Raw genomic sequence first — 144179 nt, 5'->3', positions numbered from 1 at the left:
CCACGTGCAGGCTATCACATCATTGCCACCCACAGCTACGTACAAAGAACTCAGACGTTTCCTAGGTACTATAAATTACTACCGCCATCATCTACCTTCTGCCACCACCATGCTGGCCCCACTGATGGACTCGCCCTCCGGCAAACAAACTTTGGGTGTTAAACCAGTCCATTGGACTGAACCCATGCTAGATGCTTTCAGGGCTCTTAAAACAGCTTTAGCTCGTGCAGTCGTATTCGCCCACACTGATCCGTCTGCCGATTTGTTCATCACTACGGACGCCAGCGACATCACGGTCGGGGCAGTATTACAACAGAGCAAAGGCGACACAGTTTCAGCACTTCATTTCTTCTCCAAAAAACTGTCTACAGCACAGAAGAAATATTCCGCTTTTGATAGAGAGCTTCTGTCGGTGCACTACGAGGCCATCAAACATTTCTGCACTGACATCGAGGGCCGTCCTTTCTTCATTCTTACTGATCACAAACCGTGCTGGCAGACGCCTTCTGCAACCGTTAGAGGAACCTGCCCCCCCGCCCCCCCCCCCCCCCCCAACGTTTCCACCACTTTGACCTGGTCTCTCAATTTATTACAGATGTACACTACATCAAAGGCATGGAAAACATCCCCACTGATTTCCTCTCGCGGATCAATTCCATTTCAAGTATCGTTGATTTATCCTAACTTGCTTCTCTACAGGCTTGGGATGAGGACACTCAGGGTCTGCTCACGGACCCGCGGTCTTCGCTCGTGTTTGCCAAGGCTAAGTTCCCTGGCATTTCGGATGAAGTGTGGTGCGACTCTTCTACAGGCATTTTGTGGCCTTTGCTCCCGCCCACACATGGGTACACAGCTGCATTTGCTGTCAACGAAACAAAATAGGACGTCACACCTCTCCACCACTTGGCAAGTTTGACGTCCCTAAGGGACGTTTCCGTCATGTACATATTGACCTTATCAGTCCCCTGCCTCTGTTGGAGGGCCACAGGTATATCCTGTCCACAATAGACCGAATGTCTCGTTGTGTGGAAGCCGTCTCCTTACTCAACATCACAGCAGAAACTGTGGCCAAGGGATTCATTTCTTCTTGGATCATTAGGTTTGGATGTCTGTCCACCATCAGAACTGACCAGGGTTGACAGTTCGAATCTGCACTTTTTACGATTCTCTGTAATCTTTTCGGTATTAAAAAGATCCATACAACAGCCTACCACCCACAAAGCAATGGGTTGGTGGAACGATGGCACCCCAACCTTAAAACTGCACTCAGGTGCCATCATTGTCTCTGGTCTGTGGCATTTCCTTGGGTGTTGCTGGGCCTACATTCTACATTTAAATCACATTTACATGGGACGATTTCCGAATTCATTTTCGGCTAAAACCCGGTTTTACCTGGTGAACTAATTATCCTCCAAGATCCCGGGGATTCTCCTTCCTTCCCAGGCTTTATCGGAAGGATGCATGCACACTTTAGAAGCACCCAGCCACACCCAACTGTCAGCCACTCCCCACCTGACACTTACAAGCTAACTGCACTCCTGGTCAACACTGTCCTCTCTGTTAATTACACCACTATTCTCAGTCTGACTAGCCATTGTTGTTGATATCTATACTGCACACACAAAGTATCATCAGTTGCATTGTTCACTGTTTATATTCCTTTTCCTATCCAACATTGCTTGAGTAATCAAGATGCCACTGAAAATGGCAACTTCACTCAGCATTGGCGCTGGCTATTGGATTCTAGATTCAAAAACTGTTGCAGGATTTGATGCCCTTGTCACCGGTCTCCATATTAACATACTTGGGCTGTTATATTACAATGATTCCTTGTTCATCTATCTCCAGTCTTAAAAATAGCCATATTTTCAATGCTGCAGGAAGCCTCTCTATATCTGGCAACACTGGATTCAACTGGCAGCAGTGGTACACCGATGCAACAAACACTATCTCCCTCTCACCCTGCCATCACTAACCCAAAACACTGTGTAGACTATAATGTGTCACTGCAGTCTACAGTGTCAATGAACTCGAAAGTGATTTGTGTTATCAGCAACAGTAAAATATTTTTTGTTAGTAGCTAGTTTAATAATGGGAAAAAAAGAGGTATTCATATTGAATTGTTGCCTGGAAATATAAAAAGTGTTAAATAAATATTTTCTTTCACGTGAAAAGTCACAAAGTGCCAAAAGCACAAAATCCAATAAACTAAGATAACAGTCACATTTGCAGTGCAACAAAATCAAAGAAAACACAATGTTCATTATAAACGTAAGCTTCTGTGGCTATTGTCACAATCAATAAAATTTTTCTGGGTTTGTGACCACATTGTCAATCTGTGAAACTGCTGATGTTTCGGTCACTGTTTCAAGTGACATTCTTCAGGGCGTTTTTGTTTACTGCTGAATGAGAAAACTTCATTTCTTATATACCTGCAGATGTGACTGTTATCTACTGTTATGGATGAAGTAGAGAGATGTTAGAAGTTCTTTACTGATTTTATTATTTATTTTCATGTTGTTTTAATTAGTGTTTGCATTACTGCTTGTGATTGGTGGAAATCAGCAAATGAAAACCAGGTAGCAGTTGTGACATGGCATTGTTTTCCTGCTTCCCTGATAGAAAGCAGGAAATGCAGTCAAAAACTGAGAAAAATTTTATTGATAATGTTCATTGTTACCACTAATTGTGTAAAGACTGTGATAGTATTAAAACTTACTTCTGTTTGAGTCCTTGGAAGAATAAGATACAAACTTTTATGCTAATATTTTAACATGGGGATGGAAAGGCCTGTGATGCGATAATTTCTGTTGTTACCTCAGAATATAATTATTGTTCATTAACATAAAATAACTGATTTTATTTAATGTTCACATGTGTTTAAAGCACCTTTCCTCCAAGTAATTGCCATTTTCAGTTAGCAGATATATATACATTAATTGTTGAATGCTACTGCTGCAACATTCTCTAAATTCACCTAAAGCTGGGTGTGGTGCCCACATATTGGCTAAAAACTGGCTTCATTAATCAAGAGAAGTAAAATGTGCTAGCAATATAAGCACATGTCATCAGAATTTTAAATTATTTCAGGTACACCAGGATGTGGCCAGCAGCATATGTTAAACAATGATGCAGCTCATTTTCTTTTACTATTTTCAGCTACTTATAAATGTTTTCTACGTCTTCAGCAGCCATACATGCAGGAACCAAATTTCCCATGAAAATAAGATAACTCATGTTCTACTATTTAATCTTCTGTTTAAGAGAATAGTTGTCTTCACACTTTAAGCAAATAGTCATTATTGTCAGACTTTCGATTTTAACTGTATGTACTATTACATGATATGTACATCGTTCTCTTAACAGTGCTGCATAAAAAAACTTACAAGAACCTCATATGAAACTTAAAAAACTTTCAAAGCAAAGCTTTAAGGCATAATAATATTTTCCTTTTGTATTTTTCATCAAGTTTACAGAAATTAAAGTGCAAATTTTTTTGCCTTTATTCATCACATACATTTTTAATAAGTTAGGATATATTACAATATGATTAGGCTACAAATTGAAAGTAACAGCATAAGCAGAAGAACCTGGAAACAGAGCATCTGAGTGGCATTTCGTTCCACCAAACAACAGAAAAAGCCATTCCTAATTGACAGTCTAGAGGAAGATTGAATATGCAAATAGACAACTGAATGCAAAATGGCGACAATTACAAGAAGATGTACTGAAATGGATTCAAGGACAACATCAAAATGGCACTGGAATTAACACAAAAATGATTCAAATACACTAGGACAACATCAAAATGGCACTGAAATTAACACAAAAACGATTCAAAGACACTCTCATAAACTAGTGCCACAGTGGAACTTAACAGACTTTAGGGTGGAATTAGTTGGTGCTACAGATTTATGAAACATCACAGACTTAACAAGTGAGCCAAAATGAAAATATCTCAGAAAATGCCACAAGAGTACAAAGATGAAATATTATCTTCCCATTGCTTCATTATTCTACATTGAAAGAAAACCAGTGTGGAATTAAGCCAAATAGTGAATATGGATGAAATTCCTAAGACATTTGATGTGCTGAGTAACAGAACTGTTGCCATGAAAGGTGCTAAAACTGTAACTATAAAAACATATGGACATGAAAAAATGCACTACGCTGTTGTTGTTTCATGTTGTACTGATGGTATTAAACTTAATCCAATGATTATTTTCAAGCACAAAACAACGCCGAAACCTTCTTGAATACCACCAGATGGTGGTGTATACGTACATGAAAAGGGTTGGATGGACAAGGTTGGTATGAAATTATGGATTAACAGTGTGTGGGAGAGAAGGAAAGGTGCTTTATTGAAGAAGAGTTTTCTTTTTGTGCTAGATCAGTTTAGCAAGCATTTGAAAAATTCTGTTAAAGAGAAATTGAGACAGGGAAATACAGAGATTGCAATTACCCTGAGAGGACTTACTTCACAATTGCAACCTACTGATGTCTCAATAAATAAGCCATTTAAATTGTGTATGAGAGAGGAATGGATCAAATGGATTATGGATGAAATCCAGCACAAAATTCATACCAAAGGCAGCTTTAAAACAACCTTCAATCAAACAAGTGTGTCAGTGGATAAAACAGACGTGGCCTACAGTGAGAGAAAACATTATTGTTAAATCTTTCAAGAAGTGTGGCATAAATTGTTCTCTTGATAGCAGTGAAGACCATCTTAAATGTGAACAGGACAACAATGATGATGAAGAGGAGGATGAGGAGGAAGAGGAAGAAGAAGAAGAAGAAGAAGAAGAAGATAGTTTAGATGATTTTCAGGGGTTTTAAAAGCCAGTTCGGTTTTGGGATTTTGAAGGTGAGTCTGGTTTTATAAACTACGTTTTTTCTGGCTTTGTAATCAAATAATAAAAATGGTAAAAATATTATTTTTTATAAAAACTGCTTAATTTTTAAGGGGTGTCTTGTAGTCTGTATGGTCTTATAGTCCATAAAATAAGGTAACTGACGTCAAATACCTTGCCATGTGATAGTACCATAGCCTCACATGATCTTCAGTCTCAAGACTGGTTTAAAGCAGCTCTTCATGCTATTCTGTCCTGTGCAAGCCCATCATCTCTGAATAACTACTGTAACCTGCATCCTTTTGAACCTGCTTACTACATTCATCTCCTTGTCTCCCTATACAATGTTTATCCCCACACTTCCATCCAATACTGAACTGGTGATCCCTTGATGTCTTAGAATGTGTTCTATCAACTGATCTCTTCATTCTGTCATGTTATGACACAAATTTCTTTTCTCCCCTACTCTATTTAGTACATCCCCATTGCTTACATGATCTTCCCATCTACTCTTCAGCATTCTTTTTTAGCATCACATTTGAAAAGCTTCTGTTCTCTTCTTCTCTGAACAGGTTATCATCCATATCTCACTTCTATTCAAGTCTACACTCCAGACTACCTTCAGAAATGACTTCCTAACACTTATATCTATATCTCTGCTTTGGCCATCATTGGTAATTTTACCACCCAAGTACAAAACTCATTGTCTACTTTCAGTATCTCATTTCCTAAGTTAATTCTCTCAGCTTCGCCTGACTTAATTTGACCACATTTCATTTTGCTTGGTTTGTTTTTGGTGATGTTGATCTTATATCCTCTTTTCAAGGCAATGTCCATTCCATTCATCTGCTCTTCCAAGTCCTTTTCTGACTATACGTTAACAACAGTTATATCAGCTATTTTGGCAGTTAATTGATGGATATCACTATCTGTGCTTGACTGTACTAGTTGGACGTTTTCGATGTTGTTCCGGACATAGGTCGTGACACCATATGATCAATAATAGGTTGCGCCAAGTAGTTCATATCCATGAATTTTACTCCTATAGTGCTGCTAGTTGTCGTTTTCTACATGAGTTTCCTGGATCAAGGCCATGGAAATATTTTCTTCTAGCAGGAACTTTGAGATATAAGCCACCGCAGATACAATGGCCCCAAAGGATGTCATATGGCCATCCACACCCAACTATATATCCAGGCAACTTTAATAGTCATCATACAACTTGGAAATATAGAACAACAGATCAAAACAGTGAACAGCTTTTAAATTGGGCAGATTCCCATAATCTCAGCTTAATTTTCAGTGCAAAAGATAGGGGAACCTTTAGATCAGTGGCATGGAACATGGAAACGAACCCAGACCTATGCTTTGTTACACAGGACACCCAAAAACGTCCAGTCACAGTTTCAAGGAGGATATTGAACGACTTCTCACATACACAGCATTGCCCTATTATACTTGAGGTTGGCATAAACATTCCAGTTATTCATTCCACTCCCAGACCAAGATGGAACCTGAAGAAAGCAGACTGGGATAAATTTGCAGCACAGTTATATGGGATTATCAGGTGGATCTCTCCCAAAAGTACGAACTACGACCGGTTTACAAGAGCTGTCATCTCCACAGCAAAGAGGTTTGTACCACATGGACCCTGGTTGGAACAGCAAAACTGAGGAGCTGTATCAGGAGTTCCAGAACGGTGGAGACCCTGAGGTAGCAGACAAGCTTCTCCACCAACCTGACATTTAAGAAATGGGAAGAAATGACTAGCAATGTAGATTTTAAAAGATCAATCAGGAAAGGTTGGAGCCTCTTGAGGAAACTAAGTAGCACTAATACCCCCACCTGGGAAATACCAGAGGTAACAGCTGACGAAATTGTCACACGAATTGTAAAGCTCTCTAGGGCTCCCAGCATGAAACAGCACACAAAAAGTATCAAAAAGCAGCTAAAAACTCTTCATCGGTCAGCAGGAGCTCATCCAGAATACTCGAGACCTTTCGACATAACAGAAATAACAGAGCATTTGATGACACCAAATCTGGCAAGGCCCCTGGCTTTGATGGGGTGCACCCAGAATTTCTCTCTGACTGTGGCAATCATACAAAGATGTGGTTGGCTAAATTTTACTCAAACATCTTAACAGGATATCTCATGCAAAATCTAAAAAGAGCTGAAGTTATCTCACTATTAAAACCAAATAAACTGAAGAATCTGCCAGAGAACTACCGACCTATTGCACTTCTTAGCGCATGCTACAAATTACTAGAAAGGATGCTTCTAAACAGATTAGGCCCTGTTAAATTGGAAAGTGTCCCAGGCAGGTCTTAGACCACAGCGCAGCTGTGCTGACCAAGTATTAAGCCTCACAACACACGTAGAGCCTGGATTTGAACATCAACTAAAAACCACTGCTGTTTTTGTCAACTTAACTGCGGCCTAAGGTACAGTTTGGAGAGGGGGCCTTCTTTGCAAACTTCTGAGTAAAGTATCACACATCCAAATAGTATCCTTAATAAATAACATGCTTTGTGAGTGGCCTTTTCAAATAGCCCTGGGAGAAAGCAAGAGCAAAATAAGGAAACTGAATAATGGCCTACCCCAAGGATCAGGGCTCGCACCTACTCTTTTCGATCTATATATCTCTGACCTGCCTCAAACAAGATCCAAGAAATATGGTTATGCTGATGACGACCTAGCACTAGCTGCCTGCAGTAAAACCATAGAAGAGGCCAGCAATATTCTCACAGAGGACCTCTCCGTGGTGGGCAAATACTTTGCTGACTGGAGACTTACTGCTAACATGAATAAAACTGAAGTGTCCAGTTTTCACCTCAACAATGGACAAGCAAATAAGCAACCAGCAGTATATTTAACAACCACCTCCTACACTACAATCCATATTCAAAATACCTGGGCATCACACTGGATAGAATGCTGTCGTATAAAAGACACTTGGAGAGCACCGTAGCCAGAGTTAATACAAGGAACAACATAATCCACAAATTATGCAGCACAACCTGGGGTGCAAACGCATCTGAACTTAGAACTTCAGCTCTTAGCCTGGTGTATTCCATTGCTGAATACTGCTCCCTTGCTTGGATAAATAGTTGCCACACAAAGAAAGTCGACCTCAAGTTGAATAAAACTATGAGACTAATCAGTGGTAGCTTAATAAGTAATCCCGTTCCCTGGATTCCTGTCCTGTGTCATATTGTTCCCTCCAACCTTCGCAGACAAGAACACCTCTTTAGAGAATACAAAAAAATATTAGCAAATCAGAGTCTACCTGTCCACGAAGATCTCCCTGGTATAGCTCTGAAAAGACTTAAATCTAGGTCTCCTCCACTCCTTACTGCAGAACTACTACTACTACCAGAAAATTTCAATACAAATGACAAATGGAGGGACCACTGAGAGTCCACTATGCAAGTTCTTGCCCCCCGCACCATCGACCCTACTGAGATCACGCCAGGAATGGAACTGCCTTGCAACATATGGAAGATACTCCATAGAATAATAACTTCACATGGTGTCTGTCAGGATGCACTTTACAAATGGGGATTTGCAGAATCATTGCCCTGCGACTGTGGTGAACCTCGCCAGACTATCCGACCACCTGCCCACTAAGATCATGTCCTGGAGACCCAGCCAATTTCTTCCAAACTGCAGACATGGGGCTGGACTGGATCAATGGCCTCAATATTACAATATAGTTGTAATTGTCAGATATCATAATAAATTCTAAATATGTATATAGTTGTTTGTATTTAAACTGTAAAATTATAAATATGTATATGTATACAGTAGTTTGTTTTGTAACTGTATATCACCATCATATTAACAGTGACTTATATATCTGTCCTTGATTTTATGTTGTTATTTGATCCATGTAAGCTAAATAAATAAAAATTCTTTGGAATTGGAATCATGGGCGTTCCTCTTGTAGTCTGAGGGTAACACCTGTCTCATATGTCTTGCTTACCAGGTGGAAAAGTTTTGACATGGCTGCCTCCCCAATGATATCAGTAATTATGATGAAATGTCGTTTACTTCAGGGGTCTTGTTTTGACTTAGGTCCTTCAGTGCTCTGTCAAATTCTTCTCACAGTATCATCTCTCCCATCTCATCTTTATCTACATCCTCTTTCATTTCTACAATATTTCTTTCAAATTCATTTCCTTTGTACAGCCCTTATATATACTCCTTCCACCTTTCAGCTTTCCTTTCTTTGCTTCATACAGATTTTCCATTTGAGCTGTTGATATACATCCCTTTAACAGACCTCTTCCTATGATTTCCACAGTCTATAAGTAGTCCTACTCCTTTGTCCACATGGTGACTTCAGGCACTACAGGAGATTCAAATTTATAGTCCGATGTCGTTAACAAGTACAAACAGTTTGGTACTTAACTCATATCGATGGCTGCATTGTTGTCTTCGTGAAGTCTAGAGGCGATTCCACTGCGATGTTCCCGCGGTTTTCTTTGTGTTTGGATGGGACTAACTGGTTTGTAGGGCGATGTGGTATTTTGATTTTTAGAGAGCAAACGTTACATTAGTTTTGCACATCACTATTTAATTCATTTATTCACATTTAACACTTCTACAATAAAATGAAATAAGACATTGTTTTACACCACATCTGTATTACCACCTCCTCCAACCCACACTCCCGATCCCAAGACCATCAACCACCTTTTCCAAAGATCGACCTCTTTCCCGCATGACCAAAGATAACCGTCTCTTAGTTGTTAAACTCACAGTCAAAGGCTATATTTACATAAAATATTATACGTAAAAAAATTACTGACATACATGATTTTACGTTCTGTTATAATCCCCCCCCACACACACACACAAGTCCATGCATGGCATGTATGGGATTGTGTGTCACTATGAAATAAAATATATCTAATACACACATCGTAATAAAATTTCCAGTTCCGAAAGTTAGTAATAAAATTGGTTTCCCCAGTGATCTTAGATATATATATCAACTTTCCATGATATACAATTTGAAGGTTACAATGGCTGTATTGAGTAATAAGTGTAATGAGCTTATAACTAACAATAAAATATGGCACCTTATATTTAATTGATCATGGTAGCTGCAGAGCCGTGTTAAGATGGGTACATAATTATATAGTATATGTATAAACTCAAGTTTACTTCAATACTGATTTAATGCATCTTAGTTAAACTCACTCTTCTGATAGCAGGAAACATTGTCAGTGGTTTCTTTAGAATATATTAATCTTTTAATATAAGTGCTTCAATAAAATACCTTATAGCATGGCTTGTGCCCAAAACAACCATTAAATCTAAAGAAATCATTTTTCTAAAATAAACATGTTCTTTTAACCACATACATAAAATAGACATAGTTCAAAATATTGTAATACTTATACACAATGTTAAATGGTTGTCTCTTAGGGAGAATTCATATATACGTGATGAATGTAATCACATGGTGAATCCAGTGCAAATTCAATTATGTGTGATCAGCACAGTATTTTCAGAGTCAGATTGGTTTACATATTTATGATTTAATGTTTCCTTTATAATGAGGTAGCTGAGACATTCCATATATGATTGTGACTATCATTGCAGTATCCTCACATTGTACATCTATGTCAGCTTTATAGGTCAAATTATGACAAACTCTACACTTAGATTGTGTAAGATTGTTAGTATTTATACCTTAACTTTACATCATTATTAAGCAGTGTTTCATTTTTATTTACTCTCCTGTGCTCAAATAGCATATTGCCATGAATAGAAATTATTCCAAATTGTGTAACAGGGTATGGGATAAATTCCTAACAGCTCTTCATTCACTTTAACATCAAATTATCTAAACTATCACAAAATATTCTCCCACAATATAAACTTCAAAATTAGTATCACATAACCTTCAATCCATCACAAGGGTTTCAAAAGTAACACCCCAACATCTGTTTCCATAATGCTCTAAACCTCAACACATTCTTAATTTGCATAATTAAATTTCATGACTACCCATTATATTTTTAACACACTGTAACATACCTGGTCTTTCAAAGCACACTCTCGTAATCTGACAAGTACCTCCAGTTTGCTTTATCCATTAAATAACGTTCCATCTGACATAGCTTACAAATGACAAGGTTTTGTCTTCTTACACACAATCACTATTCATATCTTATTACTTTAAAAGTGCCCACATCATTAACTTTGGTTTCTGTTAAGAGACATTACTATGACACTGTAGAATGGTTCGTAGTCCGACACACTGATCTCATACCAAATTTAATGAATGGGTATATTAGACGACAAAGAGAACTTAGTACAGACATAATTCACATTAACACAAAATCTACTTCATACTTTTAGCTGACATAGTCCCACACTTTGACATGAAGTTTTCCTTGAATGATAAAACAATAAAGTGATATAGTTGGGTCAGTCAACTAGTTATTTCCGAGCAGCATTTTACTTATTAATGACTATTTTATGGGTCATGTTTGTAGAGTTTTAACTCTGTAACATTGCGCAGTCCAAATAACTTCTTGGATTTTGGGTAGATTAGCCTATAGGCATTAGGGTGCGGATTTTCCTTGATTTCAAAGGGGCCTATATAGATGTCAAAAAATTTCTTTATTTCAGAACTCATCAATTTAGATTTTTCCTGTGTTTTTACTAAAACCAGATCTCCTGTCCTGAACTGTACTCCTTTACTTCTTGCATCATGTCTCCATTTTCTTACCTCTCCTTGTCTTTTCATAGTTTTCCTAACAGCTGTCTCTCTTTCCTGGGGTGTCATAGTTTGACAAGGTGGGAAATCAACATTCTCAGAAATCAAATTTGCAGGTCATCTATTAAACATTACTTCATAAGATGAAAAACCAGTGGATGAATGCTGTAGGCTGTTCATTATATCCTCAAAGTCAGTAACATTTTCAATCCAATTAACATGATTTTTCCTACAGTATGTTCTGCAGAGCCTTCCAATTTCCCTCATGTACCTTTCTGGGTTACTTGATGGGTGACAAACCGAAATCAAAATATGTTTTATTCCTGTATCTTCAATAAAATTTTTCCATAATTTAGATGTAAACTGTGACCCATTATCAGACATGATGGCCTGGGGTATACCAACATTTGTGAAATAATGATTTGTCAGCTTGATGATAATTTGTTTACTGGTTGCTCTCTTTAATGTATACAATTTTATAAATTTAGAGAAAACGTCAACTATAATGAAGATGTAACTATACCCTCCCCTTGAGCTTGGTTGTGGTCCATATACATCAATAGCTGTCAATTCAAGGTTTTTATTTGGTAAAATGTTTTGCATCAATCCTTTAGAAGTCTGGTTACTCACTTTTACCCTCTGACAACGATCACAGGTTTCCAGTTTTTTCTTCACTCTCCTGCTGATATTATAGAAGTATACATTTTCCTGTATCTTCTGTATACATTTTGTTGCTCTGCAGTGTCTGAAGAATCCATGTATGTAACTGATTAACGTGTCAATACATTGCTCAGGCCAGCATAGTTTCCAATTGCCTAAGTCAGGTCTAGGTCTCCTAAACAAAATCCCTTTATGTACTTTATAATACTGATCTACCTTTTCTCCTCCCTTTTTCCCTATATAACTTTTAACCAACTTCCAATTTTCATCATGATTTTCGTTTCTACGAATATCATTACAGATTTTCAGTATTTCAGCTTCATCTTTTACACCCTTTAAGTACATAAGTTTGAACTCTTTCTCCTCTTTTCCATAAGTATTTTCAACATCTGCACCTACTGGTAGTCTGGAAAGGGCATCTGCAATGAAATTATGTTTACCCTGAATAAATTTGATCTCATAGTCAAACTGTTGAAGGAATAAAACCCACCTTGTTATACGGTCATGATAGAGTCTGCACTCCTGAATGTACGATAGAGCTTTATGGTCAGAGAAAACAATTACCTTGTGCCCTAACAGATAACTTTTAAACTTATTAAATGCCCAGTGGATGGCAAGTAGTTCCTTCTCTGTGACTGTATATGATTTTTCATACTTTTGTAAAACCCGGCTAGCAAAAGCAATAGAATGGTGTTCTAATTTTCCTTCTACTTCTATGTTTTGAAACAAGTGTGCCCCTAAACCTGTCTCACTACTATCTGTCATTATACAGAATGGTAACGACATAACAGGTCTATACAACATCTGACTTTGGGACAGTTTTGTTTTATTTCCATGAATGCATCCTGACATTCTTGTGTCCAATCCCAAACAGTATTCTTTTTTAGTAAGTTACATAAGCAGTTTGCATTTAAAGCTTGGGTACTAAGAAATTTTCTATAGAATCCAGTGAGACCAAAAAAGGACTTGAGTTGTTTTTTGTTCTTGGGAGTAGGGAAGTTTACAATGGCCTCAAGTTTATCCTTATCAGGTAAGATTCCCTTTTCTGAAATATTATGCCCCAAAAATTTCAGTTCATTAACTCCAAAACAACATTTTTCCAAATTTACAGTCATTCCCCCTTGCCTCAATTTTGAACAGACTTGTCTCAGAAGGTTTAGATGATCTTCCCAGGTTTTTCCAGTTACAAGAATGTCATCTACATATACTATTAATTTTGAAGCCAATTCATCACCTAATACAAAATCCAGTGCTCTGATAAATTCAATCCAAAAGGGACAACACAATATTGGTAACTTTTGCCACCATACAAAAAGGCAGTATACTTCCTAGAATCAAGTTCAAGTGGTATTTGGTGAAAACCAGATGTCAAGTCTAGACTACTCATAAATTTTACATTATCAAATTTGTGCAGGAGTTCATCCATATTGTCAGGATGGTCATTTTCTCTAATCAAAAACTAATTAAGGTGTCTAGAGTCAAGTACAAGTCTAACCCCACCATTTCTCTTAGACACAACTACTAATGGGTTGTTGTAAGCACTTCTACTTCTTTCTATAATCCCCCAAGTTTCCATTTTTTGGATTTCCCTTTCTACATCTTTTTTCCTGGAGAATGGAATGCCATACGGTTTTAGGAAGAAAGGATGATGATCTCTGAGTTGAAGTCTGCACTGATAGTCTTTTACCTTCCCTAGTCTCTCACTGAATGTATCCTTAAATTCCCATAACACTTCTCTTAACTGATTTTTCTGACTTTCACTTATATTTACAGCTTCCTTCAATTTGACTTCGACTAATTCTTCGAAATTTTGTTCATTTATAAGATCAAAGGATGTGTTATCACTTATGGCTTGATTATCTACCTTGCTTACAACAGCTTTGATATGGTTGCAAGAATTACTACAGTTAAGGATGAACATTTCTGTTTTCAGAATACTATTTTTCTCAGGTTCAGTAATTATAACACTCTTATCTTCCCAAGAGAAGCTTACACCCACTTTAAAGACCCAATCCATGCCAAAAATGATATTTTCTTCTAACCTTGGGACCACAAGGCAACCCTGCTCAAATTCCATATTTTCAATTTCAAATGTTAACAATACTTGACTCTTAGCTACCTTACTTTGCCTACCAGTGGCACCTCTGATTTTTACCCCTACAACTGGCATTTCTACAAAGTTCTTACCATCTCTAAATTTTTCTGATATTGCACATATGGGGCTTCCTGTATCAATAAGACAGTGCCCTTCCCACTGATTTACTCTTATTTTAATGTATGGACAGCCTAATTCCTTTTCATCTGCCTTCCCCTCGGGGACTTCATATAATAAATCTTTTTCAATTTCTTTATAATTTCCATCTACTTCCTCCCTTTCAGTCTTCATCAGGTTTACCTGATTTTCAGATCCTAAGTTACTAGTGTCAAGTTTACACTTTGGCTGGACACAAAATATCTCCCTAATGTTTATGTACCTTTCAATCAGACTCTTTCTTTTACTCTCCCACCAGCGTGGGCATAAAACTCTACTAATTATACTTAGATGATACCAAAACACTTTGCTACTACAACTCTCATTATACTGATTCCACAGGATTTCTAAAAATTGGCTTCCTTTACTTTCAACAATATCACGCAAATCTAATTCTTTCACAGTATTTTCACTTTTGTTATCACCACTTTGATTAACCATGAAATCATCAGGACAGACATGTAGCAATTGATTTTCAGCTGTCACTTCATTATTCTTATCATATTCCTTTGCTTCATCACCACAACTATCATCAAGTTCCAGCACGTCATTATTTATTTCAATAAAAACATTGTACTCACTTTCTGGTTTGCTTACCATACTTTCCACATCAAAAATACTAACATCATCACTACTATGGTATACTTTACTGCCAGTTTCATCTATTTCTCTCTGTTTCTCACTTTCTATGGTTGATTCTGTTTCCTGTTGCTTAGGTTTATCATCAGCTGATTCACTATTACCTTCTTGTGTGAACAACCCCCCCCCCCCCCCCCCCCCCAATTCTGAACTAAAACATTTATTACTCTCTTCATTATTAGCTTGCTCTCCCCTTTTTGCCCAGCTGTGAAAATCATTTAACATCTCCTCATCCAGAATTGAGTCAGAACTTTGATCTCTCTTATGTTTATTTTGTGGTGGTCTACTGTGCCACATAGCATCCCAAAATTTTTTATCAAAATTTATATAATTCACAATTCACTTGGTATTCCTGGTTTTAACCTGTTTGTTAATGGTACAGTTATTTACACTATTGGATTTTGTGTGAAAGTTAGTGGTCCTATTATGTTTAAATCTGTTCGCCCCAAAGCTGTGGACCCTCATTGAGGCGGTCCGGAGTTTTCCGGATGTCTACCTCTATTGTCACTCCTCCAATTTGTATTCATTCTGTTGTTACCTTCCCATCTGTTGTTCCTAGCTACACCATTGTTTTCCCAGTTACTCCCTCTCCCATTAGCATTGTACTCTCTTCTTCTATCATATTGGTGTTCATTCCGAAAATCTCTATCGTCCCTTCTAGGGTTCTCCTCACGGTAATCAGAATTCCACCTCCCACTGTAATGGTTTCCATTACTAAACTGTTGCACATTTCTCTCCATTGCCCTATCTAATTTGTCTATATATTTTAGAAACTGGTCTAAACAGTTGTCAGGTCCATGCACTAATTCCCACTGTATTCTTTCAGGTAACCTTCTTTTAAGGGCATATAATTTGCGTCATTTCATCAAAGGGTTTATCTAGATGCACCAATTTCCTAAGTTGATCCCTGCAAAAGTCTTTCATTGAGTGGTTTCTGCCCCTGAAACTAGGCCCACTTAAAAATTCACTTTCTATTCTACCCTGTTCAGTCTCAGACCAAAACTTATTTAAGAAACTCTTCTTAAAATCATCAAACGTTTTCCACTCATAAAAATGTTGGTTTGCCCAAGACAAAGCTTCTCCCTCAAGAAATTTTTTGACAAATTTAATCTTTAGATTATCAGACATGCCAGGAACAAGGTTGTCAGAGCAGTGTTGTAAAAAGTCTACAGGGTGTAAATTATCACAAGGAAAACTTTTTGCAGGTGAATTACTCCACACACTTCCACCATTCATACATAAATTTCTGGACACAAAATTATCTTGCATTTCAGTGAATCTCTTGTCTATTACACTTAAACTACATGTTACAGACTCTTGTATCTTATTTAATTCAGCATCTAAGGAGTTAACTTTTGATTCTGTATCTAGACTTAATTTGTCTACCCTCTCCTCCACAGTTCTTTGAGCTGCAGTTAACCTTTCAATCTCTTTCCCTTGACTTGAGGTAACTGTGGCCAATTTATTTTCTAAGGTCACAAACTTATTTTCTATAGCTTCTATTTTGGAGTTCACGCCCTTCAAACTTTCTCCTAACTGAAGTTTTAAATTTTAGATCTCTTCTTTCAGTACATCACCGTTGCTTTTCATTTTTGCTTCCAGCGATTCACTAGTTAAGTTTAATTTCGCTTCTAGCGACTCACTGGATGCATTTATTTTCGATTCTAGGAATTCACTATTTGAATTCATTGCCATTGTTAATTCGGACTGCATTTGTCCCATTCTGGCAAAGAGTAAACTTACCCAGTCCTGTTGGTCTGGTTTTTTTTCGGTTTGTGAGTCATCTGGATCGTCACTTACACCACACACATTCGAGTCTAACATTTCTCCCACTTCCTTTTTAATTTCTTCTGATACCTGGGGGAGTTGCTAGTCTCCTACCAGGCGCCTCCCCAGGTGGCGGATAGGGGAATGCTCACCAGATATGGTGGGTACCGGGGAAATAAAATACCCGGGGTGGACCAAAACTAGCAAACTAGGGCACGACGGTTCCACATGTCAGTGGCGGTTTCCCGACAGCATCTGTTCCACATGTTAGTGGCGGCTGATTTGTGTTTCAAGGCTCCACAACCTTGATCCTACCAACTGGCACATGTCAGACCAAAATACAATTACAAGTAAAATCATGGTTCGTGTATGTAATAACAAAAGTACCTCAGGTGGTGAAATCCACCCACCTAGCAGAAAGGTGGCAACTGGTCTATCGGATTCTGGGGAGACCGGACCTACACGACTTGTGAGTGGATCGGAGCACTCTGGAAAACTTCCCAAAAATGAAGATTACATTGGAACAGTAAACATACGGACACTAATACAAACCGGAAAATTATACACATTAACAGAAGAATTAAAGAAGTTGAAAATCCAAATCCTAGCAGTACAAGAGACCAGATTTCCTGATAATCAAATCACTGACTACAATGGCTTCAGAATTTTCAAAAGTGGAACGGACAGAAAAATTGGTAAAGGGGCAAACATGCTTGGTATGGCCCTTATGGTCGAAAAATCCTCAGTTAAATTTGTAAAATCTGTAAAAACTATTAGCAATAGACTAATGTTTCTTAGGTTGAAACACAAGAATAAATATTACACCCTAATTAATGTTCACGCACCCTGCAACGTTGACAATAGAAAGGACCTAGACAATGTGGATAAATTTTGGGAACGATTAGAACTTGAAATGTCAAAGATACCGAGGAATGATGTCAAAATACTTCTTGGAGATTTCAATGCACAGATTGGCAGAGAAAAGAAATACAGGAAGACGGTTGGGCTATACCCAGCACACAAATTGACCAACAAAAATGGCATGCGACTAATCCAACTTTGTCAACAATTCAACATGAAAATCAGCTCAACGTCGTTCAATAAGAAACCAAGAAAACAGAAGACCTGGAGATCCCCTATAAGCCAATTGGGAGAATTTCAAATTGACCATGTGGCCATCTCATATAACTTCCAAAAAGAGATCAGAGATATCCAGGTTAGGAGAGGTGCAAATATTGACTCAGATCATTATCTCACAAGAGTTCGGGTCCAATTCACCCCAAGAAGGAAAACACCAAGAATTCCACCAGCAATCCCAAAATTTGACCTACAAAAACTAACAGAATCAGAAACAATTAAAAAATGGGAAAATTCTCCCGCAAACAACTGGGAAACATTCAAGGAAAAAATCACAAAAATAGCGAAGGAGCAAATACCACTGAAGAAGAAGCACAAACATCCATGGTGGAATATGGAATGCGAAGAGGCAATTCAAGTTCGTACAGAAGCCTTTGCGAAGTACAGTTCAAATAAAAATGAGAAAACTCTTCAAAACTTTTTAGAAACACGGAAACTTTCAAATAAACTTATTAGACAAGAGAAGAGAAAGTATGTAACTCAGCAACTGGAATCAATAGAAGCAGATTTTAAAAATTATAATACGCATGGATTCTACAAAACTTTTGCAAACCAAATTAAAGGGTATATCCCGCAAAATGTCTGTTTTCGGAAATCAGATGGGAATCTGGCACTAAGCGACGAAGAAAACTGTGAAGAATTAGCCAAATATTTTGAAACTCTACTAAACTGTCCAGAACCAACAGAAGCTCTTCCAATATCCAGCACTAAAGCCCCGCAACAGCAAGACTCTGTACCGCCAACTGAAGAAGAAATTATCAAACACATAAACAAACTCAAAAATAACAAAGCATCAGGAGAAGATGGAATTGTAGCCGAATTTCTCAAAAGTCTAGGGTCTAACTCAAGAAATGAGCTAGTTAAAATTATTCAAAACATATGGGTTACTGAAGAAATACCAGAAGATTGGAAATGTGCCCTAATACATCCGTTACATAAAAAAGGGGATAAAACGGATGTGAACAACTATAGAGGAATCTCCTTACTTGCCGTCACATACAAGATATTATCAGCTTGTCTTCTTGAAAGAACACAAAAACTGCTAGAACCCAAAATCTCAGATTTCCAAGCTGGTTTCAGACCAAACAGATCATGTCCAGAACAAATTTTAAACTTGAAATTGATTACAAGGATGAGACAAATGCGAAGGAAGCCTACAGTATATGTCTTTGTCGACTTTAAAAAGGCATATGATTCAATTCACAGACCCACACTATTTAAAATTCTTGAAGAACAAGGACTGGATAAGAAGACACGGAACATCATAGAGCAGACATTAACAAATACAAAATGCAAAGTGAAATTCATGGGAAAACTTTCAAAATCATTTGAGATAAAAACTGGGGTTAGACAAGGTGATGGATTATCACCTCTGTTATTTAACTTAGTTCTGGATAGAGTCATGGCAGAATGGGAAAAAGAACTCAAAAAAGAAAAGTACTGGAAACCAATATCACTGGGAACCAAAAAAGATGACCTACAAATCCCCTACTTAGCCTACGCAGACGATCTTGCAATAATGGCAGATTCTAGTGAAATGGCAGTCAAACAGATAGAAACCTTAAAAGAGTGTGCAGGAAAAGTTGGCCTACAAATATCTTTTGAGAAAACGGTGTTTACAACAACAAATCTAGAAATTTCTAAGTTACAAACCAAATATGGAGAAATTAAGAGGGTACCATACTTTAAATATTTAGGAGAGATAATTTCTGAAAAATACTCACAACAAGAAAGAATATTAAAAGCTCGTAGGGGTCTAGGGCTGGTCCAAAACATTTACAATAAAAAATGTCTATCTATAAATACAAAAATTAAACATTATAAGTCGGTAATTAAACCAATAATGCTATATGCCAGCGAAACCTTGACACTTAAAAGGAAAACAGATATGGAAAACCTGAAGAAAGAGGAAAGGAAAATCATTAGGAAAATTCTGGGTCCAAGATGGACCAAAGAGGGGTATAGATTACAGAAAAATTCTAAAATTGAAGAATATTCTAACATAGAGATAGACATGAGGAAGAGGCGTCTAAAATTCTATGGCCACATAATGAGACTTCCCGATCACAGACTTACAAAAAAAAAAATAGTAAGATACGTAGCATCCCTTGTTAATGGAGGAGAATGGATCAAAAATGTAAAGAAAGATCTGGAATTAGCCAACATTACTACTGAAGACATGAACAAAAGAAACAATTTCAAACTTAAAGTTGACAAATGGGAGGTCAAACCAGAGACAAAAGCGCCGAGAACTGGAACAAAATGGAGCAAAGAAAGAAAAGCTGAATTCTCGCAAAGAATGAAGACCTGGTGGGCAAACAAGAAGAATAAGAAGCCCCAGAAGTGAACCATCTTTACTTAGTGTCTTCCATGTTGGGAGCTTTACGACTAATAATAATAATAATTTCTTCTGATAGCGTCATGATGACACCATGTGTTTGGACACAGTTTTGACGAAAAGTTTAAAACAAAGCAGAATTGTACTTATCTTTTTACACCACGACGTTGATAAGCCAGCACTTTGTTGGTTCTCACACTACTTTTTCTGGTCCAGGAAACGTGTACAATGTTATTCATGTTTTACAAATTATAAAGTTTATAATGTTCTGCAAATGAAGCACAATTAGTCTCATCGCATTTAACTGTAATATCCTGGACGAGCCCCCAAGTTTAACAGACCTATGATTTCCACAGTCTATAAGTAGTTCTACGCCTTTGTCCGCATGGTGACTTCAGGCACTACAGGAGATTCAAATTTACAGTCCGAGGTCGTTAACAAGTACAAACAGTTTGGTACTCAACTCATATCGATGGCTGCGTTGTTGTCTTCGTGAAGTCTAGAGGTGATTCCACTGCGATGTTCCCGTGGTTTTCTTTGTGTTTGGATGAGACTAACTGGTTTGTAGGGCGATGTGGTATTTTGATTTTTAGAGAGCAAACGTTACATTAGTTTTGCACATCACTATTTAATTCATTTATTCACATTTAACACTTCTACAATAATATGAAATAAGACATTGTTTTACACCACATCTGTATTACCACCTCCTCCAACCCACCCTCCTGATCCCAAGACCATCAGCCACCTTTTCCAAAGATCTACCTCTTTCCCGCATGACCAAAGATAACCGTCTCTTAGTTGTTAAACTCACAGTCAAAGGCTATATTTACATAAAACATTACACGTAAAGAAATTACTGACATACATGATTTTATGTTCTGTTATATCCCGATGCTTTTCTTTTCAGCCTAGATCTCTTTAATTTTCCCATATGCATCATCTATCTTCCACCTAGTTACACATGCTACTGTACCCTTGCATTTTTCCTCTGGCCATTCATGCTTAGCCATTTTGCATGCCATGGCAATATAATTTTTTAGACGTTTGTATTCCCTTTCACCTGCTTGATTTACTGCATTTTTATACTTTTTTTTCTTTCATCAGTTAAATCCAGCATCTCCTGTGATATCATAGGGGAAGACAAAGTAAATATTCCCAAATTCCAATCAAGAATAACTGCCAAGATGAGAAATATAGAAGTAGATATCCTTGGTGTTGCAAAGCAGCTTAAGTCACTTAATAAAGGCAAGACTTCTGGTCCAGATTGTATACCAGTCAGGTTCCTCTCAGAGTATGCTGATACAATAGCTCCATATTTAGCAATTATATACAACCACTCACTCACAGAAAGATACGCACCTAAAGACTGGAAAATTGCTCAAGTCACATCAATACTCAAAAAGGGAAGTAGGAGTAATCCATTAAATTACAGGCCCATATCACTAATGTCAATTTGTAGTAGGAGTTTGGAACAAATACTGAATTCGAACATTATTAAGTACCTCGAAGAAAATGATGATTTACTGATACACAGTCAGCATGCATTCAGAAAATATCATTCTTGCAAAACACAACTAGCTCTTTATACTAATGAAGTAATGAGTGCTATTGACAGGGCATGTCAAATGGATTCCATATTTTTAGATTTCCAGAAGGATTTTGACTCCATTCCTCACAAGCATCTTCTAAACCAAACTGCGTGCCTATGGAATATTGCCTCAGTTCTGCAGCTGGATTCATGATTTCCTGTCAGAATTCATAATAATAGACAGGAAGTCATCGAGTAAAACAGAAGTAACACCTGGTGTTCCCCAAGGAAGTGTTATAGGCCCTCTATTGTTCTATATCTATATTAATGATATAGGAGACAATCTGAGTAGACCTCTTAGATTTTTTGCAGATGATGCTGTCATTTACCATCTTGTAAAGCCATCAGATGACCAAAACAAATTGCAAAATTTAAATTATCTAAGTTGTTTGCCAGATTAAGGGTTCTAACAATCCATGCTGCAACCTGTATATTGCCAGTTATGTTTTTCCTGATGACAACATCCTCCTGAGCAGTCCCTGTCTGGAGATCTGATTGGGGGACTATTTTACACCTGGAATATTTTAACTAAGAGAATACCATCATAATTTGACCATCCAGTAGAGCTGTGTGCCCTTGGGAAAAATAACAGCTGTAGTTTCCCCTTGCAGTACCAGCACAGAAAGGCTATGTTGGTTGATGTTACATTGCCAGATGAGTTTCCCAGCACATAGTCCCAAGCAACTGCAAAAAAGTGTAGGTGACTCTAGTATACAAGAAAGATAAAAGAACAGACCTGCAAAATTGCAGGCCAATATCCCTAACTTCTGTTTGCTGCAGAATCCTTGAACATATTCTCACTTCGAATATAATAAACTTTCTTGAGACTGAGAAGCTTATGTGTAAAAATTAGTGTTGTTTTAGAAAGAATCACTTGTGCAAAACTCAGCTTGCCCTTTTCGCACATGATATACTGTGAACTATGGATGAAGGGCAACAGGCAGATTCCATATTTCTAGTTTTCCAGAAAGCATTTATGTCTACATGGATACTCTGCATATCACATTTAAGTGCCTAGCAGAGGGTTCATCAAACCATCTTCACAATCCTCTATTATTCCAGTCTCTCACAGTTCACAGAAGAAATGAATACCTATATATTTCCGCACGAGCTCTGATTTCATGATTTCCCTTGTATTATCATGGTGATCATTTCTCCCTGTATAGGTCAGTGGCAACAAAATATTTTTGCCTTTGGATGAGAAAGTTGGTGATTGGAATTTCATGAGAAGATTCCTTCACAGCAAAAAAAAAAAAAAAAAAAAAAAAAAAAAGCCTTTGTTTTAATGATGTCCATCCCAAATCCTGTATCATTTCAGTGACACTCTCGCCCCTATTGCACGATAATACAAAACGTACTGTCCTTCTTTGTACTTTTTTTATGTACTCCACCAATCATATCTGGTCAGGATCCCACACTATCCAGCAGTATTTTAAAACAGAATGGACAACTATAGTGTAGGAAGTCTCCTTCGTAGATCTGTTACATTTCCTAAGTTTCCTGCCAATAATACACAGTCTTTGGTTAGCCTTCCCCACAACATTTTCTGTGTGTTCCTTCCAATTTAACTTGTTCATTATTGTAATTGCTAGGTATTTAGTTGAATTTATGGCCTTTAGATTTGATTGATTTATCATGTAACCAAAGTTTAATGGATTCCTTTTAGCGCTCATTTGAATGTCCTTACACTTTTCATTATGTAGGGTCAACTGCTAATTTTCGTATCATACATATACCTTTCCTAAATCGTTGTTGGATTTGTTTTGATCTTCTGATACTACTAGTCAATAAATGACAGCGTCATCTGCAAACAACCTAAGATGGCTGCTCAGATTGTCTCCCAAATCATTTACATACATAAGGAACAGCAAAGGGCCTATAACACTACCTTGAGGAATGCCAGAAATCACTTCTGTTTTGCTCAATGACTTTCTGTCAATTACTACAAACTGTGACCTCTCTGACAGGAAATCGCAATTCCAGTCACATAACTGAGACGATATTCTGTAAGCATACAATTTCACTACAAGCAGCGTGTGTGGTACAGTGTCAAAAGCTTTCTGGAAATCTAGAAATGTGGAATCAATTTGAAATCCATTGTCAACTGCACTCAACACTTCGTGCAAGTAAAGAGCTAGTTGTGTTCCACAAGAATGATGTTTTCCAAATCCGTGTTGACTGTGTGTCAATAGACCATTTTCTTCGAGGTAATTCATAATATTCGAACACAATATGTGTTCCAGAATCCTGCTCCATATCAGTGTTAATGATATGGGCCTGTAATTTAGTGGATTATTCCTTCTACCTTTCTTGAATATTGGTACCTAAATGGTATACAGCCTGTACAAGATAACTTGCTTTTATTAAGGATATTTATTTCCACATTGCTCATCTTGGCAGCTGTTCTTGATTCGAATACTGAAATATTTACTTCATCTTCTTTTGTGAAGGCACTTTGAATGGCTGTGTTTAGTAACTCTGCATTGACAACACTGTCTTTGATACTGTCTCCATTGCTATCATGCAGAGAAGGCACTGATGGTATCTCAATGCTAGCATATTTCGCATGTGGCCAGAATCTCTGGATTTTTGAGACAAAGTTACGTTGTGGAAACTATTATAAGCCTCTCGCATTGAAGTTTGCACTAAATTTTGAGCTTCTGTAAAAGATAGCCAGTCTTGGAGATTTTGTGTCTGTTTAAATTTGGCATTTTGTTTCTACAACAGTGTTCTGACCTGTTTTGTGAACCAAGGAGTATCAGCTCCATCATTTGTTAATTTATTTGATATAAATCTCTCAATTGCAGCCGATACTATTTCTTTGAATTCAAGCCACATCTTGTCTGCACTTACATTGTTAATTGGGAAAGAGTGGAGATTGTCTCTCAGGAAGGCATCAAGTGAATTTTTATCTGCTTTTCAAATAGATATATTTTTTGTTTATTTTTGGAGGATTTGGGGGTTACAATATTCAATCTCTCTATGACAATCCCATGTTCACTAATCCCTGTATCCATTTTGATGCTTGTTATTAACTCAGGATTATTTGTTGCTAAGAGGTCAAGTGTCTTTTCACAACTGTTTACTATTTGCGTGGGCTCATGAACTAACTGCTCGAAATAATTTTCATAGAATGTGTTTAGCACAATTTCGGATGATTTTTTATTCATACCTCCAGAATTAAACATGTATTTTCATCAACATATTGAGGGTAAATTAAAGTCACCTCCATCTGTAATTGTATGAGTGGGGTATGTGTTTGAAACCAAACTCAAGTTTTCTTTGAACCTTTCAAGAATTGTATCATCTGAATTGTGAGGCTGGTAAAAGGGTCCAGTTATTATTTTACTTGAATTTCCAGCAGTGACCTCTGCCCATACTAACTCACAGAAACTATCCAATTCAATTTTGCGACAAGAAAAACTACTTCCAGCAGCAACGAACATGCCACCGTGAACTGTGTTTAGCCTATTCTTTCAGAACACCATTAGGTTCTTCGCAAAAATTTCGGCTGAACTTATCTCTGACACTAGCCAGCTTTCAGTGCCTATAACAATTTGAGCATTAGTGATTTCTATTAGCACTTGGAGCTCTGGTACTTTCCCAACACAGCTACGACAATTTATGACTGTTATACCAATGGTTCCTGTATCTATGTTCTTCCTGTGTTCTGCCTCCACCTTTTTTTGACTGAAGCCCTTTTTGTGTTTTCCCAAGACCCCCTAACCTAAAAAAACACCCAGTCCACACCACACAGCTCCTGCTACCGATGTAGCTGCCTCTTTCATGTGGTGGACTCCTCATGTAGTGGACTGCTGACCTATTCAACGGAACCCAGAACCCAAAACCAAACCACCCTATGTCACAAGTTGGGGAATCTGCAGCCTACACTGTTGCAGAACCATCTGAGCCTGTGATTGAGACCCTTCACTCTGCTCTGTACCATAGGTAGTTAGGTTTTTGAAAATCTGTGTATTACCAGACGCAATTCATGTGTTTTCATCAGGGTCTACAGTAGATTTCCGTAGCGTGAGTTGATAATCCATTCATCTGCATAGTTTAGTTTTCCACAGTCTTTAGTATGGACAGGGACTGTGATCGGTGGGTGCAGATGCAAGCCGAGCTAGTGACACTTCGTTCTCAGCTTCAGGCTGTGATGGCTTCGGTTACACAGCTTGAGGCTGCAGTGTATGGGCACCACTGTTGTGGGCCAGCCATGGGGATCCAGCGGGCGTCCAGTACATCAGAGTCCTCTGATTGGTCCACACCAGTGGCCAACTCTGTTATTGCTTGCACTGAGGCTGACCCCTCACCTATGGTCGAGTCTGAGGGCACCCCGGGGCGAAGCAGGTGGCAAAAGACTTCCCAGGTGACCACATGTAAGGCCTCCCCAGTTTGTCTGACAAACAGATGCTGTCAGCTGTCCTGTTTCAGAGGAAATCACTCAGCCTGCAAGATTCGGGCGATTGCAGAGGGTGGGATTATTGGTAGTTGGGAGCTCCAACGTTGGGCGCGTTATGGGGCCCCTTAGGGACTTGGCTGACAAGAAGGCTCCATGTGCATACCAGGTGGAATCATTCCAGATATGGAAAAGGTCCTCCTGGATGCCATGAAGAGCACAGGGTGCAGCCAACTGCAAGTGGTTCCTCACGTTGGTACCAATGATGTGTGTCACTTTGGATCAGAAGAGAGTCTCTCTTGTTTCGAGCAGCTAACAGAAGTGATAAAGGCTGCCAGTCTTGCTTGCAAGATGAAAGCAGAGCTGACCATTTACAGCATAGTCAACAGGACCAATTGCGGACCTCTGGTACAGAGCCAAGTGGAAGGTATTAATCAGAGGCTCAGGCAGTTCTGCGACTGTGTAGGCTGCAGATTCCTCAACTTGTGCCAAAGGGTGGTTGGGTTTCTGGTTCTGCTGAATAGATCAGGAGTCCACTACATGCAGGAGGCAGCTACATGGGTAGCAGGGACTGTGTGGCGCGGACTGGGTGGTATTTTAGGTTAGAGGGTCTCGGGAAAACACAAGAAGGACTTCAGTCACAAATGGAGTAGGCTGAACACAGGAAGAATGTAAATACAGGAACCATTGGTATAGCAGTTGTAAATTGTCGTAGCTGTGTTGCGAAAGTACCAGAGCTCCAAGTGCTAATAGAAAGCACTGATGCTCAAATCATTATAGGCACTGAAAGCTGGCTAAAGCCAGATATAAGCTCAGCGGAAATTTTTGCAAAGAACCTAATGGTGTTCCGAAAGGATAGGCTAAACACAGTTGGCGGTGGTGTGTTTGTTGCTGTCACAAGTAGTTTAAGTTGTCGCAAAATTGAAGTAGATACTTCCTGTGAGTTAGTATGGGCAGAGGTCATTGTTGGCAACCGGAATAAAATAATTATTGGATCCTTTTACCGACCTCCCAATTCAGATGATACAGGTGCTGAAAGGTTCAAAGAAAACTTGAGCTTGATTCCGAACATGTACCCGACTCATACGATAACTCGTAGTTGGTGGTGACTTTAATTTACCCTTGATATGTTGGCAGTATTATGTGTTCATTTCCAGAGGTACGTATAAAATACCATACGAAATTGTACTAAAACACATTCTCTGAAAATGATTTCGAGCAGTTAGTTCATGAGCCTACATGAATAGTAAATGGTTGCAACAACACACTTGACCTCTTAGCAACAAATAATCCTGAGTTAATCCTGAGTTGGCAGCAACTGAGAGATTTATACCAGATAAATTAACAAACGATGGAGCTGATCCTCCTTGTTACACAAAATGGGTTAGAACACTGTTCCAAAAACAACAAAACAAACATGCCAAATTTAGACAGACACAAAATCCCTAAGATTGGCTTTCTTTTACAGAAGCTCGAAATTTAGCGCGGACTTCAATGCGACATGCCTATAACAGTTTCCACAATGAACCATTGTCTCGAAACCTGGCAGACAATCTAAAGAGATTCTGGTCATATGTGAAGTATGTTAGCGGCAAGAAACAATCAATGCCTTCTCTGCATGATAGCAATGGAGATACTATCAAAGACACTGCTGCCAAAGTAGAGATACTAAACACAGCCTTCTGAAACGCCTTCACAAAAGATGACAAAGTAAATATTCCAGAATTCGAATCAAGAACAGGTGCCAGCATGAGTAATGTAGAAGTAAATATCCTCGGAGTTGTGAAGCAACTTAAATCACTTAATAAAGCAAGTCTTCTGGTCCAGACTGTATACCAATTAGGTTCCTTTCGGAGTATGCTGATGCATTAGCTCCATACATAACAATCATATACAACCGTTCACTCGATGAAAGATCCGTACCCAAAGACTGGTTTTGCACAGGTCACACCAATATTCAAGAAAGGTAGTATGAGTAATCCACTAATTACAGGTCCATATTGCTAACATCGATATGTAGCAGGATTTTAGAACATATATTGTGTCCGAACATTATGAATTACCTCGAAAAAAATGGTCTATTGACACACAGTCAACACGGATTTGGAAAACATCATTCTTGTGAAACACAACTAGCTCTTTACTCGCATGAAGTGTTGAGTGCTATTGACAAGGGATTTCAGATTGATTCCATATTTCTGGAAGGCTTTTGACACTGTACCACACAAGCGGCTCGTAGTGAAATTGCGTGCTTATGGAATATTGTCTCAGTTATGTAACTGGATTTGTGATTTCCTGTCAGAGAGGTCAAAGTTTGTAGTAATTGACGGAAAGTTGTTGAGTAAAACAGAAGTGATTTCTGGTGTTCCTCAAGGTAGTGTTATAGGTCCTTTGCTCTCCCTTATCTATATAAACAATTTGGGAGACAATCTGAGCAGCCGTCTTCGGTTGTTTGCAGATGACGCTGTCATACATAGACTAATAAAGTCATCAGAAGACCAAAACAAACTGCAAAATGATTTAGAAAAAATATCTGAATGGTGTGAAAAGTGGCAGTTGACCCTGAATAACGAAAGTGTGAGGTCATCCACATGAGTGCTAAAAGGAACTCGTTAAACTTCGGTTACACGATAAATCAGTATAATCTAAGAGCTGTAAATTCAACTAAATACCTAGGTATTACAATTATGAACAACTTAAATTGGAAGGAACACTTAGAAAATGCTGTGGGGAAGGCTAACCAAAGACTGCGTTTTTTTGGCAGGACACTTAGAAAATGTAACAGACCTTCTAAGGAGGCTGCCTACACTATGCTTGTCTGCCCTCTTTTAGAATACTGTTGCGCAGTGTGGGATCTTTACCGAGTAGGACTGATGGAGTACATAAAAAAAGTTCAAAGAAAGGCAGCATGTTCTGTATTTTCACAAAATATGGGAGAGTGTGTCACAGAAATGATACAGGATTTGGGCTGGAAATCGTTAAAAGAAAGGCGTTTTGCATTGTGATAGAGTCTTCTCATGAAATTCCAATCACAAACTTTCTCCTCCGAATGCAAAAACATTTTGTTGACACTGACCTACATAGGGATGAATGATCACCATGATAAAATAAGGGAAATGAGAGCTCGTACTGTAAGATATAGGTGTTCATTCTTTCCGCGTGCTATACGAGATTGTAATAACAGAGAATTGTGAAGGTGGTTTAATGAACCCTCTGCCAGGCACTTAAATGTGCTTTGCAGAGTATCCATGTAGATGTAGAAGGTCCTGTCGACTATGCTGCAAATGGTCAGCTCTGCTTTCATCTCGCACTCAAGACTGGCAGCTTTTACCACCTCTGTTAGCCACTTGAAACCAGAGAGAATCTCTTCCAATCCAAAGTGACACACACCATTGGTACCGACGTGAGCTACCACCTGCAGTTGGTTGCACACAGTGCTCTTCATGGCATCCAGAAGGACTCGTTTCATGTCTGAAATGACTCCACCCAGTATGCACACAGAGTGCACATTGGCTTTCTTCCCCTTCTTGGCAGACATGTCCCTAAGGGGCCCTATAATGCGCCTAGCACTGGAGATCTCAACTATCAATAATCCCACCCTCTGTGATTGCCCAGATCTTGCAGGCTGAAAGGTTTCCTCTGAAACAGGACAGGAAATGGCTTCTGGCTGAGTGACAGTGTCAGCCACAGATAGCATCTGGAACCTGTTTGTCAGACTAAATGGGGAGGCCTTACATGCAGCTCCCTGGGAAGTCTTTCACTGCCTGCTATGCCCTGAGGTGACCACCCCCTTGATCACAGGTGAGAGGTCAACCTCAGTGTGAGCAGTAACTGGGCTGGCCATTGGTGAGAACGGTTTGGAGGACTCTGATGTGCTGGACGTCCGTTGGATTCCCACGGCTGGCCCACAACAGTGGAGCCAATCCACTGCAGCTTCAAGCTTTGTTACGAAAGCCATCACAGCCTGGAGCTGAGAGTGAAGTATAACCAACACAACAATCACAGTCCCTATCCATACTAAAGACCACGGAAAACTGAACTACCCAGATAATGGCCTATCAGCATGTGCTGTGGAACTCTATTGTAGATGCTGACAAAAATGCAGGAACTCATCTAATAAACTACCTTAAAATGCAGAGTTTCAAAAGCATAACTACCAAAGCACTCAGCTGAAACTAAATACACTCCTGGAAATGGAAAAAAGAACACATTGACACCGGTGTGTCAGACCCACCATACTTGCTCCGGACACTGCGAGAGGGCTGTACAAGCAATGATCACCCGCACGGCACAGCGGACACACCAGGAACCATGGTGTTGGCCGTCGAATGGCGCTAGCTGCGCAGCATTTGTGCACCGCCGCCGTCAGTGTCAGCCAGTTTGCCGTGGCATACGGAGCTCCATCGCAGTCTTTAACACTGGTAGCATGCCGCGACAGCGTGGACGTGAACCGTATGTGCAGTTGATGGACTTTGAGCGAGGGCGTATAGTGGGCATGCGGGAGGCCGGGTGGACGTACCACCGAATTGCTCAACACGTGGGGCGTGAGGTCTCTACAGTACATCGATGTTGTCGCCAGTGGTCGGTGGAAGGTGCACGTGCCCGTCGACCTGGGACCGGACCGCAGCGACGCACGGATGCACGCCAAGACCGTAGGATCCTACGCAGTGCCGTAGGGGACCGCACTGCCACTTCCCAGCAAATTAGGGACACTGTTGCTCCTGGGGTATCGGCGAGGACCATTCACAACCGTCTCCATGAAGCTGGGCTACGGTCCCGCACACCGTTAGGCCGTCTTCCGCTCACGCCCCAACATCGTGCAGCCCGCCTCCAGTGGTGTCGCGACAGGCGTGAATGGAGGGACGAATGGAGACGTGTCGTCTTCAGCGATGAGAGTCGCTTCTGCCTTGGTGCCAATGATGGTCGTATGCGTGTTTGGCGCCGTGCAGGTGAGCGCCACAATCAGGACTGCATACGACCGAGGCACACAGGGCCAACACCCGGCATCATGGTGTGGGGAGCGATCTCCTACACTGGCCGTACACCACTGGTGATCGTCGAGGGGACACTGAATAGTGCACGGTACATCCAAACCGTCATCGAACCCATCGTTCTACCATTCCTAGACCGGCAAGGGAACTTGCTGTTCCAACAGGACAATGCATGTCCGCATGTATCCCGTGCCACCCAACGTGCTCTAGAAGGTGTAAGTCAACTACCCTGGCCAGCAAGATCTCCGGATCTGTCCCCCATTGAGCATGTTTGGGACTGGATGAACCGTCGTCTCACGCGGTCTGCACGTCCAGCACGAACGCTGGTCCAACTGAGGCGCCAGGTGGAAATGGCATGGCAAGCCATTCCACAGGACTACATCCAGCATCTCTACGATCGTCTCCATGGGAGAATAACAGCCTGCATTGCTGCAAAAGGTGGATATTCACTGTACTAGTGCCGACATTGTGCATGCTCTGTTGCCTGTGTCTATGTGCCTGTGGTTCTGTCAGTGTGATCATGTGATGTATCTGACCCCAGGAATGTGTCAATAAAGTTTCCCCTTCCTGGGACAATGAATTCACGGTGTTCTTATTTCAATTTCCAGGAGTGTAATTTGTCCCTGATTAGGAATTTGTAATATGCCACAAAATCAGTTTACTTTCCGACACAAACAATAAAATGAGAATTCTGGCTATTAGATATTAAGTTAACATGCAGAAACTGAAGAAACTAAACTACCAAAGCAAGCAGATGAAATTATACAATTCGCTCCTGGTTAGGAACTCATAAAAGTCACAAAATTGGTTACTTCCCTGTTGCTGTGTGTGTCTTGGCCAGCTGCTGCTGCCTGATAGCATTTGGGCATTTGACAGAGTGCCCCATAGCAGGCTGTTAAAGAAGGCATGAGCAAGGGAATAAGTTCACAAATATGTGAGTGGCTTGAAGACTTCTTAAATAGCAGAAACCAGTATTTTGACCTCAATGGTGAGTGTTCATTGGAGACAAGGGTATTGCCAGGAGTGCCCCAGGGAAGTGTGACACGACTGCTGTTTCTCTCTGTATACCTAAATTATTTGGCTGACAGGTCGGGCAGCAATCTGTGGTTGTTTGCTGACGATGCTATGGTTGGTAAGGTGCCAAAGTTGAATGACTATAGGAAGATACAAGACCATTAGCAGGCCCTACATGTGGAAAAATGTAAGTTAATGCTGATAAGTAAGAAAATCAAACTTTTAATGTTGGATGCAGTATTACTAGTGTCCTGCTTGACACAGTCAAGTCATTTAAATATCTGGACATAATGTTGCACTGCGATATGAGGTGGAACAAGCATGTGAGAACTGTGCTAGGGAAGATGAATGTTGATTTTGGTTTATCTGGAGAATTTTAGGAAAGAGTGGTTCACTGGTGTGACCTACAATTGAGTAATGCTCAACTTTTTGGGATCCATACCAGGTTGTATTGAAGGAAGACATCAAAGCTATTCAGAGGCAGGCTGCTAGATTTGTAACCAGTAGGTTCAACCAAAATGTAAGTGTTACAGAGATGCTTCAGGAACTTGAATGGGAATCACAGGAGGGAAAATGACATTCTTTTCGCGAACACTGTTGAGAAAAATATATCTAAAAACAAAGATGATGTGACTTACCAAACGAAAGCGCTGGCACGTTGATAGACACACAAACAAACACAAACATACACACAAAATTCAAGCTTTCGCAACAAACTGTTGCCTCATCAGGAAAGAGGGGAGGAGAGGGAAAGACAAAAGGATATGGGTTTTAAGGGAGAGGGTAAGGAGTCATTCCAATCCCGGGAGCGGAAAGACTTACCTTAGGGGGAAAAAAGTACGGGTATACACTCGCACACACACACATATCCACCCACACATATACAGACACAAGCAGACATATAACTATTGAGAAAATTTAGAGAACCAGCATTTGAAGTTGACTGTTGAATGATTCTACTGTCACCAACATGCACTGTGAATAATGACAAGGAGATAAGATATGAGAAATTATGGCTCATAGGGAGGCATACAGACAATCATTTCACCCTTGCTCATTTGTGAGTTGAACAGTAAAGGAAATGACAAATAGTGGTAGAGGGTGGTGGCTTGCAGAGTATCTCTGTGGATGTAGACATACAGCAACCAGGCTGTTGCCCCTGCAACTACTGAAAAAGCTGCTGCTCCTCTTCAGTAACCACACATTTGTCTGGTCTCTGAACAGATACCCCTTAACTGTGGTTGCACCTATGGTACAGCTATCCAATTGTTGAGGCACATAAGCCACTCCACTGTGGTGAGGTGTATGCTTCATGGGGGGACATGTTGATATGCAACTGAAATGAACTGCAACATTTTTGGTAACATCTTCAAGAGTTCACTTGACAACATTTAATCCTTTTTCTGTTTACTACATTGACATCAAATGCAAGCAAATATCATTGCAATAATTATATAACTGAAGATTGTAGGATTCATTTGGTGTTTACCCTTGCTTTTCCTCGAGATGTGCCCAAATGGGGAAGAAAGTTTTAAGATTCCAGGGAGTAAAGACATCCACCCCTCAACAACACACATAATTGTGTGTAGAGAAAATATTATAAATGTCAAAGCAAATAACACTGAATGAAAACATCAAATGAGCTGTTCATGACGACAAACATATATGAACATAACAAAATCAAATCTCTGAAGATCAGATGCTTTGTTTCAACTGACAATGACTAATTGTGAAATCCAAATCAATATAAACACAAATATAAAATCAATACAAATGTGAAATGTCAGAGCCACCTAAATGCATTGTGCATCAGGAAACAGATTCTATTCAGTGCATATGGTGAAGAACAAAAAGAATTATGATTATGGGTGTATGGGAAATATCATGTAGATGCAAATAACCCAAAATTCCAACATGATCCCATGCCTTTTCAAGTGACTTCTGAATGGAATAATGAAAAAGTTTTTGGTCTTCAGCCAAAGGATTTTGAAGAAAGGATGGCAGCAGCAAAATTTTGTAACTAAAGGGTTTATGCTCTGATTTAGTTGCCAAATGGGAAATAATATGTTTGTGTTATGAGTTTTCTAATTACCAGAGTAGCTACTGTTTTCATGGTGGTGGTCTTTCGTATTTGACACATTATTTGCTCAGAATCCATCATCTAATTAATTAGTGACATTTGTCAATTATTGAGGAATATACTAATATACACTCCTGGAAATTGAAATAAGAACACCGTGAATTCATTGTCCCAGGAAGGGGAAACTTTATTGACACATTCCTGGGGTCAGATACATCACATGATCACACTGACAGAACCACAGGCACATAGACACAGGCAACAGAGCATGCACAATGTCGGCACTAGTACAGCGTATATCCACCTTTCGCAGCAATGCAGGCTGCTATTCTCCCATGGAGACGATCGTAGAGATGCTGGATGTAGTCCTGTGGAACGGCTTGCCATGCCATTTCCACCTGGCGCCTCAGTTGGACCAGCGTTCGTGCTGGACGTGCAGACTGCGTGAGACGACGCTTCATCCAGTCCCAAACATGCTCAATGGGGGACAGATCCGGAGATCTTGCTGGCCAGGGTAGTTGACTTACACCTTCTAGAGCACGTTGGGTGGCACGGGGTACATGCGGACGTGCATTGTCCTGTTCGAACAGCAAGTTCCCTTGCCGGTCTAGGAATGGTAGAACGATGGGTTCGATGACGGTTTGGATGTACCGTGCACTATTCAGTGTCCCCTCGACGATCACCAGTGGTGTACGGCCAGTGTAGGAGATCGCTCCCCACACCATGATGCCGGGTGTTGGCCCTGTGTGCCTCGGTCGTATGCAGTCCTGATTGTGGCGCTCACCTGCACGGCACCAAACACGCATACGACCATCATTGGCACCAAGGCAGAAGCGACTCTCATCGCTGAAGACGACACGTCTCCATTCGTCCCTCCATTCACGCCTGTCGCGACACCACTGGAGGCGGGCTGCACGATGTTGGGGCGTGAGCGGAAGACGGCCTAACGGTGTGCGGGACCGTAGCCCAGCTTCATGGAGACGGTTGCGAATGGTCCTCGCCGATACCCCAGGAGCAACAGTGTCCCTAATTTGCTGGGAAGTGGCGGTGCGGTCCCCTACGGCACTGCGTAGGATCCTACGGTCTTGGCGTGCATCCGTGCGTCGCTGCGGTCCGGTCCCAGGTCGACGGGCACGTGCACCTTCCGCCGACCACTGGCGACAACATCGATGTACTGTGGAGACCTCACGCCCCACGTGTTGAGCAATTCGGCGGTACGTCCACCCGGCCTCCCGCATGCCCACTATACGCCCTCGCTCAAAGTCCGTCAACTGCACATACGGTTCACGTCCACGCTGTCGCGGCATGCTACCAGTGTTAAAGACTGCGATGGAGCTCCGTATGCCACGGCAAACTGGCTGACACTGACGGCGGCGGTGCACAAATGCTGCGCAGCTAGCGCCATTCGACGGCCAACACCGCGGTTCCTGGTGTGTCCGCTGTGCCGTGCGTGTGATCATTGCTTGTACAGCCCTCTCGCAGTGTCCGGAGCAAGTATGGTGGGTCTGACACACCGGTGTCACTGTGTTCTTTTTTCCATTTCCAGGAGTGTATGTCTCCAACATCAAAGGGTGAAACTTACATCTTTACTTAAGTGTTTGAACAATTATTCTCATACTGGATTAATAACTTTTTTTCCATCAGACTATTTTCATGGCATGGTGGGTATTGGTAGTTTATAGTTTGGTATTACAGAGCCTGCAGTTTGATGGTGAGTTTATTTCAATCATTACTAATGAGTGCTTCAACATTTATCAACACCAACCATCAAATTTACAATTAAATGTGCATCCCACCAAGTGCAGCTACATGCCAGCCACTAAAATGACAAAACCTGCTAAAAGCAAAGCAGCAAAAAAGATTCATTTTAATCTAAATGAAAATGGTATGAATAATACTGCATGGACATGAGGGTGCTTGTGGAATATGAGTGAAAGTCATTCCCTGAAGATTAAATGCTGTGATGGATGCAAGAAGAAGTCTATGCAACATTAGCTGCAATGCTGACATCTTTGGAATTATTCAAATCTTCAGCTTCCAATTGAAGTTTTAACTCTCACTTGAAAACAATAGTAATATTCATTCTACTGATTTTGACTTCTGATTAATGTACAGCAGTTTCCACATTTATCTATTTTGTAAATAAAAAATGAACTATTGTATGAGATGGTAAAAATATCAAGATCTCTGTCTTGTTATTTTGCCAAAATTGGTCAAATTTAAGAGTTAAGGAATCACAGTATTAAATTATTTCAAATTAATTTTTTGGAGCTATGTAATTTTATGAATGTGAAATAATAAAAATTATTGATAAGAAAGATTGTCAATCATTTTTATCAGCATTTATTTAGGTCTCAATATAACATTTGATTAATGAAGATTATTCTGCTTTATTTCTACAGAAATTAAGTCAGATTAATTACTGCTACCAAGTGCCTTCCAGGAAAGCGAGTTATAAATATCCCTCTATTTATTGCTCTTACAAAAAAATACAGGGTTTTATTATTTTAATACACGGGGCATGCAAAGACTTTTTTCATTTTATTGTCTCAGTTAAAAACAATTACATTTGTTATTACAGCACCTTTTTCGCTTTTCATTTAGTTATCGTCATATATCAATGAACCAAGTATTTTATTATGTGCTTGCCAGTTTTGAATTTCTGTAACAGAAAACAGTCTCAGCTTCATTTATTCTTGTTTTCTGTTAACATCTACATCTTCCGTTTAATTAAAAAATCTTGAACCCATCGCTAGCAAGTCACCTCTTTCGATTTTGAAAGGAGATAACACATTCACTGGATATAGAAATGTTACAGGTCAGGAAAAAAAAGCTTTTGTTGCATACTTGTGAAAATCTGATATCCATGACAAACACAAAAATCTACAGCAGTCACTTAAAAATAACAGGTATTTTCCTATTTATTTGTAATTTCTGATGGTTATCTAATTGTCTGTAAAAAAAATTATTTCACCCATACTAGCAGTAATTTTACTACAGAGTATGTAATTTTATTATAAATGATCCATTCTTATTTTAGTTATGATACAAAACTGAACTGTATTCTCTGAATTCAATGTAATGATAATGGATCCTACTGTTCTTCACTGGATTTCTTCAATGGTTTCACTCCCCTGAAAACAAAAAGAAAAGGAAATCACTCACTCATCTGCCCATCACGTTCTGTAGATAACAACATGAACAAGAATCTTTAGTGATGTGGGGTCAGTGAAAGTTTACAAAATGAAGCAGTTGGTAGAAACTGCATGTAGAACGTAAGTTCCATTTGGTTTAATAGATGGTTTGAAATTTGTATGTGTCATAGTAGAGGTGGGTGTTAGGCAGTAATGTTGTACAGTTTCAGTGTTGTAATGGCATTGTTATTTCACAGTTTTAGGAGAAATTGGCAGCAACTACAAGCTTTGTGCTGTTATTAGATTTCTGCATGCAGAGAATCAAATGCCAGGACAGTTCAACAACCAATCATGCCGACTGTTTGGACCTGACACGGTGAGCAGCAGTAAGTTCAGATGAAACAACAGGCAACAGGCAGTTCACTTAAGACAAATCAGTATGCACAATGAATATAGTGGCTGATCATTCCTACCAATGCCAGAACTTATGAAAGTGCTTACCAAACAATTTTGCAGAACTGACGCTTCACAATTTCAGATACTTCTTGTTTACTCCCACTTGCCCACTGCTGCATAAAACTGCCATCTGATGACTTGGTTTTCACAAAGTGTGTGCAAGATAGATGCCAAAGCAGTTGATGGAGGAACAGAAAACAAATGTTTGCCCACAGCACTGTCATTTCTTCAACACTATGAAAAGAAAGGTGACTTTTTTGCTTATATTGTCACAGGGGATAAAACTTGGGTGCCACACGGAACAATGGACACAATAAAAGTAAAAATAAGGGAGGGAGTAAGTGAGAAAGGGAATGTTTGCTTGGTGAGAGGGGTGGGGAGGAAGAGTGTTGGGGGAAGCAAGAACGCTATCTGGATAAGGAAGGAATGGTACAGACAGAAGAAAGAATGGAAAAGGTAAGGTGAGACAGTAGGAAACAGGTTAGTGGATGTTAGGCCAGGATGAGTGTGTGAGCACAGGGCATGCTGGAGAGAGATCTCCCATCTGTGTAGTTCTGAGAAACTAGTGCTGGAAGGGACTATCCAAATTAGCTTATGTACTGGAGTAGCTGTTGAAGTCATTTGTGTTGTAGTGCGTAGCATATTTAGCAACTGGATGGTGAAATCTGTGCTTTGCTGCAGTTTGACAGTGGTCATTCATGTGAATAGACAGTTGGTTTCTTGCATTGCCCACATAGAATGCTGGACATTAATTGTAGCATAGCTGATATATAAAATGGCTGCTTTCACATGGGACCTTGCCTTTTACAGGGTAGAAAATACCTGTGACAAGGCTGCAGTAGGAGATGGTGGTTGGGTGTATGGGACAAGTCTTGCACCTGGATCAACCACAAGGGGATGACCCATGACATACACAATTGGGAGCAGGACTGAAATAGTTCTGTACGTTGGGTGGGCAGCAGAACACAACCCTGGTGATGTGGATAGGATTTGGGGTAGGATATCTTTAATTTGGGGTATAGTGAGAGGTAGTTGAAGCCCTGGTGAAGGATGTGTTTCAGCTTTCCAAGTCCAGGGTGATCAGAGAAGTGCTGGTTGACGGCTGGTTAACAGGTTTACTAGAGTCAGATGAGGAGATTACATGGGAGGCCTGTTTATATATGAGCTGGATAGGATACTGTCTGTCAATAAAGGCTATCTTGAATGAACAGATGTATTTACAAAGCTATCTGAGAGGTGGAGATTGACATCTCGGAGGGTGGCTTGTTGTGTTGAGAAGGACCATATGAAGTGCATTTGGGAGTAGGATGAGTTGAGGTTACGGTGAAAAGAGCAAAGATTGTCCTGCCATGAGTCCAGATCATAAAGATGACAGCAGTAAATCTGAATAAGACAAGGGATTTTGTGTGTTGACTAGATAGGGAGGATTCTTACAGATGGTCGATAAATAAGTTGGCATAGGATTGTGTCATGTGAATACTTAAGGCATACAGATTTGTTGATAGATTTGGCCTTCAAAAGTGAAGTAATTGTGGATCAGGATGTGGTTGACTAAAAGCAGGGTGAGTTTGGCATCAGGGGGATGCTGAGAAAGGTAGTGGGCATGGGTGATGTTGGTGAATAATGATGTTGCATCCACAGTGAACTCCATGGGACACTGGTGGTAACGGGACAAGAACTGTGGAAATGTGTTATAGGAAGCGAGTGGTGTCTTGAATGTAGGATGGGAAGTTACAGACATTAGTTTGGATGTGTTGGTCAACAAAAGCAAGGTTCATTTTGTAGGAGCATTGCACCAAGCAACAATGGGACAACCAGCAGGGAGACCTGTGTGGGTTGTCTTTGTAGAGTTTGCTGAGTAGATAAAAGATTGGAGTATGGGGGTTTGCTGGTGTAGGAAGGGAGATGGATTCAGGGGTCAGGTTTTAGGATGGACTTAAGGCCTTGAGGACCTGCTGGAGGTCCTGTTGCACTTCTAGGGTGGGATTATGATTTCAAGTTGTGTATGCAAAAGTGTCAGAAATTTGGTGGAGTCCCTGAGCCACATAGTCATGTGATTTGATTACTACTGTGGTGGAGCCTTTGTCTGTGGGAACAATGATTAGGCCTGGATTAGTTTTCAGGTTACGGATAGCTGTGTGCTCCATGGGAGTGATGTTGGACTCATAGGATAGGAAGGTGAGGCCAGATCAGAAGTGAGGAATACCTGAAAGGTTGCCGGGGGATGACTGGATGGAAAGTGAGGAGAATCATGGTTGCAGGGAGGGTGGAACCATTTTAAAAAAGGGTTCTGTATGGTGTCTTGGTTGGCTGTTGTGAGCAGAGTGTGTGGCAAAGAACTGTTTCCACTTTCAAAAATGAGTCAAGGAAATAAAAATCTTTTAAAAAGTGGGATGGTTCAACTTAGGCTTAGAATTACAGGTGATGGCTTTAGAAAGAATGGACACTTCTGCAGGGGTCAGAGTTTTGGGAGACAGGTAGAAAACAACGTCATGGGATGAGTGTCAAGCAGCAGTTTGTTTCTGAGTTGTTTTGTGTCTGAGAGTGAAGGAAGTTTTTGGGGATTTGAAAGGCAGAATAAGCCATCAGGGCAAGGGAAGGGGAGCTATGAGAGTTTAATTATGTTTGTGGGGTGGGGGTGGGGGTGGGGGTAGGGGGGGGGAATTTTATCAGACTGGTAGTCTCTTTCCTGGTTGTAGGTAATCCCATGTTGGCACAGGACAGGAGTAGATGGAACAACTTCCACAGGTGGTGCAGGGAATGCTGTTTCTATTGCAGAAATACCATTCAGGAAGTTGTCATCACAGAGTAAAAGGATTTTGCACAGGAGTAGAGGCTGTGAAGTGTGGTTTGAGCTTGGATTATATGATTGTGAAGGGCTAGATTGGTGAATGTGAGGGACAGATGGATTTGGAAAAGGCGAAGGTTATTGTGGTAGGATGGGTGAGAGCTCGAGATGCCAATTTCAATAGTAAGTCCATTATGTTGGATACCATGTGCCAGACAAGATTTTCGAAAGAGGATGCGTGCTTGGAGTTTTGCTAGGGCAAAGGAGAGTTTTCAGAATTTTTAGAAATAGAATTATCAGGGATTCATGGCTGGATGGTCAAGAGACAAAGAGAGTGACTGAAAAAAACTTAAAACAAAGTGTAGATAAGAAGGTGAAAATAAATGTTTCAGGTGTTATAATGGAAATAAATGGTAGGTACTGGATATGACTATGAGAGGGTAGGATATGCTGGACAGAGAATTCCCAATAATTCCCATCTCAGTAGTTCAGCGAAACTAGTGCTGAAAGTAACCAAATGGCCCACTTAGTGAGGAAGCTGTGGAAGTCATTTGTGTTGTGTTGTGGTGTGCGGGAAGTTAGAAGGAAGATCATAAAATGTTTCAAAGAAGCAGAAAGTAGTAGTTTCACTCATAAACAGATATGTTTGACCACAAATTCTCACATGCCATAATAAATAAACACATCTGGTAGCTACGATACAATCGTACATAAATATGCATTACCGACTAACGGTCAAGTTTGGCAGCATGAGTCACTAGTGGAGACTGTGTTAATAACAGCACTGAGATTAGAAGTCAAAAATAGTTGTCACTGTAAGAGTAGGGAGTTGTTGTACTGTATTTACAGTATGATGGGCATTACAATAGTGGGCATACAAATTGCGCAATAAAGGATAGCCAGTGTGGTCTGGAAGCAAGTACTGTAGAGGAAAAAAAAGTATTGACATATTAAGGAATAAAGAATGGGCAAATGAGTAGTAGAAGTGAAGAATGATAGTAACAGAGGTAATAGGAAATGGGGTGGAAAAGAGCTAAAAAAGCAATATATATCAAAAACAGAAATTTCTGGATGGAATAATATGTAAAATACAGGAAAGGCAAGTATTCATTTATAACTGACTCATGTGTCATGCATAGGAACACACAACAGTGTTTATACTATATTCTGAGCTCTTGCTCTTTCTATAGGAAAAGTACACACATTCATACTCACTAACACAAAGACAGCAAAATTACACACCAACAATGAGACTTGGCTGTTGATTATCAAAAGCAGTTACATGGTCTGATCAAGGTGAGAAGGGGGCAGGGAAGAACACAGGGCAATGAGGAGGGAGAAGCAGGCTGATGTGAGGCAGGTCTTTTGACAGAAGACTCAGCAGTTGCTCAACAAAACAAAAGGAGTTCAGAGGATAGAGTATATAAGGTTTAGAAAAAAGGAGATGGGAGGGGAGGAGAGAAGGTGGAGATGAAGGAGATAAGGAGTGAAGAGAGAAAGAGAGAGGGGTGGAAAAAGCAGAAATAAGGGTGTGATAAGGGGAGAGGGATGAAGGGAAATAATCCCCACAGAGGCTGGAGGAAGAGTGGTGGGAGAAGCCAGTACACAATTTCGACAGGAAAGGAGTGGTGGGGACAAAAGAAAGAAGAGAGAAAAGTAAGATCAGAAGTGGGAAATGGGTTAGAGGAGGCTTAAGCCTGAGGGACTATGAGAGAGAATTCATAATAATTCCCATCTGTGTAGTTCAGAGAAACTAGTGCTGGAAGTGAGAAACCAAACGGCCCACTTAGTGAGGCAACTGTTGAAGTCATTTATGTTGTGGTCTGAATCATGTTCAGCTACTGGGTAGTTAAGTTTGGGGTTTGCCACAGTCTGGCAATGAGCATTCATGTGAGTAGACAGTTGGCTACTTATCATGCCCACACAGAATGCTGCACAGCTGCACAGTAATTATACAATAAATGATATATAACTTAGCAGCTTTCATGTGTGGCGTGACCTTTGTAGGCTAGGAAATGACTGTGACAGGGCTGTGGTAGAGGTGAAGAGTGGGACAGGTTTTGCACTTAGATCAATCACAGTTGGGAGGAGGACTGGAATACAAATGGACAAGGATATTCTATAGATTGGATGGGTGTCTGAACACAATGTTGGGTGATGTAGGTACAATTTAGGTAGGATACTTGCAATCTCAGGGCTCAACAAGAGTTAGTCGAGTCCCAGGTGAACGATGTGTTCAACTTTTCAAGGCTAAGGTGATACAAGGTGCCCATAGGAATACTTTTAACATGTTTATTAGTGATAGAGGTGATCTGTTTATGGATGAGCTGGCAAGGATACTGTGTCAATAAAGACACTTGATAAGGTTATCAGAATATTTCAAAAACTCCTGTGGGGTAGGGTTTGTGAAGTTTTGGGGGTAGTAAAAAGTAGTAGTAGTGTTGGGAGTAGTATTCAGTATTCAGTTTATTCACCACTAACCACTTACAGCAGAACAGGTCTGAACATTAAATATACAATTAACAATAACTTTACAATAAAGTTTTTACAATTTAATTCCTTTTCTTTTAGGAATATTCTTATATACTAATGTCAATGATTATTTCAAAATATTCTGTTATCTTATAAAATGGGTGTTTGAGTAACCAGTCATAAATCTTATGTTTGGAAATATTACTGGTCAGTGACCGAGCAGATGCTGGAAGTTTATTGAAGAGTTTTAAACTCATTATTTTGAGTGAGTTTGCAGTCTTTGTGAGTCTGTGTTTTGGTGTGTCGAAGTCCAGTTTGTCTCTGGTGTTGTGGGGATGTATGTTCTCTCTGGGTCAAACTCATTTAAGTTGCTTTTGACATAAAGCAGTGCTGTGTAGATGTATAGATTCACAACAGTTAATATCATGTGCTTGATAAAGAAGGGGTGGCAGTGTTCCTTGGGCTTAACTTCGCTCATTATTCTGATAACATTTTTTTGAATTTTCAGAATTTCACTGACAAAGCAAGAATGTCCCCATAACAATATGGTAGGAAGAGTGTGGGGAGTTGCTGGCATGAGAAGGGAGAGGAATTCCTAACACCAGCAACCCCCAGCACCCCCATGGGCAACCTCTTGCTATTTCCTCCATTACCTCAACACCTACCACCAAATCCATCTCACTTTGTCATTCTCAACTTAACACACCACATTTCTAGATGTCTATAAATATGTCTGTTCATATCAAGCACACCAACCACCAACAGTATCTTCACTTGACGGTTGTCATATGTTCCATGGCAAAAAGTCTCTTCCTTAGAGTGTCACCACCCACAGATGACATATCTGTAGTGGAAAGCAGGAGTTATCAATACATACCAGTAACCCTACCAGAGCCTTTGCTGACAGACAATATCCTATCTAGCTCATCCATAATCAAATCTCCCATGTCATCCGCACCTCTAACCAGTAAACTTGTTAAGCAGCCACCTAGCAGCACTCCTCTCTTCACCCAGAATCACTCTGGCCTTCAAAAGCTCAACCACAACCTTTACCAGGGCTTTGACTACCTCTCATTGTGCCCTGAGATGAAAGATATCCTGCTCAAAATCCTACTATCACCAAAAGTTTTGCTTTGCCGCTCACCCAACCTACAGAATATCTTCCATTGCTAATAAGTGTGATTGTCATGGGTCATTCCCTTGTGGTTGATCCAGGTATAAGATATGCAACATTCTGTGTGTGCATGACAGGTAACCAACTGTCTGTCACCACCAAATTGTTCCAAACAGCAAATTTAACCATCCAGTTGCCAAACATGCTGCATGCCACAGCACAAATGATTTCAACAGCTGACTAGCTAAGTGGTCCATTTGGTTAGTTCCTCCAATCACAAGCTTCTCTGAACTACACAGATAGGAATTTTTGCTCCAGCATATCCTGCATTCGCGCAATCCCCATAAAACTCCACTAATCTATTTCCCACTGCTTCACCTTAACTTTCTTCTTATCTCTTCAGTCTACATCACTCCTTACCTGTCCAAATCATGTACTGCCTTCTCTCATCATTCTCCCTCCCCCCTCCCCCATGTGGGCGTTCTGTCCCCCACTCCCTCCTCATCTCCTCGATTTTCCCCACCTTTCTCTCTCTCTGCTTCTTATATATTCTACCATCTGAACTTGCTTTGTCTTGTCGTGCAGTGACCGAGTCCCTGTCAAAATACCTCCCTCACGCTATCCAATTCTCCGCCCCCCCCCCCCCTTCCACACACATTGCCTGTGTCCTTCCCTACCCCTCTCATCACATACATCTTCTCAGGCAGCTGCTATTATTAATCCACAGTCTTGCAGTATGTGTGCATACAGGTGTGTGTCTGATTGTGTGTATAAGAGAAAGAAACAGGAGCTCTAAAGCTAGTATAAGATTTTATGTATCTCTGTTACCTGTTTGTTAGAATGAATAGCAGCCAACAGAGCCTATTCTGTATCAAAAATTTCTTGAGGCTGTAAGTAATATCAACAAATTAACGATTTATAAAATACTTATAAGACCAGTGCTTACTTATGCCTGTAAACTGGCTCATTAATATCAAAAAATAATGGAATGCTAGATGAGTGTGGGAGAAAGTTACTTTGAAGAATTGTAGGGGGGAACCTGTGAAAGAGGAAAATGGAGGTGATGGTACAATAATGAAGTGTACATTATACAGTGTGTGACTGGAAAGTTTTAAGAATGGGCTTGTAATGGTACAATGGTGGTACTTACATGCTACTGTGATGAATCTCTTTCAAAATAGTCCCCATCTGACTGAACACACTTACTTAAAACCGTGTTTCCACTTTTGGAAACATTCCTGGAATTTTTTTTTCCAAAGTGTGTTAGGGACGCTCTCCGTATTTGCCTGGATGTCTTCAATTGAGTTAAACTGCTTCCCTTTCAGTGAAAATTTCAGTTTAGGAAACAGGTAGAAGTCCACAGGGGCCAAATCAGGGGGATATGGCGGTTGTGGAAGCACAGGAATTTGATATTTGGTCAAAAATTCACTGATGGAGAAGGCACGATGAGCCAGAGCATTGCCATAGTGTAGCACCTAACTCCTGTCTTTCCACAATGCAGGTCTTTTCTTCCACACATTTTTGCACAAATGCTCAAGGAAACATTTGTAGTGTTCCTGGTTAATTGTCTGTCCTCCAGAGGTAAATTCATGATGCACAATACCGGTAGAATAAAAAAATCACCAACATTGTTTTCATCTTCGACAGACTTCGCCGTCCTTTTTTCGGTCTTGTTGAACCTGGGATCTTCCACTGTGAAGACTGCACTTTGGTTTCAGGATCTTATCCATGTCATTTTTAGTCTGATTAATCAGTTATTGGCACACTTCAAGTTGGTATTGTCTCTGGTCACTTGAAAACACTTGGAAGTGATTTTGCGGACACTCGATACATATTCAGATCTTCATTTAAAACTGACTGAACTGCATAGAAACTTAAATAAATTTCATCAGCCACCTCTCTAATTGTAAGTCTATGATCAGAGTGCATTAAGTCGTGAACTTTCACAACATTTTCATTCATTTTTGAGGTGGAAGGACAAACGGACTGTGGTTCACCTTCAAATAATTCTTGGCCATTTTTAAATCTGTTGAACTAGGTAAAAACATTTGACTGGCTCATACAGTTATCTCCAAAAGCTGTTTGTAATAGTTCATAAGTCTCAGAAGCTGATTTCCCAGTTTTGAAACAAAATTTCATACAAACTTGTTGCTCCATTTTTACGTCCATTTTCATGAAGACAGAATCTGGCAACAAGCCCTAATAGACCCACACTCAACCAGCTGCCACAATGAACTGAATAAAGGAAAAGCAATTTCCTGTCAGGGGGAGTTCAAGGAAAAGGAAATGACTCACTCCCCACCCTCCCTGTACCTGCCTGCCAAACCAATAAGCAGTAGCAGATCCATTCTTAAAACTTTCCAGTCACACCTCGTATATAAAGATTCACCTATTAGAAGAATAGTGATATCAGCCAGACTGGGCACATGGCATGGATAAGTGACACGGAAGTAAAAAAGTATATTGGATGGAAATCCAAAAGGTCAAGGAGTACAGAGTTGACTGAGAACTATGCAGATAGATGGAGTCACAGAAGACCTGCAGAAAATGGGCTGCAGGGAATGGAAAGCTCAAGAGTTGATTGTGGTAAATGGTGGAGAATTATTGAAGATGTCACAATTTACACTGAACTGTAGAACCTGAAGAACAAGGAGTTGCTTGTTTGTTAGTCTACATTGTTTTACATTTTGTAAGATTAAGTATTAAAGTATTGTACGTGAACCAGTTTTAGGCCTGCACTGACATTGCTTAGGTTTTGTGTGATGCAGGTGAACTTAGTATTTCACTTAAAGTCCTCATGTCATCAACAAACATTCGTTTATGAACAAATTATTAATGTCTGTAAGTTATGCAGTATCCCCAAAATTTAATGGTTACTGACTTAACTTATACAATGAAGGCTTTCACGACTGGATGGTACTGTTGTTGATAATTCTTCCAGGTTATATGGCCATAGTCCATGGAATACTTCTATTCCTAACGTTTTGTAGTATTGGACAAAACGTTAGGAATAGAAGTATTCCATGGACCACGGCCATACAACCTGGAAGAATTATCAACAACACTGACTTAACTATTTCATAATACCCATCACAGTTGTTGTCTAGGAAATGCATCTGATTTTCAGCACTATTTTCGTTTGCGTCTTGTTTATTAAGGCATTGGATAATATTAGCTTTGTTCTATCAGTGTTATTGTTTGAGTACAGTTTGGAGGGAGAATGGGGAATGTTATCATGCCTTGGTAATCTCCATATATACATGCTGTTCAAACTAGAAATATATACAAACAAATTGTTATAACAAAAGAACTCAACATTTTATGTTGTTGAGTAAACACACTCTCCAAGAGGTAAACCTCACCACTTCATGACAGTCTCGAGCTGTAAGACACAAGTGCGCCTTTGACAGGGCACACCTCAAATTACATGCTGATGAACTGTTCAAGCCATTATCACTGAGCACAACATTCTGCAAGTGGTACTCCAAGAGTTTCTATATTGACCAGTATTTAATCAGTTATGGCCTCTCCTGTCTTCCACTAATATTCATAAATTCATTGATTGATTCAAAGACTTCAAATGACTTTTTCTCTAAATTTTGAAGTATGTAACAGAGAATCAGTAAATCCTGCTCCTGGTGGGAAATGTCAAGAGTTGCAGCAACAATAATTCCGTAGGAGACAGACTCTTCTCAATGACGTAAATTGGTTTTCAATAATTTTTCACCATATAAAGAAATAAATTCATTCTGAAAGTACTACGATAAATAGTGAGCTTGACCTGTCATACTTTTCCTCACAAGTTGGTTTTCTTTTACTTTGGCTATTTGCTCATGAGTTACTTCATCAGATTTTCCAATCAGTTCCATACTCTTGGAAAGCTACAACTCTACTACTTAAGGAAAATGCTGTGTCCAGAATACTTTGTAATATAGTTTCCCATCATATTGCTCCAGAATTAATAATCTATCAAAGGTAACTGTCAACACCATGTCCTTTCAATAACATTTAAAGAGTTTTTCACTCTACCTAGTGTTTTCAATGCTGAGAGCTTTTTCATGCACTGATAACTCCCTGTACAGTCTTTTGTAGGGTGCTCATCTACAAATTAGACAAATATGGGATTAAAGGCAATACTCTAAATTGGCTAACATCATACTTACACAACAGAAACCAAAAGGTAGCTGTCACCTCAGATGCCATCAATTATTATTCTAAATTGAGTACAGTATCACAAGGTGTACTTCGAGACCCCATTTTGGGGCCAATTCTGTTCCTGTTCTATGTAAATTACTTACCCATGAATATAAATTCCCCATTAGTTCTGTTTGCAGACGATACTTCTGTTTTAATTGAAGATGATGACGCAGAAAAAATTCCGAGCTCCATTTTAAGCATACTGGATACCTCAGAAAACCGGTACCAGTTAAATGGGTTGAAACTGAACATTGCAAAAATCCATACAGTACATTTCAAAACCTAACATTCAAATTGTGTGGAACTTAAAATGCAACATAACAAACCAGCTATGAAGAAGTTGACACGATCAAATTCCTGGGACTAAATGTGGACAAGAACTTAAGCTGGAATACACATATTGACTTCCTATCAAATAAACTAAGAAGTTTTGCATTTGCAATATTAGCAAATACCACTGATTTGAATATACAAAAAGTTGCTTATCATAGTTATTTTGAATATGTCATTATATATGGGATAATTTTCTAGAGAAGTTCAAGTAGTGTATATCGAATACTGAAACTGTAAAAGATAATAGTCCAGTACATGTGTACTGCACAACAGACAGACACTTGTCACCCATTATTTTGGAAACTACGAGGGTAATCCGAAAAGTAAGGTCTCCTATTTTTTTATAAGTACAGAACTCTGTTTGTGTGGTGGTTGGTCACAATGTTATGAAGAGTGCTTCATGTGCTGTGGGTAAACATGCGCACAATGCACTGATGTGCTGTCTTGGCTTGACAGCCATTGAGAATGGAGCTCTCATTGGATGCTACCGCCAAGTGTGAATTGCGCCCAGTTATTTGGTTTTTGAATGCAAAGGGCACTGCGCCAATTGAAATCCATTGCGAATTGACAGAAGTGTACAGTGAGTCGTGCATGGATGTCAAAAATGTTTGTAAGTCGTGTAGAGAGTTTGCAGCTGGTCAGACCGAAACTCACGACGAACAAAGAAGCGGGAGACCGTCAGTTTCTGAGGAGACAGTGTTGAAGGTTGAGCAAAGCATGCGCGAAGACCGGCGGATCACCCTGGATGATCTCTGCACGTTGGATCCTGAGGTTTCCCAAAGCACCACTCTCAAAATTTTAACGGAAACATTGAACTACCAGAAGGTGTGTGCAAGATGGGTGCCACGCATGCTGACAGAGAACCACACGCGGCAACGAGTTCAAGCTTCCCGCACATTTCTTTACCACCTTGCAGCCAAACAGGACAACTTTCTGGACTCAGTTGTCACTGGTGACGAAACCTGGTCATACCACTTTACACCTGAGACCAAGCAACAATCAAGCCAGTGACAGCATCCGTCTTCGCCAAAGCCGTGTTAATTCAAACAAACACAGTCTGCCAGTAAAGTCATGACAACCGTTTTTTGGGATTGGTAAGGGGAATTGTTGGTCAACTTTATGCCCACTGGGACCATAATTAATGCTGACAGGTACTGTGAGACTCTGTAAAAACTCAAATAGGCAATTCAGAACCAGAGAAGAGGAATGTTGAGCAAGGGTGTACACATTCTCCATGACAACGCGTGCCCACACATCGCTTGGCAAACCATTGCTCTCCTGCAACAGTTTCAGTGGAACATAATCACTCACCCACCCTATAGTCCTGACTAGGTGCCCAGTGACTTTAACCTATTCCCTAAGTTAAAAGAACATTTGGCTGGAAAGTGATTCAGCTCCAACAATGAGGTGAAAGAAGAGGTTCATAACTTTCTGAACAGAATGGGGGTGAGCTGTATGACATGGGCATACAAAAACTGCCACAGCTTCTACAAAAATGCATCGACAGAAATGTTTATTATGTCAAAAAATAGCTAAATGTTGAAGCAGTAAACTGATGTGTACAAGATGGCGGCCAAGTTGAAAGTGTATCACGTGTCTCCACCAAAAAACATAAATTTTGGTAGTAAAAGGAAAACGTGTGCAAGTTGTAAGAATGAAATACTGAAGCTGAACGAAGAGATATCCAGTCTACAGTTTACAATCGACGCTCAAAAGGTGGAAATAAGTAAACCACAATCTGAAAAACGTGATACGCTAATGAAGAAAGAAGGCTCGGTCTTGGGAAAATGGAAGATAATGACTGAAGGGAAAAAGGTAAAAGATCTGAAAGACAGTGAAAATTTAGTGCAAAAAAACTCTTTTGAAGTGCTTTCAGCTGTGGATTCAGTGAACACGTCGGAAAGGGTTGACAAGTTGGAAAACAAAGTAAGCAAACCATTGCTCATTGTAAGTAGGTCAAACAGTGAAAATACTGCGTCAGGAGATATTCTAAAAACTCCGAAAATAAGTGCACACACCTACACTACCACAGACTTCAATGCAAGAAAGAAAACTATGTTAAAAAGCATACCTCCAGTGAACCTGCAAAGTGAAGAACATTTAGAATACATGCGGGAAAACAACAACACTAGTCAGGTGAGAAGAAGAACCTTAAATCCTCCGGATACAAAAGGTGTGAAACACAAAACAATCTGTGTGTTAGGTGATAGTCAAGGCCATGAAATTTCTGCAAAGTTGATGAGAATATGCAGTTTCAAGGCATCTGGTTTCATAAAGCCAGAGGCTCCACTGAGTGAAATAACAGACCTAACAACATCAACTGACATAGCTAGTTTGAATAAAGATGATTTCGCCATGTTAATAGGAGGATCAAACAATGTCTGTAGAAATGGGGGATACAAGGTTATTACAGAAATGAGGAAATGTTTAAATAATTTAACCCACACAAATGTACTCATTGTGAACATCCCACATCATCATGATTTACCACCCGGGTTATGTGAACCACGAAATTAATGTTGCAAATGAGTGTATCACTGAAATATACACTAACTTTAGGAATGTCGATATTGTATATATAAACAGATTGGAGCAAAGGTTCCACACAGTCCATGGACTTCATTTAAATACACCAGGAAAGAAATTACTAGCCAAAAAAATATGTACTTGCATTTCCAAGAAGAGTGAAGAAAAAAGTATAAGTGACAAACAAATGGAAATTAAGAAGTGCTTTAGATGAGTTACAAGCTGTGGCATTGGCCAAATGCAAATTACCAAGTGGTTTAAACCAATTAGGCAAGAAACAAACAATCAAGTCATCAGCCAAACGAAAATTACGAAATGGTTTAAACTGAAGAGGGCAGATGTGGATGAAGCAAAAATTCTACAACTTCCAGAAGTTAACTCACCTGCTGATTGCCACCAGCAGACAGATGCCACACACACAAGAAAGATACCGAAATTTTTTTAGGTCAAGTGCTGTATTAGAAATGCCATTAGATAAAGAATCAGAAACCGTTTCAACTATACTACACCATAATGTTCAGTTACTCACAAATAAAATTTCCATGTTGGAAGCACTACTCCAGTATGCACTAAATGGAGACTTAATTTGCATTACTGAACATTGACTACGAAATGACGAAGTAAAATTAACCTCAATCTCAGGATTTAGATTAGCAAGTCATTTTAGCCCAGAGTTTTCCAAACATGGTCGCTCTTGAGAAAGAACAACTAAAGTTCTGTGATGTCAGTAAAATTTATATTGACTCAATTGAAAAAGAATTTGAACTTAACATTACTAAACTGACAGAGCTTAATTTCATAGTTATTAACATATATAGATCACCAAGCGGAAACCTACCAGTCTTCATTAATAAACTACAGGTTCTGCTGAACAGGATTGGTACACTAAATATGAAGATAGTGCTTTGTAGGGATTTCAATATTGATTTTTCAAAAGACAGCAACACCAGAGATGCTTTGATAAATATGACCAACACATTAAATATGATTCCCACAATACACTGCCCAACAAGATTAACAGAATGTACAAATTCCATTATTGACCAAATATTCATCTCAAAAACAAATTACGGATTCACATGCAGAGTATTGAGCATCTACATCTACATCGATACTCCGCAAGCCACCCAACGGTGTGTGGCGGAGGGCACTTTACGTGCCACTGTCATTACCTCCCTTTCCTGTTCCAGTCGCGTATGGTTCGCGGGAAGAACGACTGTCTGAAAGCCTCCGTGCGCGCTCTAATCTCTCTAATTTTACATTCGTGATCTCCTCGGGAAGTATAAGTAGGGGGAAGCAATATATTCGATACCTCATCCAGAAACGCACCCTCTCGAAACCTGGCGAGCAAGCTACACCGCGATGCAGAGCGCCTCTCTTGCAGAGTCTGCCACTTGAGTTTATTAAACATCTCTGTAACGCTATCACGGTTACCAAATAACCCAGTGACGAAACGCGCCGCTCTTCTTTCGATCTTCTCTATCTCCTCCGTCAACCCGACCTGGTACGGATCCCACACTGATGAGCAATACTCAAGTATAGGTCGAACGAGTGTTTTGTAAGCCACCTCCTTTGTTGATGGACTACATTTTCTAAGCACTCTCCCAATGAATCTCAACCTGGTACCCGCCTTACCAACAATTAGTTTTATATGATCATTCCACTTCAAATCGTTCCGTACGCATACTCCCAGATATTTTACAGAAGTAACTGCTACCAGTGTTTGTTCCGCTATCATATAATCATACAATAAGGGATTCTTCTTTCTATGTATTCGCAATACATTACATTTGTCTATGTTAAGGGTCAGTTGCCACTCCCTGCACCAAGTGCCTATCCGCTGCAGATCTTCCTGTATTTCGCTACAATTTTCTAATGCAGCAACTTCTCTGTATACTACAGCATCATCCGCGAAAAGCCGCATGGAACTTCCGACACTATCTACTAAGTCATTTATATATATTGTGAAAAGCAATGGTCCCATAACACTCCCCTGTGGCACGCCAGAGGTTACTTTAACGTCTGTAGACGTCTCTCCATTGATAACAACATGCTGTGTTCTGTTTGCTAAAAACTCTTCAATCCAGCCACACAGCTGGTCTGATATTCCGTAGGCTCTTACTTTGTTTATCAGGCGACAGTTATAATGATCATGAGGCACAGCTGCTGTGTATAGAAATGCCAACAGGTAGTATCAGTTCCGAAAAAGTAGTTGAAAAAAGAACCTTTTCTGAAGATAACATTAGAATTTTTAATCTCTTACTGTCGAAGGAAAACTGGGAAAGCATCGCCACTCAGAACAATGTTGATAGCATGTACATGAGTTTTCAGAGCATCTTTCTTCACTATTTTAATGTAGCATTTCCAAAAGTAGTAAAAACAGAAAACCTAACAATAATAATCAATGGGTAACTAAAGGCATAAAAATTTCCAGTGAGAGAAACAGATTTCTGCAGTACTGCCATAAGTAACATAGGGTAACACAAGAATCTGCAGATTATTCAAAAGCCTACAAAAGAATCTATGAGTAGAGTAATCAAAGAGGCTCACCACATAGCAAACCCCTTGGCAAAAATTTTGAACCTCTCTTTAAAAACTGGTGTGTTTCCAGATATTTTTAAAATAGCAAAAGTTTCCCCACTGCTAAAAAAAAGGTTCTTCTGAAAAAATATCAAACTAGCAACCTGTGTCACAGTTAAGTTCCTTCCCAAAAATTCTAGAAAAACTCTTCTACAACTGGCTTTTAAGTTTCATAAATAAATACGCACCTCTTACAGAACAACAACATGGTTTTAAAAAGTCTAAATCTACATAGACAGCAATTTCCAAATTCTTAGACTGTGTTTTAAAATCCCTTGATCAACATAAATTAGCTGCAGGTATTTTTCTAGTCTTTGATGTCCTGGACCATAACATCCTGCTCGAAAAATTAGAAAGACGAGGAGTAAGAGGTGTAGCACACAGCTGGTTGTGTTCATACCTAAAAAACCGCAGGCAGAAAATATCACTTCCGTATGAATTCAACAAAATGAATAAAACAAGAAATAACTCCTTTCTGTCTAGCAAATTACCAATAAAATATGGTGTACCATAGGCCTCAATCTTAGGTCCACTACTCTTCTTGGTTTATGTGGATGACTTAGTTGAATATATGAGTCCCACAAAAACTATCCTGTTTGCCGATGACATCAGCATATTGCTCAATGGATCCAGTCAAGAAACTTTGCAGTCCACAGCAGAAAGCTCTATGAAAAGACTTTCTGAGTGTTTCACAAAAACAAACTCATTATAAATACTGAAAAAACTGTGTGCGTCGATTTTCATTTAATTCCTCCAACTAATCAAATGTCTATTCAAGCACAATTAAAAAATGATCCCCTAGAAAATGTAAGTGTAACAAAATTTTTGGTTCTATGGGTTCAGCAAGACTTAAAGTGGGACACACATATAAATAACTTGTCTAGAAAACTATCATCTGTGTGCTTTGGCATAAGAATTTTAAAGGCTACAACAAGCAAAACAACAGTACTTCAGGCATACTATGCGCAGTTCCACTCACTAGTCTGATATGGGATCATTTTCTGGGGATACTCAACTCACAGTGTAAAGGTTTTTAGAATGCAAGAAAGAGCTCTAAGAATAATTTGTGGCCTTAAAAAGATAGAGTCCTGTAAATCCCATTTTACTGAGCTTGGTGTTCTAAATATTCCAAGTTTATTCATTTAGAAACTATCTTGTTCACTATGGACTACCTCCTGAAAACAGGCAAACTGCTACAGAACAAAAATGTACACAACTATAGTACCAGAGGGAAATCAAAATACATCAAAAATGTCATAGAACAACCAGCTATCACAGGAGCATGATTAATATTGATGTAATATTATGCAATAAGATACCAGAGGAAATAAATCATCCAATATTTGAAGCTAACCTAAAGGCATTTCTAATAAAGCACTGTTTCTATTCTGTCAGTGAATTTCTGAATATGTAACAAAATTAATTGTAATAGGTACCTATTTTTAATTTGCCTACTATTTTGCTAATACTATGTATTATTGTAACTACTCTTTGACCTGTCCAATATCAATTGTACAATTTGTGCTGTATGATACAGTTGGACCAATAAAAATCAAATCAGATAAAATCAAATTAAATCAGATGTAAACCATTGTAGAAATAAACAGGTCTATGTACTTACAAAAAAAAAAGGAGACCTTACTTTTGGGATTACCCTCATACAAATTCTAACTGTTCTCTCCATATACCTACACAGTAGACAAAATTATTTGAGCAGAATCTTCATATGTATAACATAAGAAATAAAAATAATTTTATGCTACCCACACCAGTTGAGATTATTTGCATGGGCCCATAGTATATGGCAATGATAATACACGACAAGTTAATGGGCAAAAGTATATTTAAGATGAAGCCAGATATTTTAAAAATGAGGCTACAGCAGATTCTGTGGGAGAAATGCCACTATTCAGTAGAAGAATTCATAGAGGATGAAATGATAATTTGAGCAAGGGAAAATTAAGTATCTGATTTTATTGTAATTGTGTATAACAAAATATTATTATTATTATTATTAGTATCATTATTATTATGCTGTTCATTAACATCAGCTATTCTTTGTTTATGGCAAAAATATTTCACAATTTAACATGTCTCCTGTACCTGACTCAAATGATTTAGATTAAGTATATTATGACACAAATAAACCACAATTCACAATTCAAATATAAAACCCTTCTTTTGAAAGTTTACTCTGGTTTGATTTAAAAATGGTACAAGGTAAGCAATGAATACTGTTTTTTGACTCATTCTATGTTAACAATTCACGTGGAAATTTTTTACTTGGTTAGTTACTTGCTGTTTTCATGTACAGCAATGTCTCATGGAAATCTTTCTCTGAAGGGTAAGTTGGAAAAGACTCTGATTTGGTCTGAAAAGCTGAGAAACCAGCATAAGATGATGCTATTTCCTGTCAATGTTCACTACTCATCACTGGAAGCCAAGTACCAGGTTCATTCAAAATATAACTGTTGCTGTCATCAGTATTTATACTAACATCTGGATTAGCACATTTTTCATTACTTTCCTGACATACAGTAGGAGTATCTCTGTCTTATTTGTTTCCTTTGATTCAGTTAACTGTTCAGAAGCCAGTTTATCTTGTTCTTGTGTGATTTGTTTTACATGTTTTTGGACTGAAACTGAGTGAACAACAGGGCATGAGGGCTGGCTGTCAGCGGCTGTTGTAGGTTCTGACATATCGAGAAGCTGCACATCTTTTAACTCCTCTCGTTCCAGATACTTCAAAACTTTTGTAATAATTGGACAACCTTCAGCTACTTTTTCCAATTTGTCTTCTTTCAGCTGTCTTTTTAAAGCACCAGATTTATGTTTGTATTCGACATCTTAAGCTGCTGTTGTGTTGTTTGATATGAAATGAAACAATATATTCCAGCTAAAATACATTTCTTTAAAATATAAATCTCTATTTCTCAAATTGGATTATTAGAAAGGTTACTCTTACCTTATCTTGTTCAGGAACATTTTTGCATAAATGAAGATTTGGCAAAACAAAGCACTTTTATGCAAAATAATGGAAACTTAAAAAATGAATGATATGACTTTCAGTAGCAGGATACAAAAATGATAGAATTCATTCCCTGTCACAAGGGGTTGAGAAGAGGACTGTGACTGATGAGTGATATCTGTTTTTAGAGTGAAGAGGAAGAGGAAAATGGCTAGACAAAAAATAGCCAAGGCAGGAACTACCAGAACTAATTTTATTGTACCTTGATGGAGCTGTGAGGCAAATCGATGTGGGGTTAGGGATGGCTCTGAGGGCAGCCAACTTTGCTCATGTTTCTCTGGTGACCATTGAGACTATCAACAGATGGGGTTTCACTCAGCATGGCCTACACCTAAACAGGATTGTGAAGGGAAGATTGGTACAGCTGATTCATGAAAGTATAGGGGGTGGATCTTGGGCAACATATGGCCAAATACCTGCTGTCATGGGTAGGAACTGTCATGGGTAGGAAAAGTAAGTCTTTTTTAGGATAAATCCAGACAACAGGTTCCCCTGCCTAAAGAATATCTCCAGTACTTTAAAAAATACTGGAACAATCACTCACAAGACAGATTTTAACACTCCAAATAGCACACATACCAGATGTCACAAAGAAAAACAAACAATTGGAAGGAGTAACATGGGGCATGTCACAGACTTAACAATCCTCCAACAAAACATGCAGTCAATAAAAAATAAAATACAACTATTAGAAGTTGAGCTCCAATCTTTGAACTGCACAGTAGTTTGTGCTACTGAGCACTGGCACAAAGAGACAGAAATCCAACAAGTAGTGTTATCATTGTATGAAAGGGCAAACTCTTGCTGCAGAACTGCTTCAAGGGGCGGAGTATCATGCATTTATATCAGAAAAGGAACACAGTTCAAATCAAGACATGACCTCAGTACAGCAAGTGAGGACAAACACTTTGAAATATCAGCTATTGAATTAACAGGTCTTGACACCACCAAGAAATTAATCATTTTGTGTGTGTATAGATCTCCCAGGGGTAGTGTGGACACTTTTTTCAGTAAATTAACAGAAGTTCTAGACAAAGTCTCAAGTACAAAGGTCAACATAATTCTGTGTGGGCACATTAACATCAACACTAATATCATAAATGAATCCAGTAGCACTCTCATAAATATCCTTCAAAGTTTTGGCATGTCTCTGTTGGTCAATAGTGCAACAAGGGTTAGTACAATGACTGCATCAGTAATTGACCATGTGGTCACAAATATGGACAGGGAAAAATGTGATGTAACTGTAAAAGCTCTTGGACTAGCAGATCATCTCTGTCAAACAACAACAGTAAAATCAGGCAACGAATCATTCCCTAAACTATAAGCCTACAAACGACATGTATCAGAAATCAAAATAAAAGATTTTTCAAAGGAACTAGCAAAACAAAGCTGGGATGAAATGAATAAGGAAACCAATGTTAATATCAAATTCTCTAAATTCTTCACATTATTTAAATTGAACTTTGAAAAGGCATTTCCAAAAGTACACATGTCTGTATCAACAACTCACAAAAACAGATGAATAACATCAGGTATTAAGAAGTCCTCCCAAACACTTAAATACCTCAGTTCCATGAAAAAAAATCGCAATGATCCAGAATTCTTAAATTCCTATCATATATACAAAAAGATCTAGAGGAAGGTGCTGATTGCCACAAATGAGTCATTTAATGACAAAATAACAGATAATGCACAGAATAAAAGCAAAGCTGTCTGGGATGTTATAAAAAAGGAAATGGGGAGAAGCAAAGAAACGCAGAGTAACGTACTACTAAGGAAGGGGGATAAGATAATAAATGATGCACAACACGTAGCAAACTATTTCCCCAAAACAAATATAACACGTGTAAATAATGTTACACTAAATACAATGATGTTACTTCCAACCACAGAGAATGAAGTCAATAAAACTGTTCAGAAACTAAAAAGTAAAAAGTCAGTAGGCTTAGATGAAGTACCAATGTGTGTACTGAAACAATGCATAGAGATTATACAAGGCCCTTTATCAAATATAATAAATGAATCCTTCAAATCAGAAACATTTTCAGAGCAGTTGAAACAGGCAAGAGTTGTACCTTTGCTTAAGAAAGGTAACACAGAAGACATACAAAATTACTGACTTATTTCCCTGCTGTCACATTCTCAAAAATAATAGAAGCAATTCTAAAAGACAGATTAATAAATTACCCAAATAAATACAATCTTTCAAGCGAATCACAGTTTGGTTTCTGAAGTGGCAAAAATACAGAGACAGCCATAGTAGAATTCATAAACATAGTACTTTATGCTCTTGACAGAGATGAGTGTGTCACAGGCATATTTTTGGATCTTTCTAAGGCTTGTAACCACAAGATTCTATCAAATAAATTAGAAGCATTAGGAATAAGAGGGGTAGTTAATGACTGGTTTCGATCATACCTGGCAGATAGGGTACAAAGGGTAGAGATAACACATACTTCAGATAGATCTAAAATTTAGTAAAACACTTATCAGAACCAAAATACATTAACATACGGGGTTCCGCAAGGTAGCATATTTGGACCAATACTATTCCTGATATACATCACTGACTTTCCCAGTAGTGTAACTCGTGGTGAAAAAATTCTCTTTTCTGATAAGCAAATGAAGCTCTGAAGGAAGTTTACAATTGGTCAATAAGCAATAAAGTGACATTGAACATAATGAAAACTAATTCCATGAATTTCAGTTTGAAGAGTTTTTGCATATTACTGTTGGTCAACAAGGCAAAAAGAGTAATCATAATGACAGCACTGTTAATAAACCACGTTGTCACAAATATGGGCAGGAAATGTGTGGTAAAACTGTAAAAGATTTTTGAATCACACACCATTTCTAGCATACAATAACAGTAAAGTCTGATGTGGAAGGAAGTCCCTGAACTGCAGGCATGCAAAAAAATTTCATTAAAAGTCAAAGTCAAGATTTTTTCAAGAAAACTCCAAACAAAATTCAAGATGAGGTGTATAGAGAAAACAATGCAAATGTAAAATTCTTAAAGTTTGCAACATTATTTTAATTAAATTTTGAAAAGACCCTTCCAGGACTACCTACAGCATTAGCAATGTCTGACAAAAACAAATGAATACAGTAGGTATTAGAAAGTCCTCGCAGACCAATAAATACTCCAGTTCCACCAAGAAGTGTCACAGTAAGCCAATGTTCAAAGCAAAACAGTTTGAAATGTCACAAAATAGAAGGCAGGAGAGGGTAACAAAAGTGTAACAACATACAGATTAAGGAAAGGTAACATGAATAAATGACTCATATCGGTAACACTTTTCAGTTATTGCAGAGTGATTGCAACAAAATTTCCCAAAAGCTGATATAAAATATGTAAAGGGTTATGTACTAATTACAATGATGTAGTTGTTAACCACATAGCTTGAAGACAGTAAAATGACACAAAAACTAAAAAGAAAATGTAAGTGGACATAGATGGAATACTAATCTGTGTGCCAAAACAATGGATACAGAGCACAGAACTTACTCAGACTAATACTGTGAATGACATTAATGAATTAGTCTTCCATTGTGTTGGTATTAAGGAAAAAATTATGTTCATTATGTTTGTTGATGACAGCAACATAATAGCCATTGAAAATACAAACTCCTGTAACAAACACAGTTAGTGAGCAACATCATTGAACTTTCCAGAGTATTTTTAATAGGCATGAGTTCTTCTTCTGCTAATTGCAGAAAACAGAGAAAACTACAGACCCACTGTTCTTCTACCATCATTCTAAAACAACAATAGAATTAATTATAAATGAAAGATTACTAATCTATTTGATTAAATGTAACATTCTATAAGGGTCATACTTTATTTTCTGGAGCGATAGAAGTATATAATCAGCCACAGCAGTGTTACGAAGGCAGCACTTGATGCTCTTAACCAGGATGAGTGTGTGAAAGGCACACTTTTAGACATGTTCAAAGCTTTTAATACTGTTGACCATACAACAGTATTAAGTTAGAATTATCAGGACTATGAGATAATTTTGATTGGTTTCCATCATATCTATCAGGAGATAGCAAAAACCTTAAACAAGGCTAAACTTTCATTGAAACATTTATAAGGACCAGCAGAAAAATACTCCTGTTGGGGCATAAAAAAGGCAAATATGTTTCTGCTCAAAACTGACAGAAATATAGCAAACCAGCTGCCCCAATACTTATTCCACCTCTCTCACCAAAAATTGTGGGCACACGAACATATTCAAGCTGTATTATAACAAACCATTCTAAATCCTTTTACCCAGTCTATCTATGTAGTTAAGACTTCTTATTCAGTATTTCCTCTCACTGCCACTGCTTTTTTTTGTATGTCTCTCTTCCATTACCTCCCTTTTTTCTCCCACTGATTTACAGTATATCCCTCTGGCACTGTCTCTTCTCTCACTTAAATTGTCTCCTTTTGCCTTTCTTTCCCACTGCCACTGTCTCCACCTTATCTCAACTGCTCAAAAATTCTATGGGTCCAACAGATTTTTTCCCTTATACCCAAGTGGTTAAGCTTTTGGTCCTAAATGTGCCCTCCCATATACCTACATGTTAAAGTTTGCTGGTATGAGAGGGCTAGACCCTAAGCCTATATATGGTCTCCATTCATCTGTATTTTTGATTTTCGCTGTCTCTTCTCTCTCTTGTTCCCAGGGAATCTACTTCCATCCAGCCCTCTCTCTTTTATTGCCACTGTGTCTCACTGACTCTGTGTGTGTGTGTGTGTGTGTGTGTGTGTGTGTGTGTGTGTGTGTTGTGTGTGTGTGTGTGTGTGTGTATACCTGTCCCTTTTTCCCCCTAAGGTAAGTCTTTCCGCTCCCGGGATTGGAATGACTCCTTACGCTCTCCCTTAAAACCTACATCCTTTCATCTTTCCCTCTCCTTCCCTCTTTCCTGATGAAGCAACCTTGGGATGCAAAAGCTTGAAATTTTTGTGTGTGTTTTTATTATTGTTTCTATCAACGTACCAATGCTTTCGTTTGGTAAGTTACAGAATCTTTGTTTTTAGATATATTTTTCCCACGTGGAATGTTTCCATATAAGCACTATGTTGAAAAAGTAACTCTATAAAATTCAATTATATGAATGTACCTCTAATTTGTCTACCTGAAATTAAGAAAATTATACAGTCTCTCAAAAATAAAAGCTCATCTGGTTCTGATGGTGTATCCAATGGACTACTAAAGATTTGTTCCCACATAATAAGACCAGTCTTATCTGAAATATTCAATAGATCACTGACTAAAGGTATTTTTTCCAGAAAGACTGAAAATGCCACTATTTAACCTCTCCTTAAGAAAGGAGATAAGAGAGATGTCAGTAAGTACTGATCTGTTTCTCTGCTGATAACATTTTCCAAAATCACTGAGGTGATGTAATAGACAACAAGCAGAATTAGTGCTATTTGTGACATGACACTAGTATTGTAATCAATCCAAGCATACATACAGAAAAAGAAGAAATGGTAAACAATTTTCTTTAAAGTGTCTATTCACTATTCACTGGTTTTCTGTGAATGGTCTCACGCTCAATTTAAAAATGACACAACATATTCAGTTCTGCTCATCTAGAGGTACTATGCTAGTACACCAATGATAAATGCAACACATGGTGAGACAACAATAAACAGGATGGAAACTTTAAAATTCTTAAGTGTCCATAATGCTGGACATTTAAACTGGAAAAGCAGATTTTGGAACGCCTACAAGCAACCTAATTTAGCCATATTTGGATTTAGAATCATAGTAAATGTTAAGAGACAGGCAAATCAATAAGCTGACATATTTTGGATATTTTCACTCAATAAAGTCGTATGGAATAATGTTCTGGGATGAATCATCTTTAAGAAAGAAAGACTTCATTGCACAAAAACATGCTATCAGAGTAATATGTGGTGCTCACCCATGACCATTTTGTAGATATATGCTTAAGGAGTTGGGTATTCTGACTACAGCTTACAGTATATTCGTTCCCTCACGAAGTTTGTTGTAAATATTCCAGTATAGTTAAAGGAAAAAAAAACCTTATAAATGTTCAGCATGAATCCATGTTTACAAATTAATTTGCAATGTTCCACATCATCCTGATTTATCATACAAAATGATCCATGGAACATGATAGTATCTAGCTCATTCACTCTCTGTGCTCTCTTTCAGCACAAAAAAGCACAAATATGTTTGCATCAAGCTTTCGAAATGTGGTGCTACAGAAGAATGCTGAAGATTAGATGGGTAGATTTCATAACTAATGAGGAGGTATTGAATAAAATTGGGGAGAAGAGGAGTTTGTGGCACAACTTGACCACAAGAAGGGATCGGTTGGTAGGACATGTTCTGAGGCATCAAGGGATCACCAATTTAGTACTGGGGGGCAGTGTGGAGGGTAAAAATTGTAGAGGAAGACCAAGAGATGAATACACTAAGAAGATTCAGAAGGATGTAGGCTGCAGTAGGTACTGGGAGATGAAGAAGCTTGCACAGGATAGAGTAGCATGGAGAGCTGCATCAAACCAGTCTCAGGACTGAAGACCACAACAACAACATGTTTGCATCCCAAAATTTTTGATGAGGGAGGGGGAATGAAAATTGAGGCAGCTGGTTCCCCACTCTTCAGTCAAAGCCCTTTAAAAAGGAACATATTCACCTTTTTCATGCTCTGATAGGAGCATTTTTCGACTGGTTCCATTCTTTTCCCTGATACAGAAGGATGTGCTGCTTATATAAAATGAATTCTATAGGTCAATAAAGTTCTAACAGTTCATTTATGTACTTCAACACATTTATATACTTTAACACATGTAAATAGTAAATAAGCATGCATAATATAAGTTAAGGCAAAATAATTTGTTTTACATTATTTCTGGATATTCTGCTCATCTATCACAATTCATCAAAAGCATCTTGCTTATAATTTGTATATTAAAAAAGTAAAAATATTATTGGAAATATTTTACTGAATTGGCAGTCTTTTCAGTTTTATATAATTTTTGGGAGTAATTTCAACTTCTTTTCAGGCATGTTAAGCCATTTTTAACCCACTTTTTGTCACTGCAGTATCACTTGGGGCCTATCTGTAGACGTGTGAAGTGTTTATTATACAGAGGCAGTGCACCATAAAGTTTTACAGTTGAAAAAATTCTGACGAAAAACATACTTTTGTGACCTCAAAACCTTAATGATGAGCCTAGAATCCTAGTCATGTGTACAATATGTCAGTTAAAGCTAATACCTCAGACTGGATATTAGGCACATATTTTACAGGCATAAATACAGCACATTTGAACTTCTGGATCTTGGTAATGAGTAATGATATCAAAAATGGTTTAAGGTTCCTTGAGATATCATCTTAAGAACATAAGGTAAAAATTTTGAAATTTTGCCAAATAGAAATTATAGAATTGGCCTTCCCCACAACTGGTACTTTTGGTACCCAAAAGTAATGGTTTTTTGGATGTATCTTGAAATGGATACAGATTTTCAAAAATCATAAATATTGTTTAGATAAATGTCTAAAGAATGTACAACTAAAATTTGAGTCCTTGGTTATGGTTTTTTAGGTAACTGCAGCACACAGTGCAAAAAAGGTTAAAAACAGGTTTTATCAAACAATGGAAAATCCAGTATGGAATAATGACAATATTATGAAAAGGATAGTTGCTACTCATCATGTAGCAGACATGCTGGGTCACAAGTAGGCACAACAAGAAGACTGTCAAACAAAGCTTTTGGCCAAACAGGGTTTCATTAGAATTAGACAAAACACACACACACACACACACACACACACACACACACACACACGCACGCACGCACACACACACACACACACACAAAAACCACAGTCTCTGCCAAGACCAGACTGCGAGCACTGGTGCATGATGGGAAAAACAAACTGAGTGGTGGGGATAAGGGGGAGACTGGGGCTGGGAGGGAGAAGGGTACCTGGTTAGGAATGGGCAATGGTAAAGGGCTGCTTGTGGGAGCAAACAGGGATGAGGTGAGGTGAGGTGAGGGTAGGGTAGGGTAGGGTAGCTAGGTGCAGTTGGGTGGTTAGACAGAGGGTGCACTGGGGGAGGGGGGGGGGCAGGGGAGCAGTGAAGGAGAGAAGTAAAAAGACTGTGGTTGCACTGGTGAAATAGAGGGCTGTGTGGTGCTGGAATGGGAACAGGGAGGAGGATAGGTGGATAAAGGGCAATGAGTAACAAAGATTTAGGCCAGGAGGGTTATGGAAACATAGGACATATAGGCAGGGTTCCAATCTGTGCAATTCAGAAAAGCTGGTGTTTGTGGGAAGGATCCAGATGGCACAAGCTGTGAAGCAGTCATTGCAATGAAAAACATCATGTTGGGTCGCATGCTCAACAACTGGATGTTCCAGCTGTTTCTTGGCCACAGTTTGTTGGTGGCCATTCATGCAGACAGACAGCTTGTTGATAGTCATGCCCACATAGAATGCACCACAGTGGTTGCAGCTTAGCTTGCAGATCACGTGACTGGTTTCACAGATAGCCCTGCCTTTCATGGGATAGGTGATGTTTGTGATCGGACTGAAGTAGGTTGTGGTGCCTCCACAGTTCCTGTTCCTTTACCACATGGTGCTCTGCTCATCACTATTGTACCACCTCCGTTTACACTAACATCCCTAATACTTGTGGCCTTGCCACTATTGAACACCACCTTCCCCAATGTTCGATGGATTCCAAACCAAGGACCTCCTTCCTAGGTGTCATGCCCTGCTATATCCTTGCCAGCAATTACTTCTCCTTTAAAGACATTATCTACAAACAAATCCAGTGATGAAACTTCCTGGCAGTTTAAAACTGCGTGCCCGACCGAGACTCGAACTCGGGACCTTTGCCTTTCGCGGGCAAGTGCTCTACCATCTGAGCTACCGAAGCACGACTCACGCCCGGTACCCGCAGCTTTACTTCTGCCAGTATCTCGTCTCCTACCTTCCAAACTTTACAGAAGCTCTCCTGCGAACCTTGCAGAACTAGCACTCCCGAAAGAACGGATATAGCGGAGACATGGCTTAGCCACAGCCTGGGGGATGTTTCCAGAATGAGAAAGTGCTAGTTCTGCAAGGTTCGCAGGAGAGCTTCTGTAAAGTTTGGAAGGTAGGAGACGAGATACTGGCAGAAGTAAAGCTGCGGGTACCGGGCGTGAGTCGTGCTTCGGTAGCTCAGATGGTAGAGCACTTGCCTGCGAAAGGCAAAGGTCCCGAGTTCGAGTCTCGGTCGGGCACGCAGTTTTAAACTGCCAGGAAGTTTCATATCAGCGCACACTCCGCTGCAGAGTGAAAATCTCAAATCCAGTGATGGCTAATAGCACCTGCATCGCACCATCCTATGCCAACCTATTCATGGGCCATCTGGAGGAATCCATTCTAACCACTCAGAACCCCAAACCCCTCCCCTGGTTCAGATTCACTGATGTCATCTTTGTGATCTGGATTGAGGGTGAGGACACTCTATCTACATTCCTCCAGAACCTCAACATCTTAAGCTCCATTAAATTCACCTGGTCCTCCTCAACCCAACAAGCCACCTTCCTTGATCATGACCACCAACTCAGAGATGGTTTCATCAGCAGCTCCATCCATATCAAACCTATCAACCACCAACACCACTTCAATAGCTGCTATCCATTCTGTACCAAGAAGTCCCTTCCATACAGCCTTGCCGCCTGTGGCTGCTGCATCTGTACTGACGAGCAGTCCCTCTCAAAATATACCAAGGTCTCACTCAGGCTTTCAGACTGTAATTACCCTCCCAACCTTGTACAAAAACAGATCTCCCATGCCTTATCTATTTGTTTTATCAGTAACAGTACAACATTTTTGTTAGTAGCTAGTTTCATAATAGAAAAAATAATATATGATGTGGGCACAAATTAAAAGTAATAACTTATGCAGAACAATACGGAAACAGAGTGGATTAGCAGCATTTCAGCTCTCCACCAACAGAAAAAAATCATTTGAGACTGACAGGCTAGTAAAGAAAACTAAAAACATGAGAAAGACTAAATGTGCAGATAGAGGACTGAATGCAAAATGGCGAAAACTAGAAAATGACCTACTGAAATGAATTCAAGGACACCATCAAAGTGGCGTTGGAATTAGTACAGAAATGATTCACATACATGCTCGTAACCTAGCACTACAGTAGAAATTAATAGACTTTAAGAGTGTAGATGCTTGGTGCTAAGGGTTTACAAAGCATTATAGACTTAGCATGTTAACCAAAACCACAATATCTTGGGAAATATAAAAGAGTGTGAAGAGAAAATATTATCCATCTATTGCTTTATTATTCTACATCAACTGCTGATTCTTTAGCCTTTAGGGGCAGTTTCCCACCCCAAGCACACTAATCATGTTCCCATTACTTTATTAACTGACTTGTTTATATACACTCAAATTCATGATGGTTATGTTTTTAGGAACCTATTAACTGGGTTCTAATTTCAAATGGATTTTTGGTTGCTGGTAGTATTCACAACACCAGTTTTTCAATTAACCTAATTTAAATATTATCTTTGGAGATAAAGTTATTTAAAAAGCCAACAGAGCATCCATACATACCTGTTCTAAATGGAAGTACCTTCTCGGAAAATCTGGCACTACTTGGTATGTCTCAGATCCTTTCAGCCACATTTTTCCAATTAATACCTCAGCCATTTGTCGGATAGACCTAACATTCTGAAATTAAAAAATTAAAAAAATTACTTACAAAGGCATGGTTGGTTGGTTAATTTTGGGGGAAGGGACAAAACAGTGATGTCATTGTTCCCACTGAATTAGGGAAGGATGGTGAAGGAAGTCAGCTGTGTCTGTTCAAAGGAACCATCCCAGCATTTACCTAAGGCAATTTAGGGAAATCATGGAAAACCAAATGAGAATGGCTGGACACAGGATTGAACCATCATCCTCCGAAAAAATGCACAATCTGGGGGGGAAAAAACAGCTATGCTTCTCTACAGTACACCTATGTTCTAAGCAAACAAACTTCAAAAGTACACAGTTTCTTTTTTTTAAATTTGAGAACTAACTGCATCCATAGTCTTTTTTTATCACAATTATTTGCAAAATGAGGTAACAAACATTCAGTCCATTGTAGTGTATACTGTGATGCATAAAACACAAATATTAGTTTTATAAGTGTTCTTTCTACTTTTTAAAAGAACTCATTTGCTGTAAAGAGTTAATGTTTATTGTTAGCAAAATCCAGGACATAATAGAGCACTGATTGATCTTCTTATACATAACAAATGAAATATTTTTCATTCACAACTCTCATTTTTTTCAGCGTAAAGCATATTATCTCTTACACACAAAAGTGACTGAAATGAAGCCCTTATCTTAAAGGGTAACTTGTTGTTGTTGTTGTTGTTGTTGCTGCTGCTTCTGCTGCCATCTTCAGTCTAAAGATTAGTTTGATAAAGCTCTCCACAGTAGTCTGTTCTGTGCAAGCCTCTTCATGTCAGAATAGCTACTGCAACCTACATCCATTTGAACATATATACTATATTCAACTTTTAGTCTACATCTTCAACATAGGAAACAAAAATTAAGTTAGCTGTTAATATTCTTTTTGCAAAAAAGAAAAAGAAATATTTCTTTCAGAACTCTTGCTCTAAATATAAGCTGTATCAGAAATCAAACATGTATAAAGTATTCAAAGGGTGAACAAATTTTTCTCTGTGTTGTATTATTCTCTAAAGAGATGTATAAATGTTGTAGTATGTACCTAAGGAAAATGATGAAAGAATTAAATGGACTGAAATGAAATCAAAGAAGGTGCAATGTCATGAAGCTTATTAGTGCCAAATATTCAGACCTGCTGAACCTGCAAGCCAATGACTATTTCATAATAACTGAAAATTTGTTCCAGACCTTATTCACATAAATAAAATTAGTCAAAAATGTGTATTTCTACTGTTGTATGATTGCTTGCTTTATTTAAGTCAGGAATAAAAATACCAGCCACACATTAAAAAACAAACCACACATTTTAATGATGTTCATTTTGTATGGTTCATATCATTATTTAAGAAATAAAGTATATTTACTTACAGCATTAAACTTGTCACGTTTTTTATCTGAAATATCCAAAACTCTGCTTTTGCACATTGCTTCAAACAACTCTAGATAGTATTCCTTTTGCAGCCTTATATCAGCAAATTGGTGCTGCAGCATTACAGAGAAGAAGAATTCCAGACATTTTCTCACTAGATTTCGTTCTACCTTCCAGGATGAAGCTAACAGGCACACCAATGCAACAATGCTACTGTCAGGTAACATATCTTGATGTTTGTTAATAAAAACTTCAAAGGAAAAATGGTCTGCAAATAAAAGTATGAAAATCAGATGAAAAAGGTTAAAAAACAAAGTGTCGTCTTTGTTGTCAGGAAGCTTACCTTCATGAATTTTGTATTGTCTTCGAATGTATTGCCATTGTGCATTTACTGTATTAGAAAATAAGGAATTTAGATCTCTTCTCTGATCAGTCTGCATAATCATACCAATGAAAGCATACAGTGAAAAAAAATCCACTGGGCATCTGTTATTTGAGAGAAATAATGACAATTTTGCCAAAAATGCCTTTGTGACATACTCGTCCGCATCCTACAACAGAGTTAAAACGATTTATTTCACGAAAATAATGTATCTTAATCTGGTACAGTGAGAGGCAGAAATAATACGTATTTTAGCTTACACTGAAAACAGATGCTGTGTAGCCTATAACAGTCAATCGCATATGTAGTGTGTAGCATGCAACGGTTGTCCAACTAAGCCTGTGGAAGGAATGGGAAACTAATGTAGTGGGAAGAATCCCCAGAAAAGAGAACTTCAGAGATGCTAATCCTGGGAGGGGTGTTATGAAGCCACCAGGGAAGTTGATCTCTACCTCTCTGGTAGCTTCATAAAAACTTTAATCTGTATCAAAGTCACCATCACCAACAGCACCTTCATGTAGCTAAGTGTCATGCTTTCCACAGCCAAAAGCTCTTACTTTTGCCGTGACATCCATGGAAGCCATATATGTAGCAGCAAACAGGCATTATACAAATAGGTGGATAATCTTGCCAGGGCCTTTACAGACAGGCTACATTCTGCCCCTTTCCCAGAGCTTTGACTACTACTTATTGTGTCTTGAGAGGAGCAATGTTCTATGTGACATTTGTCCTCATCATCCAAAGTGGCATTCCATTAACCAATGCACCTTTGCAATGTTCTATTGATACCTACACCAGTTCTTCCCAATTCTGCAGCTGGCAGATCATTCTCCTGTGACTAATCCAGATGTAAGACTGGTTTCTACAGGCACCCATTAACCCTTACTGAAGTTTTCAATAGCCTTTTTGTATCTGAACAAAGGTAAGGGCCACATGAGAAAGCAGTCTTATCATCTACCAGCTTTGCTGTAAGTACTGACAGTCTTCTATTTGACTATGACAGCTAACCAACTGCCTACCTTACAAAAGGCCACCACTTACTGTGGCTAACTGCAAATTTGACAGCTCAGATCTGGAAGAGGCCATAGGCTTCAACTATGATGATTTACACACATGCTTTAATGTTCTTGCAATTTGGATCTCTCCCTCTCCTTGTTTTCCTGCAGTCTCTCTGGGCTACAACTCCATTACTTCATCACTGGCATTCTGTTACTACTCCTTCACTGTTATTTCCATACTGTATTGCCTATTCACACTCCAATCTTCTCTAGCTCTGATAATATATTACTATCATCCCTGAATAGTTATCTATACTACTATTGTCCCTGAGTAGTTATCTCAAAAAACTAACTGTAATTGATAGTTCAGTAACCCATCAATGATGGAAATTATTATTACAAAGCTTTTCAGAAATAGCTCCACCTGCTTCAGTTTTTATTACACCTTGCCTAGTTTTGAATTGCCTAGTGGCTCATCATCAGATGGTACATATTTTTAACAATTATTTGTTTCATTAACAGTATGTACCATCTGATGATGAGTTGCTAGGCAATTCAAAACTGGTCATGATATAATAATAAAACTGAACCATTACAAAAGGCTATTAGTTGCAGTTATTTCTGAAAACCTTCATTCATTACAGTGTTCCATATCAATAATGGATAAAACTTTCAATAATAATAATAATAATAATAATAACAATAACAATAACAATAACCCCGTGGAGGCCCGGGAAAAGAATAGGTCTCCGGTATGCTCTGCCAGTCGTAAAAGGTGATGAAAAGAACAAACCACTAATAGGGCTAAACCCCCTTTTAGTGTGATTAGTTGGTTCAGGAAAGAACTAATGAAGCCTCGGACAAGCGCTGTCGTGGTCGGGGACGACGCTTGAACCCTATGCCCGTCCACAATGGTAACAACACTGCTAGCCACATGGAAAATGATTTAAATCCAAATAGAGGTGTTTTGCAGGATATGCTTCCTGCAACCACTCTAGAAGGAACACAAAGACAGAGGATGAGATGGTCAGATGAAGTTAACCGACACCTCATGTTCTGTTATTACCAAGCAACAAACTTAGGAACCAACACAATTGGATACAGATCACAATTATACACAACATTTATTACCAGATACGCAGATAAATTTTTTAACAGAACAATGACTAGCTGATCAGATCCATGTAATAATCAAAACTAACAGGATATCCCAGTCAGAATTAGAAAACATCGAACACAAGTACAACAAACATTAGAACAAAATAATGTGCAATCAGAAGAAGAATGGACTCAAACATTCCAGAGCAAACAAACAAAGAACAACATGCATCAATTAAACAATCAGCGGCAAATGAAATCTTAAGACAGCCACCAGAACAAGCACAAATAGAACGCGAAGTGACACACATGTTGGATATAGAAGAAAAATTTCAGCTGATATATATATAATACAAAGACACAAATACAGACATTAGACCATTCTTGCATAGACCACCAAATAACCCACAAGTCGAAACAACAATAACAACTATCAACACAATCATACACAACAAAATAAATGAAAATACAACTATGGAAGAGTTACAACTACTGGTTTATATAGAAGCACTCACTACACTAAATATACACACTAGGCAGAGATCAGAACCAACCAACACACAGAAGAAACCGACAAAACCAGCATGGCAACACAGGCTACAGGTTAGAATAGAAAAACTGAGAAAAGACGTCAGACAGCTAACACAATTTATAAGAAATGAAATATCAGACAAAAAACGAAAAAGGTTAGGTAAAATCTCACAACAAGAAGCGATAGAGCAATTAGATGAAAAGAAGCAGAAATTACAAGTATTGGCCAAACGACTTAGAAGATACAAAGAAAGTGAAAATAGAAGGAAACAAAACCAAACATTCAACACAAACCAAAAGAAATTTCACCAGACAATAGGTAACACACACATTAAAATAGACAATCCACCAAATGTAACAGACATGGAACACTTCTGGAGCAACATATGGTCAAACCCGATACAACATAACAGACATGCACAGTGGATACAAGCAGAAACAGACACATACAAGATGATACCACAAATGCCTGAAGTGATAATTTTGCAACATGAAGTCACTCGAGCAATTAATTCTACTCACAATTGGAAAGCCCCTGGAAATGATAAAATAGCAAATTTCTGGCTAAAGAAGTTCACCTCAACACATTCACATCTAACTAAATTATTTAACAGTTACATTGCAGACCCATACACAGTCCCTGATACACATACACAAGGAATAACTTATCTGAAACCTAAAGATCAAGCACACACAGCAAACCCAGCAAAATATCGCCTCATAACATGCCTACCAACAATATACACAATATTAACTTCAGGCATTACACAGAAATTAATGACACATACAACACAGAACAAAATTATAAATGAAGAACAAAAAGGCTGCTGCAAAGGAGCATGAGGATGTAAAGAGCAACTGATAATAGATGCAGAGGTGACATATCAAGCTAAAACTAAACAAAGGTCACTACACTACTCATACATTGATTACCAAAAAGCTTTTGATAGTGCACCCCACTCATGGTTACTACAAATATTGGAAATATACAAAGTAGATCCTAAATTGATACAGTTCCTAAACATAGTAATGAAAAATTGGAAAACCACACTTAATATCCAAACAAATTCAAATAATATCACATCAAAGCCAATAAAGATGAAGCGTGGAATATACCAAGGCGACTCATTAAGTCCTTTCTGGTTCTGCCTTGCTCTGAACCCACTATCCAACATGCTAAATAATACAAATTATGGATACAATATTACTGGAATATACCAACACAAAATCACACATTTGCTATACTTGGATGATCTAAAACTACTGGCAGCAACAAATCAACAACTCAACCAATTACTAAAAATAACAGAAGTATTCAGCAATGATATAAATATGGCTTTTGGAACAGACAAATGTAAGAAAAATAGCATAGTCGGGGGAAAACACACTAAACAAGAAGATTACATATTGGATAACTACAGAAACTGCATAGAAGCGATGCCTATAAATATCTAGGATACAGACAAAAAAATAGGAATAGCTAATACAAATATTAAAGAAGAACTAAAAAAAAATATAGACAAAGACTAACAAAAATACTGAAAACAGAATTGACAGCAAGAAACAAGACAAAAGCTATAAATACTTATGCTATACCAATATTGACCTACTCATTTGGAGTAGTGAAATGGAGTGACACAGACCTAGAAGCACTCAATACACTTACACGATCACAATGTCACAAGTATAGAATACATCACATACATTCAGCAACAGAAAGATTCACATTAAGCAGAAAGGAAGGAGGAAGGGGTTTATCGACATAAAAAACCTACATTATGGACAGGTAGACAATTTAAGAAAATTCTTTATAGAACGAGCAGAAACTAGCAAAATACACAAAGCAATCACTCATATAAATACATCGGCTACACCATTGCAATTTCATAACCACTTCTACAACCCTTTAGATCACATAGCATCAACAGATACGAAGAAAGTAAATTGGAAAAAGAAAACACTACATGGCAAGCACCCATATCATGTAACACAGCCACACATCGATCAAGCCACATCCAACACATGGCTAAGAAAAGGCAATATATAGAGTGAGATGGAAGGATTCATGATTGCAATACAGGATCAAACAATAAACACCAGATATTACAGCAAGCATATTATTATAGATCCCAATACCACAACATATAAATGCAGACTTTGCAAACAACAAATAGAAACAGTAGATCACATCACAAGTGGATGTACAATACTAGCAAGTACAGAATACAACAGAAGACATAACAATGTAGCAAAAATAATACGTCAACAACTTGCCATACAACATAAACTAATAAAACAACACGTTCCCACATACAAGTATGCACCACAAAATGTACTGGAGAATAATGAATACAAATTATACTGGAACAGAACCACTATAACAGATAAAACAACACCACGTAACAAACCTGACATCATACTCACCAATAAAAAGAAGAAATTAACACAACTAATCGAAATATCCATACCCAATACAACAAATATAGAGAAGATAATAGGAGAAAAAATTGAAAAATACATCCAACTGGCTGAGGAAGTCAAGGACATGTGGCATCAGGATAAAGTTGACATTATGCCAATTATACTATCAACTACAGGAGTCATACCACACAATATCCACCAGTACATCAATGCAATACAGCTACATCCAAACATATATATATATATATATATATATATATATATATATATATATATATATATATATATATAAAAACTGCAGAAATCTCTAATTATTGATACATGTTCAATTACCCGAAAGTTCCTAAATGCAATGTAACATATACTGCACAGTTAAAAGGAAGTCACGCTTGATCAAGGTCTGCATCACTTTCCATTTTTAACCAGACATAACGTCTGAGAAAGGAAAGAAACAATAATAATAATGATAATGATAACAATCATTTTCATTGTCACTGTCTTCATCATCATCATCATCATCATCATCTCCACCACCACCACCACTAATAAGCTACACTGGAATGTAAGTTTTATCCTTCTTTGGAAATATTCTACTTAATACACTGATTGTACATCTGCTCAATTACTTATGACTACAGTTCTGTTAATTTGTCACTAAACGGGCTTTAGATTGCTCCTGAAACATTTCACTGTCTCAGACAAGAGATTTAAGACATTTCTAGGTAATCTATTCCATTTCCTGGCTCCTTTACCTGTAAATGAGTAGCACATTTATTTTACATTAATGGTGCAGTCTCTGGATGTTGACTACAATGGTGCCAGAGGTTCATCTGTCTCATTTAATTACTGATCATAAGCACTCAGTTTCCCTGTTAAGGCCACTGGCATCCTTAGAGGACAAGGCTACTAATCATCTTCAGTATTGACTTCTTGTTCTTGATGGTGCAATTATGAGATCCATTTGTTTCCCACATGGCAAAATGCAAACACAGATGCTCTGTCCTAGCCCTGACCCCTCATATCTGACCAAAGGGAACTGCTTTGTTTCCAACTGGATATGGTGGTGTGGCACACAGTGGATGGCTTCCCCATCACCAGTTCCTGTACTGCCTCTGCTGTAGTGGCAGATCTGGTACTTCAGCAGGTTGTCCACTTCGTGGTTCCAGCGGCTCTGCTGCAGGGGTTCCCTGTTTATTGCATCAGGGCCACAAGGAGGTCTATCAAACAAAATTTCTGCCATGCCACTAGGTGTTTTGGTCAGGCATGGACTGGGATGTGAAACACCTTCAAGTCAGCAAATGGTGTGTATTTTTGCCACGGTAAGCCCCTACACAGCCACTTTGATTTTGCTTTCTGGTTATTGGCAACTGATGCATTTGTCACTTTCCCTATGCCATTCGTTGTTCATGTGTGATAGCAGATGTGGCTGTCAAGGCCCTGTAGAAGGTATCCTCCATAGAAGACTTGCCTTGCACTTTGCTTGTAGATAGTGGTCCTCGGTTCATGGCGCAATCTTTCAAGGACTTCTGTACACAAAATGGCAACTGCCACATCACAACACCTCCCATCCATACACAGCCAAACAGTAATCTGGAATGCCTTGTCTGAAAATTTAAGATGCAGATGCACAAGCCTGCAGAAGATTTCCTGGCCAATGAGGCACTCACATTTTTTTAAGCTCTTACAGAAAGATGCTAATTGGAGCCAAGAGTTCTGATGAGCTGCTGCACAGCTATCAGTTATGGATGCTGGATGTTCTCCTGCTGCCAGTAGGGTATTCTCCTATAGCACTGGTTTTGTCAATGTTTATGCCTGGTACACCAATCTGGGCTAGGCATTTGGATAGCACTCTCACTGGATTCTAGGCATTATCCACTGCCAGCATGATCACCATATCTTCATGGTACACACTAAAGATAGACTCGTGACATACCACCAGAACCATTTGTATCCCAGGATGGGTGCAGAGCCTTCTCCTTTCCTTGGATCATACACCTACTGACTCATTCTTTGTCAGTCCCGCTGCTCCAAGTGTCGAACAGGTCTGGTTATGCACACCTAGCCCAGTGGTCAGAGCTTCATCAGAATCAACAGCAAGTTTGCTACCTGTGGCAAGTGCCAACACCTCTCTGTACACTGAGCAAATGCCACTGTCACTGGTGAAGGAAGCCGGGTCTTTGTCGCTAGAGCCTCTTCTCTCCAGTCCACCATTGTCACTGCTCTTGCCAGTGACACAACACTCACCCCCATGAAATATTAATTTAAATTTATTAAAGTAAATTTAATTTATTGTAACTTTTGTATAAGGGGTTCATAGGTGGCACGACTGCCCTCATCCCACTTACTTTCATCCAAATGTGCCACTACAGGCAGATCAGGAACTTTTCTCATTTTTGGCTGCCAGCCCTGGCACCATCAACGGCATCTGTTTGGTCATAGCATTGTGGATGGTGATACCAGCTTCCTCCCCCCCCCCCCCCCCCAATTGCAAAGTAGTCGTAGTAGTAGTAGTAGTAGTGTAATAGCCTGCCAGTTACTATACCTACCACCCACAGCAGACACAGGCAACCCTAGTATTCACAGACACTCAAATGGTGTGCCCACAACTACCAAGATGGTCACCAGGGGAGTACAGCCACTGACCACCTTCACCAATCTGCCATGCATGCATGGCTGTACACCAGCAACACCTGATGTGGAGAATGTCTTTATAAGGGCAAGCATGGGCCTCCAGGCTTTCAATCATTAAATGTGTTCAAGGTGTGTAAACTACTTTCATTATATTCTTTTTGATGTCACTCTGTGATTAAATAAATCATATCTCTGATTCCTTGTGTTCCTAGTGAGAACAACCAGTCTTTACACCAATTTCCTGGACTAATTTCCAAACCTCTCTGAGGTGCCTTGTCAAGTGAGGACAAGTGCCACTGTTGATGGTAATCCATCAGATGTATGGAGATGTTAAGCATGGGAGGCCTTTGGAGTTTATGTGCCAGCACCGGGTTTCACTCTCTCCTTTCCCTTCATTCATAACAACACAAATCCAACACTACACTGTACCAGCACTCATCAGAATCATCTACATGACACAGACATACACTTGAAACACCACCACAGGAAACCACTTCTACTAGGATCTTGTCCAGAGTGGTAATGCAGCATTCCCAAATCTGCTTGTGAACACTCATTCCCTGAGTATGAGACTTTATGTTATTATGATGAGGTCAAAAAGTGTGGAAAAAAAAAAAAAAAAAAACACACCAAGTGACCTATCAGAATGCACCAGGTCTCATGTTAATAAAAGTTCTGGTGATTGCGTTTGTAGAAAGTGGGGTGGAAATTTGCTTGTGATAGATGTGAAAAAAGTTTCACTTTTGATGCAGATGGGTCTGTCATTGAAAGGGAAGAAAAAACCTATGATTAAATGCAAATGCAATACCAGTAACTCCAGAAACATATCCAGTGATAGGTCTAGCAACCTTTTAAGAAACCAGTTTGAAATACTCGTGATTCCAGCCAACAAAAGTGTTTCTCAGCAATGCACATCAAGAACTGTGATCTCACACATTACCCAAGTAGAATGATGCTTAACCCTACTTCTATGTAGGCAATGAATGCTATTTATGATAGTTGAATCCATTTATTAGTAAGATAATTAGGAATAGAAAACTGTCTGGAAGTTTTTGTCATTTACAATAATGACTGAAGCAGAAGAAATGAATTAAAATTTGTGCTGTAGCTGAGACTCGAACCTGGATCTTCTTGCTTGCTAGGCAGAAATGCTAACCATACACTACTACAGCACTATGGTTAACATTGCTACATGAACTACCCAAGTTGAGTGCCCTCCCCAACACAAACTTCAAATCATATTATCTGTTTATTTTCCCTATTGAATGTCTCAGGGAAAAATGTAATTATAAATCTATAAGATCACCTATGGTACAGGACCTACCCATGATATCCAGTGCTGGGGTGCTATTCCAAAGCCGGAGAGCACTGACAATAGTGACAATGTAAGGGAAAGTAAGCAAAAGAAATGATTTGAAGTTTGTGTTGGGGAGGGGACCCAACTTGAGTACTTCGTGCAGCAATGTTAACCATCATGATGTGGTGGTGTAATGGTTAGCATTTCTGCCTAGCAAGTAAGAAGACCTGTGTTTGAGTCGCAACTTCAGCACAAATTTTAATTCATTTCTTCTGCTTCAATAACTATCGTAGATAAAGAAGAGACTTCAATGTCTCAGGTAAAAATGTAATTTTTGTCATTTGTTTTTTCATGTGACATGATATAGAGGGATGCTGCATGTCTTCGATGTGTATTCTGACTGCACTATTACCAGGAGTTGCTTTATCTATGGGACTTTTTGTTGATTCCATGATTTGACATCCCAGATTCGGATAGTGAGGTGTGCTATCAAGCAAGGACTGTGCCGTCACAATGCCAATGACAGCACAGTGAACAAAAGAAGTTCAAAAAACTGTCAGATGATTCATTTGTGGAGTGTCAGAGTCTGATGTCTGATACCAAACTGAGCAGACAAGCTATGTTTCCTGTTGCTAACTGTTATAATATTGAGCACTGGGCTACAATATTACTATTTGTCAAAAGAAGAGGTGTAGTATATCCCTTAATAGCATATTTGAAATTACTTGGAGACTGTTAAGCTTCCAGCATAGGTACAACTGCAGAGGAAATGAAGTCCAGATGAGTGGAACCTGCTTGGTATATGAAGAAGATTTACTCACAGGTGGAACATACTGCATTCTAGTGCTCTTTTGATTGGACTCGGGGTAAGTCTGTGCTGGACATCAATAAAAATTAAGATCAAAGACCTAGGTTAAATGTAATATAAAGAGAAATTAACATTTAATTGAAGATATATTTATGAGTATCAAGTTGTGATTAGAAATGAAATCAACAGCATAATATTATGATGAAATAAATAAGGAGGAGGTCCAGAACAGATAAATACATTCCAGAAGAAGGATTTTGTCAATGAATGATAAATAAATTAATCAGTTATAATTAAATAAAAGAAGAATTAACATCTATGACTAGGAAGATCAGTGACCAAGACTGATTCATCTGGTCCAAAACTATACCATGGCAGTTGACAGTAGCTACATCTGATGCGCCTCTGAAGCAGTCCATTTCTCCAAGCACAGCGATTTGATGTTTTGTCTGCATTGCAGCATGTCATGCCACAAAGTCAACTTTGGTGAGCTCTTTTAACTCAATTTTGTAGCATATTAAAGTGCGTGCATGTTAAAAAAAATTATAGCCACCCTACCTAAAACCTCTTTCCTTATTACCTTAGCCAGCTTCATCCTGACATACAACTTCTTCACTTTTGAAGGCCAGACATACCAACAATTAAAGGGAACAGCCATGGGTAGCAGGATGGCCCCCTCGTACACCAACCTATTTATGGGTCACTTAGAGGAAGCCTTCTTGGTTACCCAGGCCTGCCAACCAAAGTTTGGTACAGATTTATTGATGACATCTTCATGATCTGGACTCACAGTGAAGAAGAACTCCAGAATTTCCTCTCCAACCTAAACTCCTTTGGTTCCATCAGATTCACCTGGTCCTACCCCAAATCCCATGCCACTTTCCTTGACATTGACCTCCATCTGTCCAATGGCCAGCTTCACACATCCGTCCACATCAAACCCACCAACAAACAACAAACAACAGTACCTTCATTATGACAGCTGCCACCCATTCCATATCAAACAGTCCCTTCGCTACAGCCTAGGTCTTCGTGGCAAACGAATCTGCTCCAGTCCTGAATCCCTGAACCATTACACCAACAACCTGAAAACAGCTTCCGCATCCTGCAACTACCCACCTGACCTGGTACAGAAGGAAATAATCAGAGCCACTTCCTCATCCCCTCAAACCCAGAACCTCCCACAGAAGAACCCCAAACGTGCCCCACTTGTGACAGGATACTTTCCGGGACTGAAGCAGACTCTGAATGTGGCTCTCCAGCAGGGATACGACTTCCTCTAATCCTGCCCTGAAATGAGATCCATCATTCATGAAGTCCTCCACACTCCACCAATAGCGTCTTTCCACCATCTACCTAACCTTCGTAACCTCTTGGTTCATCCCTATGAAATCCCCAAACCACCTTCCCTACCCTCTGGCTCCTACCCTTGTAACTGACCCTGGTGTAAAACCTGTCCCATGCACCCTCCCACCACCACCACCTACTCCCGTCCTGTAACCCGGAAGGTGTACACGATCAAAGGCAGAACCATGTGTGAAAGCCCCCATGTGATTTACCAACTGACCTGCGTACATTGTGAAGCTTTATATGTGGGAATGACCAGCAACAAACTGTCCATTCGCATGAATGGACACAGGCAGACAGTGTTTGTTGGTAATGAGGATCACCCTGTGGCTAAACATGTCTTGGTGCACGGCCAGCACATCTTGGCACAGTGTTACACCGTCAGGGTTATCTGGATACTTCTCACTAACACCAACCTATCAGAACTCTGGAGATGGGAACTTGCCCTTCAATATATTCTCTCTTCCTGTTACCCACCAAGCTTCAACCTCCGCTAATTTCAAGTTGGCGCCGCTCATACCTCACCTGTCATTCAACAACATCTTTGCCTCTGTACTTCCGCCTCGATTGACATCTCTGCCCAAACTCTTTGCCTTTACATATGTCTGCTTGTGTCTGTATATGTGCGGATGATATGTGTGTATGTGTGTGAGTGTATACCTGTCCCTTGTTTCCCCCTAAGGTAAGTCTTTCCACTCCCGGGATTGGAATGACTTCTTACCCTCTCCCTTAAAACCCACATCCTTTCATCTTTCCCTCTCCTTCCCTCTTTCCTGATGAAGCAACAGTGGGATGCAAAAGCTTGAATTTTGTGTGTGTGTTTGTGTTTGTTAGTGTCTCTATCAACATACCAACACTTTTGTTCGGTAAGTTACATCATATATATATATATATATATATATATATATATATATATATATATATATATATATAAAAAAACAAAGATGAGGTGACTTACCGAACAAAAGCGCTGGCAGGTCGATAGACACACAAACAAACACAAACACACACACAAAATTCAAGCTTTCGCAACAAACTGTTGCCTCATCAGGAAAGAGGGAAGGAGAGGGGAAGACGAAAGGAAGTGGGTTTTAAGGGAGAGGGTAAGGAGTCATTCCAATCCCGGGAGCGGAAAGACTTACCTTAGAGGGAAAAAAGGACAGGTATACACTCGCACACACGCACATATCCATCCACACATACAGACACAAGCAGACATATTTAAAGACCAAATATGTCTTTAAATATGTCTGCTTGTGTCTGTATGTGTGGATGGATATGTGCGTGTGTGCGAGTGTATACCTGTCCTTTTTTCCCTCTAAGGTAAGTCTTTCCGCTCCCGGGATTGGAATGACTCCTTACCCTCTCCCTTAAAACCCACTTCCTTTCGTCTTCCCCTCTCCTTCCCTCTTTCCTGATGAGGCAACAGTTTGTTGCGAAAGCTTGAATTTTGTGTGTGTGTTTGTGTTTGTTTGTGTGTCTATCGACCTGCCAGCGCTTTTGTTCGGTAAGTCACCTCATCTTTGTTTTTATATATAATTTTTCCCACGTGGAATGTTTCCTTCCATTATATATATATATATATATATATATATATATATATATATATATATATATATATATAAACAAAGTGAGGTGACTTACCGAACAAAAGCGCTGGCAGGTCCTTCCATTATATATATATATATATATATAAAAAAAGCTGATTTAAAGTTTCAAGAGGAAAAGTTAGATCTCCTATCATGACTGTAGATACACAAGATGGCTGATCCAGCAAGCTGAATGAGAAACCAGATGTCAGCAGCACTGATTTAAATGCTCAAGAGGAGATGAATTAAAAGTTGAATTACCAGCAACTAACTACGAATTAGGTGAGCTCGTAGCTGAGTCACACCAAGAAAACAATGAAGTAACTAACAGAATATCTGAATTCGAGTCCACAGTCGTAAACATAACAAGGAAGTTATGTTTTGGTGTATCTCTACAGACTGATTCAGTTGTAAATCCATTAACTACAGGTTTTGTCAAATTAGACACCGAGTCAAAATTAACTTCAGACTCAATTGTCAGTAGTTTAAATACCTCAGAACAAAGTACAGATTTAAGTAGGGTAAGCATTTTCTGTCTCACTTCATCAATGTTGCAGGAGTGTAGTCGTGATTCATTTGAACAAAAGGTTCAACAAGATGTTAACTATTATCATACACCTCTTTCATCTCATATTATTCCGACCTAAACAATTTGAGAAAGTCTTAAATTTTGACACACAGTTTTAACTGAAGTGATGGAACAAATACGTAACAGAATTGTGCAGACAATTTAAAAATGAGTACTTGGATTTTTGTTGTCGTATGACATGGGTGTCTCCATTTCTGACATGTTTAATTTTACATAAGTTTGTATGCAAATAACTTAGCATTAACATTTAGTAAGGAGATTACTGATAAAGAGAACAATGTGAGATTTAGTTGTAATATTAAGTTTGGATTTTTTACTATGGCAAACAGTGATTTTAAATGTTTATAGAAGATTAAAAGAAAGCAAAAAGATGGAATGGGAGTGGAATGCCAATGGTCACATGTCTATATTAAGTGAAACGAAGTTTATGCGTCAACTGATGTATCCAAGGTAGCTTCTTAGTACACATTTTTTGACATCACTGGCATGGAATGATTGTAATTACATGCAGGCACCTCAGGGCATCCAGCAACAGTAGTAGTTATAATTTGTGTCAGAGACAATATAGGCTACATCAGTAGATTTAGGCAAGTACTGCATAGAACAATACTTTGCTGTTTGTGGGGCTGTAATGAATGTAAATGTTGCAATGACAATGCTAACAACAAACAGGGCTCCAGTATGGAAACTGAATACTTTCTTAAAACAATTACAATCCATTCTCATTTACCTTTTCTCTATTTATGTGCCTTTGTAACATCAAAAATAAATTATGGAAAATTAATATCATTTTATGTGCAGTAACTTAATGGGAATGAGTGCTAGCTAAAATAATATACATGCAAGTTAGTTACAAGGATTACTGGCTAAGTGGTCTAGCTGGGTACTTTGATGAAGATAAAACTATGCAACAAGCTGAGTTTATTTGTAATCACAATATGTCTTGTATATCTCAGCATAATAGATCTATAAGAGGAGCAAGTATTGTTTTATATAGGATGTTGGCCCTAAAACATGTAGAATGGTAGGAAATAGGGTAGGTGCATCAAGGAAGGAGACCTACCCTATTTTGAGGTAGGGGAAGGATTTTGATGTATGGGGAAATTATTTCTGTAAACAAGGGGCGGTAACAGGAAAAAAGAAGAAATGTGTCTAAGGAAGTAGGTGTGAATTTATAAGTTCTATAGAAGTAGAATATTTAGGTTTTTGACACTTACATCATTGCTGAGCATAAGGACGTGTGTCTAAGTTGTAAAGGTGTTGATAAATACAAGTTATTGGAATGTTTAAGATTACTAAATTCTCAGAGCAGAAGTTTAGGAAATGGAGGGAGTTATGGAAATGTTTTCCAGAACACTAGGTCAGGGGACTGGAAGGAAAGACTGATTTTTGGGGATTGCCCCACATGAGATTTGAGAACTTGAGAGCTTAAAGTTGGAAGATAGGACAAGAAGCATAGATTACTAAAAAACATCATGCAAGAGATAATAAGAGTGGAAATCTAAGTACATTATACATGGCAGACATGTGAGGGAGGGAGAGAGGAGGAGGAGTGTGGTGGAGGGCATAGACAGCTTGAAAAATAAAAGGAACAGAAAGACTAAGAGTGAGTGTAGAAAAGGAATAATTACTAAAAATTAAAGCTGAGACCAAAGTAATTAATGTAAATTTAGACAAGGTGGATGGTGAGAACCAAGCACATGTTGTAATGCCAGTTCCCACTTACAGAGTTTTGAGAAACTGATGACAGGAAGGAGAATCCAGATGCCACATGCAGTGAAACAGGTACCAAAGCCACAACTGTCATCTTGTAGAGCATGCTCGGTTGCTACACACTCAGTCTATGTCCATTGATCCTAAGAGATAAATTGGTTGCAGTTATATCAATTTAAAAGACCGAGCAGTTGGTACATGAACTGTGTCATTCGCAGGTGGCACTCCCTTTGATAGCATATATTTTGCCAGTTAGGAGGCTGATATAGGTGGTGGTAGGAGAGTGCATAGGGCAAATCTTACAGTGGGGATGGTCACAGGGGTAGGAGCCATAGGGAAGAGAAATGGTTGCACAAGAAGTATAGTATCTGAACAGGATATTGTGGAGTTTGCGGGGAGGGGGACATAAAGCTCTTCTAAATGTGGCAGGCAAAATGTCAGACAGAATGGACCTCATTTCACTTCAGAGCATGATTTTAGTAAGTAGCTGATTAATACATTCAAGACCACAGAGATGTACTCCTAGATTTTTTTGGGGGGGTCAGCAGTACCAAGATTAGATGTGATGGCTTGGGAAATCTGATTTTGAAGTAGGATGGTGGGGTAATTATGTCCACAGAACACTGATGTGAGAATCACAGTGTACTGCTGTAAAGAGCCTGCATCTGAACAAATATTTTTGCCTTGAATGCCAATGCTGTTCTCCATGGGAGGAAATGTCTGACACAGAAAGGACGACAACTGTCAAAATGTAAGACTGTTGCTTGTTTGTAGGTTTGATATGAACAGAAGTGTGTAGTTGACCCTTGTTGATGATGAGGTCAACATCAAGGAAAGTTGCATGGGATTTGGAATAGGATAATATGAAACTTAATAGGGAGAATATATTCAGAGATTCCAATAATTTTAAAAGGTCAGTGTCACCATGAGTCCACATGGCAAAAATGTCAACAATATACCTAAGCCAGATCAGTGGCAGAAGGCTTATGGATCCCACAAAAGCGTCCCCCCAGTGACTCACAAAAAGGTTGGCATGGGAAGGAGCTATCCTGGTTGCCACAGCCATGCCTTTGATCCGTTTGTACATCTGCCCCTCAAAGGTAATGTAGTTGCCAGTAAGCATAAAACTGATTAAGTTGAGCAGGAAGGGCATCATAGGTTTGGAATCAGATGGGCCCTGGTTGAAGTAATGTTCAGAAGCAGACAGATCATCTACATGTGGAATGTTAGTATAGAGAAGGTGGCATGAATAGTGACAATCAAGGTGTGTGATGGGAGTGGGATGGGCACAGATTGCAGATGATCTAGGAAATTGTTGGTGTTTTACTACAAGAGAGAAGTCTTTGTACTATTGGTTACAGTTGGTGATCAATCAAGACAGATGTACATTCAGTGGCTGCTTTGAGGTGTGGTAAAAAGTTCTAGGGATTGAGGTGTTAGTCCTTGTGAGGGGCCTGAGGTTTTAAGGAGGGACTGTAGGTCAGTTTGTACCACAGGGATGGCTAATGCTGTACATAAAAGTGTTAGGACAAGAGACTGGCCCTGACACTGGTTTATGTACTCCCAATGGTCAAGAATCAAAGCCTGGAGGATAATGATGGAGTCATCACACTTCAGGGGAATAAGAGTCTGCAGTTCTGCAGAGGACAGGTTAATGTTGGGGACTGCACCAGAGAAGATTTGAAAACCTGAGAGTTTAAATGTGGAAGACACGGCAACATACAAGACAGAGACTACTACTAACACATCATGCATGAGTTAATAAGAGTGAACATTGTATGTAACTGAAGTGGCAGGGGGATAGGCGAAAAATAGACAAGTTAGAAAATGAAAGATGTAAAAAACTAAAATGAAATAAAGAAAGGAGTAGTTACTGTGAATAAATGCTGAGACAGAAGGAATGAACGTAAATTAAAGCCAGGTGGGTGGCAAGGACAAAGGGCATGTTGTAGTGCTAGTTCCCACCTGCAGAGTTCTGAGAAACTGGTGGCTGGGGGAAAAATCTAGCATGCATGTGGTGAAACAAACACCAAGGTAATGACGGTCATGTTGTACAGCATGCTCAACAACAGGGTAGTTTGTGTTGCCTACATACACCCTCTGCCTACGCCCATTCATCAAGACTGAAAACTGGCTGGTAGTTATGCCAATGTAACAGGCCGAACAGTGTTTGCATAATAGCTGGTATATGACATGTCATTTCACAGGTGGCTCTCCCTTTGATAGTATATGTTTTGCCAGTTACAAGGCTGGAATAGGTGGTGGTAGGAGGGTGCACAGGGCAAGTCTTGCAGTGGGGACAATCACAGGGGTAGGGGCCATAGGGTAGGGAGATGGGTGCAGAAGGAGAATAGGGTCTGACAGAAATATTGAGGAGATTGGGAGGGCGACAAAAAGCTATTCTAGGTGTGGTGGGCAAAACCTCAGATAGAATGGATCTCATTTCAGGGCATCATTTTAGGAAGTCATGCTCTTGTCAAAGTAGCTGATTGATACATTCAAGACCAGGAATTGCTGCTGGGGAATTGCTGCTGGGGGAGCATGCAGGGAAAAGGTGGGAGAGAAGGTGGGGCAGCTAGGTGCAGTCAGTAAGTTAGGCAGGGGAGCAGGAGAGAGACAGGGCCAGAGGTAGTGGGAAAGGGGAAAAGTAAAAAGAATGGCTGTGTGTGTTGGAATGAGAACAGGGAAGTGACTAGGCGGGTGTGAACAATGACTAATGAAGAGTGAGGACAAGGGGTTATGAGAATGTAGGATATATTGCAGGGAGAGTTCCCACCTGAGCAATTCAGAAAATCTGGTGCCTGTGGGGGAATGATCAAAATCACAAAGGCTCTGAAGCAGTCATTGAAATGAAGAACATAATGATGGGCAGCACACTCAGCAACTGGGTGGTCCAGCTGTTTCTTGGCCACAGTTTGCGCATGGCCATACATGCAGAAAGAGAGCTTGTTGGCAACCATGCTTATGTAGACGGCAGCACAGAGGTTCAAGCTTAGCTTGTAGGTCACATGATTGGTTTCACAGGTAGGCCTGTCTTTGATGGGATACATAATGCTTGTGACCAGACTGAAGTAAGTGGTGGTGGTGGTGGATGTATGAGACAGGTCTTGCATCTAGGTCTATTGCTGGGATATGACCTGTGCGGCAATGGACTGGGAGCAGGTACTGTGTAGGTATGGACAAGGGTATTGTGTAGGTTCAGTTTGCCACAGAATAGCACTGTGGGAGGCATGGGAAGGACAGTGGGTAGGACATTTCTCACGTGAGTGCATGACAAGAGGTAGTTGCTCCTCTCGGTGTACTGACTCACCAGGAGAATGCTCCTCTGTGGCTGGATGGTGAGATTTTGGAAGATGGTGGGTGACTGTAAAGATAAGGCACGGGAGATCTGATTTTGTACAATGTAAGGGGAGGGGGCATAATTATGGTCTGTAAATGCCTCGGTGAGACCGTCAGTGCATTTTGAGAGTGACCACTCATCACTGCAGATGCAACAGCCACAAGTGCCTAGGCTATATGGAAGGAACTTCTTGGTATGGAATGGGTGGCAGTTGTCAAAGTGGAGGTACTGCTGATGGTTGGTAGGTTTGATATGGGCAGAGGTGCTGAAGTAGCCATCTGTGAGGTGTAGGTCAAAATCGAGGAAGGTGGATTGTTGGTTTGAGTAGGACCAGGTGAAGTGAGTGGGGAAGAAGTTGAAGTTCTGGAGGAATGTGGATAGGGTGTCCTCACCCTCGATCCCTCTATATGGCCCTTGAATAGGTTGGCATAGGACGGTGCCTTGAGGGTGCCCATAGCTGTACTCCAGATTTGTTTGTAGGTAATACATAGTTGATCATGGTAATTAGGAGGGAGGTTGTTGGTTTGGAATCTAGTGGGTGCTGGGAAAGACAGTGTTCAATAGCAGTAAGGCCATGGGCATTAGGAATGTTAGTGCAAAGTGAGGTGGCATCAATAGTGAGTAGCGTAGCACCATGTGGTAAAGGAACAGGAATTGCGGTGAGTCAGTGGAGGAAATGGTTGGTATCTTTTATGCAGGAGGTAGGTTGTGGGTAATAAGCTGAAGGTGTTGGTCTACAAGATTCTTTCAGTGGGGGCAGAGATTCCCTCATTGGGGGCACAGTAACCAGTCATAATGGGGCATCCTGGGTGGTTGGGTTTATGGACTTTAGGAAGCATGTAGAAGGTAGGAGTGTGGGGAGGGCTAGTGGTGAGGAGAGAGATTCTAGGATGGATTAAGGATTTGAGGAGAGACAGGAGATCCTGATGGATTTCTGGAATGGGGTCACTGTGGCAGGATTTGTAGGTAGATGAATCTGACAGCTGGTGGAGTCCTCCTGCCAGGTAATCCTTGTGGTTCAAGATAAGAGTGGTGGAGCATTTATCAGCAGGTAGGATTATCAGGTCAGGATCAGTTTTTAGGTGTTGGATTGCAGTTCTTTCTGAAGATGTAAGGTTAGTTTGCATGTTGAGGGATTTGGGGAATGTTGGTGAGAAAATGTTCAAGGTTAAATTCTGGAAAGTTAACAGGGGGTGATTTGGGGGCAGTGGGGATGGATCATGGTTGAATGGAGGATTGAACTGAGTCAGGCAGGATGCAACAACAGTCTTCAGTTGAGATTCATTGGTAGGATTGGTGGCGAAAAAGAGTTTCCACTGTAGGGAAGGGAGAAGGTGCGAAGGTCTTTAACAAGTCCTGCATGACTGAATTTGTGAGTGGGGCAGAAGGTGAGGCCTTTGGAAATGGCTGATATTTCTGTTTGGCTGAGATTTTTGGAGGAAAGGTTCATGACTGTATTTTGGGTCCTGTAAGTACTGGATTATGTGTGGTGGTGGAGAGATTTTGGAGGGTGGTGTAAATGTAGTAGCTCTGCAAGACAGGGATTGTCAGCTATGAAGGGACATGATGGAAGTTTGGAGATTGTTGTAGAGGTGGTGGACAGTGGTAGTCTGAGGTGGGAGTAGGAAGTGAGCAGGCTGGAGGGTTCTTTGAGGTGGAGCTGTGAATATTGCTCTAGTTCCTGGAGGGCAAGAGTTTCAGTAAGTGTTATCACTCTCACCAAGGGTCTCACTGAGGCCTTTACAAACCGTAATTACCCTCCCCCCCAAACTTGTACAAAAACGATCTCCCATGCCTTATCTTTCCAGTCACACATCACCTCCTGAAGTTCCTCTGTCCAGCCACAGAGGAGTATTCCCCTTGTGACTCAGTACCACCCATGACTGGAGCAACTGGCTCATATCCTTGTGTTAGACATAGATGTAAGACTTGTTCCATGCATCCTGCCACCACCACCTACTCCAGTCTGGTCGCAAACATCACCTATCCCAACAAAGGCAGGGCTGCCTGTGAAACCAGTCATACGAACTACAACCCAAGCTGCAACCACTGTGCTGCATTCTACATGGGCATGACAACCAACAAGTTGTCTGTCTGCATGAATGGCCACCGGCTAACTATGGCCGCCCTGGACCACTCTGTTGTTGAGGACACCATCCAAAACAACGGTCTTCATTTCAATGTCTTCTTCACAGCCTGTGCCATCTGGATCCTTCCCACGAACACCAGCTTTTCTGAATTGAACAGGTGGGGACTCTCCCTGCAATATATCCTACATTCCTGTAATCCTCCTGTCCTCAGTCTTCATTAGTCATTGTCCTTACCTTCCTAGCCATTTCCTTCTTCTCATTCCAACACACACAGCCCTCTATTCCACCAATGCAGCCAGTCTCTTTACTTCTGTCCTTTCCCGCTACCTCCTGCCGTAACTCTCTCCTGCCCTCTGCCTAACCTCTTGACTGCACCTAGAAGCCCCATCCTCTTTCCACCTCGTCCCTGCACACCCACCCCCCCAGCAGCACTTTACCATCCCCCAGCCTTACTGTCTGGCTTCAGGTGCCAGAGACGGGTGACTCAGCATCTCCACTGTATGATTAGTAGAAACTATCCTTTTCATAACTTCATTATTTGGCACTCATTCTAAGTTACTGGATAGGACTGCCAATCAACTGCAGAGAGGAGCACTCTTTCTCTGTATTTATTGCTATATGATTTGTTATCAGTCCTCCACCCAGCATGCTAATACAGATGCACAAATGAAGTTGCTGGTGGGATCCGATCCAAAGTTGGTAAACAGGAGGCTCTGGTTTTTGCACTGAATGATACCTTGCAGCAGACACTGCTGGATTTTCCTTTGATGGTATGAGATGTCATTACCGCCATGGCTGCCAAGCTAATTTTCTGAAAAATTGTTTCAGCAGTCCTGTCAAAATGGCCTAAGTGCACTGCTTCATGAGTGTACTTGGCTTGGCGAACTGTTTTCCTACTAAATGCCCAACTCAAAGTTGCCACACAGGAGAAAAACAATTGAGTGGTTGTCCAGACGGTACTGTGTTTTCATATGTCATACACTCCAGCTGCTGCACGTGTCTCACTGGTGAATGTCTTGTATGGAGGCTTTGACATGGCATCATGTCTACTGACTGGAAATTGGAAGATTTCATATGGTCTTACATGGTCTGTGCATAGACTCAGGTTGCACCACCACATTAACTTTCCACTTGGCCAGTCCCAGAGAACCCTTGGAACGGGGTGCAAGTTACTTTGTTAGGTCTGATTTTGGGAAGCAAGTGGTTGTTGGTACTGGACTGAACACCTTGTAAAATTTCCTGTATGTTGCAAAACTGACTACAAAGATGTCAACAGAAACTGTTACCAAGTTGTCAGGATGTTTTGCTGTCAAGGGCTCCTCTCAGACCTTCATATCTTACAATGGTCTGTAATTTCTGTCATGGTAGTTTGAGGATTTTTGAACTTGCAATAGCATCCAGCATCTGATTACCACCCTGTATCACCCAGCTTCAGACTCGGATGTAGAGCACTGTGTGTGAAAGTTAAAGACACAAATGAATAAGTCTGTGCCTCCCTCATCATGTGACAATGTACTGTCTAATTTTCTAGCCATGTACCAGGCATCACTGGTTAATGGGTGCAATCAGGTGGAATATTTGCATAGGTCTCAACAATGGGATCTCTTGTTGCACTCTAGCCAAATGACCTGGGCAGTCACGGCCCACCATGTTTTCTTAGTTGGCTGCTATTTGGGGCTGGTCTTTTAGGTGAGCCACAAAGGTCAGCATTTGCTTTTGGTGGATGTCAGTTGGAAGTAGGCTGATCCATCATTCTAATCAGTTACAAACTGACCTGTTGGGCCTGGGATGCCACCACCTCCAGCCTGTTATGATGTTTACCCAGTAGGAAGATTCCAACTATGGCAATGTACACACCCTCTGCCAGCCCAATCACATCCTCTACCATCCTATTGTTACCCATGGTAGAGAGCTCTGGCACCTATTGCTCCCACAGCTCCTCATGCAAGCCCATGGATGAACTGGCACCCTCCTTTCCACTTTACCCTTTCCTTGATAGCCTGTGAATGAGTCATTGCCAATGGGCCAGTCAGTATGCCAGCCACCACAACCTTCCCCAATTCTGGAAAAAAAACAGCTGCATCAGTGTTGCCTATTTCAATAATGGACTGGCTGCCAGTAAATCTTGTGCCCTCTGGTTTTGTAGTGAAAGTTATGGCAGAAAACTGGCCATTTTTGGCCCTACACAGAATTTTCAAGGGTATGGGATTTAGTATCCTGCCAGCGGACATCAATATGGATGTAGATGAGGTGGCATCAGTTCCATGGCAGAGTAGTGTGGCAAAATGTCATTGAGAGTGCATGCAGAGCATTGTGTGGGCAATATTGTTGATCCACATGCTTACTTTCTGGCATATATAGTCTGGGCCCATCAGTTCTAACACTGAAATCAGCCAAATCAGACTTGACCCTCACACCATACTGTGCTCTGGATTGCGCATTCTAGTTGTTCAGTCATATACACTAGTCACATTCATTTTATTCTTTTCTCCACACCAATCTCTATGCAGTGTTCGAACACACTGCACACCTTCTGATTGGGCCACAGGCCAAGTTTCTTTTCCTCTTCTGGGGTCCAGCTCCTTGGCTTCTGTAGTTGAGACATTTGTACTGACAGGATGGTTTCTTATCATTGTCACACTGAGCAGATACAAAAGCTAGAATTTACAAGTCTTTCATTCAATCAAATAAAAGAAAATCAGTGTTGATTTTACTGGCTAAGCGATTGACAGCTGATGTATGACTCGCTAACTGACAAAGAAGTTCATTCTTAGGACTGATGAACATACATGTCTAAGCCATTACATATTTTTGTTGAGTCTTCTTGCTCATTATATGAGTATATGAGTATTTCTAAGCTTTTTTCTGCTTAGACATTTAAAGTATGATACAAGGGTTTTGCTTAATATGAAACAACTTTTTTGTTAAATAACTCACTAAAAGTGTATTCATAATTTTAAATCAATGATAATCACCTGTATGAGTGCTGTATATTTGATTTTTATCCACATTTTTGAAATAATTCACTTATTATATGCTCCTCCTACAAAAAACTTATTATTTCTTTCTTTTAGTCATCAAGACAAGTTTTTGTCACCTATGGGTCTCACTTTATTTCAATAGTGATCCACAGATGATGTCACAGGTGTTGAAATGATTGGGTTATCAGATGGTAGCAAAATATTGGCTTTCTGCAGAGAACAGCTTTATAAAATCAAATGCAAGTCCTCCATAATACCTTCTAGAGTTTAAAATGTAAACCATCTTACCATTTATTCACATCTAAAATAGTTTCATAATTTTGGTAATTGTGTATGTTTGATATTGAGACATACTTACATATAACAGTGTTGTGAGAGACATAAACTGCTTCAGTTTTAGTTTCTGCCAGAAGAATTTACTGCTACATAGTTTCAATATAGAACAGCCAGAAGTGAGACGCAGCCACGACATTTCTGTTAAACTGAAATAATGAAATTAGTTTCACAGTTACCTAGACAGCCAAAGGATTTGTGTGTGTGTGTGTGTGTGTGTGTGTGTGTGTGTGTGTGTGTGTGTGTGTGTGTGTTGGACAGGAGGAGGGGAGATAGGAGAGGCCAAGGGGGAGAAAGGGGGGTTTTATGCCTTAATTGGTGTAAGGAAACCACAGGAAAATTAAGTCTGGATGGCTGTATGGAGATTTGAACCACTGTCCTTCAAAAAGTGACAGATTTCTTATTACATTGACATCTCACTTAGTAACAACACACACACATTTTTCATTGTTCATTATACAATATTCATTTGTAATAGCATCTGTAGACTTAAAGAAAGCTTTTGACAATGTTGACTGGAATACTGACTTTGAAATTCTGAAGGGTAAAGTATAAGGAGTGAAAGGCTATTTACATCTTGTACAGAAACTGTTGTAGCCTATCCCTGATTTTATTCAATCTGTAGACTGAGCAAACAGTAAGGGAAACTAATGAAACATTTGGTGTAGGAGTTGAAGTTCAGGTTTGCTGATGATGATATAATTCTGTCAGAGGCAGCAAAGGACTCTGAAGAGCAGCTGAATGGAATGGACAGTGTCTTGAAAGGAGGATATAAGATGAACATCAACAAAAACAAAATAAGGGCAATGGAATGTAGTAGAATTAAATCAACTGATGCTGAGGGAATTAGGTTAAGAAATGAGACACTAAAAGCAATGGATGAGTTTTGCTATATGGGGAGCAAACTAACTGATAGTGTTCAAATTATAGAGGATATAAAATGCAGACTGACAATGGTAACAAAAGAGTTTCTGAAGATGAGAAGTATGTTAACATCAAATATACATTTGTGTGTTAGGAAGTCTTCTCTGAATGTATTTGTATTAAGTATAGCAATGTATGGAAGTGAAGCACAGATGATAAACACTTTAGACAAGAAGAGAACAGAAGCTTTTGAAATCTGGTGCTACAGAAGAATGGGGAAAGGCACATTCTGAGACATCAAGGGATCAGCAATTTAGTACTATACAGAAGTGTGGGGGTAAAATCACAGAGGGAGATCATGAGGTGAGTACAGTAAGCAGGTTCATAAGGATGTAAGTTGCAGTAGTTATTTGGAAATAAAGGGCTTCCACAGGACAGAGTAGCATGGAGAGTTGCACCAAACCAGTCTTCAGACTGAAGACACAACAACAACAACAACAACAACATTCCTTGAGACTGGTGTCAATTCAACCTCCAAACATTGCAGTGTTAAAACAGGGTGTTCAGAGCATACATGCTATCATTTTTGCATACATTATAGAAAGCTGACACATTGGCACATGAAAAAACTGTGAATGGTGTCAAGACAAGGTAGACAAGCATAAAAAGTTCATGGGAGAAGTAGTTCAGTGTGTAGAGGCACAGCTGCCATGGTACAGAATTTTACAAAAGCTAAAATAGAAATACTTTTTATTGATGAAAGATTTAACCTTACACCTGTCAGTATAAACAAGTCAGTCTCTATGGGTGTTTAAATAATATTTGTTTTTAAGAAAGTTATTGATGCAGCCTGGTAAAAGTTCAACTTTTTCCATGGAATATATGTGACAGTGAGTAGTTAGCATTACGGCATTTGTGCACGTGGATAGTAGTTACCACTATTGTCTGTTATCCATCCAATGGATAAGAATACATCATATTGATAATAGAAAATATGGAAGAAAGAGCATTTGTTGGCACTGGTAACATATTCTAAAAAATTAAAAAATCTCTAATGACAAGGTAGTTCGTGAGATGTAGTTGCTATATATGCTTGTAATACTGATTCAGTGTTTAAGACAGAAGTAATAAACAGTTTTTGGTTGGGAAGTATTACATTTCATTTAAAAAATATTTTAGGGAAAATCAATCAATGGAAAATCTGGGATGGAATGTAAAAATATAATGAAAAGGATAGTTGCTACTCATCATATAGTGGAGATGCTGAGTTGCAGAAAGGCACAACAGTAAGACTGTCAGAAAGTTAGGAAGTTGGTAGCCTGACACTCATTATCTGTAACCATTAAACTGAAATTGTAACATGGAACCTTATATAGTTGAAATTGAACCAAAACTGAAAAGTTCGCAGACAGGCATAATTAAAAGACAGACACACCCTGTGTGTGTGTGTGTGTGTGTGTGTGTGTGTGTGTGTGTGTGTGTGTGTGTGTGTGTGTGTGTGTGTGCGTGGTTTTTTTTTTGGGTGGGTGGGGGGGGGGGGGGGGGGGAATTGGAGCTGGGAAGGTAACATGAACATAAGATGGAAGATACACTGTTTTCTGTGTTTAGAAGCTTATTGGTAACAGTCCCAGTGGTATTTTACTGTTGTAGATGTTTGAAAGGGATGGTGGAGGAGGTGGGGGGGGGGGGGGGGGGAAGAGTAAATTAAAATAATTCAAAAGCACTAACACTGCTCAAGAGTGGGTTCACCCAATTATTTATGCTTGCACCTGAAGGAGAAACTATAAACACTGAAATTGATAAAATTTTCTGTTAATCTCATATTAAAATGAATCTGTATCGGTAGACTTGACAGCAAAAAAAGTGGCAGTGGAAAACTGCAGGCAATCAGAGTCTGGTATAGAACTTACTTGTATAAAATGCAACATGCCAGTTTTCTGGATTATGTTGAGAAAATGTGTAAGAGGAATTAATAAGTGATGTATCAAGCAGATATAGTCCTGAAAGTATTCTAGAGCTATTCAAGTAGACAAAATCTTTTCTAGAAATAAAATTCACTGTAATTGTGTATACGTACAGTAAACAGACCCTTAACATAAAATTTTTTCCTGGTTGTCACTGCAGCTGAATTGTCATCCTGTAAGCTTTCAAAGTAAGTGGACAGGGGTTTGATTCCATGTAAAGTCACAACAGTTCTTTTTATTTATTTTTGTTCCTTGCTGTAAGACATACGTACTATATGGAAAACATCCCTCTACTCTGATGACGTGCAGTTAATTTTCCACAGTATATGAGACAGTTTCAGACTATGGCAAACAATCAACCAATTTCAATGATCTTTTCCTGTACTTTGTATTGACATGATAAATGTTGTACAAACATTCAAAATATATAAATGTTCTGTACTGCACACATTGAGTAAAAGTCACTTCCATTATATAAATTAAAACATGTCTATGTGTAATTAGTTAATGGTACAACACTGCCATAATGATAAGAAACAATATATGTTTTGATTATTTGTAACTGCATTCTGTACTATTCTTACCTAGATTATTATATTACCCTATGATTATTGCATGGATTACAGTTAGCCTCTGATTTTATTAAATATTTTTAAGTATCCACAATGAATACAATTCAAGTGTGTGATTTAATTTTATGTTAAGGGTCTGTTTACTGTACATATACACAATTACAGTGTATTTTATTTCCAGAAAAGATTTTGTGATATCCAGATCAGAAAGTAATTATTGTACTCTCTCTGCCAACTCCCCAATTTAATGAACTAAGAAGCTCAAAGGTGACAACTGTTGATCACTATCTTTTCAAAAAGTAAGGTCTTGTCACCTAGACTCCATATGGCTGCTTTAGGAAGGCTAAATTCTTTAGCTCCATTGTAGAATATTCTTATCTCAATGGGAATGTTATTCTAAAGTAATTCATCATGTTAGATGTGATCCGCATATGGTATGGCGTTTTCATGCTGCACTGACAGACAGCCTATTGCAGCAAATTAAATCTCTCATGACATAATTCATTCAATAATAGTGAGTGACAACACATGATTCAAGGTCAGATACTGGAACCATGTTGCTTATTGGTGAGCCACCCATCATCATCAATAGCTCACTCTGCACCTAGCCATTGTTCTTGTGGTGGGAGATAACCTGACAGTGTCAGAGGCTTGGGCATGGTACACTAGTTCTTGAGCCCAATGTGCAGTGGTGGGTATAACAATATCATGATACTGGAGAGTCCAGTAGTGTGTGGAAACTGGACACTGACATGTAACAAACACCACCAGTCTATGAAAAAGAATTTGCGAACACTTTACAGCAAAATCCTTTTTTAAATATGTTGCTAGGTTTCCAGGTCAGTCAACACAATTTGGCATCATCTTCCGGAGGGTGGACAACAAAGCAAACATGTGGCCATTGAGAAGAAGTTGTGTGATAATTTTCAATCCTACTGATTAGCATTTGCTGATGAAAATAAATGTCATGACTGCCAGAATGTAACATTTTCTGACAAGTCAGTATTTTCCACAGTAGTAATGTTCCAGTACACATATATGGGGCCTGTTGCAACCCGAAATATATCTGATAATGGCTCGCATCGGCTGTATGTCAGTGGTAGTTTGGGGCTGTGTATGTTCCTGTGGAGCTGAGATGCTTCACAGGATTCCTGGCTGACTTGAGGCTGTCCATTATAGCCATATTATGGGTAATGTTATGAGCCCATTAGTACAACTATATGCTGAGTGATTAATATATTTCCAACAGGTTCAATCTGCAACAGACATGGTGTATGCTGCAAGAGTGGTTTGCAGACCAGAATGAGATTTTTCGTTTCACCTGACCTCTCCCTCCATGTCAAGTGACCTCTGAAATGTTCACCTAGCCGCCTGGCAGGAGGAGGCAGAAAACAATATATTTATTACTCACTTCATAGACTCCCTTCCTTGCGCAATGCAGATGGTCATTTAAGTGGAAATGAGACATTAAGTGAATGAGACATTAAGTGAATGAGACATTAAGTGAATGAGACATTAAGTGAATGAGACATTAAGTGGTAAATAATCCGCATGCTCTGTCCTTAGAGGGTGCAAAAGTTTTTTATATTAAACTTGTAAACAGAAGAAACAAATTAATGCAGTAAAATAAGTACTTGCTGAAAGGGGGATTCAGTCTGAATCCTGGCATCATCAGTTGCTTATCAGTCTGTTGTATATACCACCTTACTATAAAGTCACAATACTATGTGCTGCAATAGTTAGGTATTTCTTATTTTTGTTCCACCCTTGACTCCACTTCATGACTTCCAGTGCTTTTATCATTTCTGAAATCCTAGGAATTACACAGTGGAGATTTTTTTGGGTTTTTACAAGGTGCATGTTTCATGCTAAGGGTAAATAAGTTTTTATTCCCTCAATTATATTTTCATATGTTCTTTACTTTTATCAGCAGTATTCACACAACGTAATGTGATTGGCTCCAATGTAAAATACTGGTTATTCAAATTTCAACCACCACCACTTTCTGTGTAATAACACATTTAGATTAACTGAGTCTTATTACAAATATAATGGATTCAGAACATTTCAATTAGATATTATATTTAATAAACATTTACTAACACTAACATTCTATAACTGGGAATGTAATAAAATCATACCAAAGATAGAGCAAAGAAATTTCTAATGGCTATAAAACAATGGAAAATCCAGGATGGAATGTAACAATATTATTATTAATATTGTTAAGTGGCTATAAATGTAGCTTAATGAATAACTGTTTGTCCTCAACAAGGTTTCCATGAAGCTACATGTTAAAAAAATATCTTGCAGCAGCAAACAGTCACCTCTCAGAATCTGGATTCTGTCAACATTGTACATATAATCCTTCATAAAATTACTAACTAACAGTAGGGACTCATTCAAAGCAAATACAGCCATTATTTAATCAAAACACAAAGGGAGAAAATCATCACCAGTCTGCGAATTATGAAGTGATTCATTCCATGACTGACTAGCTTCATTTCACATAGTCCGACAGAACTTGAGAAAAAATAAAAAATAAGATACAGTAGGTGGCCAAGTCTGTCTGAATTTACCTCATGCATCTGATTCCTTTACATTTTCAAGATTTAAAATTGCTAATCTTCTATGTGTAGAGAATCCTGAAGGCTGTTGTGTGCTACACTAAACTATTTACACTAATGAAGCTCTGAGAGAAACTGAAAAAAATTGAGCTGCAGTAACAGCAGGTACTTTGAAAAATATTGTTCAGGCAGCAGTTAACTATTTGAGGTGGATGTGGTGGTTATTTTGAGCAATCGTGAAAGCTGAAAAGACTAGTACCCGTCTCCTTAAGTTTGTATCAATTTGCAATTATCACATTCACACATTTCTTTCTTTTTGAAAATTTGAATACACTTTAACACACTTTAATATACATGACCATTGTCTACATGATTAGTGCTCACAAGCAATGAGCAATCTAATGAGATTCTAATACTTCAAAGAATCTTAAAACAATCAGTAAAAACCTTTTTAACTTTTATGTACCAAATACTTCTTAGTTTAACTAAAAAATTGTTTTTAGTTAACATATATTTAAAGGAGGGGTACAAGGAGAGTAGTAGTGTGTGGGACTAAAATGAGAGTTATCAAAAGGAAGAAAACTTGTCTATTCACATTAATTGTTTCATAGATTCTTATTTCTATAAAAATTACCTCGGCTTTAAGCCTTCAATAGTTAACATCCCAGCAGCAACTGATGACAGCAGTACATAAAATTTCTCAATATCATCTTGAGATAACTTTGCCAATAAACATTTAACAAATGATTTTATGGCAATAATCTGGAAATGAATGAAATTTTTAATGATCATAGAAGCTATTTAGATAACATAGTCTGAGACACTTTTTATTTGTACTACTAAGCTTACCAAACATTATAAATAGTCATTCTGTGTGTTAAAGAATTTGGAGAAGAAATAGAAGCTATTTAGATAACATAGTCTGAGACACTTTTTATTTGTACTACTAAGCTTACCAAACATTATAAATAGTCATTCTGTGTGTTAAAGAATTTGGATGGTATGGTGCATCTACACAATGCATCTGTTCACACTGCACTTGCACTCCACATTTCCAACAGTGTAAGCACCAATGCATATTTTCACATGTGTAATTTGTTTGAAATAGAGGGAGTGCACCATAGTGTAGTGCTTCCCATGTTTGGTGGGAATTTTTTACTCTGTTTAGTAGATGACTGGGACTTACGATCAGCTGTTACCCATGTGTGTTTTGTTGTGTACTGCATTGAGGTTATGCTTTCATGTGATTTATGTGCAGTGATTGTCAATTCTAAAGAAAGCACACTGAAATTCACAGATGATTACATATGTAACTCTGTTTCTAAAGATTATCTGAACAATTATTTGAGATGTGATATCCAAAGCCCAAGTAAGGTCTCCATCAAAACTAAGATATGTTTCTGCTTGTATTCCTGTACAAAATGTGACAAGTCTTGCAGCAGGAAAACAGAAGAAGCAGCTTACAAACTTAGTAAAAGTGCATGTGCATAAATTACAATTGTGGACATACATTCATGCTTTGGTGACTTAACAGCACAAAATTGATTGGTCTGAAATCTGAATAATGTAAAAAGATGATACAGGCTGAACTCCTCAACAGTTTTTTAGAAATGAAATGCAGGACACTGAGAATTCACATAAAAATTTGGAAAACACAACCTCCACTGTATCAGAACCTAAGGTCTTCAACAATACTGAATTTGTGAAGTGTGAGGATTAATGTATAATCTTTTTCAAGTGAAGTTGTGTCTGACTAACTGTCACATAATCATTAAGAATATTCATCAAGTATTTCATGATTTCAGTGATAATAATGAACAGCTTTATTTTGAAATGCAAAATAAATAGCCCTAACTGGTCTACAACTTCCTGATTGTCAGATAATGAAGTGTAATTGTCTGCCTTATTTCTGCAGAAATTGCATTATGCACAACAATATCTTGTCTAGACATAGAAGTTCTAAGTTTCACAAGAAGGAAACCAAAATATGGCTGTGACATTCTTCTGAAAATTGCAAAAAACTGAAGTCTGTACCTCATTTTCACCAGTGAGCATACAACTACTATGCTCTAGCAACAGCATTGGGCTTTTATGTTATATTGTAGACCATTTATAAATGTAGAACATCTGAAGACAGAGTAGCAGTAGAAGTAGTAATGTTTTATTCAATATCAAGTGCTATTGAATATGCCAAAATGCAGCAAAAATATTACAGTTTCTAAAAACATTACAAATTCATTTTTTGGACTATTCAGTATAGTTCTTCTCCCACTTATTATCTTTGAGTCAATATGATCCTGTCCTTCTACAACAGGTTTATATTTAAATACTAGCACTTTAAATTTAATGACTGTTTTTCTACACAGTTCACATACTTTAAAGCTCAACTGAAATATAGGTATTCTCCATCTTCTTATAGCTTAACCTGGTGCACTTACCCCTTTTGCATCAATGTGAGCTGGGTGTCTGATAATTCACAAAATGTACAAACATAGGTAATACAATTTTATTTCTACAGACTGTGACACAAATGTGGAGACAGCAGACTGCAAAACAGTGAAAAACATTACAAATTTACAGCCTCTGTCAAAGTAACGTGATCTCTGGCTGAGGTGGCTTAACAAAGACATTCTTTGCTTCCGGCAGTCTGGTTCTGACAATGGAATTGTAATTATGTGCCTTTAGTTTGTGTAGCATTATTAACAATAAAGTGTACAGCAATAACATGCATAATCTTCTTTACAATTTCTTTCTGATGAGCAGTTGGAAACATTGGTAGATGCATATGACAGTGAGAAGAATTGAATGACAATCTTCAGAGTATTGTGGTGGAAATGACTAAAATTAAGGCTCAGCTTTATGAAAAGGTTAGATTGGTACTCACCACACAGAGGATAAATTGAGTCAGACAGGCACAATGAAGAAACTGCTATGAATTTAAGCTTTTGGCCAAAATAAAAAATGCACACAAGCACAACCCACACATACAAGCACAACCCTCACTCACAGGACCACTTCCTCCAGTCACTGTAGCTGGACTGCAGATTTGAACTGCACCTGATGGGAGAAAAACTATCTATGATGGATGGTGGGGTAAGGAGGAGGCTAGGGCGGGCGGGGAGGGGGAGGGACAGCAGAGGGGTGGGGCATGTGTGTGCTGCTGGTGGAGCATGCTGGGGCTTGATGAGGACGGGGTAGGGCTGCTAGGTGCAGTTGGAAGGTTTGGGGAGAATTTGGGGGGGGGGGGGGGACAAAAAAAAAAACTCGAGAAGCAGAGAAGGGGAAAAAGAATTGTGGGTGCGTTAGTGGAACAGAAGGCTGTGTAATGCTGAAGTGGGAGGTGAAAGACAGGAACTAGTGAAGGTTGAGGCCAGAATAGTTAAGAGAATGTAGGATATGTTGAAGGGAGAGTCCCACCTGCACAGCTCAGAAAAGCTGGTGTTGGTAGGAAGGACTGATATGGTGCTGGCTGTGAAGCAGCCATTGAAGTGAAGCACATTGTGTTGGGCGCATCTTCAGCAACTGGGAGGTCTAGCTGTCTCTTGGCCACAATTTGGTGGTGGACATTCATGTGGACATACAGCCTGTTAATTGTCTTGGTGATGTAGAGAGCAGCACAGTGATTGCAGCTTAGTTTGTAGAGCTAATGACAGCTTTTGCATGTAGGTTTGCTTTTGATGACACAGGAGATGACTGTGACTGGAGTAGGAAAATCTCATATAAAGATGTGAAACAAATACTAACAAAGAGATAGAGGGGCTGGCCAGTACTTACCTCAGCTCAGTACAGCCAATAGATACACAAAAAAACAGAACCGAAAATTTACGTTCCTAGCTTTCGGAACAAATGTTCCTTCATCAGGGAGGAGAGAGGGGAAAGAAAGGGAAGAAGGGAAAGTGGATTCAGTTACTCACAACCCAGGTTATGAAGCAACAGGGAAAGGAAAACAGGGAGGGTAGCAAGGATGGAGGCATCCTTGGTAGGTGTTCCAGGTGGAGCTTGACTTTATCCCCAGTCTGCAATTAAGTACCAAAAGTTATCTTTATTGTCACACCCATATTTCTATTCTTGATCCATTGTTTGAGGAAAATTAAAAATGAAAGTTTCCTTATAGTATTTACTGAACTTACAGGAATCTGCATGAAGATCTCAACTCAGAGTTTTTAATTGGGTACCAGAAATTTTACATGTGATTATTTTCTTGTCTGTCTATGTATGCTTTCTGCTCTCCCCTGTTACTGCTGCATTTCAATGTCAGTGCACTGAGTGTAGTGTCACTGCGTGTGTTTACTTACATCAACTCCCAACTGTATCAGTGCAGGCCGGCCACCTGCTGGAAGTGGGCACATGGCATGGTCTCCACTGCACCGCCTACTGGCAACTTGCACCTATATAACAGCAGAGCAACACTGACTTGCCCTCACAATGTTCTTTTAGTTTGTACCACTCACATCACTTATTCTGTGCATCATTTGTGTATCACCTGTATGATTATTTTGTCTTGTTACAGGTGGAGTCATATGAGGCTTATTCCTCAGAGTTTATGAATAAAGCCATATTTGTGTTACTTGGATTATTTTGTGTATTACTTGGTTACTATATGATTGGTGATGAGTTTAGAATGGTTTCCATGTGTTCAGTCTTTAAGTACAGTTTCAGCACGTTTAGCCTTTATGGATGACTGTGCCACTGGCCCTGATTGAAAAGCTTGCTTTGGCAGCGACCACTTGGTTGGCTTCCATCAAGAGACAGGGTACTGCTCCACCAGTCTACTGACCAATTTTTCCTCTGAGGCTTGAGAAGCTTACAAAAAAAAAAAACAACTCAAAACACATTTTTTGGCTTTCAGTGGGACAGACTCCAATTTGTGCAAAGCCTAATTCCTCTCACATATTCCACCTAAAGTGTATCAATTATTAGATCAGCTTGCCCCTTTACAAGAACTAGTAGCTCTTACTTTTGATCACATGTGCAATTTACTATTCAACTACAATCACAAATGAATGCATGTTGTAGCAGCATGAGCTGAATTCTACCAATGCCGCAAGAAACCAAACCAGCCATACTTGGGGCCCAGCCAGCCAAACTCCACAGCCTTATCCATAAGAGTCAATTCATTATGGATGCCAATAATGACTCTTTTGCACACACTATGGTGTGCGTGCAACACAATTATCTGTTTATCTCTGGACAAGGAAGTGCACCAGAAGGCTTACTCTGTGAAAATCCCCTGTTGCAAGAAGTTTTGCAAATAACACAATCTTTTGAAGTTCCTCAGGCAGCAGGTGACCAATCTGAAGCATGGGGTGCTGTGGCAGTGTCAGCATTTTCTGTTTCTATCTTGTACTTTCTATTTTGTCCAGCATGAATATCTGGTATGCCCCAAGTGCTGGGCTACTTGTAATGCTTGCCAGAAAAAGGCCACATTTCCTCTGTGTGTCATTCACCAAAGGCTGCTCAGAATATGGACATGGCTGTAAACTGTGTGACTCCAATGGCTGCGACTTCCCCAAGTTGTTTATTGAGTTTAGATTAGATTAGATTAGATTTACTTTCATTCCAATTGATCCGTAGTGAGGAGGTCCTCCAGGATGTGGAACATGTCAGAAAAACAACAATACATGACAAATATTTAAACTAAAACAAATAAGCTAATGTACCATTCCACAGGTCCCAAGTGGAATGATCGTCATTTTTTAATGAACACTAAGAGTCATTTTACAAATACTATTGCACTGAATTTAAAATAAAAAAGTTTTTTATTTATTTATAAGGTAAGAAACATGTAATACAACTACTGTAATACTTATTTACAATGAACACATTACTGCACTGAAATGGTGCAGAAGTTAGATTATACTTACACACACACACACACACACACACACACACACACACACACACACACACACACACACAAATTTTCAGTGAACACATTACTGCACTGAAATTGTGCAGAAGTTATGTTGTACTTATATACAAATCAGTTGGTTTTCCTCAGAAATTCATCAATGGAGTAGAAGGAGTTGGCCACCAATAAATCCTTTAGGCTTCTCTTAAACTGAATTTCATTGGTTGTTAAGCTTTTTATGGCTGCTGGCAAGTTATTGAAAATGTGTGTTCCTGAATAATGCACACCTTTTTGTACAAGACTAAGTGACTTTAAATCCTTGTGAAGATTATTCTTATTTCTAGTATTGATTCCATGAATTGAGCTGTTGGTTTGAAAAAGTGATATATTTTTAATGACAAATTTCATTAAGGAATAAATATATTGGGAAGCTGTAGTTAGTATCCCTAGTTCCCTAAACAGGCTTCTGCAGGATGTTCTTGAGTTCACACCACATATAATTCTTACTGCACGTTTTTGTGCCCGGAAAACTTTAGCTTGGCTTGATGAATTACCCCAGAAAATAATCCCATATGACATTATGGAATGAAAGTAAGCATAGTATGCCAGCTTTTTCATTTTTATATCCCCTATGTCTGACAAAATTCGCATTGCAAACAGAGATTTGTTAAGACGCTTCAGCAGTTCTGTGGTGTGCTCCTCCCAGTTGAATTTATTATCAAGCTGTAATCCCAAGAATTTAACACCGTCCACTTCTTCTATCTTCTTGTCATCATATGTTAGACATATACTCTTGGGACACCCCTTACAAGTTCTGAACTGCATGTAGTGTGTTTTTTCAAAGTTTAGTGACAAAGAATTGGCTAGGAACCAGTGATTAATGTCTACAAATATTTTATTGGCTGATCTTTCTAAGACTACACTTGATTTGGTATTTATTGCAATGTTTGTGTTTCTTGCTATGTGCTCCAGCTACAGGGTGTTTCAAAAATGACCGATATATTTGAAACGGCAATAAAAACTAAACGAGCAGCGATAGAAATACACTGTTTGTTGCAATACGTTTGGGACAACAGTACATTTTCAGGCGGACAATCTTTCGAAATTACAGTAGTTACAATTTTCAACAACAGATGGCGCTGCAAGTGATGTGAAAGATATATAAGACAACGCAGTCTGTGGGTGCGCCATTCTGTATGTCGTCTTTCTGCTGTAAGCGTGTGCTGTTCACAACGTGTAAGTGTGCTGTAGACAACATGGTTTATTCCTTAGAACAGAGGATTTTTCTGGTGTTGGAATTCCACCACCTAGAACACAGTGTTGTTGCAACAAGACGAAGTTTTCAACGGAGGTTTAATGTAACCAAAGGACTGAAAAGCGATACAATAAAGGATCTGTTTGAAAAATTTCAATGGACTGGGAACGTGACGGATGAATGTGCTGGAAAGGTAGGGCGACCGCGTACGGCAACCACAGAGGGCAACGCGCAGCTAGTGCAGCAGGTGATCCAACAGCGGCCTCGGGTTTCCGTTCGCCGTGTTGCAGCTGCGGTCCTAATGACGCCAACGTCCATGTATCGTTTCATGCGCCAGAGTTCACACCTCTATCCATACAAAATTCAAACGCGGCAACCCCTCAGCACCGCTACCATTGCTGCACGAGAGACATTTGCTAACGATATAGTGCACAGGATTGATGACGGCGATATGCATGTGGGCAGCATTTGGTTTACTGACGAAGCTTATTTTTACCTGGACGGCTTCGTCAATAAACAGAACTGGCACATATGGGGAACCGAAAAGCCCCATGTTGCAGTCCCATCATCCCTGCATCCTCAAAAAGTACTGGTCTGGGCCGCCATTTCTTCCAAAGGAATCATTGGCCCATTTTTCAGATCCGAAACGATTACTGCATCACGCTATCTGGACATTCTTTGTGAATTTGTGGCGGTACAAACTGCTTTAGACGACACTGCGAACACCTCGTGGTTTATGTAAGATGGTGCCCGGCCACATCGCACGGCCGACGTCTTTAATTTCCTGAATGAATATTTCGATGATCGTGTGATTGCTTTGGGCTATCTGAAACATACAGGAGGCGGCGTGGATTGGCCTCCCTATTTGCCAGACATGAACCCCTGTGACTTCTTTCTGTGGGGACACTTGAAAGACCAGGTGTACCGCCAGAATCCAGAAACAATTGAACAGCTGAAGTAGTACATAGCATCTGCATGTGAAGCCATTCCGCCAGACACGTTGTCAAAGGTTTCGGGTAATTTCATTCAGAGACTACGCCATATTATTGCTACGCATGGTGGATATGTGGAAAATATCGTACTATAGAGTTTCCCAGACCGCAGTGCCATCTGTTGTTGAAAATTGTAACTACTGTAATTTCGAAAGTTTGTCTGCCTGAAAATGTACTGTTGTCCCAAGCATATTGCAACAAATGGTGTATTTCTATCGCTGCTCGTTTAGTTTTTATTGCCATTTCAAATATACCGGTCATTTTTGAAACACCCTGTACAAGTTGACACCGGTGCTTCAGTGACACAATCAAATAGGGTCACCACCATTGACACTAGTCACACTGGAACTGGTCAGTTATAACAAAGAGAACATTGCACTGTTGCTGTTGTTGGGACAATTTATGTCATCTGCCTCCTACAAGTCAGTAGCTCATTCCATAACATTTAGGAGGTTGCTGATGCTGGGGCAGAGAATTTATGCAGGATGGATGCATTTCAGGCATTTGGATTTACTATCACCGATACAATTCACTTTGTGTCCAATCCGGTACTGCATTTTCAATTACAAACACTGTGTGAGGAGTTTTCAGACTTGTTTTTGGAAGTTATATGGTGCGCTATGAATTTTTCTGCTCATTTTTCTTTGAAATCCACAGCTCAGCCTCATTTTTGTCATGCACATCCCATTCCTGTCGCCCTGAAAGATCAAGTGAAAGTGGAATTGGACAGACTTTAATCTCTAGGGATGGTGAAACCTGTTATGGCCAGTGAATGTTCATCTTCACTTGTTGTAGTTCAGAAGTCGTCGGGGAAACTTTGCCTCTATGGTAACTTCAGTGCTATTGTCAATGCACAGGTGAACATGGATACATATCCTCTCCCATGCCAGGAGGAACCTTTGGCAAAAATATCAAGTGGCCAGTACTTTTCTAAAATCGATCTGTCTGAAGTGTATTGCAGGTTCCTGCAGATGGTAAGTCTTGGCAAGTTCTGGTTTGAATGCTTATTTTGGCCTGTGTCAATATTTGCACCTTCCTTTTGTTGTGTCTAGTGCTCCAGCTTTTTTCCAATGAGTTTTAAAGCAACTGACTACGCCTGTCTCAGGTTGCAGTAATTATCTTGATGATATTGGTGTCTCAGGCTCCTCCACAGCCGATCACTGCAAAATTTGCACACTTTGTTTCCTGTCTTACAGTCTGCAGGCGTATGGTGTAACATTGTGTAATCTAGGGTTTTTTTTCAACCTTCCATTGTTTATTTCAGATTCGAGGTCTCGTGGGATGGTGTTCACCCTCTGTCAGACTGCATCTCTGCTCTTATGTCTATGCTTGGCCCCTCATTCATGAAGGAGATTCAGGCTTTCAGTGAGAATGTAGTCTGCTACCTTAAATTCCTACAGGGGGTGGGGGGCAGCCATATTGGCCCACCCACTGCATGCCATCTTATGCAAGATTGTACCTTTTTGCTGAAGCCCAGATTGTGAATGTGCTTTTCAAATGTTGGGCAACTGACAATTCACAGTATAGCTTTGGTGTGGTCCTAGTGCAACGATATGTTGACAGCACTGAATGGCCTGTTGCTTTCACCTCTAAACTCTCACTCTGGCCCAGCAGCGTTACTGTCAGGTGGAAGGAGAGGCTCTTGGCATTGTCTACACTCTCCAGAAATTTCATGTTCTTTGTGTGGTTCCAAATTTCCTGATTACTGGCCACAAATCCTTGTTTTCCTTGTTTAACCCTCACACTCCTTTGCCTGACACAGTAGCACACCACCTATAATGCTGAGCACTGTTCTTGACTTGCTACAAATATGAGCTCCATTTTGACCTACATCTAAACACGCCAATGCAGTTGCCTTGTCCTGCATTCCTGTGAGTCCCGATTCTGACTGATTATGAAGAATTCCTTTGCTTCCATCTTGATATTCAAATGCAGGCCACGGTTAAGAATTTCCCAATTACGAGCTCATGCACAGCAAGTGCCATTTTTGCTGACCCTGTTCTCCACCAGGTGGTTTGGTTTGTTCAATAGGGCTGGCGCGATAAAACACTGGATCAAGCTTCAGGCTCCCTGCACAACTATTTTTCCTTATGGTAATGCCTCTCGATTTTTGATGGTGTTTTGCTGATGTCCATGGAAGACCTTTCTCTCTCAGAGTAAACATTCCTGCCACATTACACAGTGAAGCTCTACACCACCTCCATCAGGCCGATTGGGGAGTTCCACACAGTAAAGAAGAGATATTTTTGGCCAGAGATTGATGCCAAAATTTTCGATTTGTCACAGCTTATAAGCAGAGTGCCCAACAACAGGCAGCTCCCGGTGTCTCTTTCCCCCTGGCCCTCTCCATGCCAGCCATGGGAAAGCATTAACATAGACTTTGTGGGTTCCTGCTTGAATTCCTGTTGGCACTTGGTTGTGGATGCATTTTCCCCATTTCCTTACATTCTCAGGTGTGCATGACGTTGGCTGACATCACAGTTCATATGATTTTGAGTTTTTTTTTCTATTGAGGCTTTGACTTGTACCTTAATTTCCAATAATTTGCCCCAGTTTGTTCCCACACCTTTCAATTGTCTTAGTTCCTGCCATGGCATTCATCATATTATGGCTCCACAATTACACTCTCCCTCAAATGGTGAGGTGGAACAACTAATGTGTACATTCAAGTTCCAAATGAAAAAGTTTGTTGTGGATTCTTCACCAGATGACACCCTTTTCTGAGCACCTATCACTTCATGCCTATAAAGGACTGGAGACTAGCTGAGCTGCTCCATGGTCCAGAGCCACACACACTCCTCCACTTTCTGTGGCCCGGGTCACACCTGCCCGAGCTGCTCCATGCCGGGATTGCTGGTGTGGGTGTGAGGATTTGATCACTGGCCCAAGTGGATACTTGCCATTGTTGTAAGCTGTTGCGGATGTTCTTTGTGATGGGCTGGTGGTGCACCACTTTGATCAGCTGCACCCCCACCTACCACCGGAAGCTACTAATTCACTGGTGTGGCCCGTCACCGCAACCCAACCCACTTCCAGTGCTGCGCACTGGGCACTGGTTCATCTCCAGCCTCAGGTCCACTGCCACAGCCTGCTGCTCTGGTTGGTCTGCCTCTGGTAGCCTCCTCACAATCACTGCCTCAGCCACTGCCACCAATGGGTCCACCCCTTTCTCCTCTGCCTCTTTATGACAATGCAGAGATGGTGATGAGACCATTTTCCCCAATGCTGTCGTCGGGTGCTGTATGCACCCACTGCCCTTGGACGTGCCCACATCTCTGCAGTTTCTGGCTCCATTTTCTGGTGCCCACCTGGCACATTGGCCTGCCCCCACCATCAGCACTGCTTGCCACCACTCCAGATACGATTGATGTACCTCTTGTCAGGCTGCCTCCATGTCCTTCATCACCTAGGTAGCCTCTCTGCATGAGCGAGAGGTGTGCTGTATCCTGCTCCTAGTGCATGTGAGTGTGAGTGTGCTGAGTGTAGTGTTGCTGCATGTGTGTACTTAAATCAGCCGCCAACTGTGGGGGTTGGCCATTAGATGCCGCCTGTAGGAAGTGTGCACATGGCATGGTCTTTGCAATGCCATTTACCAGCGACTGCTGCCTTTATGTGAGTGGAGCAGCACTTCGTTTATACCACTCACATCTGTCTATCGCTTATGTTGCACCTTCTGTATGATTCTTTTGTCTTGTTATGTCCAGAGTCACAAGACACTTATTTCTGTTACTTTTCAGAGGCTTATGAAATCCTCCCCACTCCACCAAGAGTGTCTTTCCGCCATCCACCTAACCTTTGTAACCTCTTAGTTCATCCCTATGAAATCCCCAAACCACCTTCCCTACCCTCTGGCTCCTACCCTTGTAACCGCCCCCAGTGTAAAACCTGTCCCATGCACCCTCCCACCACCACCTACTCCAGTCCCGTAACCCGGAAAGTGTACATCATCAAAGGCAGAGACACGTGTGAAAGCACCCATGTGATTTACCAACTGAGCTGTCTACACTGTGACACATTCTATGTGGGAACGACCAGCAACAAACTGTCCATTCACATGAATGGACACAGGCAGACAGTGTTTGTTGGTAATGAGGATCACCCTGTGGCTAAACATGCCATGGTGCATGGCCAGCACATCTTGGCACAGTGTTACACCGTCTGGGTTATCTGGATACTTCCCTCTAACACCAACCTATCCGAACTCCGGAGATGGGTACTTGCCCTTCAATATATCCTCTCTTCCCGTTATCCACCAGGCCTCAATCTCCGCTAATTTCAAGTTGCCGCCACTCATACCTCACCTGTCATTCAACAATATCTTTGCCTCTGCACTTCTGCCTCGACTGACATCTCTGCCCAAACTCTTTGCTTTTGTATATGTCTGCTTGTGTCTGTATATGTGTGGATGGATATGTGTGTGTGTGCGAGTGTATACCCGTCCTTTTTTTCCCCTAAGGTAAGTCTTTCCGCTTCCGGGATTGGAATGACTCCTTACCCTCTCCCTTAAAACCCACATCCTTTCGTCTTTCCCTCTCCTTCCCTCTTTCCTGACGAAGCAACCGTTGGTTGCGAAAGCTTGAATTTTGTGTGTATGTTTCTGTTTGTTTGTGTGTCTATCGACCTGCCAGCACTTTCGTTTGGTAAGTCACATCATCTTTGTTTTTAGATATAAATCAATGTCAGTTTGACAATGTGCCTACTTTAACATGAAACAGTTTCAATTCTGTATGAATGTTTCAAGTAAAGATTCAATATGTCACAATGACCTCCATTGTGTAACTATAATTTAGTGCACATATTCTCTTTAGAAACTGGATGTATACATTCCATAATTGCTTTATCTGCCTCTTTGTACAACATTTAATGTTGTTATTTTCTGAGAGGGCAGAGAGTGCTATGTACTTTTATAAACTGCTCTAAAAATGCCAGCACAGTGTAGCGATTTGAGAATTTCTGTGTAAATTTTAGAACCACTCAGCCTTCCACCATCTCAAACACACAATATTCTGGATATGATTGTGGGATGGTAGAATCCTACCAACTGCATGTCACATGTTCGTGTGTGCAGGCTTAGAATCAGTCCCGGGAAGAAAGTAGATACAGTGGTCGGACAGCACCGATAAGTACCTGTCGGGCAATCCATAGATGTTTTAATGAGTGTGTAAGGAAGAACCATGGAGTTTATATGCAGCTCTGTGATTATTGTGTCATTGACTATTGTTATTAAAACAAGAACAGTTGAACTCTTGACGTAACCTTGTTAGAGGCAAGACTGAGTTTATGATTCATGTTAAAAAAGGTGATGGTATCCAAGCCAACTTTCTTTTAACCGTAATTCAATTTGTTTCTAATGTCTGACTGTACAAGAGACTTACAGGAAGTTACATATTCATGTGGAAAGTGAGATTTTCATTGTGTATGGAGATCAAATACATTGTTATTTGATGAAAAGTAAAGCTTGTGTGTGTACTTATTTCATAAGTAGAAAGAGTCTAAAAATTCCTGTACCTAGTGTTATTCAATAGAGAGGAAGTTCAGAGGGTTTCCAGCTGTCAGCTATTCAGTAAAGAAGAGTGGCTACAAATTCCAAGTAATTCACCTCATAAAGAAGTGGAAGGTGGTTTAGAGGAATAAGCCGATATAACCCAGATCCACACTCACACATTATGTCATCAGAATGTTAAAACAGAAGTGGAAAGTTTATAGAGATAATATGTACCTTTCTTAGCGTCTGAAGATCTAGAGCACTCTTATTGCACCACACCCCTACTGGCTTCACACTTATCACAGGAGCCAAAATTATTTTCTTTACCTGAAACAAAATAACTGTCTTTCTATTAATAGAACCTAAATGTCATAAGGTATGTGAAGAATGCAGGCCAAATACACATATCAAAAAAAGTTTTCATCACCCCAGTTCCCAGAACTCCTGAAGATAGATGTTGACTGTGGATATTGTATCACAGACACAGTCCCTTTGACTGTTCAGACATGCACTAAACCCACCCAAAGATGTAAACAACCCTGCATGAGCAGTGCCAATTAGATGGAGGTGGTCAGACAGTCGATCAGTTCCAGTCATTCCACCAGGAAGGAAGTACATGGCTCGTGTTGCCTGTAGTTCAACCATGCCTGGATGGTCAATACTGCAGTTTTATCACATCCACATTGTTACATTGTACCAGGGACAGTTCTCATCAAGGGAAGTGTACAGGTGTCTCGGAGTGAACCAAAGTGATGTTTGGACATGGAGGAGATACAGAGAGACAGGAACTGTTGATGACATGCCTCGCTCAGGCCGCCCAAGGGCTACTACTGCAGCAGATGACCGCTACCTATGGATTATGACTCAGAGGATCCCTGACAGCAACTCCACTATACTTTTCGTGCAGCCACAGGATGGCGTTCATGACTCAAACTGTACACAATAGGCTACATGATGTGCAACTTCACTCCCGACGTCCACGGTGAGGTCCATCTTCGCAACTGACGCCTTGCAGCACGGTACAGATGGGGCAAACAACATGCCGTATGGTCCGCTCAGGATCGGCATCATATTCTCTTCACTGATGAGTGTTGCATATGCCTTCAACTACACAATCATTGGAGACGTGTGTGGAGGCAACGCGGTCAGGCTGAACACATGAACACTGTCTAGTTAGTGCAGCAAGGTGGAGGTTCCCTGCTGTTTTGGAGTGGAATTACGTGGGGCTGACGTATGCCGCTGGTGGTCATGGGAGATGCCGTAATGGCTGTACGGTACATGAATGCCATCACCTGACTGATAGTGCAACAATATTGGCAGCATATAGGCGAGGCATTTTGTCTTCATAGACGACAATTTGCACTCCCATCACGCACATCTTGTGAATGACTTCCTTCAGAATAACAACATAGCTTGACTAGAGTGGCTAGCATGTTCTCCAGACATCAACCCTATCGACCATGCCTGGGATAGATTGAAAAGGGCTGTTTATGGACGATGTGACCCACCAACCACTCTGAGGGATCTACACTGAATTGCCATTGAGGAGTGGGAAAATTTGGACCAATAGTGCCTTGATGAAGTTGTGGATAGTATGCCTTGATGAATACAGGCACACATCACTGCAAGAGGACGTGCTACTGGGTATTGGTTCAAATGGCTCTGAGCACTATGGGACTAAACATCTGTGGTCATCAGTCCCCTAGAACTTAGAACTACTTAAACCTAACTAACCTAAGGACATCACACACATCCATGCCCGAGGCAGGATTCGAACCTGCGACCGTAGCAGTCGTGCAGTTCCGGACTGAGCGCCTAGAACCGCAAGACCCCTGCGGCCGGCGCTACTGGGTATTAGAGGTACCAGTGTGTACATCAACCTGGACCACCCCTTCTGAAGGTCTCGCTGTGCGGTGGTACAACATGCAATGTGTGGTTTTCATGGCCAATAAAAAGGTCAGAAATGATGTTTATGTTAATCTCTATTTCAATTTTCTGTACAGGTTCCGGAACTCTCGGTGATGGAAAACTTTTTTTGATGTCTGTATAATTATTACATCAATCCTTTTCTGTTTAACTATAACATAGGTACATTAAAAGTGTAAACTAGGAGAAATATTTATATTAGCTGACAAAATAATCAAGAATCTAATTAGAGCATATCAGTAGAAATTTTAATGACCAATATTTGCTGTTATTCAAAAACAAATCTTGCACCTAATTCAACGTGTAATATTATTATATGTGGAAGCTCACATTGGTATCAATGTGATACTAATAACTAAGAAAACGTAAAGAAAAAGACAGTACCTAGCAGAAAAAGGTGTGATTTATGTAAACAGATGGTGGAGTGGAAGAAAGGAAAGGAAAGCACAGGGCCTGCTGATGTCAGCTGCATTGGAATTTTATGGCAATCAGTGGAAACAAATGAAAATTGTGTGTGCTGGACTGGGATTCCAACCCAATGCAGCTGACATCAATTGTTCCATTCAGTTACGTTCTGTTCCGTTCCGTTCCGCTCCGTTGTCAGTACAGAGGTCGAAGAAAGCTGTTTGTGGACTCAAACAGGCTGGTAGGAATTGTTACAAAATTATTACAAAAAACTATTGCACTTTCTACTTGTGATGTTGAATGTATGACCTTGGCATCAACTGTTCAAGATTTACTGCAGTTAAGACAACTTATGTCTGAGGCAGACCCCAGCAGTGCCATAAAGTCACGTACAGTATATTGTGATAATAAAGGAGCCATTCAGTTAGCCATGAATCAAGTGACAAACTCCAGATCCAAACGTATAGATATAAAGTATCATTTTATGAGCAGGCATGTTGAGTCAGGTGTTATTAATGTTCAACATCTGCCTTTTGAAGAAATATTAGCTGATGCTTTCACAAAACCACTCAGCAATGCCAGACATGAAACAAGTGTGAGAAACTGTGGGCTTGTGAAATAAGTGGAGTGACTGTACATTTAGTTTTTCATACTGTGTGTCAATGTCGGTTTAAAAAGACATGCTGAGATATGTAAATTGATGTTGAGAGTTTTTTGTTTACTCCTTTGTGTTGCAATAGCTTGGTGGCAATTATGTGTTCTGGGGTATGTAGAAATTGATATGCACTTAGTGATTGATTAACAAAATGTTTTGTTGTGCCTATCTGTGACTCAACATCTCTGCTATATGGTGAGTAGCAACTTTCCTTCTCTAATATTATTTCAATAGTTGCCTTTATTTGTGTACAAAAATGTTGTAGGACAATCATTTGGGAGGAGCGTAGACCTTACTGAATAAACCATGTGTAAGAAAAATTTGCAGTGTTGTCTATGTTTATTACAAATGTTTCCTGTCTGTTAATTAATACTTTGCATAACTTTTCTACTTTCAGTTACTTGACTGTAGGATCATGTTCTGGTACATTATTTTGATAATACAGCAAGAGGGTGTAAAGTAGATGTGTATGGTTCACATTTAGACTTCTATGACCTAAGCTTTATTGAGATCCATACATTTGCCCTTTTAAACAGTAAATGCAGAGGAGTAAAGTTGTAGTGTGTTTGTGGTTGTTTAGGATGGTGTGAATAAAATAGAACAAAGCAGAAGAGAGATTGTGGAGAGAAAAATGTAGGTGAAATGAATGGAATGAAGTGGGAGCAATGGGGACATGGCTTGATGGGCGTGTGGACCTGAGATTAACAGAAACCAGAAGAATTGTGGACTTGAAGGAAGTGTTGTCAGGTTAGTTCCCATCTACACAACTTAGAGATGGTGGTAGAGAGGGGGAGTGTCCAGTTGACATGAAGTGTGGATAAACCCTCAAAGCAGAAAATGTTGTGCTCAGCAGCATGTTCTTCCACTGAGTGGTCAACTTTAATTTTTGCCCCAGTCTAGTCATGACCATTCAGTCAGGTGGATAGCTCCTTGGTGGTCAGGTACCTGTAAAAGGCTGTGAAGAGCTACAACAAGGGTGGTATATGGCGGAACTGCTTTCACCATGGGATTGATTCTATTGGAGTATGACAAACCTGATGGGACTAAAATTAGGTAGGTTTGGTGGTCGCATAAAACAGATCCTGCATCTGGCTTTTTCACAGGGATATCATCATCTGACAAGGAGTTGGAGATGGAGTGCAGGTAAGTGCAGTTGTGTGAGAATGTACATGTGGTTTGTTAGTCTCCACATAGAGGAGACACTGAGTCACAAACAGACACAATAAAAATGACTGCTAAAATAGTTACTCATAAGCTTTTAGATGAAGTCCTTCTTCTGAAACAGAACACACACACATTCACACAATCACAGTTCATACACACAAGGTCACAATCTCTAGGCACTATGGCCCAACTGTGCCTGCATCTGACAGGAATAGCAAACTTCTGGGATAGGTAGTGGGGTAAGGAGGCGGCATGGAGTGGGGACGGGCAGGGGTAACAGAGTAGGGGTTGGGGAAGATGCTGTGCTGTCTGTGGAAGCATGCAGGGGTGTGGTGGGGACATGTTAGGGCTGCTTGGTGCTGTGTGGCAGGTTGTGTAGGTGGGGGAGGGGGGGAGGGGGGAAGGGAATTCTGAAGGCTTAAGCTGAGGGGTTGTGGCAATGCATAATGTGTTGTAGGGAGAGTTCCTACCTGCACAATTTAGAAAGACTGGTGTTGGTAGGAAGAATCCAATGGCACTGATAGTGATTGTAGGTTAAGAGAAATAAGTTGAAAGTTGTAATGCCACTTCCTTGGACGAGAAATGAAAATCAAAAATTAGCTCCAAAATTCCCAAAGATTTCCTCAAAACAAGTTCCAAATTCCATGAAAAATGAACAAGCAAACAAATTTCCAGTTAACACTATTATTTGGATATTAACCAGTAACTGAATCAAAAATCTAATACTTAGTAATTTATTAACATACGAAAGAAAGATAGGATTCCAGTAAAATCAAACTCAAAATTCAAAATCATAGTAAATCGCAAAATCATTATAATTAAAATTCGCAAAGTAGAACCAACGCTCCCAAAGAATACTCCATGTGAGTACTCTGAGATCTGTGAGTAATGGCTAAGGATAATTCAATCCATTGTCACTACATTATGAGAGTTAACTGAAGCAGGTCACACTTTTGAATGCTCGTATATGTAGGTGCAATTAGACTGTTTTTTCAGAATTGATTATTGCACTCTACCATGATGCAGTGAAATGATATGTTGACTTCAAATATTACGTTATTTAAAATTCAGATAGAGGGCTTGCTTATATTAGACAGAAGTGACTTTTAATTAGATAACCTGAAGTTAACACTATTTAGGAAGTTAACACAGAAAAACAATTTCATTAGTAATAACTAATGGACTATGGAACTTGGCGATAGTTACAATTCATGTAATTATCATTCGAGTTTTACAATATTATTTATAGAGATAATGTGCAGCGATATTATTTGACTGAAGTGCTCGGCACTTATATAGAAACTCCTTGACGTAAGGAATTAATAACACTGTTATGACTGATTATAGATTTGAGATTACAACCAGGCTATAGGTAATGTGGTGTAGCTGGAACTAATTTAAACTTATCATTTATATTTAAATAGCAACTGGTAAACCACCGATTATAAACAATTTAATTGTGACATTTGGTGAAGTAAGTATCTCACACAAGTCGCAAGTTCAGTTCATCAATGTTCTTTTTGTAACATCGATACTGATACATAAGAAATAACAGTCTCATTGCTCTATCACTGAGTGTTAGCCAAGACCAAAGATCTGAAGTATGTTACAAGGTGTAACTCTATGAGATCCGATATCTCTCTGTGGGGGCAATGTAACCAGCCACAATGGGGTGTCCTGGATGACTGGGTTTATGGACATTAGGAAATATGTAGAAAGTAGGAGTGCAGAAAGTAGTGAGGGTGAGGAGAGAGAGAGATTCAGGGAAGAGGTTCTGGGTATGGACCTAAGGATTTGAGGTGGGACTGGAGATCCTGATTTCTGGAATGGGGTCACTGTGGCAGGGTTTGTAGGTTACCTTTTCTGATAGCTGGTGGAGTCCCTCTATCAGATAATTCTTGTGGTTCATAACAAAAATGCTCAAGCCTTTGTTGGAAAGTACGATCATAAGGTCGGTATTCAGTTTTTAGGATTGTATTGGATTGTTGGGGTTAAAGGGACCAAACTACAAGGTCATCAACCCTTCCATTCCATATGTATCAAGCCACAAAGAGAGCAAAGACAAAGGACACAGAAGACAAATACTGATGAATCAAACTGTAACAATGAATCAATAGAACCAAGAGACAGAAACAAGTTGAAGTGATAGAGAGCTAAGAGAGTGAAGGTGGTGATTTTCTCTGCCCAGAAAGCTGCTGGAAACCCCCACAAGAGTTGCATGCAGTGCATCTGACCAGTGTTTCATCACCTTCCATTACTACAAGAAAACCAACAATGTGGAAAAATTGATAAAATCTCAGGAAAGGGAACAACAATGACGAAACAGTAATCAAATGACAGATGTAAAAGAATATGTAGTATTATAAGGTGGGAAGGGCAGGAGGCAGGCAGGACAACCGATCAATGGTAGCTATAGCCCCCTGGGTTGGAGCAGGCAATGGGGCACCCCTCCAATCCTTGAAGTGGGTGATGAGGCCTGTGTCCCCTACCTCACAGAGGGGAGTAGAAACCATCTCCATGTGTAAAACATAAAACCAGATCAGCCATTTTGGCATCATCTACTAGCATCAGACACATCCTGTCAGCAAGTTTAATGTTTTGCCATAAGGTGGTCAAATTGGGGCAGTTCATTAAAATAAGAACCACCATCAGATGGGCACCCCACTGATAATAGGGTGCGGCTCATGTTGTAGCATGTGGCCACGGGTCAGCTAAGTACAGCCAGTGTAAAGCTAACAGAAGGATAGAGACCCTGCGAGAAGCACAAAGGGGAGACTGCCACATGATCATGGTCCACTTTATTGCTCACAGTCTGTTTAGAGAAACCAGGGTACTCTAATTTAGCCAACAACTGAAGGTGTAAAGTTGACCAAAGGTCAAGTTCCCCATCTCCAAAGTCAGAATCCTCGTAGCCAACTTGGCCAGCAGATCAGCATTTTTATTCCTTGGGATCCCAATGTGACTGGGATATGTACAAGATGACTGACCATCCAGCTTGATGGAGATCAGAAGGAGATCTTGAATAGTCACAACCAATGGGTGTCATGGGTAGCAGCAGTGGATGATAACTTGAAGACTACTCACAGAGTCATTGATAATCAAGAACAAGAGCTCAAGTGATGGGCACCAATTATGTAATGAATACTGTGCATCCATTCAGCAGGGAGCATAGTTCACTGCACACAGCATTCCCTCAGTGTATACAAATTCCAAAATGGTAAATGTATGAAGGACAGCCAGGAACAGGCAGTGCAAAACATGGGGTCAACAGAGTGTTATGGTCCACAGGATTGGATGAAAATGATATGAGGATGGGATACACACTGTGGGGGCATAAGCGATTGCGCCCTGAAAAGAGGCCACTCTGGGGGAAGTTGGAGTTCAGAGCAAAGGTGCTGAATGTTAGCTGCAGTTGTGACTCCAGTCCTGGATCACTGTTGTGGGAGTTGGATCTGCCTGTCAGGAAAATGGACTTGACAGTTTGGATGCTCAGATGTGCAGCAAACGGGTATCACATTGTCAAGCAGCAGCAGTTGTCTATAGTGAAGGGACCTGATCATCCTCGAGTAGGCTGTTTACAGGTCTGGTTTGAAAGGCACCTGTCTTAAGTCAGACCTAACAATGATGTATCAGCTCCAGTATCTGCAACATTGAAGGCAATGCTTAGCCATATGCTAGACTCCCATAGCTATGACAGGACAGGATCAGAGCTTCATAAAGCACAAAAGTGTAGAGCAGTCTGTGCCACTGCTAGTGTTAATGAGGGCAAAGAGTATTAATATTAAGGTGTGACCAGCATGTTCAGTTAAGATATGAAGAGGGGAAGCTACATCACCTGGGCATTGACGAACAGTCCTAGAAAGTGATAAGATGCCACCACATTGAGCAACTGGTTATCGAGGTGGAGTTCTGTTTGCAGATGGACAGTACAACAGCAACAGATGTGCAAGACACATATCTTGACAGCCAAATACGCCTTCGTATGGAACCCTGTTTTGGCATTCAATAACACCCATGGTGGAGGAGCAATAGCAAATCCAGGAGTCTTCAGCACACATAGAGGGCAACAATCGTGCCCCCAACTGCAGCTAGGCCATTGACAGCCACTAGTAAGAGGAGTGTACAATATCCAGAACCATGCAGGACCCCACTCTCTTGCACGTGGGGTGGACCCTTGAGACCCTACTCATGTAAAGTAACAAGGATTTTATGACACCATGTAGTGTGTTGATGATGGGAAAAATTGACCAGATAGCAGACTCCAGGGAGATCAGACTGTCAGCAACAGAATGGCCTTGACAAAAACTGCCCAGGAACATGGCCAAAAGACCCGAAGACTCAAGGTCCCAACACAGCTGCCAGATCAACGTATGTATGTTCACACAACTTGCAGAGAACATTAGTGAGACCAACTGAGCACTAGCTGTCTACCTTAAGGATACAGGGTACTTTTATGGCTCAGTATTATGTAAAAATCAACACATTTCTTTCAGGTACTGTTTATAATGTATATGTTTTACAGATTTTTTTGTTGATATCAGGTAATGCAGCACACTTTCTAAACAAATTAGAAGTATTTTGAATATTTTTGAACCTGTTTAGGGTTATTAAAAAATTACAATGAAACTGATGCAATTTTTTTCCAAAATTCTTCCTCAAATTGAGGTACCATTTAATCCAATGTTACACATTTGAAGGAGACCAAATTTTTACCAGAAATGCATGACATGATGGCTGAGGTACTATACCTATTTAATTCCACCTATTATGTATATTACAAGGATAAAAAAATCACATCTTACATTTTAATTTTTATAGTTTCTTTCTTAATAAAAATGTTATTTTTTATATAATTTAGCTGAGTTTTCAATAAACCTTAGGTCTACTATATAAGTATGGACTATTGCAAGTTACAGAAAAAAAATAGAGCAATGATTTATAAAATTTAGGAATTATTTGTACCTAAATTCTGAAAAACATAACTTTTGGAAAATTGTGAATGAAGATATGAGTCGAATTAAACCGTGCCTCAGATTAGATTAGTTTTCCATTCCATAAATCCGTGCTGAGGAGATCCTCGTGGCTGTTACCACAGACTTCAGTTAGTGTTGTGCTTAGTGATACTAGAATTTCATGGAGTGTGACCATGGGTGTTTTAGTGGTAAGCATGCCAGTGTTGCATTTTTCAGAGCAAAAAAAGTGTTTATTTGAGAATAATTGGTATCTAATTTACCTACATCATAATAATATAATGAAATGGCTCATTATGTAATAAGAAAAACAAAAGTAGAAACATCTGAAGATTTCAGTCACCATTCAGCCGCTCAAACACCACCAGATGTACAGGCAGAGCTCAGCACTTCCTCGAAACTTCCACAACAAAGTTCATCGACTGATTCCTTTAATCGCACAGATATTGACAATTATTTGGATATATTAGCGCCAGGAAATATTAGTGATGATATAAAACACAAGCTTCTCACAGCTCCAAGGAAACCTGAAAAGGTTATATCTTTCCTACTTCCAAGCACAACAAGAGGGGATATTGAATGCAGACAAGTGCATGATAATCACATTGAACAGTATCCATGGCTGGTGTTCTCACAAGTTCAGGAGGAATCCCTTTGCATTAACTTTTCATTTATTGTGAATAATAAAATGGTTGAAGCAAAGAAATCCATTATCACCAAGAAACTTGTGAATGAATCACTAACAAAGTTTGCCAAACTTACTGGTAAAGATGGTGACCTTGAGACCCACTCTCAGCTGATATACCACGATGAAGCATCAACAGATGCAAAATTATTTTTGGTGGCATGAGACAACTTGAGATCATAAATCAGTTGTCAAGACAGAGAATGGAAAGTATTATAGAAAACAGAGACCATCTTGTACCTATAATAAAAACCATCATATTTCATGGAAAGCAAAATATTCCTTTGTGGGGGTGTAGTGATGGTGGAAGTCTATTAGAAAACAAAAATGATCATCAAAGTATAGTGAGTAATGAGGGAAATTTGAGAGCTTTTCTAAGATTTAGAAGTGATGCTGGAGACTTTCAACTAAAACATCATCTTGTGATCACTAAAGTGAATGCCACTTATATAAGTAAAACAACATGTAATGAACTTATTTCATGCTGTGAAATAGTGATGCTGTCAAGAATGCTGGAGGAAATCAAAGATTAATGTTGTTATGGCATATTCTTTGATGAGACTATGGACATAGCGCACATCACCCTACTGAGTTTAGCTTCAAGATATGTTGATGGTGATGGCAAATTATATGATACATTTTTGGGTTTCATTGACATCCATAAAGACAATGATTGTAGTGGAAACATTGACAATGAATCTCAAGAGAGCCAAGATGAAGAGTGTAGTGTTACTTGTGAAGTATTAGATACTATAGTTATAAGGAGAATGGAAAGACTTCCTTTGTCACTGGAGAACTGTGTGGGTATAGGCTGTGATGGTTGCTCAGTTAATATGTCAGAATTTAAATGAGCTGTGGCCACAATAATAAAGAAAGCTACCAATGCGCAAGTAGCACCGTGACAAAGTCATCAGCTCAACCTCGCTGTCTCTTGCAGTTGCAAAGTAACAAGTGTGAGAAATTCACATATTACTATTGAAGAAGTAGTACCGTTCTTTACAGCATCTAGCAAGCAGTTTGCAACATTGAAGAGTCACCTAAATAACACTTGCTGCAGTTGCATTGTCAAGTGAGATGGGTTGAGTGACATGATGCTGTTATTCAGTTTGCAGCTGATCTCTGAACAGTTTGCAAAGTTCAGTGTTGGAGGGATAGAACAATGGCTGCCAAAGCCAATATTCTCCTTCTATCTCTCTCTAACTGTGACTTTACTATCACTCTGTTTACAATGAGTGACATTATGAGTATAACATATCCAGTTAGCAAAATCTTATAATTGGACAACGCGATGACAAAAGCCAAATTAGATTCAAAGCCCAAGGTCTGAGCTAATTTTTATAGCCACTTTGCTCATATTGTTGAAAATGCGAAGGCAATTATGGAAGAGTTAGACACGGAGATGAGTGTTCCTCGTCATACAGGCAGACACAGGGAAACTGTGATCATAATGATGATGCTTTGACATATTGGAAGAGAACTGTTGTTTTTTTCCAACATTGGGCGATTTTACAACTGACATGAGAGAACGTTTTGCTGGAGAAAATATTTATCACTTAAAATTCAACATACTTTTGCCCTTGAAATTACTGAAACATGACAGTAATGATTTGGCACATAACTTGAAACAGTGTTTAAGTGAACTACCATTCTTTGAAGAAGAATCACTCTTTGTGATTAAAAAGAGACTAATGGAAGAGATTCTTCAATACAAGCAAATGAGCATAAATGCCCTTAATGATCATGATTCTGTTATGCAAGCGTTGTCTGTTTCTCCAAGATCTGACTATCGTACTTTGCACATGCTGTACAAAATATTTGGTTGTCTATCTGCATCTATTGCTACAAAAGAAAGATGTTTTTCAACACTGTGGCGTACAAAGACATGGCTGAGGTCAACCATAAAGGAGGGTCAATTTAATGGCGTAGTTCTGTTGAACACTAATCCTGACATTGATTGTCCTATTCATGATGTAATTAATCAATTTCCCAGGAAGAATAGGTGCATAGAATTCATCAGTAAGGAATATAACCACAATCATAACTTTTTTATATCATAAGATGGCATTGTCTTGTGTATGTTTATAATAAGTTTAAATAAAATTTTGTTAAAATTAGGATGTGACTTGATTATTTTTTTATTACGGTAAAAGTACAGATAGCTCAAGATATCTTTAGTGCCCCCTCCTTGAGGTTTTTCTGTATCTGCCTCTACATGGGAGGGATTAGAAAATGATGACTGTCACAAAGCTCATCATGGTCTCTCCAGTGGGTGGATGGGAGAAGGCCAGGGCTGCAAAAAGAAAGATCAATGGCTGAATAAGATCTGTTCACCATACTGAAGCATATGGGGGCACCAATATTCAATAGACAAATACTGAGCTCTGCAAGCAAAGGCCAGCTGTCATAGTTCCACCCCACAGCTGAGAAATCAATTCAGACAACACAATATGAGACAATTCACAGTTTAGAGGGAGGTACATATTACTGATGGTAAAATCCAGATATGTCTTCCCATGAACAGCCTCATTCTCCAAAGTTGTATTGAGTGCATGTGTTATGACGTAGAAAGAGTCAAGAATGTATGTGAAAACTCTGCCATGTGCTCTGTCATAGTTAGCTCAATTCATAAAACAGTCCTGACAATTGTGCAGGGTAGGAGTTTGCAATGCTGGAACTCAAGTTTTCTGGGAAATGTATAAGAGACATGTCATAGATTAACCAGGTAGTGGAAGAAAACCACTACAGTTCCACTGGAAGTTCGTGTTATTAGTACCCTGTGGGGATGTGAAGGGAAGGAGGAGGCACATCAGCTCCAGGTGTGCATGATGGGACCAGTTATGAGGATACTGCATCAATGCATATCAGTTCTGAAGCAGGTCATGTGGGGGAGATCCAGTGCCACAGGGACTACTAGGAACTCCATCTCAGGTTCAGAGTTGGAACTTGTGGGGTTCACAGACATGGGGAGCACCAGAAACTCCTTCACCACAGATGATGCCTTCCTTTTGCCCCTCTTCTCCTTGGATGATTTTGATGTCTGGTTCCTTCAGTCACTGGCTGGTAATTGGTTGCAGACTGGCAGAATCCTGGGAAAGAAGCATCCTGGGGAACTATTTCCTAGCAAGAGGCACATGAGGGGGTGCTGCTTCTCCAGCTCAGGGTTGGGGATTGAAAACCCTGGTGGATGGGAAGTCAATGCTCCCAACTGGGTGTGAGGGTATAGAAAGCATGAAGGGCAAGGTTACTGTCACTAGAAAGCTTAATGTCGTCACAGCCATAGCAAGTGTCACTGTCGTACATACAGGATGGTCACTGCCATACAAACAGGATGCAAATTATGACATTTGTTCTTGACCTCCTGATACATGAATTGGTCAAAAGGCTTGTATTCCTGGATTTTTTTTCACCTTGAAAGATTGTGCAGTCTGATGAACAGGTGGAATGGAGCTCCCTGCCACTGACATAGCCAGAAGGGATAGGCATGTGCAAATGGTATCACAATCCCTACACCCTATAACTGGCATTAAAATGTGAAGATATGTGGCTGAATCTCATTCGTTTGAAGCATTGCATGGGAGAGTCTACATAGTGTTTCACATCGCTTTCGATACACCATTACGTTTACCTTTTCAGGCAACGAGTCACCTCCCAAGGCTATGATTAAGACCCCAGTGTCAATCCTACTGTCCTTCAGTCCTGTCTGGACATGACAAACGAAATTCATGCCCTGTGACTCCAAACTGGCATTTAACCCATCATCAGTCTATAAAAGAAGGTTGCACTGTAAGATGATACTCTGTACCACACTTAGACGGGAGATGATAGTAAAAGGAATGTCACAGAGCTCATTGCAGGTGAGCAGTACCCGTGACTAAGTAGGGGATGCCATTTTAATCAGAACTGAACAACTGTCATTTTCAAAAATGCTGTTACTTCCCCAAACCTATTGGCCAGGTGTTCAACAAAAAGTAGCATATCAATCATATTCGGTCGAAGGTGTGGCAGAGTGAAAGTGAGTTGCAACAGAGCAGCTGCAAGCAGACAAGACTGTTACGCAATGTGAAGCAAAACATGGCTGACAGGTGTTGCAAAGCAGAGCCAGCTGGGTATGGAATAGCAACAGCTGATGCTGCAATATGCTAGTGGAAGGATGGAAGCCTTTTCTCACTTGCCACCATGGAAGTGTTGAGTATGTGCCTTAAGCTCTAAATGAGCTTAGTCTAGAGCATGTAAGTACTCAGCCACTCATGTACTAAATATTCTTGCCTCAGTATCACAGTTTACAACACAAGCCTATGACACCTGGTATGACATCCTGGAATGCAGTACAGGGTCTGCTGTTTGATGACGGGACAGGGTGGCCTGCCCGGAGTCACGAGAGAGCCGCTGCTGGAGCAGAGCCGCTGCTGGAGCAGAGCTGCTCGCTTGCTGGACTGAGGTCACAGCTACCCCCGCAGTATTGCCAGCTTTGCTGCCATGCTGTTATCACAGTCACAACTGGAAATGTTGCTGACAGCAGCATTCGAGTGATGCCACACTCGGCCATGCTCTTTGCACTACCAGCAATAATGGACATTTATTGTTTCACATGAGAGGCAACTGGACGCCTCCATCAAGCTGTTCCTCATGCACTACAGCCAAGGGCTGGAATAAACAAATAAATTAAACAAATCTACTGCTGTCCTGATGTCTCCTTCCACTCTCCACAGATGACAATCCATGGCTCATCTAACACTGGTGTCAGATAATTGACATCGCCTTCTTAGAGGAGTGTCTGAACATACAACCTCGGTATGGTGAGGCCAAAAATTTTGATTGTATTTTTGTCATGGAGGTAATATTTGATGGTCATGCATTATGTTAAGTAGATTTTATTGCAAGTAGAGAACCAGTGGATTTGTATAGTTTTAGAGGTAATGGAAGTCACTACATGTTAGTGCCTGTTAGATGTGTACAGTGTAACCTAGAGAGCCACTAACTACCATATAAACAATCAGTTCTGGTAAAATGTTATACATGCAATCATTGGGGGCATATGGCTAGGCAATGCCAGGAGTCAAGATGGCTCATGAATGGATGTAAAAATTAATTAACGTATTTCATTTTCTTGTCTTATAAGTGTTAGTTCTCAAAATGAGTGTTGTCAAGGACAAAGTTTCGACAGAACAAGAGAGAGAATGTCTGTCAGAGTTGGAAACAAGCACAAATTCAATTGCTCCTTTTTCTGGCAAGGCAACCGAGGATGTACAGGCCTTTGCAGAAGACCTTGGCAATTTGGCTCAGATGGAAGGTTGGTCTGATACAGGATTACTGAGTGTTGCAAAACTGAGACTAACAGGGGAAGCTAAACATATGTAGGGCATACAGAAGCCCTTAAGGGAGCCACAACATTTGTAGAATTTAGAAAGGGGTTATTTCCAAGATATATGAAACAAAATAGTGTCAGACACTATAGGGAATAATTATGGGTAATAACTAAGAAAAATACAGAAACTGTGGAACAATTTGCAGATAGGCTAAGGGAAATTAATCGATGGAGCTATGAATTAGGACAGGATGCCACAGTCAATGAAATTATTTTCCAAGAAGCTGAAGAGCAGGCACTCAAATTATTTTTTAAGAGGGTTGCATGAGGAACTGCCACACTGTAGTGTGGTTAGCTGTAGAGTGTGAGGAGATCAATTTGTTGACTGGAATGCAGGGTAAATGGACAGTGTTTGCAGCTAATATAAACTGTTTCAGGTGTGGGCAAATGGGACATATAAGGAGGCAGTGTCACCAGCCTCAGGGTGACATCAATAAAGTGTTTTAGAAACAGAGGTCTGGGGAAGAATAAGACATTAAACGCCAGTGGGAACCCCAGGTCCACCTATGGTCACTCCTAGTAAGACTGGATGCTACAAAATTGTATTCGGAGGTGGACTGTGTGATAAGAGGAATAGTAGGAAAAAAGGGTTGCAGATATTATTGGACACAAGGGGGGGGGGGGGGGGAAGGAGGGAGGGGGGCAGCATGTGTCAGTCAGCAGTAGTGATCTGGTGAAATGTAAGCAATTGGTCACACCATGGTACAGACTGTATGGAGTGGGGGATAATAATGTCACACCACTGGGATTGGTGGACATTGAATTTTGCCTGGATACAGTTTAATTTAAACAATGTGTAGAGATTGTGTTACATGTGAATAAGGGCTATGACATGGTTCTAAGATTAGATTTCTTATATCAGCATTGTGCCATAATTGATCTTTGGCAACATAGGGTGGAATTTGATGGAAAAAGGTTTCAGCTAGGTGAAACCATTGCCAGCATAGCAAAGTCATGAGTGGGGTCCGTTGCAAAAGACAAACTGATTAAATGGCAAACAATAACTCCAAGACTAGATTCACATGATTGTGTACCTAAGAGTACTGCGAAACTGCTTTGGGTCCATGTTCAGTCTAGCTTGGTGGTAGGTATTTTGTGTGTGGTGGAACCATTAGAAGAGAATGAAGTATTAGCTCAGGCTTAGTTAAGAGAGGAACCATATGTGTGCAAGAAATAAAGGATGAAAATAAAGTCTTAGGGAAGTGGATACAGGATTAACAAAAGGGTTGTTAATTGCTAATATGGATATCCTAGTGGAAGAAGAATTGTACATGAGGGATGTCAGCCATGGATAGTTGCTGGATGACATTGAAACTGCTTTCCAAGGAAAAGTGAAGCACATAGAGGGGAAAAATAGGGAATGGATGGAAAAATTACTTTTGGAATCAGAGGCCTGAAACCATTGTTTAGTGTATTTCAATGACATAACCATCTATGAGAGTGATATGGAACAGCATATGCAGCAATTAAGGGAAGTATTCCTATGGATAAAAGCATCAAAGTTAATACTGGGTATAGAAACATGTAATTTTGTAATAACTAGAGCTTTAAGTGAATTTCCTGTACCAGAATCTGTAAATAAGTTGCAATTTTCTTAGGAGTCTCTAACTATTACCACCTGTTCTTGTAAGACTTCGTGGATATTGTCAGATGGTTGACACAGTTTTTTGAAAGGGGTAGAAAATTTGTGCAATTAGTAGAGCGCCAGCATGCTTTTGAGGAGCTAAAAGAAGCTTTAAAATGGAGTCCAATATTGGTATTTCTGGATTTTAAGAGAGAATTTGTTTTATCATGTGATGCATCAAACCAAGCACTTGGCTGTGTGTTGTCACAAGAAGTAGAAGCTGTAGAACATCTGGTAGATTATGCATTGAGACAATCAAATTCTGTGAAAGAAATTATTCCACAATGGAGAAAGAGATGTTAAGCCTTATTTATGGAATCACATACTTCAAATGTTGTCTGAACGATAAAGAGTTCTGAGTAACAACAGATCATGTGGCATTAAAATGGTTGTTGGTGTTAAACGATCCTTCTAGCAAGTTAACACAATGGGCAGTAAGACTAAGTCACAAATAAACCTGGGAAGAAGCATTTAAATGTAGATGGAGATAGCTTAACTAGAAAAGTAGCAGTATGACATTTAGGGGGTAAGGAGCATACAGAATGGAAAACTGCACAGATAGCAGAAGACAAATACAAGCAGTATTTTAAGCAGTCACAGTCTTTTGTGCAGAATGGTTTGCTATGCAGAAAAATCAAGCTGGGACCATTAGCATAGAGCGCTACAAGAAGCTCATGGTCACGTATTAGCAGGTCATGGAGGTTGTAGATCTTGCAACAGAAGAGCAGCAAAAAGGTATTGGTTGAGGAATAGGCAGATGGACATAAATCAGTATATGAGGAATTGCATACAGTGCACACAGAACATGGATTTGTGTTGGAGCTGAGAACCATTGCAGGGGTTACCTGAAACATTAGCACCATTCAAATTTCTGAGCATTGATGTTTTATGTCCATTCAATATAACACTTGCAAGGTATATGTATACATTCACAGTCATAAATAACTTTTCAAGAAATGTAGAAACTGCTGCAATGCCAAACCAGCTGGCAGGCACAGGGCAGATATATTCAATAAATTGTGTAAGTTATTGAACTGCAAGAAGTTAAGCATGAGGCCTCTCCATCCACAAGCCCATGGATGAACAGAAAGAGTGCATAGGACAATCAGAAAGATGCTTGGATACTACACTGACTCAAATCACACCAACTGGGATGTCTATTTGAAGTATGTTGTCTCCACCTACAATTAAAAACAGCAGACAAATTTGGGATTATCACCATATGAAGTAGTATATGGTCATAAAACCCCATCACCATTTGACATATTGGATATGGAGAAAGGGCAGACTGGAGAATTGTTAAAGGAAATTCCCAGAGTGATTAGGGAAATTTGGAGTAGAGTACAGAGGGCAAATACATGAGCACTGGAGAAGCAGGAAGAAGCAGTGGGCTGTACAGCAAAGATGCCACAGTATAAGGTAGGTCAGTGGGTGATGTTGTCAACTTTGTATACACTGAAGGGAAAGATAAAGAAGTTTTTTGCCATGTATCAGGGGCCATACCAAGTGATAGAGACAACATAACCAAAAACATCAAGATTCAGTTGCCAACAAGGATGACAATTGTGCATGTAGGGTGGCTGAAACCTTTTCAAGGGACTCCTTAAGTTATTTCAGGAACAGGAAATGTGGAGCAAAAAGGGAGAATGAGGAGAAAGATATCAGAAGATAAACAAGAGGTTGTGAATGAAACTAATTAGGAACCCCAATGGATTAAGTCCTAGGAGACAGTAATATATTTTCTTTTATAGTTTAGGTACAGATTTAGTGTAATTACACAAGCAGCTGTGGAGCAGCAAGGAATTTGAGGGGGAGCAAAGTAATAGGTATTCCTGTCTGTTGGTGAGGAGCAGAGAAGATGACATAATACAGTTCAAAGTGGAACTACTAATCTTTGTTGGGGTGAAAGCATTATGAAACCCGCACCTGGAAGAGGGAGTGCTATTTACCAAGCAGGAAGATCTCAATCACCAATCATCACTGGGTGATACTGGTGGTATTCAATGCATGGGAGATGTATAACAAGGTGAGAAGATTGGAAGAAGCTTGCAACAAATTCTGTTAGGGAACTGAAAGACACAAGACACTCAAAGAAAGTGCCAGGGTACATGAGAGAGTACATGGAGTGTACGAGAAATTAATGGCAAGAGATGACCCAGGTACTGGGGTTTAGTTAATACACTACTGGCCATTAAAATTGCTACACCACGAAGGTGACGTGCTACAGATGTGAAATTTAACTGACAGGAAGAAGATGCTGTGATATGCAAATGATTAGCTTTTCAGAGCATTCACAAAAGGTTGGCGCCGGTGGCGACACCTACAACGTGCTGACACGAGGAAAATTTCCAACCGGTTTCTCATACACAAACAGCAATTGACCAGCATTGCCTGGTGAAATGTTGTTGTGATGCCTCGTGTAAGGAGAAGAAATGTGTACAATCACATTTCCGACTTTGATAAAGGTTGGATTGTAGCCTATCATGATTGCCGTTTATCGTATCGCAACATTGCTGCTCGCGTTGGTCGAGATCCAGTGACTGTTAGCAGAATATGGAATCGGTGGGTTCAGGAGAGTGATATGGAATGCCATGCTGGATCCCAATGGCCTCGTACCACTAGCAGTCAAGATGACAAGCATCGTATCCGCATGGCTGTAACAGATCGTGCAGCCACGTCTCGATCTCTGAGTCAACAGATGGGGACGTTAGCAAGACAACAACCATCTGCACGAACAGTTTGATGACGTTTGCGTCAGCATGGACTATCAGCTCAGAGACCATAGCTGCGGTTACCCTTGATGCTACATCACAGACAGGAGTGCCTGCGATGGTGTACTCAATGACGAACCTGTGTGCACGAATGGCAAAACGTCATTTTTTTTTTTCGGATGAATCCAGGTTCTGTTTACAGCATCATGATGGTCGCATCCGTGTTTGGCAACGTCGTGCTGAACGCACATTGGAAGGGTGTATTCGTCATCACCATACTGGCGCATCACCCGGGTGGTGGTATGGGGTGCCATTGGTTACATGTCTCTGTCACCTCTTGTTCGCATTGACGGCACTTTGAACAGTGGACGTTACATTTTAGATGTGTTACGACCCGTGGCTCTACCCTTCATTCGATCCCTGTGAAACCCTACATTTCAGCAGGATAATGCACGGCCGCATGTTGCAGGTCCTGTACGGGCCTTTCAGGATACAGAAAATGTTCGACTGCTGCCCTGGCCAGCACATTCTCCAGATCTCTCACCAACTGAAAACGTCTGGTCAATGGTGGGCAACCAACTGGCTCATCACAATACTCCAGTCACTACTCTTGATGGACTGTGGTATCGTGTTGAAGCTGCGTGGGCAGCTGTTCCTGTACATGCCATTCAAGCTCTGTTTGACTCAATGGCCACGTGTATCAAGGCCGTTATTACAGCCAGAGGTGGTTGTTCTGGGTACTGATTTCTCAGGATCTATGCACCCAAATTGCGTGAAAATGTAATCACATGTCAATTCTAGTATAATATATTTGTCCAATGAATAGCCGTTTATCATATGCATTTCTTCTTAGTGTAGCAATTTTAATGGTCAGTAGTGTAACAACAAATGTGGGTGGTACCAGCACAACAGCTCCCCCTTCTCTATAGAAAACTGTTCCTGTAATACTGGTGATCATCATCATCATCATCATCAGCCAATTCAATCATTAAATGATGTGGCCTCTTCGAGTCATGGATTCAGGTAGGCTTTCAGCAGTCTTCTCCAAGTGGGATGGTCTTGGGCAGTTCTCTTCCAGGTGTTACCAGCGATCTTCTTGATGTCTTTGTCCCATCTGTCTGGTGGTCTTCCTCTAGGCCTCCGGTGCTCTCTCGGACTCCACTCCAGTACTAGCTTCGTCCATCTGTTGTCTTTTCTTCTTGCGACATGGCCAGCCTACTGACATTTCAGGGAACCTACTGTCTCTAAGATGTTATTAACCTTCACCACAGACCAGATGTCATCTGCCCTTTTCCTATCCTTTCTTGTATAGCCCAGCATAGATCTCTCAATGGTTCTCTGTGCTGTCCTAAGTTCCCTTTTGTAAATGAGTTCAGTGTCCATGTCTCGCAGCCATACGTCATCACAGGAAGAATGCATTGATCAAATATTGCTTTCTTCAGATTTACTGGCATTTTTGATCTGAATATTGTTGAATTCTTCCCAAATGCTTGCCAGCCAAGGTTGATGCATTGATAGATTTCTGGCCTTATGTCTCCCTTCATATTTACAATCTGGCCAAGGTAGGCATATTCACTGACCTCTTCTAATAGACTGTCCTTGACTTTCACATCTCCAGCTGGGACCCACTTGTTGGACATTACTTTTGTTTTGGAAAGGTTCATGTTCAAGCTAACAATGTGACATTCCGATGCAAGATCTGTTACTAGCTTTTGGAGCTCTGCGAAGTCTTTGGCCAGTAAGGCAATACCATCAGCAAATCTCAAGTAATACTGGTATGCCAAAAGAAATAAAACTCAGTGCCAACAGTGGTAGCACCACAACCAATCATGTAATTAAAAATAAGCTCAAAATTTTTCACCAAAACATTCAAAGCCTGCTGAGTAAGTTAGACCAATTTATTGTAAATATTGATGAACCAACAGGCGCAAATTGTGCTCATATTCTCTGTCTGACAGAACACCATTTCACTTTTGGCATTGAAATGCTCAATATTCCAAACTATGTATTAGCTACGTCATTTTGTAGAAAGCATATGTGCAAAGGTGGGGCAGCTATTTATGTGAAAAACAGCCTGTCCTTTAATACAATAGATGTAGAGAAATATTGTGTAGAGAAAGACTCTGAGGCATGTGTTACAGAAATAGTAGAAGCTAACAAGAAACTGGTAATCATATCAGTATACAACGGCTCCATCTGGTAATTTTAAAGTATTCATGAAACAATTAGATTCTGTGCTATTGTATCTCACGAGGAAAAGTAGGAACATTATAGTGACTGAAGATTTTAATATAGATTTCCTAGAAAGCTCATCTTCTAAGACAGAGTTTGCAAATTTAATGCATACCTACAATCTTTTCTTCACTGTCAGTTTTTCCACAAGAACTACTGCCACTTCCAGCACACTAATAGACAATATCTTTGTAGATATGAGTAGAACTCATCACATCAAAGTTGAAAAAGTCATAAATGGTCTCTCTGATCATGATGGGCAAATACTCACAATTGACAACTTTAATACAAATCAGAGCGAAGCTGGTGCACAGTGGAAAACCATTAGAAACATGAATGAGGAAAATATCCAGAACTTAAAATTATGCATTCAGGAGATTGACTGGAGGTATGTTTATCTTGCAAATGATGTTAATACAAAATATAATTTATTTACTGATGAGATATCAGGTATATTTGAAAGTGTCTTTCCAAAAAAGGTCTGCAGACTACAGAACAGGCAATCAAGGAAAAAACCATGGCTCACCAAGGGCATAAAAATATCACGCCAGAGAAAAAGAGAACTGTATATAATTCACTCATTGAAAAGTAAAGGATCTTCTGGTTTAGATAACATCTCTAGTAAACTGTTGAAAGCCTGCAGTAATGATGTAAGTGTAGTACTTGCTCACATTTGCAACATGTCTCATTATGAGGGAGTTGTTCCAGAGAGAATGAAATATGCCATTGTGAGACCTCTTTGCAAGTCTGGCGATGCTACAGATGTCAAAAATTATCATGCTGTCTCTCCTGTCTCTCTCTTAACAACATTTTCAAAGGTTCTTGAAAAGGCAGTGTATAACAGGATTGTGGCAGATCTTGATAAATTTAATATTATTAACCACAGACAGTTTGGTTTTCAAAAAGGGGTTTCCACAGAGTGTGCCAATTATTCACTCACCAATGATGTCTTGGAGTCTATTAATAGTAAGAAGTCACCAGTTGGTGTCTTATGTTAATGATTTACCCCTGTCCATTAGTAAAAATTGTGCATTTCACAATGTTCGCTGATGATACGAGCATTGCAGTAGATGGTAAGTCTACTGCTGATCTGGAGACTGATGTTAATTATATACTCAGAGAAGTTACAGCTTGGTTTTCAATTAATTCTCTTTCAGTTAATATTAAAAAACTAATTTTATACAGTTCTACATAAAAAATAAAACTCTAGAAAATATAGTAATTGCTCATGACAACCAGGAACTAGAACAGGTGCACTCCACTAAATTCCTGGGGGTTTACATTGATAGTAGGCTCAACTGGGAACAGCATGTGTCCCTTACTCTAAAAAGGCTTTCATCAGCAACTTTTGCTCTAAGAATCATTACTCATTTTGGGGACATCAACATTTTAAAATCAACTTACTTTGGATACTTTCACTCATTAATGAGTTACGGAATAATCTTCTGGGGTAATTAACCAGCCTAAAAAAAATACTAACCACTCAGAAGACAGCAGTCAGAATCATGTGTGAGGTTCCTCCATGAACCTCATGTAGAAAACTTTTCATGCAGTTAGGTATACTGACCACAACATGTCAGTACATATACTATCTGATGAATGTAGTTAATAAAGAGTATGCTCAGTATGAAAAAAATTGTTCATACCATAACTACTACACTAGAGGTAAAGATGATCTACATGTTGAACTAAAAAATTTATCGCTTGTACAGTTGGGAGTAAAGTACACTGCTATAAAGACTGTTAATGCATTGCCTAATTATATTAAATGTACAAGAGAAAATAAAGCACTGTTCAAAGGTACATTAAAAAAATACCTGCTTGATCATCCACTGTACTCCTTAGATGAATTCTTTTCCAGAAGTAATGCATGCACTCCCTTAATAATAGATGTATTTAGTTTCTTAGTTATTAGATGGATGATGGAATATTATGTTAATGTTATAGTGTTAATGTGTTAGTTACAATTTTGTAGTGTGAATTGCTATACTAGTTAAATGACAGCTTGTAAATGAGAAAAAGTGATACTTATTAATATCTATATCATTGTATTATATTACTATTCTGTAGCATTAATTGTATTTGTACAATTGTATTGACACATTCCACTCCCAGGTAAATCACTCGCATGTACGGATCCATGGAATATGCATAACAAATACAATAAATAAAAAAATTAATAAAACCACATAGAAGAAGGAAGAGGGTTGGATTGACACTGGAGATTGGGTTCTGAAAATGATATTTGGCACTACTGACATGGAAGACATTCAAAGGGTGAATGATACTGTAGATGTTGTTAAGCAGTGGGAAAAAAAAGAACAAAGCAGACTACAAGTTTAGAGAATGAAGTATTGAACAACATGCGACTCCTTTGACAGTTGACTGGAGAAGTAATGTGATATACGAGAGCTGAAGAAGAGGCAGCTAATCAGAATATCATGGAACTACAAACTGAAGTAGAAGTCTTAGATGGGGTAGTAGTAATGACTAAATCGTTACAGTCTGTAGAACATATTGTTTGGGAAACATGAGAGAAAGTAACAGAACTACAGGAGGCTATGCAGCAGGCTGTAAGAGGTCAGCTAGGGGTAAACTTGTTGCCAGAGTAGTATTTTGAGGATCTAAGGACAGTACGGGAGAGACTACCGCCAAAGCTGGGGTTGGTGTTAGACCCTGAGCACAAAAACATAGCTTTTCATTTCAAGGTAGCCACAGTTACCTGTGAGAACTGATGGAGCCAAAGTTTACATTTCTGTTTCTTAATCAGCTGCAGGGAAACAAGGACATCATGAATGCTACATAGTTCATACATATTCTGTCAAGTGGGGTAAGAGTAAAATTGAAGCGTCTATTTTTAGTGCAAAAGCCAAAGAAAGACGTGTAGAAATGGAGGAAGCAAAATTACAAAAACACTATCAAGTGGAAATCACAGTCTGTCCAAATATGGTAACAAGAGAGAGTCAGAATTCCTGCACAGTGAAGTTGGTAATGGGACAAAAGGAGGTAAGAGGATGAAATAAACAAGTGATCAAGCCACAATTGAACTTTCAGCAGCAGCACTCTACCTTTGGCAAGATGGTAGCAGTGGCTAGTTGTTTCAAGCAGGAGAAGCTTATGTCAGCAAAGAGACTAGAACTAAATGGGAGTGATTTGTTATTAAATGGAACAGTGTGCGAGATAATGTGGCCTACTTTCCATCTACCCACCACTATTTTAGGGATAACTCATCTGAATGTTTTGCAGTCTCATTTGTATTGGTGAGAGGAGCCCATGGAAATCCCACCTGTTGCAGATCTAATCAGCTTAAACTCTAGGGCTGGAATTTATGTAGTCCATGAACACACTTCTGAACGAGCAGGAGGGAAGAGTCTCCCTGGAAACCTTATTGCAGCATGTAAATTTATATCAGGAAAATAGGTACTGAAAAGAGACAACACTGACTATTGTCATACAAACCACCAGAGCAGCACTTATTCTGGTCGGTGTAGTCTTTATTTTGGTACTTAGAAGGCTAAGCACAAGACTGCTGTCATTAAGATTCCAGTGGACTGGATATCCTGAGCATAAAAGCAGCAGAAGGAAGATGAACACATGAAGGGGTAGTATTAAGGATAATTGATTCATTTTAACTTGTAAGTTTGGAATCAAGAGTTAAAAGTTATTGACCAAGAAGTCTAGTAATGAAATAGGTTTCATGGTGTTTGAGTTAAGGAGCAGGGCAAGGGACCCTGTGGAACTGTGTAAGATTAGGAGATAGGGTTAAGGTAACCATTTGATAGAATAATTCATAAGAGACGAAAAAGGGCCAGAACTCCAGTATGAAGGATAATCTAGTTTGGTCAATCCAAGGGACTGGGTTTTGATAAACAGGAGGGCAATGTAGCATACCAATCATATTCAGTCAAAAAGTATGCAAAAGTAGAAGTGAGTTGCAACAGAGCCAGTCACAGGCAGGATAGAATGTTATGTGTTGCGAAGCAAAACATGGCTCACAGGCGTTGTGAAGCAGAGGCATCTGGGCATGGTATAGCAACAGCTGATGCTGCAATACACTAGTGGAAGCACAGAAACCTCTCCTCACTTACTGTCATGGAAGTGTGAGGAGTACGTGCCTTAAGCCCTAAATGAACATAGTCTGAGCATATAGGTACGCAGCCATTTGTGTACTTAAATATTATCATCTTCGTAGATGCCCAAAGTTACATCTTGGGGTACAGTACAGGGTCTGCTGTTTGACCTTAGGACAAAGCAGCCTGCCCTGAATCACGAGAGAGCTGCCATCAGAGCGGAGAACTGCCCACTCGCTGGAGGAAATGAAGCTCACGGCTGCCCCCATGGTATCACCAGCTGTACTGCCAAGCTATCATCATTGTCACAGTTGGAAACACTGCTAACAGCAACATTTGAGTGACACCATGTTCAGCCCCTGCTCTTTGCACTGTCAGTAATGTCGTCTGTTGTTTTGCATGAGAGGCAACTGGATGTCTCTACCAAGCTGTTCCTGATGTACTATTGCTGAGGGCCAGAATGAAGAAGTCAATTAAACAAATCTACTGTCATCCTGACATGTCATTTCACTCTCTACCAGTGACAATTCACAGCTTATCTATCAAAAGAATAATGGCGTAGTGGCTAAAAAGGAATCCCCACTGGACGTAGAGCAAACTAAGTGTTGTGTGGGCTATGATTCCCCTTGTCTCTTAGTCTCGTGTTTGTCCCATGGTGGAGCTAGGAAACATTGTGTAGTCATATCTCCAGCACTGTAGTAATCCTTTCCTTCAGAAGAAGCTGCTGGGGCCGTCCAGACACCAGCAGAAGAAAGTCTGAGCTGCTTCATTAGTGAGTCATCCATCTTGGTGATATCCATTCTGATTGTGGGCTCTCCCCTTGGGTGCCTCTCAGCCTCAACAATGGCTGCCTGGTCAGGTAACCATTGCCTGATCTCCCCGTGCTTTGGCCAAAATGGGCAAATATGCCTTGGCATGTGTAGGGAGTTCCATGAGGCACCATAATTGTGCATGAAGACCTTTCTTTACAGGATGGCTACTGAGTTGGCTTTTGGATGTATTACTTTTCCAGATAGGAAGGGTGCAAAGACAGAAAGGAAAAAAGGTGGAATATACACAGTGTTGGGTGACCACCTCTGCACAATCTGAAACTATGTAAAATCTGTAAGCTGAAGTGTATGTCAAACCCTACAATGAGGTCCATGTAGTGAAGGATGAAAAATGTGTAAAAAGCCAGAAGAAAGGAAAAAATGTCAAAAATCATAAACCAAATCCACAAATTCAAGCATGGTTGGCACCATGAAGATCATACAATGGAAAGGCAGAGGGGAAAAAAGAATAGTGGAAGGACGGCCATGCAGCTTAGTGCTATAATGCAGCAAGAATTGGGGCATTGGCCAAGCACAAGTACATACTCGCAATAGAGATGTGAGCTCTGGGGAGAGACAGCTTTTAGGTGGTCGATTGCAGTTCTTTCTGTGAATATAAGATTGGTCTCCACATTGAAGGATTTGGCGAATGATGGTTAGCCAAGGTTTGAAGTTAGGAAATTCTGATAAGTTAACAGGGGGTGATTTGGGGCAGTGGATGGGGATCGCAGCTGAATGGATGAGTGAAGTGAGTCAGGCAGTGTTGAATATTAGTTTTGGATTGTGACTGATTGGTAGGACTGGTGACAAAAAGGTGTTCTCATCGTAGGGATCAGGAAAAAGAAGGAAGGCTTTTAACAAGCCCAGCATGACTGAATTTAGCTGTGGGGCAAGAGGTAATACCTTTGGAAAGGACTAATACTTCTGTTGGACTGAGGTGTCCACAATGCCCATGGCCTTGCCACTACTGAACACCACATTTCTCGACACCAGAAAAGCTCCACACTTACAACCTTCTTCTTGGTCACTATGACCAAGTGTATCGTTACCCATAATAACTTCTCCTTTGAACATCACCTACAAACAAATTTACAGTAAAGCCATGGGCACCATCCTAAGCCATCATATCCATGAGACATCTAGAGGAATCTTTCCTAAGCACCCAGAATGTCAAACTACTCATCTAGTTCAGATTCACTGATGATATACTCCTCAAGTGGACCAAGTGTGAGTACACCCTATTCACATTCCTCCAGAACCTCAACATGTTCTCCCATTTGCTTTAGATGGTCTTCCTCAAGCCAACAAGCCACCTTCCTCAATGTTGACCTCCACCTCAAGGACAGCTTCATTAGTACCTCCATCTATATCAAACCTACCAATCACCAACAATATCTCCACTTTGACAGCTGCCACCCATTCCATACCAAGAAGTCCCTTCAATAAAGACTAGCTAACCATTTTCTTTGAATCTGCAGTGACAAGAATTCATCTCAAAATATGTAAAGTGTCTTGTTAAGGCCTTTACAGACCAAAATTATCCTCACAACCTTGTCCAAAAACTGATCTCCCATACCTCATCTCTCCAGTCACTTACTGCCTCCCACACATCCACTGTCTGGCCAGAAAGGAACACTCCTCTTATGACTCAGCACCAGCCAGGACTATAGCAACCATATCACATTTTCTGATAGGGTTTCAACTACCTCTCATCATACCCTGAAATCAGGAAGATCCTCTGGCACCCCTGCCACAGTGGTATTCTGTAGCCCACCTAATATCCTTTTCCACCCCTGCTAACAACCCCTTACCTCATGGCTCATAGCCCTATGATAGAACTAGATGCAAGACATGTCCCATACATCCTCCCACTATCACCTACACCTGTCTGATCACAGGGATCTCCTATCCTATCCTATGAAAGGGAGGGTCACCTGTGAATGCAGCCGTGTGATCTATTAACTAGGCTGCAACCACTGTGCTACTTTCTATGGGGGCTAAAAAGACTAACTAGCTGTCTGCTTGCATGAATGTCCATGGCCAAACTGTGACCAAGAGACAGCTGTACTACCCAGTTGCTGAACATGCCACTGAACACAATGTGCTTCACTTTAATGACTGCTTCACAGCCTGCATCATTTGGATTCTTCCTACTAACACCAGCTTTTCTGGATTGTACGGGTGGAACTCTCCCTACAACATTCCCGTAACTCCCATGGCCTTAGCATTCACTAGTCCCTGTTTTCCACCTACCTACCCAATGCAGTGCTTCTACTCCAGCTCTACAAACCCCTCTGCAGCACCAAATCATCTAGCACTCGTTTCCTCTTATGTACCTCTGTCCTCTCAGCAGCCCTATTCTGTCCCCACCATGTGCCTGCATGCTCCCACAAGCACTACAGCATCTCAAACCCCCATTGCTTTCCCTCCCCATCCCCACCCAATGCTGCCTCCTTACCACCAACACCCACCCCACCATATTGCTGCTCACCCCAGACACAAGTGCAGGTGGGCCACAGCACTCTGAGGCAGTGGCCATGTGTTGGTGGGCTAATATGTGTGTGTGTGTGTGTGTGTGTGTGTGTGTGTGTGTGTGTGTGTGTGTGTGTGTGTGTGTGTGTGTGTGTGTGTGTGTGCGTGTGTAGTAGTAGTAGTAGAAGGACTTAAAAGCTTAAATTATCAAACAATTTGAACTCTGGGTCAAAATATCAACAGTAGTCTCTCACTTTAAAGGTGACTCATTGAATTGCACACAGGCACAATGAAGAGACTGTTTTACATTTCAGTTTTTGTCTAAAGCCTTCTACAGCAAAGAAAACACACACCCATTCACACAAGCAGGTAGAACTTGTGCACACATGATTACTACCACTGGCAGTTCAGACCGGAATTTGACTGTCTCATGACTAGCACCTACTATTCATGTGACGGTCACATTCTGGTTTGAGCTACCAGTGATAGTGATCATGTGTACATCAGATATGCTTGCTTGGGTGAATGGGTGTGTTTTCTTTGCTGTTGAATTCTTTAACTGAAAGCTATATTGTGTAACAATCTTTTCGTTGTGCCTGTCTGCAACTCAACAGGTCATCTTTATGATTAGTAGCAATCTGTCCTTTTCCTAATGTTGCTAATTCTTATCCTCCTCCTTCACTATGTCTGTCTGCACCTCAGTGCCTCCTCTATGTGGTGAGCAGCAATCTATTCTCTCAACAATATTATTATTCCATCCTGGGCTTTCCACTGTTTGGTTTGTTGGTCTGTTAGCTCTGAGAGACCACATTATAATTATTGCTAAACTTTTGGACAATTTTATGTGCCTTTTGACTACTTGGTGCCTCAATTGTACTGTTATTGGTTGTCTGTAGATTTACCATTATTTGTATTCCACGTGGGACTTCTATTATTATAGGATGTTATGTATATTGGTACAAAAAGAGCCACTTTGAAAATAGCCATTGCAATTAATTTTACAATCCTCAGTTGCTGTTTTTATATACTATTTCTTAAATGAACATTTATGTTGCTGAGCATTCATCATCAGGTAAGCAAAGATAAAGCAATAGAACTGTGATATTATGTAAATATCAACATAACAGTTGGATATGAGTAGCAGTAGTTTCATAAAACAAAGGGGGATGCAATTTTTCGCCAAAATAGCAGATTTTCTGCTAATTTTACTGTTCCAAATTTAGCCCTAGTTATCACAAACAGTTTATCTCAGTTAATTGTCAATGCAGAGTACATAATTAGTTTTTAACAAATGCGTCTCTTTGTAACATTATACCTCCACCTCCTGAAGTCTGCAATCTTTATTTTTATAAGTACACATGTAGCAGCTACACAATCAGTTAGAAGAACTACCAAAAATTCACTGAACTTCTAGTTCTGTATCTGGCTTTGCACCATCAGTCAGTGATTCACTTGTGAGTGATCACCTGTTATTTTTTAAAAGCAACACCTTGCATAATGTACTCATTTAGATATTACTAGTTTTCCATTTCCTTTTATAATGCAGCATCTATTTAATGCTACAATTCACTAGTCAGGCAGTATCAAAAAGACAGAACAAATGTCTGGCATGAAATATCGTGTGTTATGAAATGATCTTACATGACTAATGGAAATTTACCTCCTTTAATGTAATTAAACCATTTAGTAAGTCTATATTTGCTGGAATTTCTGCACACATGGTGCCAATTAACTTCAAGTATTTAATGTAGTCTTCTTCCTTCAGCTGCAGAATCGTCTGAAAATACAACACAGCCTTATTTCTAAACATTATCTACTCAAACTAAATGGCTAACAGTTTACTGCATAGAGAAAGAAGTAAGGAAGAAAGTATGCTTCTAACTCTACAATTAATGCTTAGTTCATGTTATAACATAACATTTATGTCATAGAATAATGTTGATAGTGATAGTGTTGATTTGGGTGAGCAGTTGGCAGATATTTAGTGAACATACTAAAATCTCCTGTGGGACAAGTGAGGTTAATAGAGGTAAAAAAATAATCATGATCTAATGAAAATTTCCAAAATCACAAGCACAAACCTGTACCCACTTCTGTTAGAAAGAGATATCAGCAAACATGTACACCAAGTGCTGAGACATGAAGGAATTAAACATACATTTCAGAGCGGCTGTTAAGATCTGAGATCTGTCAATGCCCACAAATAATTCTG

The 144179-nt window shown here is 39.8% G+C and overlaps 1 protein-coding gene across 1 annotated transcript; it reads right to left on the bottom strand.

The window, feature by feature from the left end:
* Window positions 1-37484: 37484 nt before the first annotated feature.
* On the bottom strand, window positions 37485-114973 carry LOC124613764. Its single transcript, XM_047142480.1, has 6 exons — window positions 114964-114973; window positions 113114-113241; window positions 99931-100058; window positions 93355-93478; window positions 67690-67806; window positions 37485-37590 (listed from the first exon to the last, which is right to left on the bottom strand). Exons 1-6 carry the CDS (start codon window positions 114971-114973, stop codon window positions 37561-37563), a joined length of 537 nt encoding a protein of 178 aa, XP_046998436.1. The 3' UTR covers window positions 37485-37560.
* Window positions 114974-144179: the final 29206 nt, after the last annotated feature.

Source organism: Schistocerca americana, chromosome 4 (assembly GCF_021461395.2).
Source record: "Schistocerca americana isolate TAMUIC-IGC-003095 chromosome 4, iqSchAmer2.1, whole genome shotgun sequence".
In the NCBI taxonomy this organism is placed as follows: Eukaryota; Metazoa; Arthropoda; class Insecta; order Orthoptera; family Acrididae; genus Schistocerca; species Schistocerca americana.
The sequence above is the reverse complement of the archived record's forward strand: the minus strand, read 5'-3'. Positions and strand labels throughout refer to the sequence as shown.

Excerpts from the sequence above, each read along its gene's own strand:
- LOC124613764 (XM_047142480.1), bottom strand. Across the intron at positions 93,479-99,930 it reads ATTGAAGGCTTAAAGCCGAG|TTTAACAGAAATGTCGTGGC; the intron begins GTAATTTTTATA and ends TCATTATTTCAG. Across the intron at positions 37,591-67,689 it reads GGTACTTCCATTTAGAACAG|GGGAGTGAAACCATTGAAGA; the intron begins GTATGTATGGAT and ends TTTTGTTTTCAG.